General features: G+C 46.0%; 9 protein-coding genes, 1 long non-coding RNA gene and 2 pseudogenes across 11 annotated transcripts; 5 read left to right on the plus strand and 7 right to left on the minus strand.

The window, feature by feature from the left end:
* Window positions 1-20,955: 20,955 nt before the first annotated feature.
* On the plus strand, window positions 20,956-23,822 carry LOC136480179 (scarecrow-like protein 30). Of its 2 annotated transcripts, none has more exons than XM_066477808.1 (2): window positions 20,956-21,250; window positions 21,336-23,822. In XM_066477808.1, exon 2 carries the CDS (start codon window positions 21,492-21,494, stop codon window positions 23,445-23,447), a length of 1,956 nt encoding a protein of 651 aa, XP_066333905.1. In that variant the 5' UTR covers window positions 20,956-21,250; window positions 21,336-21,491; the 3' UTR covers window positions 23,448-23,822. The 2 variants fall into 2 exon arrangements, with proteins under 2 accessions (XP_066333905.1, XP_066333909.1); XM_066477812.1 differs by having other exon boundaries at window positions 21,355-23,822.
* A 15,340-nt stretch (window positions 23,823-39,162) lies between these two features.
* LOC136480192 (uncharacterized) lies at window positions 39,163-41,883 on the minus strand. Its single transcript, XR_010764610.1, has 3 exons — window positions 41,729-41,883; window positions 40,896-41,326; window positions 39,163-39,286 (listed from the first exon to the last, which is right to left on the minus strand). It is a non-coding gene; the product is annotated as an uncharacterized lncRNA (long non-coding RNA).
* A 4,657-nt stretch (window positions 41,884-46,540) lies between these two features.
* LOC136480197 (uncharacterized protein At5g02240-like) lies at window positions 46,541-48,802 on the minus strand. The gene is made up of 7 exons (XM_066477816.1): window positions 48,625-48,802; window positions 47,994-48,265; window positions 47,861-47,897; window positions 47,665-47,762; window positions 47,515-47,576; window positions 47,068-47,191; window positions 46,541-46,926 (listed from the first exon to the last, which is right to left on the minus strand). Exons 1-7 carry the CDS (start codon window positions 48,683-48,685, stop codon window positions 46,807-46,809), a joined length of 774 nt encoding a protein of 257 aa, XP_066333913.1. The 5' UTR covers window positions 48,686-48,802; the 3' UTR covers window positions 46,541-46,806.
* A 136-nt stretch (window positions 48,803-48,938) lies between these two features.
* Window positions 48,939-51,997, plus strand: LOC136480204 (uncharacterized; annotated as a pseudogene).
* Window positions 51,998-53,714: 1,717 nt separating this feature from the next.
* Window positions 53,715-54,811, plus strand: LOC136480211 (cyclin-dependent protein kinase inhibitor SMR4-like). Its single transcript, XM_066477826.1, has one exon. The coding sequence runs from the start codon at window positions 54,045-54,047 to the stop codon at window positions 54,321-54,323; it is 279 nt and encodes a 92-aa protein (XP_066333923.1). The 5' UTR covers window positions 53,715-54,044; the 3' UTR covers window positions 54,324-54,811.
* Window positions 54,812-58,238: 3,427 nt separating this feature from the next.
* On the plus strand, window positions 58,239-61,535 carry LOC136492531 (hsp70 nucleotide exchange factor fes1-like). Its single transcript, XM_066488535.1, has 6 exons — window positions 58,239-58,554; window positions 58,863-59,005; window positions 59,792-59,842; window positions 59,940-60,161; window positions 60,285-60,387; window positions 60,768-61,535. The coding sequence occupies exons 1-6, from the start codon at window positions 58,466-58,468 to the stop codon at window positions 61,276-61,278; spliced, it is 1,119 nt and encodes a 372-aa protein (XP_066344632.1). The 5' UTR covers window positions 58,239-58,465; the 3' UTR covers window positions 61,279-61,535.
* A 724-nt stretch (window positions 61,536-62,259) lies between these two features.
* Window positions 62,260-63,162, minus strand: LOC136455174 (uncharacterized; the record flags this gene model as incomplete). Its single annotated transcript, XM_066455310.1, has 1 exon — window positions 62,260-63,162. A coding segment is annotated over one exon (903 nt), but the record flags the coding sequence as incomplete, so codon positions are not given.
* LOC136492619 (uncharacterized) lies at window positions 63,158-66,239 on the plus strand (annotated as a pseudogene).
* A 1,065-nt stretch (window positions 66,240-67,304) lies between these two features.
* LOC136480220 (uncharacterized) lies at window positions 67,305-83,755 on the minus strand. The gene is made up of 2 exons (XM_066477832.1): window positions 83,469-83,755; window positions 67,305-68,106 (listed from the first exon to the last, which is right to left on the minus strand). The coding sequence occupies exons 1-2, from the start codon at window positions 83,753-83,755 to the stop codon at window positions 67,305-67,307; spliced, it is 1,089 nt and encodes a 362-aa protein (XP_066333929.1).
* A 16,778-nt stretch (window positions 83,756-100,533) lies between these two features.
* LOC136455189 (transcription termination factor MTERF9, chloroplastic-like) lies at window positions 100,534-102,513 on the minus strand (the record flags this gene model as incomplete). The annotated part of the gene is made up of 1 exon (XM_066455324.1): window positions 100,534-102,513. A coding segment is annotated over one exon (942 nt), but the record flags the coding sequence as incomplete, so codon positions are not given.
* A 12,603-nt stretch (window positions 102,514-115,116) lies between these two features.
* LOC136455198 (transcription termination factor MTERF9, chloroplastic-like) lies at window positions 115,117-115,800 on the minus strand. The gene has a single exon (XM_066455331.1). The coding sequence runs from the start codon at window positions 115,798-115,800 to the stop codon at window positions 115,117-115,119; it is 684 nt and encodes a 227-aa protein (XP_066311428.1).
* A 728-nt stretch (window positions 115,801-116,528) lies between these two features.
* Window positions 116,529-118,165, minus strand: LOC136480230 (transcription termination factor MTEF1, chloroplastic-like). Its single transcript, XM_066477839.1, has one exon. It carries the CDS (start codon window positions 118,035-118,037, stop codon window positions 116,850-116,852), a length of 1,188 nt encoding a protein of 395 aa, XP_066333936.1. The 5' UTR covers window positions 118,038-118,165; the 3' UTR covers window positions 116,529-116,849.
* Window positions 118,166-122,694: the final 4,529 nt, after the last annotated feature.

The raw sequence follows: 122,694 nt of genomic DNA on the forward strand, positions 1-122,694 counted from the left end.
GTGGCCGGTGGGTCATGGGTGGATCCCTGTACCGTTGGGGGGGCCTGGACAGACAGACCAAGGTGGACGGGGTTTGGTGTGGCGTCTCGGAATGCGGGCCACGAACACGTACGTGCGCACGCTCCGGTCTGGGTCTGGGTTGGGGCCGTCCGGCTGTGCTGCGAGGAAGGAACGGTCCGGAACTGCGGCTGGGCTCGTTGGCACTTGCCAGAGAGGAATATTTGTGCTGCCCCCTAAATTCACAGCGAGAAGAATACACACAGCAGCAGTCCGCACTCAGCAGCGAGCAGAGGAGGAGGGCGATCAGCAGCGATGCGGAGCCAAGAAGAACGGCAGGCAGAAAGGTCTTCAGACAAAGGGAAGGGCACGAGAACGTACGCTCTGCTCTCGCCTTTTTCCTGCACTCGTGTCTCTGCGCTCCTCGGCGGACGCCCTTTGCGATCCGCTGGAAAATACTCGGTACTCTCCCCCGGTCACCGCCTGTCTGAAAAAAGACCGGCTTTACGAGACTTTCGTGGCGCTTGCTGCTATCCCGTAGTGGAGCTCAAGCACGCTTTTTGCACTAGTCCTATGTGACTGAAGTCGACAACTGCGACTGCACCGGCACCGACGCCGATCGGTCGTGCTGCTGCTACAGCAATGAGCACAGCACACTCTGATTCTCTGAACGAACGAAACAGTGGCACATGGATCGCGCCCCGGCGTGGCCAAGTTTTCATGCGGTTCACACGCAAGTCTTCTCGCTTACTGTCAGTGTCAGTTCAGTTCCACACCGCGAGTACATGGACATCTCACATCTGAATGCAGCATTCCTCTCCTCGCTGTCGCGGCCCGTTCTGTTATGCGCCCACATTTATGTCTGCTTGTGCTGCTAAGGTTGGGTGTCCTGAACATCCTGAACACGGGGTGTTTGATACATGGATTAAAAGTTTAAAAGGTGTCGCTAAGATATTAATAATAAAACTAATTACAGAAACCATGACTAATTCGCGAGACGAGTCTATTAAGCCTAATTAATTTATCATTAGCACATGTTACTGTAGCAACGCGGTGTTAAATCATGGACTAATTATGCTTAATAGATTCGTCTCATAAATTAGTCTCAATCTGTGCAATTAGTTTATGTTTAATACTTCAAATAGTGTCCAAACATGTTTACTGTAGCCGATGTGACGGGACTAAATTTTAGGAAAGTGGAACCCAACCGGATAATGCTCGGATCTAAGGACTAAAGTTTAGTATATATTACATCAGATATTCGGATACTAATTAGAAAGACTAAACATGAGTCTGATTAGGCTTAATAGATTCGTCTCGTAAATTAATCTCAATCTGTATAATTAGTTTTGTAATTAGTCTATGTTTAATAATTTAAATTAGAGTCAATTATCGCAGGTGACAGGGACTAAACTCAGCCGGACCACAGACGGAGCAATGTCACGTCTCTTGTGCAGTGATGGAGCATGAGGCGTTGTCTCTCTTTGAAGACCTCGCGCAGGAGCCATCTGCTCGGCTCCTCCACAGTTCTCCTTGTCTTCTTTCTTTCGATCGGGCACGCAGAGGGTTGGTTGCGCGTCAGCTGCTGTCGTATTTGTATTCATTAAGATTGCGTGGGTTAGGTGGGTCGCCGCTCCTGCTGACCACAGTCTGGACAGATTGATAAGGGTTTGACCTGAGTGCTCACCCTTTTTCAGCAGCAGATGGTTAACATTTGAGTTTCCTGAGAACTTGGCTGCCAGGCTGTGGATTTATCGATTATGAACAGCCCAACGCTGCAACGCACGCACATGCATGGAAACATGAAACGGAAAGGTGTGCAGTTCAAGAGTTCAGACCTCAGCGCTTGACTCTAGAGTCAGACGTGTTTATCAGGTGGAGTTCCGGAGACGTGTTCATCAGAAAGACACCGTCGTCGTCCCTTCGCCGGGTTCAGTGACGCCAGGTTGGCATCGTCGTCCAGCGCCAGCAGGCAGCCTTGCTCTCTCGGTACTAGCCGGTACCGGTCCATCGTCTATTCATCTGGCTGCTTGCAAGTTGGCGACTTGGCGTACGCAGTGCCTAGTACACCTACCAGCGGACTAGGCGTTTGGCGCCACCTCCTTGGTGGCTTCGACGGGCCGGGTGCGGTGTGGCTGTCCTGAATCCTCATCATCATGTGTTGCGTCATGGGAATTGACCCGAGACCAATGATGGCCGGATCGCCGCCGTGACATCAGGCCAGATATGCACCCTGTTCTGCTCGCATCAGCGATACTTATCAGAATATATATATATATATATATATATATATATATATATATATATATATATATATATATATATATATGTCAGGCAAGAAAAAAAAACGACAACCGAGCAGGCCGATCGCACGGAGTCATCAGAGGTCGCATAGTCGCATTGCATTGACCCGATGAGGAGATGGAGCTGCCCACAGCCCCACAGCACGCGGCTCAAGTCAGCCGCTAGCCTGTGACGGTACGTGTGCGGGCGGCGGGGTACGGCCGGGACAAGCGCAAAGCGCCGCCCCCGCCTGCCTGCCGCACACGTCGCAACGCATCTGTGTCAGGCAGCGTCCCCGCTCGCCGCGTCAGGTCGTTGGACTTTTCGGTGGAGGACGCGTGGTGGTGGTGCGCTGCCGCCGCGCCGCTCGTTCCTTGCAGCAAGCTACTGTAGTGGTATGGGACTGTCAACTGTGGGCATTCATCAGGTACTAAAAAATTTCGAGTTGCGCAATACGGATAATTACAAAATTACAAATTCAGGTATCACAAACTATTACCCGATGTCTGTTAAAAAAAAAGCATTACACAAACAAAAATCGATTGTCCGGTAATTCAAATTCGAGTTTGTTTTATCATATATACCCAAAATTAACAAAATCTGCTATTTTGACAAAATTTCAGCAACATTTTAAAGCAATAAACAACAGTCTTTAGATCACTTTATGCCTTCATATCAATTGTCAACAAATCAATTATCAAGCTAGCAAAGATATTAAGCCGTATTAAATACCAATATATTTACACTAAAATGGACCACTTTCATGTTTTCATATTAGACATAGAAAAGGAAAATTACATAGTGCATTTGAGTAGTTCGGCTACCGAGGAACATTATCCGAGCTAAATTCGAGTTCGGATACTTTAGGTTTAGGTTTGGGAATGAGGATCAGGTCAACAAGTCAGTGTCCGTCTTGCCCTCATAGGGTGCTTGTCCTAGGCTCCTCACATTCTAGATTTGTGGGCCAAAAGATTGGTTCTTGGGCCGACGGGAACCACACGAATCACGATCTTGGCCCTGACGGAACAAGTGGTATGGGGTGTCAACAGCGGCGGCTACCGAACGAAAACGAAGAAGAGAAATAGTAATACGAGGAAGGTAGCTATTGTTGGAGGGCTGGTTCTATTGAAGAGCGTAATGAGTTTAGGGTTTCAAAATTTACATCAGCATCCGATTCACTCCCCTCTTATCCTCTCACTCATGGGGCGCTCAACACACGCATTACACGCCCATTCTGAGCTAGCCAAACGAATGTTCTTGGGCTTGGATTGAGTGGACCTCTTGGGTCTTGGCGCCGCAGCTGGGTTGCCCGGGTGGCGGCTGCTGACATGGGGCGTGTTTGGGACCGTGGTGCAGCCACACGATGCAATATCGCAACCGTGACCACCAGACTGCGGCACAGAAACACGAGTTGTAGTTCATTCTAGTGGTTTCCTGTCTCATGCGGTGAAAAGAAAGAAGAATCATCAATATCGAGAGACGTATGACGGGATTTTTTTATTTTCGCGGTAGGGTAGCCGTAGATCCGATTTAATTGAAAACGAACACACCATAGGGTGCTGCAACAAGCCTACCTACATGTGTTCTTGGTTGAAGAAAACAAGCAGTCAAAACCGCTATAGATGTTTCAAAATCATAGTTGAATAATGCCATATAGGAGATGGTACACGCCGAGGCGGAGTCCCTCATATGGTTAGGTGGGGCTGCCCCACGTACCGTTGGCGAAGCTCGGACCCCACTCCTTTAACTCCAAGGGTGATTGCGAAGGATTCAAGGAACAGAGCAAGAAGGCTCCAAGCTTCTACGATGTCGGCTCCTGAAGGCATAGGCAGCGTCCCAATGCCCAAGCCCAACACACGACACAAGTACATAAGACCCAATTGCCCGCAACAACCGCTGTCCAACCCTCAGTATAATCTATATATGATTTATCTCGCTGGGTCTTTATGGTGGTGGTCGCATAGTGTCGGATTGTTTTGCTCCAGCAATATCCAGCAACATAATCCCATAGACGGAATTAGATGGTAGCACATGAGACACAGAGATTTATACTAGTTCAAGGCATGGTGCACGCTAATCCCTCCTCCAGTGGTGTGGCTGCTCTTGCCTACCCTTCTTTATATAGGCAGGAGAGGTAGGGTTATAGAGAGGGCGATCGGGCTAACAGATTGTGTTCCTAGTTTGTTATAACAGATTGATCCTAGCTATTATCCAGATATGTTCGCCTTGGTTTGCCTTGATCTCCATGTTGGTCGACTGTGTTAGCCCTTGTGGGCCTCCCCTTGACGGCTGCTGGGCCGATAGCTCGGTGGTGGTCATATATACGGGCGGTGCAGGTACCCCTAGCCTATATCTCTGACAGTAGCCCCCGTAGGACTTAATGATAAGCTAGCACATAGCTTCAAGCCCTCGGGGCATCACAGTCTCCCATGTAAGTTCTACGTACTATGAGTACACAGTGAGCATCTTTAGGTGCCAAAGCTTCGAGCAGTGCAATCAGATATTCCCAAGTATTGGGGAGCCAGTATGTTGTCGTTCGAGTACTAAGAGCATTTCTCGGGTGGCGAGAATCTTCTTCTAGCATCGAGTGCGGTGGTGGTACACCGTACATCAAGGAATGTTGTTCCCTAGCAGCTGTAAGTGCCTGCCTCGGGTGGTTAACCCCATATCGGGAAACGTAGTTTCCTAGGCGTAGCCCTTGGGACGTTGTCAACGCCGCGTTCGGGTGGTGTACCCGAGAACCGGAAGCATAGCTTCTAGGACATCGTGGATGCCAAGTTAGAGTAAAAACACTACTGTACTCGAGAAGTTAGTTCCCGACGTATTCTGGTGTGTAAATAGTGGTTGCGCATCATTAAGTCCTAGTTGTAAAACAATGATGAGGATGGGGTAGGTGCACCTCCATTGCCCACATGTCACTAAGCTAGTTGATTTTTAGGGTGACCTGTTGAAGGTCGTTTTTGTTATCAAGTACTAAGGACGTCACTTTTTCTTCGAAACCCGTTGAGCAACATGGTATGAATTGTCGTGAGCCTCACTTAGTGAAAGAATAAGGACATTGTCCCAGAGCCTTGTGGCCATTATATTCAATTTTATTAGCAGTCATCATTAGTTCATTAACTAACCATTCTATGTAAGCACCTATGCTACTTTCAAGCAGGTGGTAAGCAATTAGAACTATTTTACCATCTTTCATATTCCAATTCTTACCGCGGTGCTAGACCATAGCCAAGTCGGTACCATCTCAGAGAAACAGCGATTTGCGAATTAATGTATCCTAGCTGGGTACCCTGAAACACACGCCTCGCTTGCACCCCAGGTACAAATGGAACCAACTCGTCTCCCTCCTGTCAAGGGGTCTAGGTCTCCGTCTAAACTTGGACTCCAAGCCTCCAACACTTGAAACCTAGTCTTAATATGGTGCTTAGACCTCCACCTAATACCCACCCCTAAAAGTCAGTCTGGAAAGAGCCAGAACCCATGACAAGAGAGTAACAAGTTTTTCCGCTCCCATAAGCAAGTATGTGCTTAGGATAATAAGTCTGTGATCTGACTACCATCCACAGCAACGAACGATCCTCAATTGATGCAGGCAGAACAAGTGTAATCCGAGGCTCGCTCGAATGTCTAACCAAGTCCAGATCCAAAGTACCATTCCACCCAATCTCCAATTATCATCCATATATATTTTAGGAGATAGTATATAATAATGTTTTTCCTATCTCTCGTGAGTGACAGGTGATGAGGACATGGCACCTTCGGATATGAACAATGATTATAAGATGCGCTCATTCCTACATTTGCATAGTGGCTTTGGTTATAATTCACTTGGTTCCATATGTACATGTCACTATTTGATTGTAGGTTCAAATGTGTTTCATAATGGAAGTTCATCAAAGTTGAACTTTCGGTTCGTCGGCAGCCCGACAATGCCTCATTAGGAAGGCCATAACTCATCCATCCGGAGTGCGATCGAGGTCAATGAGCACTTGATGGAAAGCTTGTTTGATAAGCTTTCAAATAGATCTGGTCCCATCTCAATATCACGTCGGCAAGGCCTCCAAATCATCAATATATTCTGTCGCTATTTCTGGCAGAAGCTAAACTGTCATCATGGGCTTGTTAGACATCCTTGGGACCCAGGCCCAAGTTGAAGCACGCTCCAAGAAGATAAAGAACACCTAAGAGAAAGCCCTTGGACGTCCTCCTCCTTGGCCACCACCTTAGGAGGCCAGCAAGGACGTCCAAGCCAAGCCAGAGGCCCAGTCCAATCCGAGTTCGAGTCTGCCTCGGCCGTCAGGACTAGTCTGTAATAAAACGGACGCCTAGGACGCATCCGAACTCCATTTTTGATGATCCACATATGGATGGAAAGATAATTTTATAAGGAAACCAATGGAAGTGGTCCCACATCAAAATTCCATCAGAATCAATGGGAATCATTGAAACAAGTTGACGTCCAAAATCTGTCACGGCGCTGCGTCGTCGTCTTTTGGGCCATTGGGCCTTGTAACGTGTTGGGACACCTTTAGGACGTAAAGAGGGATCCTTGGACGCCCCTTAGGCTATATAATCAGTAGCCACCACCTACTTTAGGTTTTGTGTTTTTCTTAGATTAATCTGTTAAAAACAGTTTCACCGTTCATCGGTTTGTGAGACCCCAACTTCGTGAGTTTAATCATTCATCTGCAAATTGGTTGCGTTCTTTCTTGTTCTTACTTGTGTTTTTCGTTGCACAGGCAGAGATTAGCCTTCTTGACGAGGTCAACCTGGTCCATGACTCGGTTGATAACTAGAGGAGCTGTGGTGCTAAGATTGCAGGGTTCGATCTTTCGATCTGAAGCCGGATCGGTGTGTCACTCTCCACCACAACGATAGTTACCATCACCTGACGGAAGATCGGGATCCCCATCTCCATTAAGTGGTATCAGAGCTAAGGTATACCGTCAGGTTCACATTTATTCCCTCGTTTGAGTGTTTCGCATTCATCCCATAGTCCAGTGCCATACTCGTTTTTCCTGTCCTAGAACCTTCCGCGCCATAGTCTTTGCATATTTTAGTTTCAGAGTCCGCTTTGTTGAGTTTGTGTCCTAGGTCAAAGTCTTGTTGCTGGTTTAGATTGTGTTCTTTTCTAGTTTGTGTTGATCCCTCCACCCGCCGCTATTCCGCATCACCATCGGTTTGCATCTTGTTTCCACTAAAACCCTTATTCGAGCAGCTTCTTTAAAACAGTCATAACTTTTGCATCCGAACTCGAAACAGGGAAAATTTTATATCTATGGAGAACGCCAGAAAATTTTAGATCTATTTCATCCCAGCATAGCTGGGTTCGCAAAAATTAAATTTGCGAAATTCGATTAGGAAAATTAAGTTTCTGGGCCCATAAGTTTTTGTATGCTTTTTAGAGCACAATCCTAATTTTCTATAGGCCACATCTTTTATTCAATTGAGCTCAAATTTTTTGTGGTTTATTCTTGTGTGCTCCTTGCTGAGAAAAAATATAAAAAAGAGCAAAAGCAAGAAAAAAAAAGATTGGATAAAAAAAATAAAAGAAAAAAAATAGTAAAAGAGAATAGAAGATATCGAAAAGGAGCACATAAGGAACACTCAATAGCTCTATTGTTTGTGGTACCTTTTGCCTTGTTTATATCCGTTGCTACCTTTAATACTTGTTTCCTTTCATCCTTGTTTCCTCTCTTGTTTATCACAACTGCTGATAGGAACACGTATAGGCCAGTAACTAGGACAAGTGCTCTGGATATTTATTCAATATTGCTGTCTGTCACTAACTTGTGTGCCACATATATATATTTGTTCTATTTTGTGCCTCCCAAGCTCCACATATACTTCAGATCGGTACAGAAAAAGACCCTTGCAATCTCGGTACCACTGTCTCACAGGTATCACAAACCAGCCGCCGGTTGTATCGCCACTGCTTGCGTTGGTAAGAACTTTGTAAGAGCTTGGTAAGACGCTTCCACTTGTTGTGAAAAGTGACACCACTGCAACCACGTAGTCATTTGGTAGGGATAACTTTCACCGTTTGTTCCTTGTTTTTGTGTTTACAATGACAGGTTGTTCGTATCCACCGACTTATGATGGTATAGGTGCTGATGAGTACATGGAGTGGGAAATTGCCATCGATAACATATTTGCTACTCGCTTTATGTGTCCAAGGAGAAAGGTAAAAAATGCAGCTAGTGTTTTGCTACATTCTGCTTTATCTTGGTGGGAGTCTTTAGATCCTTCTGATAAGCCTCAAACTTGGAATGATATACAACTTCTTATGCGAGAAACCTTTGTTAATCCACCTCCTATTTTGACTTCATATGATGAGGTGCACCATTTAGAGGAAGAGTCTGTTGTTATTCCTCCTACTATGCCTAACCTTTTGCAGGACAATGTAGAAAAGAGCAGTTACCATCACCTGACGGAAGATTGGGATCCTCGTCTCCATTAAGTGGTAATCAGAGCTAAGGTATACCGTCAGGTTCACATTTATTCCCTCGTTTGAGTGTTTTGCATTCATCCCATAGTCTAGTGCCATACTTATTTTTCCTGTCCTATAACCTTCCGCGCCATAGCCTTTGCATATTTTAGTTTCAGAGTCCGCTTTGTTGAGTTTGTGTCCTAGGTCAAAGTCTTGTTGCTGGTTTAGATTGTGTTCTTTTCTAGTTTGTGTTGATCCCTCCACCCGCCGCTATTCTGTATCACCATCGGTTTGCATCTTGTTTCCACTAAAACCCTTATTCGAGCAGCTTCCTTAAAATAGTCATAACTTTTGCATCCGAACTCGAAACAGGGAAAATTTTATATCTATGGAGAACGCTAGAAAATTTTAGATCTATTTTATCCCAGCATAGCTGGGTTTGCAAAAATTAGATTTGCGAAATTCAATTAGGAAAATTGAGTTTCTGGGCCCACAAGTTTTGGTATGCTTTTTAGAGCACAGTCCTAATTTTCTATAGGCCACATCTTTTATTCAATTGAGCTCAAATTTTTTGTGGTTTATTCTTGTGTGCTCCTTGATGAGAAAAAATATCAAAAGAGCAAAAGCAAGAAAAAAAGATTAGACAAAAAAAAATAAAAGAAAAAAAATAGTAAAAGAGAATAGAAGATATCGAAAAGGAGCATATAAGGAACACTCAATAGCTCTATTGTTTGTGGTACCTTTTGCCTTGTTCATATCCGTTGCTACCTTTAATACTTGTTTCCTTTCATCCTTGTTTTCTCTCTTGTTTATCACAACTGCTGATAGGAACACGTATAGGCCAGCAACTAGGACAAGTGCTCTGGACATTTATTCAATATTGCTGTCTGTCACTGACTTGTGTGCCATATATATATATTTGTTCTATTTTGTGCCTCCCAAGCTCCACATATACTTCAGATCGGTACAGAAAAAGACCCTTGCAATTTCGGTACCACTGTCTCATAGGTATCACGAACCAGCCGCCGGTTGTACCGCCACTGCTTGCGTTGGTAAGAACTTTGTAAGAGCTTGGTAAGACGCTTCCACTTGTTGTGAAAAGTGACACCACTGCAACCACGTAGTCATTTGGTAGAGATAACTTTCACCGTTTGTTTCTTGTTTTTATGTTTACAATGACAGGTTGTTCGTATCCACCGACTTATGATAGTATAGGTGTTGATGAGTACATAGAGTGGGAAATTACCATCGATAACATATTTGCTACTCGCTTTATATGTCCAAGGAGAAAGGTAAAAAATGCAGCTAGTATTTTGCTACATTCTGCTTTATCTTGGTGGGAGTCTTTAGATCCTTCTGATAAGCCTTAAACTTGGAATGATATGAAACTTCTTATGCGAGAAACCTTTGTTAATCCACCTCCTATTTTGACTTCATATGATGAGGTGCACCATTTAGAGGAAGAGTCTATTGTTATTCCTCCTACTATGCCTAACCTTTTGCAGGACAATGTAGAAAAGAGCAGTTACCATCACCTGACGGAAGATCAGGATCCTCATCTCTATTAAGTGGTAATCAGAGCTAAGGTATACCGTCAGGTTCATATTTATTCCCTCGTTTGAGTGTTTCGCATTCATCCCATAGTCCAGTGCCATACTCGTTTTTCCTGTCCTAGAACCTTCCGCGCCATAGCCTTTGCATATTTTAGTTTCAGAGTCCGCTTTGTTGAGTTTGTGTCCTAGGTCAAAGTCTTGTTGCTGGTTTAGATTGTGTTCTTTTCTAGTTTATGTTGATCCCTCCACCCGCTGCTATTCCGTATCACCATCGGTTTACATCTTGTTTACACTAAAACCCTTATTCGAGCAACTTCCTTAAAATAGTCATAACTTTTGCATCCGAACTTAAAACGGGGAAAATTTTATATCTATGGAGAACGCCAGAAAATTTTAGATCTATTTTGCATCTGAACGCGCGTGGCTTTAATGCGAAAGAGACCCTGTATTTCTAGCAAATCCACCCTAAGTCCAAACCCGATTTATACCTCTCTCTAACATTCGCGCTTAACCCCTTGGGTTTATCCCAATTGGAGCGTGTGTGCCCCTGGCGGCCCAACACATGACGGCGCGACACCTACTGGCACGCGATGACCACGCTGGCACCAGAGCCCCTAATGAATCCACAAAGAAGCCGACCGCCACCTAGGGTTCCCACTGCTACGCTAGGAGATGGTTGGGGACTCGAAGGGGTATCTATGCCCATCCAACCATGACGGTGACCGAGGCAACGCGTTTTGCAATGGTGGCGAGGCTGTTCTAGTAATCTAGCGCGGCAACGGACTAAAGGGTGGGCGAATAGGCAATAGTGGCTTATAGGGATCATGGTCGATGCAGTGGTTTCATCGAGGATGGCCCAAGTGGAGTTGGCCACGTACGAGCCAGCAGGACGACGTTGCTTTGAGATGGACACCGACGTGTCACCTCATCACCGATGAAGATTTTGACCAAAATAAGGCGAGCACCGATACGAGAGGGTCAACCCGAGCCCCGAAACACCATCAATTAAATCCTCACCCTAGGATTGGGACTTACCCCTAATCCACTAGTCGCGGTGGCGCCCGAGGTCGACGGTGAACAAAACACCCAATTTTCGGTCGGTAGTGCTCGGGCGGGTTTGAGGAGGAGGGGATGCCTAATTAACTTATTGTACTACTTTATGGCATGAGGGATTGGTTTGGGAGCCCGAGCTAGGGATTGAGAAGGGGATGGTGCGCTACCACTACTACGTCGTGGCTTGCGGCCTCGACCTAACGCAGACTAGCCAAGACATGATGAGGGCACAACTGCATGGGGACATGGTTATGCGAGCGTAACAGAGGCGAGTCGGTTAGTGAGGGGATAAGGATGAAAATGGGACAAGCAAGAGCACCAGGCATAGCGCGCCAAGACGACGATGGCGCGTGGGCGACAGGGCAGCGGTGCTGAGATGGTAGCGCTACGAGGCAGCCTAGACAAGTAGTGACGCAATGGTAGGTAAAGCGAGTGGCGAGACGGGTGCCACTATGATCAGATGACGACTGTCATGGCGTTGGCATGGACCCATGCATGGCTTGGCCGATAGCGCACACATGGTAACCGCACAGCAACAGCACCGCCCAAACCCACGAAAGATGGCTGGGGTCGACACAGCCCGACGTGTGGCCAGTAGCCAATGAGGTTGGCCAGTGGAGCAGCGGCCACGGCTAGGAGCGGCGAGGCAACAGCGGCGTGCTTGTGTGTTGATTGTGGGGCTCAGGCCTAGAGACTGGGAACGACACCACGCATGCTTTTTAAAAGCAGACCAAAATCTAGTTACTAATTCGACGAAAGCTCAACCAAGTCCACGAACCCAAAATCAGCACTTACGGCTAGCTAACGAAGCAATTCCTACCACCAGAGGATGACCAGAGAGGAAGTTGGAGATACACCAAGATAGGTCCGTCGCGCTGAACGCTAGTTCACGAATAGAGCGCCAACAACATAGTTACAACACATTTCAACGAAATTTGGGCAATTTTTAAGAGGGGCACGTGACACCCAACACAACTATATCCTACACCATGCTCAAGTGCTTGCTTAGAGGCAACCAACAGTACAAGAACATGGAGTTAGTGTTTAAACAATTTTGTTAGGATTTGAATGTCAAAACGGTACTGTCTACTATCATTTCCAGACTTAGAAAAGGGCAAGGTCCGGTTAAAACTAACAACCATTAGCGCTTTCATCACAATTTTTAACATGTATAAACCTTATTAATTTCAACCAATAAGCATTTCACACAACAGTCCATACTTCATACTAACCCATAGGAGCAAAACATTTAAGCACTATTTAACTATTTGCTCAATATTATTCTCTAAAAATGACACTTTAACCACAATTAAAACTTCTTGCCGATTTAACGAAAAGTCCTAGTTTAAATTTTGGATTCAATTTTTGAGCTCCCAAAAGCACTAGTTAACATTGTTCACTTTCCAAAATTAAAGTTGCATTCCCATCTACACTATTTGCTCATCATTTTTACATAAGCACTATACATACGTTATATTTTGTTTTTGTTTACATAAATTGTTTTTCGTTTCCTGTGTGTTTTAACTTGTAAAAATTCAAAAACCCATTCGGCTAGATTCTTCTAGGCCTTAACCTAGGTGCTAAGCAAGCTCGTAACATCAGAGGTGTTACAAGGAGGGAGCTACCAGGAAGCGCGTGTTCTAGGGTCTTGTTCTTCTCCGTGAGGCATTGGTGCAACTTGGGTAAGTATGAATCTATCTCTTATTCTTGTCGACATGAGGGAAGATCTGAGGGAGTTATACATTGTAGGGCGGTCTCGACGACGCATCCTGCTCCAAGACCCCCACTAACGGGGGTGCTCCGTCATCATTGTGAATCCCATCAGGATGGGGCGACGACGGGGGAGGTATTCTTGCCATGGTGCAGGAGGCCGACGTGACGCGTGAAGCCCTTCACGATGTCACTCAGGAGGAGAGGCGACTGAGAGAGTATGTCTTGATCACACGGGCGATGCTTGAAGCCATGGATGAGGAGGCCGGCAAGGCCAAGGCCGCGGCTACGGTGACCCAGGTAGAGCTCGTCGGTAAGTTTGATCCCACCTTCTTCGAGATTTGCCCAATCTAGATAGGGATGGTTCTGAGTCTTTCCTTTTTTCTCCCTAGGTGCTTGGGAGCAACTGGTTGTTGCACAAGCTGAGGTGGTGGAGTTGTAGTGGGCCAGCGGAGATCTGGCCGGGCAGTTGGCAGAGGCTACCCGTAAGCGGGATAGTGCGGCCGCTTGGGCGCATTCCTCTGCTGCCCTGGCATAGTCTAGCAGTGAGCGTCACTTGGTGCTTCATAACACGACAATCACCGCCATTACGATGGTGTTGCTGATAGGGACCAATGTTCCCGATCGACTCCGTTGTCTCCCAATGTAGATCCAGGAGGTGGTTGCCCATGGAGTCCGACATGGAGCCATAGGGGCCTTGATCGTAGCTTGTCTCCATCTTAGTCATAAGATGGATTTACGCAAGGTGGCACCCGGGTTCTCAACGGCGGATGAGATTCCCGACGACGTCGACGTTCACTGGTTGATTAATGAGTTTAGCTATTATGCTGAGCCGATTGCCGCCGCTGTTGATGTAGAGCAGGTCATCAAGGACACCCCTTTAGGGGTAGATTTTGCACCTCTTTATGAAAGAAGGTGTAACAAAGTTTGGGCTTTGCTGTTTATGTGATGTCTCTGTAGATCAGATTCTCTATGCATGGTGATTATGTGTGATAGTATGTAGCCCTCAAACGCTCAGGTGGGTTAGCGTGGCGGACCCGTGGGTTGGAGTCTCATCATGATTATCATGATCCCATAGGGTAGAAAACATCCCGAGACCGTTTTTGATTCTGTGACAAGTATTGTCGTTTGCACATGGCCCCCGAGTATTTTGCTTGAGCATCATTCACTGATTGCGGTCGTACTTTAGGTGGCATGCTTATTGGGTGGTGTAGCTACGCTGATGTTAGCCTTATGACCCATGGACATCCTCTGAGATTTTTAGGGTCGAGGTGCTCGAAGGTATTTGTGGCATGGGGCCATGGATTCGCCTGATCTAGGGGGAAAACTTGAAGCTTTGGTTTGTGATGGATTTCGACCAAGTTTGGGTGGTTCACCCAACTTATTTGGAGTGGAGCAATGTTGCTTGAAGCAAGCTTTTGCTCAACGTATCCTACACACCCATTCGTTTCTCGTCTTTCTTTGTCTTTAGTGTTCGATGCTGGTTTAAACTTTTGGACTAACTACCTAGGGATTGTTTGACCAAATGAAACATCTTGGTAGAGTCCACGCAAGGTCTTGTTAAGTCACTTATACCATTTCAAGGCCTAAGAGACTCCGATCGACAAAAGGGGAAAGAGAAATAGGTGTGCGGTCTGTAGGATGGCCTTTGCAGTTTCTGATCGCCACAGTAGGCTAGTATAACCTTTGATCATAACAACCATAGAGGGTTATAGCTGGGTCAGTCTGATACAACCAGCCCCCCGAGTAATTTGAGGATTTCCTCATCGAGGTGCCCAAGAGGTGTCGATACACTCATATTAAATGGATATATGTCAATTCTCGTAGAATGTAGTGCAATGAGAAAAAACATGGAATGATAAAGTGGGATTAGACATAACTGTCGGTTGTCGACTGTCATCCTGATGTTTGTTGAGTTCTTGCTGCCAGGCTGTGTCCTCAGGGGCAAGAGTCACCGTTGGATCCATCCTTGTGACCCTTCACTGTCGATCTCGCTCTTAGGTGACCTTTTTGTCGATAAGGGCAGATCCATTCAGGTCTCTGACCTCAGGAAATAGGGGAGTTGGGAGCGATCAGATCCTTTGGTGGACAAGAACACGACAAGACAACTGGTGTAGTCGTGCAGTTATGTTCATAGGCCGACTCGTGGAGTTTCTGGCCTTGCTTGGCTTGGGAGGTGCGACTAGTCGTACCGGCCCTCTCTTTGGGTGATACTGCTTGGTAATCTATTGGCTAAGGGGGGTTCCCTTCTCGTCGAGGGAGGGACAATGACACCCTCTTGCTAGTGGTCATCGGCCACCAAATGCAAGCGTGTAGCTTAGATCGGGAGTATCCTGAAGCTGGGTCAGTGCTCGAGTAGTCGACCGCGCTGCCCTGTTACACTTCCCGGTTATGGAAAAGGTCTCATTCTTTCATTGATGGGGACTATTCGAGTTTCGGCGGCCTATCCGGTGATGACTCGATGTTAATGTTCGACGCTCGTGGGATGGTCTCATCACCGTCGCCGTTGGAGTTTGAGTTCTCAAGTAGCTGGTCGTAGCTGTAGAGAAAACGGTGGAAGGTCTCTAGATCAATGATTTTAGATACATCGGTGTCATCCTGCCAATCATGTTGATCGGGGGTGCCATCGACGTCATCATGGTTTGTCGGCTCCAATGGCTGGTGTTCCTCCATAGGAGGTTTGGTGGGTTCCACCATAGCCTATGAGAGTGTCCCACTGAGGGGTGTGGTGGTGAGGTATGGGTATTGAATCCAAAGCGGAGTCGAGATCTAGGGTTTTGCTGATGTGGAAGGTGGGGATGATTTCACCTTCTCGCCCTTCTTCGACAAAAAGATGAGCGTAGCATTTCAGGTATACCGCAAGGGTGTTTGGTCCAGCGTCCACAACCTCCTCTAGCCCCGCAGTGAAAGCACGGATCTAGAGGGACTATTCTCCTTCTTTGGTTGGCTCGGGTTCCTGAAGACACAGGTCCCCGAATTAATCGACGATGAAGTCGAGCTTACCGAAGGTGACACTCTTGCCTGGCCACTCCTGCTCTGGTTCATCATTGATGTTGAAGATGACTCCCATCTGAAACACAAAATTACTCTAAACGCGAAAGGCCCCTACCTGGCGCGCCAACTATCGGATTGTTTTGCTCTGGTAATATCCAGCAACATGATCACGTAGATGGAATTAGATGGTAGCACACGAGACACAGAGATTTATACTGGTTTGGGGCATGGTGCACGCTAATCCCTACTCCAGTGGTGCGATTGTTCTTGTATTTGTATGGTCAACTACACGGGCTATTGCTGCTAGCTATGAGGTAGATGGAATAGGTGGGGGATTGGATCCCGAGCCGAGGTCCCTACCCTCTTTTATATAGGCAGGAGATGTAGGGTTACAGAGAGAACGCTTGGGCTAACAGAATGTGTTCCTAGTTTGTTACAACAGATTGATTCTAACTATTGTCCAGATACGCCTGTCTCGATTTGGCTTGATCTCCACGTTGGTCGACCGCGTTAGCCCTTATGGGGCTCCCCTTGACGATTGCTAAACCAATAGCTCGATGGTGGTCATATATACGGACAGTACATGTACCCTGTCCCATATCTCTTACACATTGATAGGCGACGAGGAACGATGAGCACGGAGTCTGTTGTCTGAGGTCCGCTAGCAGCTGCTTGACACGTGTGCCGCCAGCTACCCACTAGCCGATCTATCGCACGTCACCATTGCCTAATCTGCTCCTCCCCTTAAAATTACCAAGGGTTCTTGGCCCTATGTGTAGTTTTTTTCTAAGAGTAAGGTATGCTCTTATTTATTCACAAATGCTTTGAGGTATATATAGACTTTCTAGACGCCCAAGGAGCCACATTATTTCCTTGAGCTAAATTGCAAACAACCAAGGAGCCACAACATTTCCCTGAGCTAAATTGCAAACACTTTTTAGCAAGATAATGTGCCTCACTATTTGAGTCTCTACCCTCATGTTTAATAACTTCCTGAAACAAAAGTGCTCTTAGCTTTAATTTCTTCAAGATCTACGAATAAGCACTCAAGTTTTCCTTTCGTAGATTCATAATGACTTCCAAACAATCTGTAGCTATTATGAAGAGATATGGTTTTGTGTTTTATGCAATAAATGTTATCTACAAAGGAGTGTTAGAAAGCTCTAATCATGTGTGAGGCAAGCAGGGGAGCACGAAAGGAGACGTTACATGATGATATATTTCAAAGCCTGTTATCCTGACATTTGGTTTTATTTCATGGTCTGAAACTATCTTGGTTAACTGAAGATTTTGAAACAAAGTCAACAAGGAACAAGTGATCTACTCGACTACTCCCAAATGGATAGCTCCTCAAGCTTTTTTGAAGATCAAGGTTGATGGCGTAGTGGCGCGATCCAAGAGTTATTTGTGTAATCTATGGAAACAATATAGAAAATTATGAGGTTGTTTGGTTCCTAGCCAATGCCAGCGACCTAACCTATGGTGCCACCGAAGAGTTATAGCAAAGAAAAAGGCTGCCACACACTGATAAGCACAGAAAGAACTAAGAGGTTGTTCGAGTCACCAACCAAACAAGCGTGGAGATTCTCGTGGCGAGCCGCGTGGCGGCCAGTGGCCATCAACCAAACACCCCCTTAGAAAATGTGTGGCTACCATAACTGATACGTCAACCAAACAACAACTAACTTTTTGTGGCAGCAACATGCATGATGAGGCAAAGTTTGGATGGGAGCCAAACAACCCTGTATGTTGCCACAAACACTATGGTCATTAGGTGATTAGGTCTTCTTTGGAAGCTGTAGCTTGCGGTGAAGTAACTATTTTTTGAGATATTTACCTGTATGGCCTTCAAAAAAATGTGTCTTCCTTCTATGGCCTCATTTTTTTTAAACTTACCTGTATGGCCCAAAGACAAAAATCTCTTCCTTTTATGGCCTTTCGTCATGTCTGTTAGGGTCTTATGTTAGTTTTCCCACTAGTAGACAAAAAAACTAGTAGACACGCGAAAATGACTAAAATGCCCTTCTGCTTATTTTGATATATTTCTCTGTTTCTACCGTAGCACAAGCGGGTGGGGGAAAAACACTAAGCGAGCGAGTATGGAGGAGGGCGCCGACGAGATCTCCGCCCAGGGGTCGCTGCTGGATCCATGGCCGGCCGACCCACCTCCCACCCTTGGCCGAGGCCTCTTCCGCCTCGAGGAGCTCCAGTCACTCTCCGTCGCACCTCTGAGATGGCATCGACGAAGGCGTTGACGTCTAGCGTCTGGAGTGCCGGGAGGCCGGCGAGCTCGGCGGGGACGTTGCCGGAGACTTTGCTATGGGGGAGGGAGAGCGACTGGAGCTCGTCGAGGCGGAAGAGGCCTCGGCCAAGGGTGTGAGGGGGGCCGGTCGGCCGTGGATCCGGTGGTGGAGAGGCCGGCGATGGCCCTTGGCCGGAGATCACGTCGGCGCCCTCCTCCATACTCGCTCGCCCGGTGTTTTTCCCCTCACCCACTTGTGCTACTGTAGAAACAGAGAAATAGATCAAAATAAGCAGAAGGGCATTTTAGTCATTTCGCGTGTCTACTAGTGGGAAAACTAACAGAAGACCCTAACAGACTTGACGGAAGGCCATAGAAGGAAGGAATTTTCGTTTTCAGGCCATACAGGTAAGTTCAAGAAAAAAAAAGGCCATAAGGAAGACACATTTTTTTGAAGGCCATATTAAGGTAAATATCTTTTTTTTTTTACAAGAGTGAAGCAAAGCGCCTCACGTGTACTAGCTTGCTGCAAGCGACCGATCCAATGGGGTCATGAGTCCATGGGCCTCTTGTGGTGGGCTCCTCTCCGCTTTGTCTCATGGGCCAAAAGACCGGGCATCGGGCGGACCGGAGCTTTGCGAGCTTCGGCCGTGGATCACGCTCACCTGGTTCTGTGGTCAACTTCTCGGGTCGGCATTCCGTCGAGTCCACAGTTCACACCACTCACCACTGATTGGTGTTTTGGCTGTTCCCCCGATTCTCTGTGCCGTGGCCCCAACTGGAAACTGTCATGATCGATGCGACGCGACTCACATCGAGTCAGTATCACATCGTAATCGTAGAGCAAAAAATCTGTTTGGTTCTTTAGTGCGTGTTTAGTTTGTGATTTTTGAAAATTTGGCTACCGTATTACTTTCGTTTTTATTTGGTAATTAGTGTTCAATCATGGACTAATTAGGCTCAAAACGTTCGTCTCGCAATTTCCAACCAAACTGTGCAATTAATTTTTTTCGTCTACATTTAATGCTATATGCACGTATCGTAAAATTCGATGTGATGGCTACTGTAGCACTTTTTGGAACTAAACAAGCAATTAGTCGCTTTTAAAATTTATGTCACAGTAAATATTTAGATATTAATAAAAAACATTAAATATAGATTAATTACAAAACAATTACATAGATGGAGACTAATTTGCGAGACGATTTTTAAGCCTAATTAATCTATCATTAGCATATGTTTATTGTAGCACCACGTTGTCAAATCATGGACTAATTAGGCTTAAAAGATTCGTCTCGTAAATTAGTCGTAAGTTGTGCAATTAGTTTCATAATTAGTCTATATTTAATACTCTCTATATATATCAAACATTCGATATGACAGAAATTTTAGGAAGCATCGTAGAAACCAAACCGGACCGTAGAGGTGAAGATTGCTCTCGTCGGCTCGTCCGTCGTCCTTGGCTCCTTGCAGGCGGCAAATCATTCCGCAGAGCGGGGTTTTCAATTTTGGTATTGTAAAAATTTCGGCCAACACCGAAACTACCGAATTTCGTGAAATTCGGCTGAAATTTCGGCGAATTTTTTTTAGAGACTAACACATGAAGTATGTTTTTTCTAAAGAAAACATTTAAATCTAAACAAATATTAGTATGACATCTATTGAATACAAAAATATGCAATATAAACAATAAAAAATTGAGTCTAAAGTTATGTAACTAAGGATGGCAACGAGGACCCGATACCCGATACCCGACGGGTATTTGATCCATTAGGGGACGGGGATGGGATCATATCTTTACCCGCGGGGATCTAAATGGGCAAGAATCCATACCCGACGGGTATAGCGGGTACGGGAACGTTCCCTGTTTACCCGTCCCCGTTACCCGTTGGGGAACCCGACTATTTGAGCTGTCATGCGAGTATTAGGCCCAAAGAAGCTCAACATAGATATTTTGGTCCAAATCTGAACAGTCATATATATAATTTGTGTATTCTAGGAACCCTCGTTCAATTTTTCCTTATCATCTCTGCCAGCAGCACAAGCATGCCTGTCTCACAAGCGCTCGTGCCCCTTGCTTCCTCAGTTTGGTCTCTCTACCACCTTTGCTCGTCCTCCTCGCAACCTCGCTCCTTCTCCTCGGCATCTCTGAGACTCCGACACTTATACCCGGGTGAAGAAGAAACGTCTCCGATTGCAAAGCTGCGACCCCAGGTGTCCTTGTTTATCGGGTATGCAGTACCCGTCGGGTATCTGTTACCCGACCGATACCCGACGGGTACGGGGATGGGCAAGAATCTATACCCGAGACAGTTAATGGGGATGGGGACGGGATGAATTCTCCGTAGCGGGGAAGAGAACGTTCCAGCGATACCCGACGGGTATATACCCGTTGCCATCCTTATATGTAACACGTGTATTAGTGTATTACAAAATTTTGGATTTTTCTTTCGACCACCACCAAAATTACCGAATTTCGTAAAATTTGGCCGAAATTTGGCCGAAATTTTGAACCCTGCCGCAGAGAATCCCGCGCCGTTCCCCACGCGTCACCGAGGTGCGGCCCCTGCTCCCGCTACCCTCCACCTCGACTACCAAACAGTGATCCGGTCGCTGATTCGCTGGTGCTGCAGTTTAGGGTAAACAAATCCCCCAGTTGATAAAGAGAGCCGCTGCCGCGGTCCTGGCCTAACTAGAGGGAGCTCTTTTGCTCTTGGACTCTTGGTCTCTTGCTGCCGCTGCTCCCCCAATCGGCGCCGCTTTCATCCTAGTTTCTTCAACGTTCCGCGCATCAGCATCCAAGACTTGGGATGGAGGGCACCGCGTCTTCTTAGCCGCGACTAGGGAAGCCGCGTCTTCTTGCCGTCTTCCCAGTCTTTGTGCAGGGTACGGACGGAGATCAGAGATCTTGGTGCAGACAAGTTCTTGTGCAGTCTTCGCAGATCTTGGTGCAGAGAAGTTCTGTTTGCTCTTCCATCGATTTGCAGGGTAAATATCGTCTCCCTTCTTAACATGGATATATGCTTGTCGGCGAAGTGCATGATATGCTGCTAATACATCGTTCCATCATCAGCTTTTCTTCCCATTTGTAGTTCTCTCTAGGCGGAATCCTTGTATTCTTGAGGAAAAAAAGAACAGAAAGGTAGCGTAGAGGTGAGATTTGTGAACCTGTAAGTGACTTGTGGAACTGGAGCGAAAGTCAGAAAAATCTTGTGGGAAGCTCCAAGGAATGATAATGGACCCTCGTCCTCGTGATAATCTCAACTTTGGTGCTCGATTGCCCACCCCAAATCCACCCACACCTCACATGATTAGCTTCTCCCTCCAACAGCCACAGCTTCAGTTCTTCCCTTCATATGGATTCCACAGCCACAACCACAACAACCCTCCTGTCAGCTCACATCCATCTCCACCCTCGGTCATGCCTGGCTGCACCACGCCAAGCCCGGCATCAACAACCACAACCGAGCCAGACAACGCCGAGGATTTCTCCGAGGCTGTTGCTGATGATGCAATCCTTGCTTACATCAACCAGTTCCTTCTTGAAGATGAGGATGAGGAGTCATATCCTGTTACCAGTGCGCCAGTGGAGGATTCAGCACTCCTCGCCGCTATCGAGAAACCATTCGTCGACATCCTCAAGTCTGCTAAGCCTATCACAGCACAGGCCTATGAAGTAAAATCTTGGATCACTGATGATTGCGATTCCATGGGAGGCGGAAGATTTCATGATGTGGTCACAAGTAGTCTGGACTCTACCCAATTGCCTCGTGAAATGGTTCAGGGAGATGTAGTTGGTGCTGTTCATAAGGGTCAGAAGAACCCACGTGACGATGACTTGGAGGTGGAGGGGAGGAAGAGCAAACAGTCCGCATTGTGTGATGAGGAGACTGTCCGAGAGATGTTTGACAAAGTGCTGTTATGTACCGATAAGAATTGTGCGTTCCACTCACCAATGCCAGCCGATGCACAAATCAGCGGGGGATATGTGAAAGGATCTGGAAATAGAAGAGGGCGAAGGAAGGGAAGATCCGGTGCTGGTGCAGAGCAGGAGCCAGTCGATCTCACAACCCTACTTATCCATTGTGCTCAGGCTGCGGCTATTGATGACCACAGAAACTCAAGTGAGTTGCTGAAACAGATTAGGAAGCATTCTTCTGCTACTGGAGATGCTGGCCAGAGATTGGCGCACTACTTTGCTGACGGGCTCGAGGCTCGCCTAGCTGGCACTGGTAGCAGCATCTACCGTTCACTTGCTGCAAAGAGAACTTCTACTGGTGATATGCTGAAAGCGTTCAATTTATATGTTAAAGCATGTCCATTTAGGATAATATCGCACTATGTTGCAAATATGACCATCTTAAATGCTACAAAGAGCGTGGCAAGGTTGCACATTATAGAATACGGGATAATGTATGGTTTCCAGTGGCCAATCCTCATGCAGCACCTCTCAAAGAGATCTGGCGGCCCCCCAATCCTTCGAATCACTGGTATAGACTTTCCCCTGTCAGGATTCCGCCCTGCAGAGCGTGTTGAGGCGACAGGGCGACGATTACATGAGTATGCCCGTATGTTCAATGTTCCATTTGAATATCAAGCCATTGCTGCCAAGTGGGATACTATCCAAGTTAAAGATCTCAATATAAAGAGCGATGAGTTCATTGTCGTTAACTGCCTTTACCGAATGAGGAACATGATGGACGAGACGGCGACAGATGACAGCCCGAGAACAAGGGTTTTGAACACAATCAGAAAGTTGAATCCCAATTTGTTCGTTCATGGGATTGTCAACGGTACTTACAATGCACCCTTCTTTGTGACACGGTTTAAGGAGGCTATGTTTTTTTTCTCTTCAATCTTTGATATGCTTGAAGCAAATGCCTCACGGATGGATGAACATAGGCTGCTGATAGAAAGAGAATTCTTTGGACGGGAAGCTGTTAATGTGATTGCTTGTGAGGGTACAGAGAGGATTGAAAGGCCAGAGACCTACAAACAATGGCAGATGAGAAATCTCAGGGCAGGCTTCCGGCAGCTACCTCTGGACAGAGAGATAATGAAGAGAGCAAGGTACAAGCTTAGCAAGACCTATCCGAGGGATTTCTTCGTGGACGAAGATAACAAGTGGATGCTACAAGGTTGGAAGGGTCGTGTCATATATGCTCTTTCAGCATGGAGTAGCTAGGCATGTAAATCCTAGTGAGCTTAGCTGACATCTTCCATTAATTTCTTGATTTTTCACCATTTCATTTTGTTGTATTATGATTACGTTAATGAATCTATCCCTCGTCTAGGAACCAAAATTTTCTAAGTTTGAATTGACTGCCATAAAAGATTTTTGTCTGTGTGCCTGACATATTTGCGTAATAGTGTAAGAGGTTTCTCTTTGTCCCTATATCATAGGATAGAAGACAATAGCACTTTTTTTCTTTTGGTATCATTTCATTGTTTGCTACCATCTCTTGAGTAAAAGATGTTGAGGCTCAGCTGATACCTTTTACAAATCTGTAAACTGTTTTTCCAATTAATCTTCTGTAATGTTATGTTGATGAATTTTGACCCTTCTCCGGGAGTAAAGATGTTAAAGTTCGATTTGACGATTTGACTGAAATGTGATAAAGGGAGTTGCTATATTTCTGTCGCCTGAAATATATGAACCATCTCAGACGACGTCCAGAGCCCTTGGATCTGCATCCAAGGGTCAGATCTGTTCTCTGTTGTTTTTCTGTAGCAGGCAACAAAACGGGTCCGCAAATGAACCCGTAAACCCAACCAAAGCTGCTACCGGGCCCGCCAAACCTTAACGGGTGCAAGATCCGATACCCGTTGAAAGCATCTAGGCCCCTAGTTGGATTTCGGTGATTAATGTCAATACAAGATTACTATGACTAACGTGTGTTTTGCAGAGGCAATTAAGTTAGGTCATGGTAATGAAGATTGATTGGGCAATTGAGGTTGTCATGCCCCTACGATGGAAATCGCTTCGGTTTTTCAAAGGATGGACGACAAGGTTAAGGATAACTAGTTCTAAGTGTCAATTGAAGTAGGAGAGACACTTAGAGTAGTTTAGGACTTTGTTTTTCCTTTGGCCGTACTATGAAGGGGGGTATGAACGGGTAGCTTGACCTAGTTAAGTCTAGTGAGTTAGGTGTGGTGCACACTTGTTTAAACTAGCTCTAGGTAGCTCCTATGAATGCCTAAGATCTTTTGGAGCAAACTTCATTCACATATGTTCGGAAGTTGGAAGTGAATGGAGGGTCAAACACTGACCGGACGCTGGCTCCGGTGCGACCGGATGCTGGCCGCAGGGTCCGGTCAGTTTATTTGACTGAGGTGAACAAGTCTGATGTGACCGAACGCTGGAAGGTCATGTGATCGGACGCTGAGGACCAGCGTCCGGTCGACTCCAGTAAGGGTCCAGACTTGGGAAAGAGTGACCGGACGCGTCCGGTCAGTACTGACCGGACCCTGAGGGTTCAGCGTCCGGTCGAGTCCAGTAAGGTTCCAGTAAGGGTTTTATGCGACCGGACGCGTCCGGTCAGTGCTGACCGGACCCTGCCAGCGTCCGGTCGACTCTTTAATACTGGTTCGCGGGTTGAACTGACCGGAGCGTCCGGTCATCACGATCGGAGCGTCCGGTCGTCCCGCAGAAGCTCATAACGGTTCGTTTTTCAGGAAGGCTTATAAATAGAAGGTCCACTCGTGAGTGGAGTATCTTTTGCTCATTCTAACAGCTGAGAAACACGTTTGTGAGTGCCAAGAAGAGCAAGGTCCTAGTGAGGTGTTTGTGATTTGAGAATCCAAGAGAGTAGCCTCACTAGCAAATCAAGAGTAGCAAAGTGTGCATCCATCTTCTCATTAGGCTTCGCGTGGTCAAGTGAGAGTTCGTGCTTGTTACTCTTGGTAATCGCCATCACCTAGACGGCTTGGTGGTGATTGGGAGTTTGGTGTTCACCCGGCGGAGCTTGTGGGTGACCCAACTCAAGTTGTGAGCGGCTTTGGGTGATTCGCCGCGATGGAGTGTCGAAGAATCAACCCGTAGAGAGCACTTGATCCTTGCGAGGATCAAGGGGGAGCTACACCCTTGCGCGGGTGCTCCAACGAGGACTAGTGGGGAGTGGCGACTCTCCGATATCTCGGCAAAACATCGTCGCGTTCCTTTCTCTCTCTATTTACGTTGGGCACTTACTTTGAGTATTTACTTTGAGCAAATTCAATACTTGTTTTACATCCATAGAATTGCTTGCTAGAGTAAGTTTGGAACATTGATTGCGAGGTTGTTGTGCATTAGTTTGATATAAACACTTTTTAGGCACAAGGGGTTAATTGGGCTATCCGTACGATTTGATTATTGCAAGAAAATTTAGAATTAGCCCAATTCACCCCCCCCTCTTGGGCATCTTGATCCTTTCAATTGGTATCAGAGCCTCGTGTTCACGTTTTTAAGCTTAATCGCTTAGAGCAAGATGTCTCACGGGGATGGACCTCCTCCTATCTTTGAGGGAGATGATTTTCCATATTGGAAAATCCGCATGGAGGCATACTTAGAAGCTCTAGATGTTGGAATTCTTAGAGCCGTCTCTCAAGGGTTCCCCGCACCTAGGAATGCCGCACAACTTCAAGGCGATGAAGTGAATTATGAGAAATGGAATGCAAAGGCTCGCAACACCATTTTTAGAGGCCTTTGCAAAGAGGTGTTCAGTCGTGTAAGGAACCACAAAGACGCCCATGCTCTATGGTCGGACGTTTGTGCGCTCCATGAGGGAACCAAGAGTGAACGTGAGGAACGCTATCATCTTGTGATTAAAAAGCTAAATTCTTTTGAGATGTTTCCCAAAGAAAGTGCTAATGAGATGTATTCTCGATTAAATATTCTTGTAGAGGAAGTCAATGGGCTTGGACTTACTCAAATGTCACCATCCGATGTTGTGAGAAAAATCTTGAGTGTCCTCCCCATTGATAAATATGGACACATTGTGACCGTGCTACATCAAGGTGATCTTTCCGCCGCTACACCGACACAAATCTTGGGAAAGATCAATGCTCATGAGATGTACATGCACATCACACCACAAGATGGCTCATCCTCTACAAAGAAGAAAGAGAAAGACTTAGCATTCAAAGCTAGCCAAGACAAGGGCAAAGCAAGACTTGAGTATGAGAGCTCAAGTGATGAAGATGATGAAGAAAGCCTTGCCCTCATGGTGAAAAAGACCACCAAGATGCTAAAAAGGCTAAACAAGAGTGGCATCAAGTTCGACGGCAAGAAGAAGAAGTTCTTCACAAGCTCAAGAAGAAAGCCAATCTCCGAGATGGATTGCTACAATTGTGGCGAACTTGGCCACCTAGCTCATCAATGCACAAAGCCCAAGAAAGACAAGTTCAAGAACAAGAGCAAGAAAGATGATTCAAGTGATGAAGATGAAAAGAAAAAGAACAAGCCTTACAAGAAGAGAGATGGCAAAAAGAGGGACTTCTACAAGAAGAAGAAGAGTGGCAAGGCCTACATTGTCGGTGATTGGCTCACGGACATTGATTCATCAAGTGGATCATTCGATGATGATAGTGACGATGAAAAGGTGGCCGCCATTGCTATTGATCTTGCATCTTCACCTCCACCATCGCCATCATCCTCTACACACCTATGCCTTATGGCCAAAGGTGAACGCAAGGTAACTAAGAGTGATGATAGTAGTGATGATGAACATGCTAGTGATGATGATAGTGATAGCGATGATGATGACTCACCTACATATGATGATCTTGTCAAAATACTAAGAAAATATACTAAGATCATTAGAAAGAGTAGAGCTACAAATGAAAAACTTGATGCTAAAAATGATTCACTCTTAACCAAGTGTGACACATTAGAAAAGGCTAATGATGAGCTCAAAGAAACAAATGATTCTATATCATCCAAACTCAAGGAGCTCAAATCTTCTAAGAAAGAGCTTAAAGATAAAAATGATAAACTTGAGTGGGTGCACAATGAGCTTGTCACTAGTCACCATAAGCTAAAAGATGAATATACAACTCTAAAGATCAATTATGATACCCTTATTATTGCACAAAAATTCTTACCAAATGAGCCACATGATGCTACTAACCATGTTGTTAAGATTGATATAGCTACCTCATGTGATGATTTAATTGATGAAAGCATTGAGCATGGATCTAGTAGCAAGGGCAAGCAAGTGGTTGAGTGCAATAACTATGATGAGTTTGTCAAGCTCAAGAGTGACAATGAGAAGCTCATGAAAGATCTTGAAGAGATGAAAAGTCACAACACCATTGTGCTAGAAACTCTTGATCATGACAAAAAGGTGATCCTTGAGAATGAAAAGCTAAAAGAAGAAATCAAGAAACTCAAGGAGGAGAAGAACAATGATATTCTCAAGGAAGAGAATAAGAAGCTCAAGATGGAGAAAGAGCATCTCAAGGTGGGATTGAGCAAGTTTGCTAGAGGCAAGCATCTCCAAAGTGAGCTACTCATGAATACCGTCATGAAGATGGATAGAAGTGGCATTGGATATATGGCAAGTGTAGAGAAGAAGAAGGCTCAAGCTCGACACCAACAATCAAAGCCAAAGCCAAAGCCAAAGAGATGTTTTGAGTGTGGACAAGAAGGTCACTTTGCTCATGAGTGTCAAACTCTACCACCACAACCCTTGCCCAAGCATGCTAGACCCTTTGCTTTCAATGCTCACTACATGCTTAGAAAAGATTCGAGTGGAAAGATGAAAGTCATGTTCTTAGGTCCCCCCAACAAGAGTAGGCCTAAGAAAATTTGGGTGGCTAAGTCACTTGTTGAGAAGGTGAAGGGCCCTCAACAAGCTTGGATCCCTAAAGCTTGAATCTCTTGTGTGTAGGTGAACTACAAGACCGATGGAAGTCATTGGGTTATTGATAGTGGTTGCACTCAACATATGACCGGTGATCCTCGTATGTTCACCTCACTAGATGAAGAGGTAGATGGTCAAGAGAAAATAACATTTGGAGATAACTCAAAGGGCAAGGTCAAAGGATTGAGCAAAGTGGCAATATCAAATGATCATTCCATCTCCAATGTGCTCTATGTTGCTTCATTGAGCTTCAACTTGCTATCCGTTGGGCAATTGTGTGATCTTGGCTTTCAATGTTTATTCACCGAGAAGGAGGTTGTTGTATCCAAGGTAGATGACAAGCAAGTGATATTCAATGGATTTAGATACAACAACTTATATCTAGTTGACTTCAACTCCGAAGATACAAACTTGAAGACTTGCCTATTCACCAAAACAACACTTGGGTGGCTATGGCATAGAAGACTTGCTCATGTTGGGATGAGCTCACTCAAGAAGCTTATGAAGAATGATTTGGTGAGAGGGTTGAAGGATGTGAAGTTTGAGAAGGACAAGCTTTGTAGTGCATGTCAAGCCGGCAAGCAAGTTGCAAACACTCATCCAACCAAAGCTTTCATGTCAACCACAAGAGTGCTAGAACTCCAACATATGGATTTATTTAGACCAACAACATACAAGAGTTTGGGAGGAAATCTCTATTGTCTTGTGATTGTGGATGACTATTCAAGATATACATGGGTGTTCTTCCTTCATGACAAGTCCAAAGTTGCATCTTGTTTCAAGAAGTTTGCCAAGAGAGCTCAAAATGAATTTGAAGTGAAGCTCAAGAAGATAAGAAGTGACAATGGCAAAGAGTTTGACAACACAAACATAGAAGCTTATTGTGATGAAGTTGGAATCAAATATGAAGTCTCCGCAACCTATACTCCTCAACAAAATGGTGTAGTTGAGAGGAAGAACCGGACTTTGATCACTCTTGCAAGGACAATGCTAGATGAGTACAACACCCCCGAAGCTCTATGGGCGGAAGCAATCAACACCGCATGTTATGTATCCAACCGCCTATTTCTTCAAAAGTTCCTTGTCAAGACTCCATATAAGTTGCTCAATGGGAAGAAGCCGGGCGTCTCCTTCTTTAGGGTGTTTGGTTGCAAGTGCTACATCTACAAGAAGCGGCAACATCTAGGGAAGTTTCAAAGGCGTTGTGATATAGGTTTTCTTGTTGGTTACACATTGAAGTCCAAAGCATATAGAGTATTTAATCATGCCACCGGCTTGGTTGAAGAAACATATGATGTGGAATTTGATGAATCTAACGGCTCCCAAGGAGCACATGAGAATCTTGATGATGTAGGTGATGAACCATTGAGGGAGGCCATGAAGAATATCCCAGTGGGAGACATCAAGCCAAAAGATGATGAAGATGATGTACAAGTCATTAACCAACCTTCTTCATCAAATGTACCACAAGATGGTGAAAAAGATGGGAGAGTACAAAATGAAGATACTCATATCTCCCATGAGCAAATGGTGGTACAAGCATAAGATGTTGATGCTCCACAACCTCCTCCTCAAGTGGTCAATAGAAGAAATACACCTCTCCTACAAGACCATCCACAAGATCTCATCATAGGGAGTCCAACAAAGGGGTTTGGATTCTTGAAGAGCGACCAAAAGGTGCAAGAGTCATTGGAACAAAGTGGGTGTTCCGCAACAAGCAAGATGATCAAGGTGTTGTTGTGAGGAACAAGGCAAGACTAGTAGCAAAGGGGTTCTCTCAAGTTGAAGGTTTAGATTTTGGAGAAACCTTTGCACCGGTTGCAAGATTAGAAGCCATCCGTATCCTTCTTGCATATGCATCACATCATGAAATGAAACTATATCAAATGGATGTGAAAAGTGCATTCTTAAATGGCTTTATTAATGAACTAGTCTATGTTGATCAACCTCCCGGGTTTAAAGACCCTAGATATCCTAATCATGTTTATAGGTTGTCCAAGGCACTATATGGGCTTAAGCAAGCCCCAAGAGCTTGGTATGAGCGCCTTCGGGATTTTCTTATTGAGAAGGGCTTCACCATTGGGAAGGTCGACACCACACTATTCACCAAGAAGCTTGATGGGCATATCTTCATTTGTCAAGTATATGTTGATGATATCATCTTTGGATCATCAAATGAAGACTCATGCAAAGAATTTGATGAATTGATATCTAAGGAGTTCGAGATGTCAATGATTGGTGAGCTTACATTCTTTCTTGGTTTTCAAGTCAAGCAAATGAAAGAAGGCATCTTCATCTCTCAAGAGAAATACACAAAAGATCTTCTCAAGAGATTCAAGATGGATGAATGTAAGCCAATCAAGACCCCAATGCCTACCAATGGACATCTCGACCTAGATGAGGGAGGTAACTCGGTTGATCAAACTCTCTACCGTTCTATGATTGGTAGCTTGTTATATTTAACCGCATCTAGGCCCGACATCATGTTTAGTGTGTGTATGTGTGCTAGATTTCAAGCTAGTCCTAAGGAAACATATTTAATTGCCGTAAAAAGAATCCTTAGGTATCTTAAGCACACACCAAGCATTGGCCTTTGGTATCCCAAAGGAGATTTATTTGTATTAATTGGCTATTCCGATTCGGACTACGCCGGATGCAAAGTTGATAGAAAGAGCACATCCGGAGGGTGCCATCTGCTTGGTAGATCACTTGTGTCTTGGTCCTCCAAGAAACAAAATAGTGTGGCTTTGTCCACCGCCGAAGCGGAATACATTGCCGTGGGTGCTTGTTGTGCACAAATATTGTATATGAAACAAACTTTACTAAACTATGGAGTAGTTCTAGAGAAAGTACCTCTTTTGTGCGACAATGAAAGCGCGGTAAAACTTGCAAATAATCCGGTTCAACACTCTCGCACCAAGCATATAGATATCCGCCATCACTTTCTAAGAGATCATGTAGCTAAAAATGATATATCACTAGAAGGTGTAAGATCCGAAGATCAATTAGCGGATATCTTCACTAAACCGCTAGATGAGGCTACATTTTGTAGATTGCGGAATGAGCTCAATGTACTTGATTTTAGTAACTTCACTAAAAATTGAGCTTGTGTTGTCCTTTGCATTCATTGTAATATACAACATGTTTAATTTGTGGCAATGCATATAGGGCTTGTCTAACATGGTTAAGATAACCGCCGAAAAGCGTGTGAAGAAGCTTAACCTTGGATCAAACTTGACAAGCAACTAGATTTACTTACAAGTATTACATATGCATGAATGTTGTTTTGTCGTTTTGTTCCATTTGCCCTCTTGTTGCCTATTTTCTTAAAAAGAATTATAGCCTAAGGCAAAATATTTTGAAAAATATGAGGGTTTGAGAGAGGTCACTCACATCAGTCCCAATTGGTGTTTATTTGGATCTTATTCAAGTTGGGACTTGATTGGGAACAGGTAGCGCGAAGGAATGTTGAAGGATTGCTGGAAAAGGTGCACCGGACGCTGCACCGGACGCTGCTGTCCAGCGTCCGGTCAGTTCACAGGAGGTGAACTGCTGTTGAAGGAGTGACCGGACGCTGCGTCTGTGCGTCCGGTCAGGAAGGGTTCAGCGTCCGGTCGATCGAAGGATGATCAAGTTGTACTGACCGGACCCTGCCTGCGTCCGGTCATGGACCACCGGACGCGTCCGGTCGCGATTTCAGAGGATTTGGACCTCTCTGGAATCGACCGGACGCTGGGTGGTAGCGTCCGGTCGCTACCACCGGAGCGTCCGGTTAGTGGATCTCGCGCGACTTCAGGTCTCTTTTCCCCGTTTCCTTTTCTGTCACGAGTTGGGGGATTATTTATCCGGACCTTCGTTTCTACTTCCCTCACCTAACCAGCGCCGCCGTGACCTAGCCCAAGCCACCGCCGCAGCCTAGCCGCGCGCCACTTGCTCCGGTCACCTCGCGCCCGCGCCGTCATGCCCCTGCCTAGCCGCACCGCCACAGCCTCCCCGAGCCCGCAGCCGAGCCTCGCGCCCCGGCCTCGTGCGCCACCGAGCCCCGCGCCAGCTCATCTCGGAGCACCGCCGTCCCGCACGCCACCACGCCTGCTCAGCATCTCGCCGGCCTCCTCGCGCCCAAGCTCCGCCGGTCAATCGTTGCCAAGGCTGCCGGTCTTCGCCAAGTGCTCTTGCCCTTTCCTCCCATTGATTGGTATGGCAAGTTTTGTGTTTCAATCTTGATCTCCAATTGTGACCTAGATCAAATTCTAAACGCACTGATTCCCCATTGCATTCAGGGCATTTGACCTAACCCTAGCCCGGTTCCGAGGATCCCCCGCGTGATATCTTATCTCTTCTCGGATCGCTGATCGTCAGGTAGAAAGCCACTCGATTCAAATTCGGATCTACATTGCTTTCTCTATTAGGGATTCACATCTATTAGATATATGGTATTTATTTGTATATCCATCTATTCTATCGTGCAGCGAGTCGGTTCCGTTGTGTTTCGTATGGCAGTTGGCAGTCAACTCGGAGCCAAGCTCGCGAGTAAGGATCGAGGCCAAGCCTCGAAAGCGGCAGTTTGACAGTTGATCTTCATCAGCGGCAGTTCACCATCTTGTCTGTTCAGATGGCTCGCACCAAGAACGTTGGTGGTGGCCCAGGTGATGATGATCGGAGGCCCCCGCCTCGCCAGCCAGCCGGATCGAAGGGCAAGTCAACCAAGCAGGTGACATCCAAGAAGCGGAAGTACCCCGATGCAGAGACAGCGAGAGCAGCAGCTGTTGCAGAGGCTGCAGAGCGTGCCGAGAGAGGTGGTGTCTGCAGAGGAGTTGTCATTGCAGATCAGCCGGTTTCACCAGCACTGAGAGCTGCGATTGAGGAGGTTGAGCGTCGTCACGGTAGTCCAGCAGGGACTGCCACGGTTGCAGGTCGACGGGTCGCCATTGAGGAGGGTCCGTCAGCACAGCAGCAGCCCCCACCAGCAGAGCCTCAGCCAGCCCAGGAGACTTAGGAGAGTCAGGAGACCGAGCCGGCACCTCAGCTACGCTGCTCGAGTCGTACCAGTGCTGTAGTTCCACCGAGGCCAGTTACACAGCGCAGGGGTTCTCGCCCTCCGCCCAGACCACAGGGTCCGCCTCCAGTGGTTCACCTCGACTTGAGGGCCGCTACAGCCAGGCAGGTTCAGCAGCTGCGGTTTGTTGAGTTTGAGATTTGGTTTCCTCCAAGGAGGGATGAGAGAGCAGCTGAGGGGTTCTACACGCCACTGCATGAGGATTTCTACAATGCATATCTTAACAGTGGGGCAGTGTTCAGATCACAGAGGGTCTGTCAGATAGAGTCCATTGTGGCAGCAGCCGGAGAGAGCATTCGGCAATACTTATCATATTTGCCAGGACTGACAGATTTGATTGGACGGACGGGCATATATGTACCATCTTGGGTCCGTCAGTTTTATGCCTCGCTCTACATTGATCCTCATCACAGATTCATTCACTTTGCTTTCAAAGGCAAAGACTACAGAGTGACTAGTGGCAGAGCCAGGGAGATACTGAGGCTACAGGAGCAGCCTGTAAAGATGCATGAGGTGTGCTATGGACATCAGGAGCCTCCTAGGCGTCCTCATGGAGGGCAGGTGCCCCCTACAGATTTAGTGCGGCATTGCTTCAAGGAGCCGTTTGGAGAGGGGTCGAGCAGGAACCCCAGTGACTTGACTCCTACAGCGAGGATACTAGAGGCCATCATCAGGAGGACACTGCTTTCCAGGTTGGGATATAGGGAGGGCTTGACTCGCTTACAGCTCTGGCTTCTCAATGCCATCATGCAGATGACATTGTTTGACATCTGGGACCTCCTTCTTTCAGAGATGGAGGATACTATAGCTGAGGGATTCAAGGGTCGCAGGTAGCTTCCCTATGCTCACTGGATTACGTTCCTCATCCGCAGGGTTGTGCTTGATAAACCCCCTGGCATGATGGATGAGTATATAGGTGCCACTACAGAGTTCCCGGCTTACAACCTGTCATAGAGGATCAGACACGCCACTCCTCAGGCACCCAGTCAGCCTAGTCGTTGCCCCGACGTGCCAGAGTCTGCAGCTCAGCAGGATGAGATCATCAGAGGGATTGCAGCCACTGAGGAGGAGGAGCTAGAGGCACAGCAGGAGGTGAGTGAGTACAGTGATAGCTCTGACGACGACTACCAGCCTATACCTCAGATGCCTCCACGCAGACATGATGCAGAGGCCGGTAGCTCCAGTTCTGCTCCACCTGCTCCACAGACAGACCCCGCTCTCATTGCTATTCTTGAGCGGATGCAGCAGGATCAGACATGACAGGCACAGGAGACAGCTACCAACTTCGCACAGTTTCAGGCTCGTCAGGACGAGTTTCAGCGGCAGCAGTAGCTTCTTCAGCACCAGCAGTTACTTATGCAGCAGCAGCTCATGGGATTCATGCAGCATGTAGTGACAGCTATTGGGGTCCCACTGCCACAGACTTCGCCCCAGCTTGCACAGCCGCCTACCACTTCGACGACTCCAGCAGTACAGCCCATCGGGCTTCAGAGTCAGGGACAACCTCCAGCTCAGTTTCCTTCACCTCCTGTACAGGTGTCCCAGTGGTTAGCCTCACCTGGTGTAGCCCCGCAGTTCACTCCTTATCACACGGGTTTCTCACCAGAGCAGACTTCCTCACTATTCGTGCCTGAGTCGTCAGTCTCCAGGAGTCTTGGAGCATCATTCAGTGAGTTGACTGGCATGCCTACTCCGCCTCACATGCATGCTGCCAGTCCGTCTACAGCAGCTCCAGCTATCATGACTACTCAGAGGCTCCCCTCGTCTGTCGCCTCGTCAGATCCTACGACAGACATTCTTGCAGCTTCATAGGCAGCACCAGCCCCAGCTCAGACCCAGACCGTTTCTGCGACACTTCCTGCTTCAGAGGGTCAGTCAGTTCAGAGCTCAGGGTCAGATGATGATGGCGCCCAGTTCCATCTTGCTCCACGTTCTTCAGCGCTCGACTCATCCGCTGCAGCCCCGCCGTCCGACCCCTAGGTTTTGGTGTTTGACGCCAAAGGGGGAGAGGGTTTGAGTATGTAGACTTAGGGGGAGCGAGTTTTAGGGGGAGCTAGTTTTCTAGTATTAGCTTTTTATATACATTTGGAGTTTTATTTGTGTGATACACTATTACTTATGCATTCGTGTGTTTACTTTCATGCATACTATTATATATATATGTGATAGTGCTATCTACGTGATTGTGATATTTGACATGTGTGACTTCTACTTTGCTTTATCTATATGTCATATCACTTGTGTAATGCTCATTTGATTTTGCTTCCGCGTTTATACTTTGAAGCAAATGAGCTTTGCTATTTGTACTCATGCTTAATCCATATTCTTTGAGTACATTTGTGTTGGCTTGGGTCATATAAGCTTGACTAACTCTTTTGTTCTTATTGACAAAAGCTTATATGAACCAAGCCCGTCAAAAACCTCACTCCATAACATACTCGAGGTGGTATTGTCATCAATCACCAAAAAGGGGGAGATTGAAAGCATCTAGGCCCCTAGTTGGATTTCGGTGATTAATGTCAATACAAGATTACTATGACTAATGTGTGTTTTGCAGAGGCAATTAAGTTAGGTCATGGTAATGGAGATTGATTGGGCAATTGAGGTTGTCATGCCCCTACGATGGAAATCGCTTCGGTTTTTCAAAGGATGGACGACAAGGTTAAGGATAACTAGTTCTAAGTGTCAATTGAAGTTGGAGAGACACTTAGAGTAGTTTAGGACTTTATTTTTCCTTTGGTCGTACTATGAAGGGGGGTATGAACGGGTAGCTTGACCTAGTTAAGTCTAGTGAGTTAGGTGTGGTGCACACTTGTTTAAACTAGCTCTAGGTAGCTCCTATGAATGCCTAAGATCTTTTGGAGCAAACTTCATTCACATATGTTCAGAAGTTGGAAGTGAATGGAGGGTCAAACACTGACCGGACGCTGGCTCCGGTGCGACCGGACGCTGGCCGCAGGGTCCGGTCAGTTCATTTGACTGAGGTGAACAAGTCTGATGTGACCGGACGCTGGAAGGTCATGTGATCGGACGCTGAGGACCAGCGTCCGGTCAACTCCAGTAAGGGTCCAGACTTGGGAAAGAGTGACCGGACGCGTCCGGTCAGTACTGACCGGACCCTGAGGGTTCAGCGTCCGGTCGAGTCCAGTAAGGTTCCAGTAAGGGTTTTATGCGACCGGACGCGTCCGGTCAGTGCTGACCGGACCCTGCCAGCGTCCGGTCGACTCTTTAATACTGGTTCGCGGGTTGAACTGACCGGAGCATCCGATCATCACGATCGGAGCGTCCGGTCATCCCGCAGAAGCTCATAACGGTTTGTTTTTCAAGAAGGCTTATAAATAGAAGGTCCACTCATGAGTGGAGTATCTTTTGCTCATTCTAACAGCTGAGAAACACGTTTGTGAGTGCCAAGAAGAGCAAGGTCCTAGTGAGGTGTTTGTGATTTGAGAATCCAAGAGAGTAGCCTCACTAGCAAATCAAGAGTAGCAAAGTGTGCATCCATCTTCTCATTAGGCTTCGCGTGGTCAAGTGAGAGTTCGTGCTTGTTACTCTTGGTGATCGCCATCACCTAGACGGCTTGGTGGTGATTGGGAGTTTGGTGTTCACCCGGCGGAGCTTGTGGGTGACCCAACTCAAGTTGTGAGCGGCTTTGGGTGATTCGCCGCGACGGAGTGTTGAAGAATCAACCCGTAGAGAGCACTTGATCCTTGCGAGGATCAAGGGGGAGCTACACCCTTGCGCGGGTGCTCCAACGAGGACTAGTGGGGAGTGGCGACTCTCCGATACCTCGACAAAACATCGTCGCGTTCCTTTCTCTCTCTATTTACGTTGAGCACTTACTTTGAGTATTTACTTTGAGCAAATTCAATACTTGTTTTACATCCATAGAATTGCTTGCTAGAGTAAGTTTGGAACATTGATTGCGAGGTTATTGTGCATTAGTTTGATATAAACACTTTTTAGGCACAAGGGGTTAATTGGGCTATCCGTACGATTTGATTATTGCAAGAAAATTTAGAATTAGCCCAATTCACCCCCCTCTTGGGCATCTTGATCCTTTCACCCGCTATATCAAATAACTACTCATTCGAGACACAAAGCAGCTATTCGGCCCAATAAAACAGTACACAGAAATTACAGCTCTGCCACTACACCCTCCAGCAAGAAAGAAACACCCCCGATCAATTTGGATCTAGAAGGGGAATTAGAGTGGAGAGAAGAGCGAAAATTAGAGATTATTGGGCTCCTTGTTGAACTAAACCTTGCCATTACTGTTGCCAAACCTTCCTCACGATCTCCCTGGCCAGGGAATCCGGCTCGTGCATGTGAAGCCTGCTACGAGTAGAGTTAACGTGTGCCTGATCTGTATTTACACAGAGACAAACAGAAACACAAAAAAAATAGAGTTAACTTGTGCCTGATCTGTATTTACACAGAGACAAACAGAATCTGTCGGGAAAAGAGGCAAGGTGGCACCCAGGCAAGCAGGCAACAGAGTTAAAACAACCCTGCCCAGTGCCCATAGTCCACAGAATATGGAGCACCAGGATCACTGCATATTCTCACCCGACGAGATTCACATATTAAGGTATTCTAAGCAAACAAAGGCATAATGAATATGATCTTGACAATTTCAGAACATAAATACGAAAATTGCACATTTCAAATAGTGCAACTAGTACTTGTTGATAATGCAACTATACTGTTTATGTATATAATTAGAAAATCCAGCTCATGCATGTGAAGCATGCTGTGAGTACAGTTAACTTGTGCTGGTGAAAAGCGACACACAGACAAGCACAATTAACGAAACTCTGAACTGTGTTAGCACAAAGACAAATCTGTTTTGTCTGTGTTGAGCTAGACCATGGTGCCTTTTTTGGGCAGGACTGTGTCTATGGCTAGTGGCATGCAATTATGCGGCAACCCCAAGGATGTTCAAATGCAGCTGCTTTTTGAGTCTGAATTTAGTTGGCACAAAAAATTCAGAAACAACAATTCTAAAACTACATGCACCGAATTTGTCCACAGTAGCAAGGATTCCCTAAGTACTAATGGAACATTAGCAGAGACAGTGATAAGTTACAAATAGTAACGATAAACTGGTTCTGCCACTTTTACAAAGATAAAATCATGAGACTGCACACAAAGGCCAGTCATGAGTGCGAGACCCAGGGACAGACCCTCAGTTTTGGTAGTAATTATGACTTCTTGTTCTTTTCTCTAAAATTTTTGGAGAACAAACAGACATGATGTTCAGCATATAGGAAAATATAACTGACAAGGTAAGACGCTGGTTTGGGACCTATAGCTACAGGTGGTACAAGTGGTCCTTCATCCATGACATTAGCTAAGTTGTTGGCTTTTTGATCTTCCTTACCAAGAGGATGAGAATGTAGTTGAGAATTCCTTCTGTTCACCAAAATAATGCAGCCATTCAAGGCACACAACCAGAACTTCTATTGTAGAACACATAGGCTAATTGCAAGATAGCTGACAAAATTGTATGTGTTGGCACAAATCACAATAAATAGATTATAATTTTTTCTATAGAAAAACAAGGATAAAAATGTGGTCTGTGTTGGCACAAATCACAAAAAAATTCTATAAAAGGACAAAAATGTTGCCGGTGCTGGCACAAAACACAATAAACAAAAGACAAGGACAATAGAAACATGAAAAATTCAGTATGTTGTTGTAAACAACTACCCTGCATGTGTGTCGTAAAATTACTGAACATGCCGAGGATTTATCTCAAAATCAGCTAGGAAATTCAGTTTTTAGTCAAACATTGTGTTTCTTGACAAACTGTCAGAAACTATCTTTAAATGACATTAGTGAGATTAAGTACTGTAGACGAAATTACCAAATCATGACATAGGCTGTAGAGGTATGAAACTTCATAGAGATCAATATTTATTGACATGTCAACCAGGATCTTGAGTGCTTGAGCATGCTTACCAGCAAGATAATCCTAAGGCCAGGCTGTAGTGTGTTGCTCCTGCATGTGCTGGGACATCTCATAGCTTTCTAGCTGCAGTGTTATCTGGTTCAGGAAGCTCTCGCTCACCTTCAGGTCTGCCTCAAACATCACCTCCGGGTCACTGTCCCTCATCTAACGATTGGCTGCATTAAAAGGGCTAGTTCAGTTTCTTGTCAGATGTTGTACTGCATTAACAAAGGAGTTAGCGGTCAATGAATAGAGTCCTACTTTCCTTGTTCTCAGGAAATTTTACAGAAATGACAAAAAAAATGACAACACCCGAAAACAAGCACATAACCACTATAGTGCTATGTTTTTGCCGGATGAAACCACATTTATTCATTTTTTATCACACAATGTGCTTTCTATACGAGGATAGTCAGAAAATGCGTTGAAATCATTGAAGCTTATACACTCTTATTACTCCTATATGCAAGTTCATTGGTATATCTTCGGTTTTTGGTTCTGAAAGAAAATTGCACGAGATTTACTTAAGCCACTTTTGCGTCCAGATTCATTGACGTATCCCACTTGCAGTCCTAAACAACAACTACATATTCCGTCCAGATTCACCATGCCAATTTCTTGCAGGCTAAACAGACACGCGAGAAATTCTTTCCAGAATCACTGAAAACGAATTGCAAGTAATCTGTTAGCTAGGAATACTACTGAAATTTTATTTGTGTTTGGTTCGTTCGAAAACAAACAGATACACAACTGCAGATGAAATTCCTTTGTGTAACTCATTACAATATTCAAAATAAACAGAATACAGTTTTTTCTATTGTAAGACAAAGACAACAACAACAACCAACAACCACCAAGCCTGTCAGTCCCAGAAATGTGTTGGCACAAATCACAAATAACAATTTTTTCTATGGAAGGACAAGGACAAAAAAATATTGTCCGTGCTGGCATAAATCACAAATCACAATAAACAGAAATGAAATGTGTTGGCATAAATCACAAATAACAATTTTTTTCTATGGAAGGGCAAGGACAAAAAATGTTGTCTGCGCTGGCACAAATCACAAATCACAAAAAACGGAAATGAAATGTGTTGCACAAATCACAAATAACAATTTTTTCTATGGAAAGACAAGGACAAAAAATGTTGTCCGTGCTGGCACAAATCATAGATCACAATAAACAGAAATAAAATGTGTTGGCACAAATCACAACTGATTGTTGTCTGTTGTTGTTCGTCAGTTCCTTTGTGTAAGTGTACAAGTTTTCCTGGCATATTGCATTTCAGATTTTAGTTTGTACCTTTTAAGTGGCATGGTGCTTGGCTGTTAAGTGATAGCATAGCAGGTTTGTGTCTTCTGAGTACTATTACCATACATGGGTGTTGTTACATGCATTGTGAGAGGAGTTTCAGTATCATGTGATAATCTAAATGATAGTAAACTTGGACTATTAAAGTAAAGAGTTTTCCTATTGCAAGCTTTCTGAACATATGTTTTTCCTGCTTCATCAAATGTAAAAAGGAAAACAAAATAGTAGGAAAGTTATATATAAATACTGGATATTGCACATGGTAAACACCATAATTGCAGAAATTTAAGTGTGCAATTTACTACTTATAAATGTGCAATCAAGAAATGGATACTAAACACAACTTTCTTGTACAGTATATGCAATACACAGTTACAAGATGTGAGCTCCTACTATTCTACAACATCCAAGAAGAGGAACCAAGAAGAGGATACTATAGACTACAACTATACGAAATTCAGCTGGTGTACAAACCTCAGCATGGCTAACGAAACAATCTCTCCATCCTTCTCCAGAACCATGGTGTACAACCCTTCGTAGCTTAGCCGTTTAAATTCATACCTGTTTGTTCTAGCACGAAACACCTTCTATATAAGCGACACAATCAAGACCTAATATATAACCGAATGACATCTCAAGGTCAGTACAAAAATGTGCATGTCTCACTCTGACTCAAAAAGACTTACCCAAGGCTATCCACAGCTTGGTGGAGCATGTTAGTCTTGGTCCGCCGATCCTTCACCGCATTGAAACACTCGTTGAGGACGCCGAACGCTACCGCAAGTTTCACGTTGCATTCCCTAAGAGCTTCCTGATTCCTCTTTCTGAATCCTCTAGAGCGCCCACGAGAAACCATCCTCGGTAGGGTTCATTACGCCTGTCACTTCTGATAGCTAAGCAGAGAACTGAAACATGCATCCAAAAAAAGGCACCGTGTGTTCAGTTTATATAACACAAGAATAAAAACCAAATGCAATGGTGAAATTGTTGCGTATCAACACCAGCATATTGCATATGCTCAGAACTACAATTGCGGTGCCCAATAATTGCAATTTACATTATTTGTGATTGCAATTATGTACCTGAATTTTTTATTTGTTTGGTTTTCATCAACAGCTAATATTAATAGGAACAGAGCACTTCAAAATTCAGTAGTATATTGTGGATGCATCTTATTTCTATAATACTACACCAACACAACTTGAAAGTAGCTGGAGCATATTTTCCAAGCTGTGAGGTTTTGTGAACTCAAATTTGAGTATTATGTATGTGAGAAAATTCTCTATCACACAGAAATCAGCCATCACCTGAATTGTTCCAGCTGCTGTCAGGACTCCAACTACACTCCCACCAATAACCCTATGGTCAGGACCAAACAAAGCAATGCAAAGCCCTCCGCTTTGGGTCCGTGTGCCACCATCATCTAGCACCAAGTATGACCCGGAAAGGCAATAAATCTCAAATCGACCCTGCCAAATCAACAATAAAGCACAAGGATACAAAACTAAATGAGAACAAAATAATCATAGTATACATGAACAATTCCATGAAAAAAAGAAAGTCTCTTGTATAGTATGGCCTGCAAGGATATAACCCCAACCTTGGACTGAAAGCAGACGTTCTCAGCATACTTAACTAATTAAGAGAAAGTGTGAAAACAAATGTCTTCTTTTATGATTTATTTTTCCCCTTTGATAGCAATACTTCAGCTGTAACATGCAAGCAATCCAACTATCCAGGCAAATGCTAGCAGCAAACCTTTTGTTTAATTGGCACAGTGGGCAAACATTTATATTCAAATATGCAACAAGAGAAGAACAGAACACATACATGCAACAGTTTTTAGGCCAATGATAACCAACAGCAACATACCTCATATGTAACCACACCACCAGAGTCTGAATCTTGGTGAAGGGTTACTGTAGAAACAGCTCCAGTTGCTCAAATGATGCACACTGCCCTTGGGCCTTGTTATGAGAAGGCCATTATTCTGGCAGCAACGTCCTGCACAAACAGGAAAGCTATAATCGGCATCCCCATGGTTGGTATTTACCAAAGTTAACAATTGGCACTATAGCAACCACCAATCAGATAGCAAAATAAATGCAACAATAAGAACACATGAATGGCTAACAAATCACATGGCTAATCAAGGACCAGTCGGCATAAGCATTGCCTAACAAATCATATGGCTAATCATTATTAGAGGCCATCATCAACCTATGAAGCAGAAACACATAGTGGGGAGAGCACCATTATTACAGTATATGTTTTATGCAGGTAGCACAAATGAGCAGTTGGGCACTATTGTGATAAGTTCTATGTGCTCAATAGGACCAGAGAACCAAAAGAACTCATGAAGATCACTTTCAGATACTTTGCTCGAGAGGTTAGTGACTTGTACAGTGTGCCCTGTTTCACTCATGATTCTGGAAGTCAACAAACAGAAAAGGTCAAAATTTTAGTATTTCCTGTGATTGTGAAATTGGAGAGGCACAGTAGTTTCTGACTTTAGTCAGTAGGATATGTAACATCATTACAAGAACCAAGTAGTTTCTGCTTGTGTATCTCATTGGAAAGAACCTTTTGGTTGACCTTATTGTATCCTATCTATAGCTATTGTCCTAAAGAACAATTTGGTGTAAAGTCACCATCAGAACTAAAATTTTAAATAAATATATGTTGCTTTCCAGTAGAAGTACAAAATAGTTACACAAAATCAATAGCAATGAAACAAAAAGGATATATCACACACACATCAGTTGGCCCACTAAAACGTCCATATTTCTATTGGCCATTACAATCTTTACAAAACTAGGCATACAGTCATAACATCACCAGTACTATGACACCTATATACATAGTTCAGTGCAGATAATATACAGTTCAGTGCAAATAATATAAAAGCACAAGGTGACCTGCTGCAGCTTTTCATCTCTCAACAACATATACGTTCTCTTCTTTTTTTTCTTTCAGGCTGGGTATTGAATAACTAAAGTGTTAATTTCACTGACTGACTTATGATACATGGCCATGTTCCAAGAGCACATTCAAACATACACTATGGTATTTTTGGTTAATGAACACAAGTAGCCATTTTCAAATAAGCAAATATGCACAGAGCGCATAGAACTTGCAATATTTGCCATTCAGTTTTCAGAAAAAATAGTTAACCTACATATATAACACCTAACCAGATGATTGCAACATTCAAATGCCTTTATCTATTTGAGCTTTTGGATCAGCAGAGTTCATCTATTTGAGATACTTTCACATCATGAGAAGCAGGGCATTTAATTTTCAGAAAAAAGAACAAACACCAAAAGAATGCTCTCAGTCACTTGCATTCAGTTTTCAGAAAAGTAAAAGCTTGCAACACAGGACTTGGAACTTGTCTCTGTTAAACTGAACATCAATGCACCAATGGCAGCAAACCGAACACTTAAACTCCATGATTTTCATAGGGTTATACTGTAATTCCTACAATGTCAATGTCCTGATTGCTTCCTGGACCAAACAATCCTTTCTAAGTATACAATGTAGGGAGCCAACCATGTACAATAGAAAACAAAATCAAATAAGAGAAGGACAAGCGCATGATAAATAACCTAGGCAAAGATAAGTTAACTGACTATGGATCACACTAATATGCAGAACACAGTAACAGAAAAGTTTCAGCTTGTATCAAGGACCAGTCATGCTTGTATAGTATTCAAGGACCAATCATGTTTGTATCATAAACTCTGAACTTTGAATGTGAGGAGAAAAATGACAAAATGTTGCAGAAAAGTTTTAGCTTCAGGAAACCAGGTACTGCTTCATCCATCGCTGTGGAAATTATATAAAACTGTAGAAAGGTCACTTGTTGCCAGCAAGAACATTGCTGCTGAAGCCAGCGAATGGGGAGATGACCTGGACCACAATCCTACAATTTGGCAAGTTACAAAGAGTTCAGAAACAACAGTGATGATGTGAAATAATCATATACAATAAGCTTACAACATGTATTAACAGGGAACTCAAGCATAGGTTATCCATGAGCAAGTCGAAAACCTAGAGAAAATGAAGTCCATCTACTTGGCCACTTATCAAGCCCTGAAACTATCATTCCAAAAGTGGAATGAAAGCTACGGCCTACAAGACATCAGTCTGCTACACCATAATGCGCAAATTACACTAGACAATTTATAACAACCAAAGGAAGCAATAGGGTAAACCTCTCACATTCACAAGAAACAGGCACCACTATAAGGTCACAGTAGCAGCATATGCAGGACAGAGCAACAAAATATACTTCACTTCTTGTCACCAATCATGCATCAGATTTACAGAATCCGCAGGCTATCCTACTTCACTTCTTGGACCAAATATTTTTTTTAAAAAATCAATGTGGTTGGTCAAACCAAATAATGTTTTAAAAGATTTAAAAAATTAAGGTTAAAAGAATTAAATAAAGGACAGGACACAACTGCTGACTAAGTGTCTCAAGCTGAACAACACACAATAAATGTGGGGTTCAGTGTTTGCAAGCTCTGACATCTATCTGAAGATACTTGGAGACTTGCCCAAATTGCAGTGCCTAATACTAGGCTTTGACTTCATTCCAGGGCAAGCCATATTAATCGAAGATGTGGGCTCCAGTGAGTTTCTCAGATTCCAGGACAACAGCATGCAGGTACCGATAATGGTGGCCTGACCTCTCCTAATCCCCTTTTGAGGAAACAAATCGATACAATGATCGCTGAAAATTGTGAAACAACAAATGCCACCCAGAAATCCAAATATGCACACATCTTGCAGTCAGTTTGTTAGCCGAAGACCAACAGCAGCGTACCTCCCCCACGTGGGATCACCGGTGATTCGGGAAGCTGCACGCGAAATGGATGCAGGAGTTGCTGACAGAGGGGCCAATGCTTCATGGACTCCTTTTGATGACAGAGTTTCAGACAGCGGAAGACAAGACAAGTCATCGTGCTAAGCGCCTCAGCAAACAATTAAGCTTGCCAAACTGAAGAAACATGCTGCAACCTACACCTATCTGGTCATGGAAGAGCTGGATCCTGATCACCGCGACTACAATGAGGTGCACGAGGACATCGAAACCCTTTATTTGCTTATCTCTGATAGTCAGTGACAGAGCAGCAGCATACTGACATAAAACAAGAAACAAGAACTAGATCTACAGAACAAACCCTAACTAAAATGGAGAGAAGGAAGAACAAACACAATCACTACACCAAAATCGCTATTTCGCAAAAGAACAGCACAAAACCTGCAAGGATCCCAACCTTACTGGCAAAAACCTCCATCCCCGTGCCGTCCTCAAAATATGATTTCAGCCAATCGACGACGAAATCAACACCCAATCAGGAAATGGGATCGACTACACACAAGCAATAAGTGATGCAGCAACGACGAACAAGGAGGAAGGAGATGCGGCACCCACGGAACATAGAGCGTCACCCAAGATGGGGATTTCGCCGATAAAATCGCTGCGCCGCGGCGAGGATGCGGCAAATCGTCGGAAAGTCACCACGACCCGGGTGAAGTCGCCTCGGATTCCTCTTGTGCTGATGGGTGCGCGGTTTGAGGAAAACAAAAAAGAATCCGAAGAGTTTGTCGGCAGCGGGCACAATTAGGACCGGGTCTAGCGATGTATTATCGGGTGCAGTCTCTAGTGCCCGGACCCAATAGCAACCACGGACCTAATACGAACCAACCAGGTGCACGCATCTTGAAGTTCATCCAACGGATAGAAGCGTCGCCTGAGAGAGAGACAGATTTCAGGCGACCGTACAATAGGAAATGTGATAAATATAACTTCTAGGTATATGCCTGACATATTTGTGTAATAGGGTAACAGTACGCTGATTTTGTTTTGTTGAACCGGTAGGCAGTAGCACCACGAAGTTTCACTTCATGGTTTCAATGTTTGAAACCATCGCTTCAGTTGAGTTAAAAACATTGAGGTGATAGTCGTCAGCAGCAGCACTCCCATGGCCATGGGGTTCTGATGAAGCTCCTATATCTGCCTTGTTCAGAGAACAAGCAGGATGGCTGCAGCTTTCACCGCTAGGATGTCACTGGAACGACGGGGGAAGTTGCAGCTGAAGAATCCAAGCAGGTGACTAACTGTGCTGGATAAATTGTGCCCAACAATTTATGCAAATAGGGGTTCCTAATTACTGTCATATTGGCTCTTAACAGTTTACACAATGGCAACTAGACATTCAGCGGTGTACTGCAAACAATGCACCGATTTCTTTCTTCAGTTTTAATACAGCTTTGCAATTGCACCAAACTGCATCTCCATGCTCAAGCTACCTGATTATATCTCCAGACACCATGAAATCTAGAGCTTGCAGTAGGCTTCTCAGCAGCTCACTCAAAACCGAGCAGTAATCTGGGAGAACAGCGCACGAAAGTCCTTTGTTGGCGTGCCCACACCTTCAGGCTTCGAGGCCAAATCAAATGCCTTGAACTTGGCCTCTTCATACTGCAGAGCCTATTATCAGAGAAGAAAAATGATTAAACTCAGAATGGCTGTCTCACCACGCTGTCCAATGGACCCATGGCTATACACAATTTTAACCAGGTCCTTTCAGACAGATCTGTACAGATGGTGGTTTAGAGCATATATATATACCTGGACACAAACCTCAGCCACATCGGCTCTAGGAATCGACTTTGTGTCAGTCTGGAGAAGTTCATCGTCTTTCCCCACAATTAACTCTCTCACTCCTCCATCCTTGTCTTGTAGACCTCCTGGCCTAAAATTTAAGGCACAGAAGAAAGCAGCATCAGATTATGTAACAGAGAAGGAAATGAGATTGAATATTTTCTTTTGTATTAGCCTCATGCGATTTCCAGGCTTTACACTAGAGATGTACTAGATAGTACACAAAGTATTTTTTTCAGTTGTCCAAAAACAAGGATCAGCACATTGTCCCTTAAGAGTCCTAAATATCTCTTTACTTCTTTACACGCACAAAACAAAGAGTAATAATCTACTGAATCGAGACTACCATAACAAAAAGCAGCAGTAGAATTTTCCATCTGTTCTAAATATTGTGTACTATATACTACTCTGTACCTTATGATTGTATAAGGGACTCCACTGTCTGCCAAATACTGTTCTGCCTTGCGCTTCCATACCTACAGCAAACATATGCAATAATCAAGATCCCACTTTTACATTTTGTGAATAGTAGTTGCCTAATGGAACAGTCAGATTTTAGCTTACCAGTATATTGCCATGACCCAGGCTGTTCAGCGGATGGTTAGGATTTGTTCCTCCCATAGATCCCACCAACACAATATGCTTCACTCCAGCAGCTTTAGCTGCCAATATATGTCCAAATTAACAATCATTTATGCTCTGAAGTATATGATCTACCAAAAAATTAGAAAGTGATGCACTGAGCAGAATGAATGCATACCAGCATCAATCTGATTCTTTTGGCCAACCCAATCCACCTAAAACAACCACAACCAATGTTATCACAAATTAAACTGTTCAATAACAAATTCTACTAATGCGCATACAATCTTGGACAAGATTCATCAACCCACCTGCTCAGGGTACATTCCATCTTCATAGTAGAACTCAGGCCGCCCACCTTTGCTAGGATCGAAACCCGGTTTCATTTTCGGGGCTGCACTGGTGAGGATTATGAGCGCATCGATCCCTTGTACAGCAGGTGCTAGACGATCTGCATCTCTTATGTCGGCAATGTAAACATCGCCGGCTCCCCCAATCTTCTGCTTGCTCTCCTCTGTCCTGACTAGCCCTCTTGCCACGAACTGCTCGGACCTCTCTTTCAGTTTGTTGTAGACAATTTGGCCTAACATCAAGTTTGACTCCCGCGTGAGCAGTGAATGCAAAGAGAAACACAGTTGCAGAAATTGCTACACACCTACTGCACCCTTACTAGCGTTACAATTCAGCACTAAACTGTACAAGACGGTAGCCAAATTGAGGGGGGAAAAAACTAAAATCCAAGGCCGTTCCCATTTGGATCACCATTCCCTAACCACTCTAGCCAGCCAAATTCCCCATCTCAGCAGCCTTGAACAACAGGCAAATCGACTGATCATCATCTCTCTGTTTTTTCACTTCCCTACGAAGCAGTACTGAAGCACGCGCGACGACTGCGAGGCCTAAATGCTGCGCTACCGGAACTGACGGGGAAAGCAGAGCTACCTGTGCGGCCCCCGGCGCCGGTGACGAGGACGGTTGGACGGGAAGCGGCCAAATCCGCCATGACTTCTCGCGACGATTCGATTCGTGCTGGACTCCCCCTCTCGGTCGGTGGTGTAGAGAGCCTCGGGCCGCGGAGGTGGGTTGGAGAACCGTCTAGAAGGTCGTGCCGATCCGACTCGCCCCAAAGCCAAGTGGAGGGCGCGTGGCGCGGAGGGCGCCCACGTCACCCATGTCGCAGTAGGCCCACACGAACCAGCCCAGCCCATGCAAGGCCCGCGATCTCAATAGAACGGGCTAAACTCCGCGCATCGTCACCAGATGAGGAAAAGGAAAGAGGGCTAAAACCCTAGCAATCGCCTCCTCGCCGTCACCGTCGGACGAGGCAGGCATGGCCGCGGGGGGCACCGCCGACTTCTTCTACCGCGAGTCACAACGGCTGGGCTACGTCGCTCGCTCCGTGTTTAAGGTGAGCCCCCGCTTCCACCCTGACTCCCTGTTGGGCTGTTGCCTGTTGCCTGTTGCTATCTCTTCCCCTTTCATGACTCTGAGCGGTTGCTTCGCCGCTGCAGCTGATCCAGATGCAGAAGCAGCACAAGCTCATCGCGCCGGGCGCCGCCGTGCTCGACCTAGGCTGCGCCCAAGGCGCGTGGCTCCAGGTGAGCTTCCATTACTCTTCCTCGTCTCCTCGAGCTCCTGAGTACGCGATCAGTCCTCATTTCCACATGTCTGTGATTAACTTGCTCGGTGGGGCGGCCGCTTGCAGGTGCCCTGTCAGAACCTGGGCCCCCTCGAAAAGGGTGGCGTTGTTGTCGGCGTCGATGTTAAGGTCAGTTGGCACTTGACAGTCGAATTGTCCTTGGTCGGTGCGATGATTGTTGCTGAATTGGTGGTTTGTCTGGTTCAGTAATTCGGTTGTTGCAGAGCAGAAGGTGAAGGTCCCCTCTGCGCACTGTGACTCACGGGTCAGGACGCTCCGTGCAGATGTCATGACTCTGATGAAGCAGCAGGCTCGGGCGATGTCGCCACAGGTTCGAATCCTTGATTGCTTGTGGCGTGATTGAATACTTATGCTTGGATGTGATGATTGCGACACAATGAATAGTGTGGCATATTGCTCAGTTAGGTTTGGACTTTGGATTTTACTGAATCTCATATTTGGCCTAACTACTTGTTTTGTTTGTATAACTTGGGAAGCTAGTTCTTAGATTAGATAGATAGATGGAAAGGTAAGAATTCCTATATTTTCAATTTTCAAAAAGACTCGGCGGCAATTTATTTTAGTGAGTAGGAACTAGAGATGTAATAGTCTGAATACTAAATAATTGACTATCACATAGAGCTAACTGTGATTCTATATGAAACCATGCATCTATTCAGCCTTTATTGGTGAAATGAAAACCATAATTGTCAGTTATTAAATTGAGACTGGCATTCTCTGTGACAAGAGGGTACCACAAAAGCTAAAAGGTAAGTTCTATAGAACGACGATTAGACCGGCTATGTTGTATGGAGCAGAATGTTGGCCTACAAAGATTCGACATGTTCAACAACTGAGTGTTGTAGAAATGCGTATGTTGCGATGGATTTGCGGTCACACAAGAATGTACCGAGTTCGGAACGATGATATACGTGATCGCCTAGAGGTAGCACCAATTGAAGAAAAGCTTGTCCAACATTGGTTGAGGTGGTTTGGCCATGTCCAAAGGAGACCTCCAGAGGCACCAGTGCATTGTGGAGTCCTAAGCAAGCTAATAATATGAGGAGAGGTAGAGGAAGGCCAAAATTGACATGGGGGGGGGGGGGGGGGGGGGCAATAAAAAGATATTTAAAAGCTTAGGATATACCTAGAGATCTATGTTTGAATAGGAGTACTTGGAAAGCAGCTATTGAAGTGCCTGAATCGTGACTTGGGGCTATTGTGGGTTTCAACTCTAGCCTATCCCAACTTGCTTGGGACTGAAAGGCTATGTTGTTGTAAATTGAGAGCATTGTCACTCAGGAGAAGCTGTGCTCACTTATTTTGTTCAACACTCTGCCCTATGTTTGTGAGTTAAGTTAAGCCATCCCTCCGTCCTTCCTTCCCTCCAATACTAATCTTAGGAGGATTCATCGATTGAAAAACCGTTTCTAGCTTGTTAAATATGGTTAGAAAGACCAAAGCAAGGATTTCAGTTATAGTATCTGTGTGATCTTGTAATCAGTGCTAGCTATAGTTTGATTAATGGATTTTAATGTTTTATCCTCGTGTACAGGAACGAGGATTCTCTGTGATACTGTCAGACGTGTCCACCAGTTTCAGGGATCACAACCAAAGATGGAGCTATATCTTGTGAGTTGGGCATGCGTGCTCTCTCGCTGGCTGTAGGGAAGATAAAGTTAAAAGAGTCTGATTACAGTGAGACACTAGTGAAGTATCTGAGCTCCACCGAGCCCAATCCTGATGAGGATGGTGTTCTTCATTGTGGAGGCAACCTAGTAATGAAGTTCCTGGAGAATGAGGACATATCAGGTCATTATAAGTTCTGGCCATTATCTGATCTTAGAAACAGTAAATTAATTGTACTGTTTCATCTGACAGTGACAATTTGGCCCAGCTAAAACTGACCCCGACTGTCTACCATTGTGTGGCGCAGGGTTTGGCAAATTCTGCAAGGTGAAGTTCAAGAAAGTATCCTTGTTGAGACCCAAGGCGACTTGGCCTAGCTCGAGGGAGATCTACATGATCTGCGAAGGTTTGCGGTAGAAAGGAGGGCTCTTCAGAAGGCACAAGAGGAGACTCCACGATGCTAGGTCATTTCAGTTGCCCTGAACTGGAGGCAATTGTTCTAGCTGTTGGCTAACTGGCAATTTGACACAACTGTGTTTTGATCCTTCGAGGGCAAGATACAGCAAAAACCTTGGTGTTGCCTGTGTGATAAATTTTATTGAACCGTGCTAGTAGTTCGTCTAGTAGGTGAAAAAAGATGAGTTAAATCCTTTCTGTGAGCCTGAAACCCTTGCTTTCTGTGTTGTAAATTTCCATTCCTCCAGGCCAACTCAGGTTGTGCCCCGAGAGAAGCGAAAACATTTGCGGGCCATGGGCCCGGTGGGCCGGCCCACATTGCGGCTTGCGATGGCATTGCGAGTCAGCGAGCTATGCGCGGTGGTGGCTGGGTGGAGTGGAAGTGCCAGATGCGGATGCGCGCCAGAAATTTCTGACCTGCAGGACCTGCGAGAAGCCGAGAACGGACACATACAGTGCCACGGAGACACGACTGTGCCACGCTGGCGCAAACCTTTTGGCTGTAAGAGCAACCACAATGTATATGGGCTAAGTAGTTTATATGGGTAGCTTTTGTGTCAGTGGACTATAGCTATTGTTGTCTCCACAATATTTCAGCCAACAAGTAGGCCTCGTTCGCTGGTCTGAAACTTGGCTGAAACTGGCTGGTTTTGTGAGAGAGAAACGCTGTAGCGGCTGGTTGATGAATAGTGTTTTGAGAGGGGGAATCAGCCTGCTGGTCTGGTTTACCAGACCAGCGAACACCGCCGTAGTCCATAAGATGGGTCCCATATAAGATAAAAAATTCTCCATTTATGAGATAAAAAATTCTCTCTTTACAATCCTGTATAAAATCAAGAAAGAGAGAGGGAGAAGTGAGAAAAAGTAATATTTTTTATTTTTTATGGGTAGTCCATAAGCTTATGGGTACCTTTTATTATGGACTATCCTATAAACTGGTCTTACAATGTTTCAACTACCTAATAGTAAATATTTTAATCCTATGGACTACCTTATGGCAAATATTGAGGTTGCTCTAAAGCAAGTAAGCAACCGGCAGGCTCCACGTGTCGCGCCCCCAGCCACAACCTGGTCTGCCGGTGCGCGAGGTGGAGCCCACGTACCGAAGCGATATGCTCGTCTGCTCTGCTCGAGACCGTACCATTTTCTTGCCTATCCATCCCTCCATGTCTTCTCCAGCGACTAATCAGGCCTTGTTTAGTTTCACCTTAACTTCCAAAAAGTTACTATAGTACCTGTCACATCGAATATTTGTGGCCCGTGCGTGAAGCATTAAATGTAGACGAAAAGAAAAACTAATTGCATAGTTTGGTGGGAAATTGCGAGACGAACGTTTTGAGCCTAATTAGTTCATATTTGAACACTATTTGCCAAATAAAAACGAACATGCTACAGTAGCCCCAAAATCCAAATTTCGCGAACTAAACTAGGGCTCAATGTTTGAGGTTGCATTTGAACGGCCACACCAGCCTGGGATCCACTGCGATTAGGATATATACTCGCTCTGGACTCCTCGGTTGGATTGTGGTACTATTCCCTCCGTTTTCAGAAACTTGCAAGTCGTGTCACCGAGCTTTTATTTTTATTTTTCCAAATTTAAGCCTGAAAACTAATCAATGTTTGTAGAGCTTCCACTGCACTTATTTACTTGTGTATTTTTGGGATTATTCTTATACATACAGCTAGGTAACTTCAAATAAGACACGTGTGCATTAGGCTTGCATAAGTTTTTGTTATGTTATACTGAGTAAGTACAGTATATTCCAAGACGAATTTAAGAGAACCAGTGCCCTGCTCGTTTGGCTAATAAGCCATGACTAAAATACTATTAATTAATTTGTTGTGAGAGAAAAATACTATTCATTAGCTGAAAAAATATGACTTATAAACAAGCGAACAGGTTGTAGGTAGAAACAACCGTGCGTCCATACCATACCAGCTCCTCTAAACGTCTCTTTAGAGGTACAATAAGACTCCGTTTTTTTGACAAAAGGTCAGACCTCTTCATTTAAAAAATGCATATTTTTCCTGTTTTTTCTATAAAATAAACTGATTTCTACAAAAAAAAAAAATTATATACACAATTGAAATAGTGCAATGTAAAGACACCCGGCGAAGCGATGCACAGAGAATCCTCGACGGAGGTCTAGACCATTCCGCCACTTTCGACCGACGCGTTTCCCGCGCACTGGGCAGCTGGTGACACGTAACTCTCCCAACCATCCCGCCACCTCCCTTACCAGCGACCGCACACCCACATCCCACTGACATCCTTGCCCGGTTCCGCCTCGACCCCACGAGTCATGCAGCGCTCGGGCACCCAACGCGGCCCCCTCCCGTCACACCAGTACGGCACCGCCACGCCGCTGGAGGTGTGGACTGGACTCCACTTGAGCTCGCGCGCTGGTGTGGTGTTGCTGTTGCGCTTGCGCTTGAACCACCAGCACCCACCGGCCACCGCCTATATTACCCCTCCCTCCTCCGCCGGCTCACCAGAGACTCGCTCTCGCTTGCGTAGCTGCGTCGCCATTGCGCTGCTTGATTGCTCTGTGTCTGTCGCGAGAGAGGCGGAGGAGCCGAGGAGGTCTAGACCATTCCGCTTGAGATCAACAAGCAAGACATCCAGAGAGAGAGAGAGATGGAGGTGGAGCACGGTGAAGAGATGATGGTGGTCGTGGCGGGGGAGGAGGAGGGGTGGCAGACGCCGAGGCGCAAGGACTGCCGCATCCCGGTGGTGCCACCGTGCCCGGCGGCGCCGCCGAGGAAGAAGGCCGTCGCGATAGCGGAGGCGGCCGGAGGGAGCGGCGGCGGCAGGCGCCGGGACCTGCCCAAGGTCGGGTACTTCCAGCCGCCGGACCTCGAGTCCCTGTTCGTGCTCGCACCGCGGCGGAGGCAGGCGGCCTCAAGCTGTGCGTGATAAGGCTGCACGCCATGCGTACGTGCTCACGCGGCACTGGCGGGCGGCCATGTGGTTCTCCGGGCTCCGGCCGGCGATAGGTAGCTGGTTGTAGAGTAGTTGTATGGTATGTCTACGTAGACGTAGTTCTGTACTAGTAGGTGTAGGGATGCAGCTTGCAGCACATCTTACCCTTCTTTTTTGGGGTCTTTTTGGAGAAGATGGATGTGCTGCCGTTTGCTGCTCTGATGCCTGTGTGCGTGCGTGCGTGTTATTGCAGTTAGGGCCTCGTTTATCCCTTGTTTAGTTGATCCTAAAATCCAAAAAGTTGCTACCGTACCTGTCACGTCGAATGTTTGCGGCCCGTGCATGGAGCATTAAATGTAGACGAAAAGAAAAACTAATTGCACAGTTTGGTGGGAAATTACGAGACGAACGTTTTAAGCCTAATTAGTCAATGTTTGGACACTATTTACCAAATAAAAACGAAGGTGCTACAGTAACCCAAAATCCAAATTTCGTGAACTAAACAAGGACTTAGATGCTGAAAAAATTTCAAACCGATAAATAGTACCACTTTTGTCTTATTTGGCAAATATTGTCCAATCGTAGACCAACTAGGCTCAAAAGATTCATCTCGTGATTTCCAACTAAACTGTATAATTAGTTATTTTTTTACCTACATTTAATACTCCATGCAAGCGGCTAAAAATTGATGTAATAAAAAGAGTAAAAAAACTTATAATTTAGATGGCATCTAAACAAGACCTAGCTAAGAGATCGACAAAAGTAGCAGTAGGAGATCGATGGAGGTCAAAAGGGCCTCAAAAGTTTGGAACCTGTGTACGTCAGTACGTACGTGTGTACCATCATATGTTGTGAATGTTCTCTGTGAGGGTGGACAAATGTGCCTTGCGTTACTCCGCGTCCGTTTCTGATGAATCTTTTTGGTCTCTAGTTCTACCAAAATCTAAACTTTAGCATTATGTAAAAAGAAGATTTTTTATTTCTATTTATGAAATAAAAAACTAATTGCACAGTTTGGTGGTACTTTACGAGACGAACGTTTTGAGTCTAATTAGTCAACGATTGGACAATTATTACCAAATACAAACGAAATGCTACATGATGCTACAGTGACTTTGCCGGCGCCGAATCGGTCCAACTAAACGAGGGCTTTTTCTCTTGGCTGGAAGTTTTTTTTGGTTGCCTCTTATCTGGGTACAGCTGTAGTATCTGTTCGTACACACGCACACTCACTCACTCAATATACGCACACTACTCACACACACCACCCGTGTACAAACAAACCTACAACTACACTCAGATCTGAAGATCACATCTTTTCTTGAGATCACCGAAATCCTCAAATTCCGTAGGCGACAGGCACATCACGATCCTATTGTAACGTCACGCGAAAAAGGCACTGTTTATAATTGGATGCTGCACAGCACACACCCGGGTACGGCACCAGCGCTGCGATCGCCGGGGATCGAACGCTGGCGGGCAGACTCGCCACCGCGAGTACTACCACTGAGCCACTGGCTCGTTCGCTCTTGGCTGGAAGTTGTTTCGCCGACGGGGTCGATGCCTCTATGTCTGCGGTGTGATCAGGGTCACCGCGTTTATTTGTGTGCCCGTTCCACACTGGGCGATTCGTTGCAGGAAGAAACAGCAGATTAAGAAATGTTTGTATCGCAACGAGCGGTTTGAGTATATGTTTTAGGTATGTTTGGATCAGCTGGCAGGGCCAGTTACTAATTGGGTTAAAATTAGATAAGGTTAAAAATCAGTTCAGATTAGAGATGAGGAAGTTCGGGGACGTTTGGAAAGTTTGATATTTACTGTGTAGCCTCGAAGCTGTACAGCAGTGCTGTGTGTTTGGGCCCAGTTTAGTTCCCTCTCAAAATGCCAAATTTTTCAAGATTCTCGTCACATCGAATCTTTGGACGCATGTATGAAGTATTAAATATAAATAAAAAATAAAACTAATTACACAGTTTAGACGAAATCCACAAGACAAATCTTTTAAGCCTAATTAGACTATGATTGGACACTAATTGTCAAATAACAACGAAAATGCTACCGTGTCATTTTACCAAAAATTTCGATATCTAAACAGGCCCCATCGTTTAGCCAGTTACATCAAGGCGCTATGCTGGCAAGAAAATCGTTGCTAGCCTAGGCTAGCCAATCTGGCTCGCTCAGCCTGGCAAGGCTTGCCTTGCCCAGCAAGATATGGTGAAGCAAGGTGGCAACGGAACCAAACGCGCTTTTAGTTACTCTCTTGATCCTCTCTCTTAGGCCCTGTTCGCTTGTCTTAAAAATGGCTTGTTCGGCTTCTTTTTTCAGCCGAAACAGTGTTTCTCTTTCATTTTCAGCCAGTTTCAGATCAGCGAACGAGGCCTTAGTTACTCTCTTCGTTCTCCCCGCCTCTAAGTTACTCCCTTGCCCTCTCAAAATGAATGCACATCTTGCTTATCGAGAATTATCCATGAGTCATTTTTCTTTTAAATTTAACTAAATATTGGGTCAAAATTAGATGACGTTAAAAATCAGTCCAGATTAGATGAGGTAGCTAGTTACTGGAGTAGTTTGCTACAGTTAGTCGAAGTCTTGTCTAACAAATAGTCTATCTATTGCCCCTTATCTAGATGGATTAGAGTTAATTTTAACCAAGGCTCTGCTTGACCCTATAGTGATTTAGCCATTAAACTTTAGACTCTAATATAAATGGAAGATCTAAATGTTGTCTGAAGTAACCACTAAAGTTTTAGTCCTTAATAATATTAACCAAATAAAATTTAGGCAAAAAATCTAAATAGCCACTAAATTTTTAGCTAGCTAACTAATGACCTTTGGTATCAAAATAGACATGCATTAAAATTCCCCTCTCCTCCTCATCGTCGTATTCACAAGGAGCGCGATCCGTGCGGTGCGGTACGACGTGCTCGACAAGGTCGATTTCACCATTTTCAATCGATCTCACCGGTGGAAGTTTTTAACACCATCTTTAAAAATGTAAAATAGAATCAATATATCTCATTGTATAACTTCATTTTTTTATTTCATATAAATTAATTTATAACTCATCTAAAGTTAGAAACCGAGCCAAGGGAATTTTTATTCCCATAAAGTTCACATTCTTTCTCTTTTTTAAAACCTTGCTCGTTTATGTATGACACAAAATTTTAATATGTTATGACACAAAGACAAATAATAAATTACAAAAATAACAATTTACTTGTCCTAGTTGGTGACACAAGTGTGTTGCCTGAAATTATCTTAAAATTCAGGCGCCTGAAATGTAGGAGAAGTGGTGAAAAAATAAAAAAAAAAATGCTATTTTGAAAAGGTGAAATGAAAAATTACCGATTGAAATGATGGAATTTCAATCTCACGATTCTAATTGTCATTTCAAGAGGAGCGTATTTATGCAAATCTTTTGTTGCGTCGTTTTGAAAACGAACAAAAATGTTTTATAGAATGTAAAAGATTCGTAAACACTTCAACACCGATTCCCTCTGCAGCCAAGCGTTCGTACGATTCGTACTTCCAGGGCACCCTATCGGAAGCAAACTTCGAGGTGCTTGAGGTGCTGTTCCCAGCATCCAGGGCGATGACCGGTGGAGCAACGCGGTCTGGTACTTTAGCTAGATCGTAGTCTAGGTTGATCCCAATGGATCCCAAGGTTGTCATAGTCAAAATGTAGTTCCTTTGAGGTAACTGTCGGGCCAGGAACGATCTATATTGTATTTCAAACTTCTATCTTCTTAATACAATGATACGCAATGCTCCTACGTATTCAATAAAAAAAACGAAGCCCGGTGGAAATGGGCCCCTGAAGTCAAGTTCATGGCCCACGGACGTCCAGGAGGGGACGCTGCCGGCCACACAAACCGCAAGGTTCGGGAGTACTCGGGAACCTGCCGCCGCATCCACACGACGCCACGACTGACGACGGGGAGCCCCGGTCTCCCTCCGAGTCTCGTCTCCCTCCACCGCCACCTCCCCGCATAAAAGCAGACAAGAGAGCTTTGCAGCGAGAGAAGCCGAGAACCCTATCGATCTCGCCTGAAGTAATCCGCACCTATCGTGAGCAGAACCCTACAGTTCGTCTCGCCTCATCTCGCAGCACCAGCTGCAGAAGAAGAACAAGGGGGATGGCGAAAGATGGGGGCCCCGACTGGAACGGCCTGTTCAAGTGGAGCATCGCCCACGGAGACGGCACCAAGCCGCCGCGTGCTCTCAGGTCTGCGACCCCCGCGTTCAGATCCCCTGCTTCCTCCCTTTGCTCTCGTCCTGTGTCGCAACCCTATTGACTCCGTGTTCATCAGTTCATATGCTTAGATTTTGCTGTCTTACTTCCTGTACACTAGATTCTTAGCGGACAGGCTTCATATGCTCAAATTTGCTTTCTTACTACGGGTTCCTTTTCTTTCCCCCTAATTTGTGTGGCTAGTAGGTTTAATACCTGTTTCCAAAATTGCTGCACTTAATTGAAGAGAAGTGGGATAAATTGTTAGTGTGGTTCTTAATTTCATTGATTTGGTTCTGCAGCGAGGAAGACAGAAAATGGTTCATGGAGGCTATGCAAGCCAACACGATAGATGTTGTGAAGAGGATGAAGGAGATCACTCAGGTGATGAAAACTCCAGAAGATGTCTTGCAGTCTCAGGGTGTGACCCCAGAGAACATTGAAGGTATTGTTTGGGCATTCCAATGCTTCCTTAGTTGATTTTTAGTTTCTCTACAAAAATGGCTCATTTTTAAAATCATTGACCTTTATTGCTGATATGTTTAGTAATTGGTGAAGATCCTCACACTTCCCCTGTTCGCTTGGCTGATAAGCCGTAGCTGAAAATACTGTTGGCTGATTTGTTGCGAGAGAAAAATATTGTTTGTTGGCTGAAAAAGTACGGCTTATAAGCTAAGCGAACAGGGCCTAGTTGGACTAGGAACAGGAGGGTATTTAACGCATGAGCATGCACACAACACTTATTATGTGCAGCAGGGTGTGGTAGCATGGTTTGGAAACACAATAAACAAAGAAACCGTGTGATTATAATGGTCTAGGCTGTTAATTGATCTGCCAAAGGAACATGAGGGTATTTAACGCATCAGCATGCACGCGACACTTATTATGTGCAGCAGGGTGTGTAAACACAATAAACAAAGAAACCGTGTGATTGTAATGGTCTAGGCTGTTAATTGATCTGCCAAATGATTTAACATTGGAGGGCCTTAGCAGTATCATGTTTCATTTGCAAAAGAAATTCATAGTTCATGGTCATGGTCATATGAGGAATTCATGATTGATGGTGTTCATGTGCTGTCACTTGCCTGCTAATTGCTAAACGAAGTTTCCAATGTTACTTGGCTGTGTATCCTCCTTGAAATTTGACTTTATGGACATTGATATTTATCATCCTTATTATTAAGTTATAGGTGTTGGCTCTTGAATAAAAAATTACTCAATCTATTTTCAGATATGTTGGATGAGCTACAGGAGCACGTTGAATCCATTGACATGGCAAATGGTAAGATACATAGTTAATCATCACTTCCTTGTAAATGCTTGTCCTAGTGGTTATTGTGGAAGTCCCAAATCCTAATGCATATACATTATTCAAACAGATCTACATTCTATTGGTGGGCTGGATCCTCTGCTTGGTTACTTGAAAAATTCAAATGCTGGCATCCGAGCAAAGGCAGCAGAAGTTGTTAGTACAATTGTGCAGAATAATCCCAAGAGTCAGCAACTTGTCATGGAATCCAATGGACTCGAGCCACTGTTGACGAACTTCAAATCAGACCCAAGTACAAATGCACGCACAAAAGCTTTAGGAGCCATATCTTGTAAGTATCACTCAGTATCATGTGGAGTATAATCCTTTGATTGAACCGTGCGAACTGTTCAGTTAATTTTCAGTGTATTTTCTGTTGGTCATGCTAACAAAACTCCGTACAATTATTTTGCAGCTCTAATTCGTCATAACCAGCCCGGAATTTCCGCATTTCGCCTGGGAAATGGCTATGCTGGATTGAAGGATGCTCTTGGTTCTGATGATGCCAGACTTCAAAGGTATGTCATGATAATAGCACACCCAGCATTCTGCAAGACATGTTGTAAATCAGGTTATTTTTCTTAAAATGGTGTCATAGACAGTAGACATGGGGTAGATGGAGTGATCTGACAGGGCACATCCCTACCAAAATTATCCCTGGAATCCTAAATGAGTAAATGACCTATGAACAAGCAGCCGTGTACTAACAGAGTCATACTACCCATGCCGTACTGAAATTCCTTGTTAATAGTAGTGTTGGTTTAAAGATGTTTTATTTACTTGTGGTAGTCTATATTTTGCTAAACTTCAATCGGATTTGTATTAGCTGAATTTTTTCTGCAGCTGAAGTCCGATTTTTGTGCAATGTGAATGACATAGTTCTGTTGTATCGATGCAGGAAAGCTCTCAATCTCATACAATACCTGCTGCACAGCAACAAGGCAGACAGGAGTGTTGCTACAGAGCTTGGTCTTCCAAAGTTGATGATGCACCTTGCGTCCAGCGATGATTCCTTGGTGCGCGAAGCTGCTCTAAGCAGCCTCCTTGAGTTGGCTCAGGACAAGACAGCTGGTAACGCTCTTCCTGACCAAGACAAGCTGAAAGACATCCTCAAGAGCCGAATCGACGGAATCAGCGCTATGGACTCTGACGATCTCCATGCCGCTCGCGAGGAGCGGCAGCTGGTGGACTCGCTCTGGAAGGAGTGCTATAACGAGCCTTCGTCTCTCAGGGAGAAGGGCCTTGTTGTGCTTCCTGGAGAGGATGCGCCCCAACAGCTGCCACCAGATGTTGCAGGAAAGATGTTTGAACCGCCACTTCGGGCGTGGGCAGCTGCAAGACCTGCTCAGGAAGACGATTCTGATTCTGGAAGCGGAAAGAAGGATCCACCATTGATGCTTAAGTTTTGACGGTCTTCAGATACCAATTCCAGTTGTTAGGCTTGGTGATGGGTCTGGAAGGCTGCAAGAGCAGACCTGATGGATGACTGTCTTTTGCCCTGTGCACACACTACATCATCCCGTATGGTTCAGTAGCGGTTCTGATAATGTGCTCTCCCTTTTGGTTCAGAGTTTGCTTTCTGAGAGACAGACGATGACATATATTGTATTATGTGATGCATTCTCTTGCACGATAGTTAATTTCATTTTCTGATGTTTTCATGATTTATCTGAATCCGATTGTTAACTAAGGTGTGAGAGGTGCTGGTGATTTATCTGCTTGCACGCTTATGTGCTTTCAGCTTCAAGGATGGCCGTAGAACATGCTGATAAAAAAATGGTTATAAGCTAATACTGGCAAATTCCAAATATCTTAATAAATTCTACAATAATAAAGATTAATTTATGGAAGAAAAAGTAAACAAAGGATATTCTTCAGTCATCTGCTAGGCAGAAGATGAAACCAACAAAATGTGCATTAAGGATCCAGAATAAATTAAACACAACACCTTCATAAATAGCCATAACTTAAACGTGGACTATGGCAGTCAGGGATCACTAGTGCTTCTATTGCAGACAATTTAGAAACAGCCGCTAATGAGCATGAGTTGCAGTTCCACCATTCACCAAAGACACAATGAGATGCAAAAATTAGATTCTAGACAGCACAACGCTAGCACGAGCTGCAGCATAAGTATCTGCAAGGCCAGGAACCGAGTCCCTGTGACAGTCGATGAACTTCGATTTGAATGTATCCTCTCCAAGTGCAACTACTGAGTAAAAGCTCATATTGCTATCCAACAGTCCCTTTTCCTGCAGGACCTTCATGACATAATGCTTGGGCACTAGCCGCTTCTCCAGGCTCAATGCGAACAGGACAGGCCTTTCAACAATGTATCGTGGCTCCATTGCAGCCTCATTGAGCAGGAACTTAATCTTGCGAAGAAGAATTTAGTCAGAGAATCCTAATATAGCAGGCATCTTGGACACTGCAGTGGAAACCTCAGATTCAGAAACACCAAGAGTCCTTGGAATTACGGGAGATGGTGGCCACTGCATGCCTGAGATGGTGGCCACTGCATGCCTGAACATCCGCGAGGTAGGAGGCACCCCAAGTTCTTGCGCCCACAGCAAAAACTCCTTCACGCGCTCGGGCTTGAAGGTAAGCACGCACGCGTTGTCTGTGCAAAGCTGAGCAATATCTCGAACACCCCATTGACGTAACAAAGCAACGTTAGGCTTGATTAACCTCTTAGGGCTCGCAGTGAGGAGGGCCATGCACCTCTTTGCGACCACCAGCACCTGCTCAAACGAGCCATAGAAGGAGATGAAGAACTCGAGCCTGGGAATGACGTCGCAGTCGCGGAGGGCGTGTGAGCCCACCACGAGGAAGCGAGCGATCTCGGGAGTAGACAGACCGAGCCGGTCTCGGAGAGCAACAAGGCGTGGGGCGATGTTCTTCACGGAGGTGCGGAGGATCAGCGGGTCCGCGGAGACGACGGCGGCGATGTCGTCGCGGGAGAGGCCGGCGCCGGAGAGCAGGGCGAGGATAGCATTGGGGTTGGAGGCGGAGTTGATGCGGGAGGAGGAGAGCTCATCCGATGGTCTCCTGTGTGCTCTGGATAAGTCGCGGAACGCCTTCTTGGACACCTCGCGGGCTTGGGCTGGGGCGAGGCCGCAGGACGCGACGAGGTAGTCCTCGAGGGAGAAGGGCGCGGGGGCGACGGCGGTGGAGGCGGAGAGGAGGCGGCACGCGCGGCGGTGGATGGGGGAGGGTAGCGGGGAGGCGGCGTGGAGGAGAGGGAAGAGGCTATTTCGAAGGCGCAGCACGGCGGCGGCGGAGGGGCCGTCGGTCGGGCTATGCGCGTCAGGCTGTCCGTCGATGCGGGCGATAAGGGAGGGACGGAGGCGGAGCTGCCCAATCCCAAGTGGGCTGAGAGAAGGCCGTATTGTCCGCTTACGGGGCCATCAAACGTGCTGGCGTCCGATTCTCACATGGCCTTCCATGCCGCTCGATCTGGATTCTGGACGGCGGGTGGTTTTGCCTGCTCCCGTCCGTCGACGGTTCGTCGCGACTCGCGAGCCATTCAAAAGGCAGCAAAATCCAGCTATCTCCTCTGCCTCCGGCGGCCCCTGCTGCGCCATGGCGCTACAGCTGCAGGCCGCGGCTCCGTGTCCGCCCCTGCCACTCGCCGCCTCCCGTGGCCGCCTCGCTGCGCCTTGGCCTCCGCCTCCCTTCGTCAGCATAGCTGTCGCCGCCTCCTCCAGCCCGGGCCCCTCCGCGCGCCTCTCCTGCCGCGGCCCGTCGCCTCGCTGGCGGCGTGCGAGCGTGAGGGCGCGCGCCGGTGCCGGCGGCGGCGGGCGGAGGGAGTCCCCGTACGAGGTGCTCGGCGTGTCGCCGTCGGCGGCGCCCAACGAGATCAAGCGCGCGTACCGGCGCCTCGCGCTCAAGTACCACCCGGACGTCAACAAGGAGGTGCGTGTGGCGGTCGACCCCCTGCTGCTTGCTCGCGCTATTTACCTTCGCATCTCTGTTTGATCTCTACGGGATTTCTTGGGACGTTGGGGATGGATGACTCTGCTCACCGCCAGCCTCGTGGATGTTGTTGTCAATGCAGCCCGATGCTCAGGAGAAGTTTTTGCGGATCAAGCACGCTTACAACACTCTGATGAACTCAGAGAGTCGATCCAAGTACGCGAGCAGCAGTTCAGATTCGTCCTGGTCCTCCAGCTCCCGGGAGAGCAAATCAGCTGCTGCAGAAGAGCCGTTCTATGGATTTGGTACTGAATTCTCTCCTTGCTGTCAGTAAACGTGGGTTACATTACATATGGTTGATCGTTGATGTGACCAAGGGGTCAATTGAGGTTCCATTGTTCTACTGGAAATTTGAGACCTTAGCGATTGTCATGTGGAGATATAGGGCTTTCTAGTGCAGTTCACCAAAATGTCCACCTCTATTGTGACTTTAAGAACATAGTGATTGTGCTTTTTTGCAGCGGATTTCCTTAAAGATCTGCAAGCAGAATTCCAGAACTGGGAAGCTGGGTTGAATTCAAATCAGAAACCTAAAAGCCTTTGGGAAGAGTTAGCAGTAAGTTATCTTTATTCAACATTTCAACTAAAACGATTATTGTTAGTTTGTGTCACTGTTAAGAATTGCCATGCAGCAATATAGCATAGATAAGGCCAGCTACTAGTTACAGTTTTGTGGAGAATGCCATGTGAACCTACACTGCGTTCTGCTCAATCAGGCAATTGGCGAGGAATTCGTAGAATTTCTGGAAAATGAACTGAAGATTGATGACTCCAGCCCTGAGGGCGTCACTGGAAATGACCCATACACCCAGTTTGGACAGCAGGAAAAAAATCCTAAAGACGACAAGACATCAACAAACAGCTTTGATGATGGTCTTTCTGAAATAGAAGCTGCTCTCGAGAAGCTGAAGAAGGAACTTGGACTGGGCTAAACCATTGATGTAGCAACTAAAGGTGTTTCTGTAGCTGCTGACTTCATGTTCGTACAAAGGTATTTCTTGTATTGTATCTAACAGTTGGTGATAATAATTTGCAATTATGATCTATTGCCTACTTTTTGTTTTGGCTTTTCTAGATACATAATTTTTACCTTGTATCTAGCCATAGCATATATCTAGGTGCATTCAAAGAACAGTGACAAATATTTGTTGCCTTTGAAATTTTTGGGACCCCGCACAGCGCGGGAGCTCTCTGCACTGGGTATGCCCTACGCCCTTTTTTTTGAAATTTTTGGGTAAAGGGGTTCTGATTTTTTTTGTGTGATGGCCTGATGAGGGTACCAAAGAAAAGGTTGTGCACTGCCAGCACAATCTATGGTTCTTTTCTTTTCTGTCAAATATAATTTTGCAAATGATATGAATTGGGATGCTGTTTTTTCGAGTCTTAGAGTAACCTCAGGCAATCCTTATTTGTTCTTCATCCTGCATCTGTGCAGTGCATGTTAAATCAAAATATGTAGTGTTCCCGAGTGTTTTTTTCCGTAATGAAAATCAACACTCAACAATTGGAGTTCCAATATCAATGTGATTTACTGTAAGTCCTCTTTTGAAAAAAAAACAATTTAAACCCAAAGAAATTTACTCACCAAATAGAGTCTAAAGAATTACAATGCAAGTAGCCAAACCCTTTGGGGCCAGACCATGCCTCCCCCCTCCCAACCCACACCCACCCCACCCCCCACTCTTTTTTTTTTGGAATACCAGGGATGGATCCCTTATCCATTGCATAACATCATGACAAAATTACGATGCTTATCACCCAGTTATATCAGTTCTGTCGTTGTACTGCACACAACATTACATCAAGTTTCCAAATAACTCGCAGATTCACTATTACCCAGCTTATACTGCATCACAGAGGGATATGCAGCACCTGTAGTCCATGACGCTTCCATTTACCAGTTATGTTTCTTAATTCATTTCCCTGCCCTTTAAATTATGTTCTAACCGTATTCAATGGCATTTTAACCAGTCCTATATACTCTTATGTAACCAGTTTAGGTCATACCAATGATGCTGGTACCCTCCACAATATCTGGAACACCGTTGTTGGTGCATGGACAACTTCAGAGATCATCATGAAGATATAGGTCACATCTATTCTTTCATGAGGATGATCTTCAGGGAGAACACCTTGATTCTTGATGTTTGTTGAAATACTCCTCACAAAAGAGTTGGTCACATACAATTTTACATATAAAGAGCAATCTTTTTGCCAGTTTCTATATGAGCAGTCTTCTACTGGTGGCAGAAGTATGTTGTTGATAGACAGCTCGTGTTCATGTTTTGTATATTAGCCCCTTGTTTATGCTGTACATATTCAGATCTTATGGTGCAAGTTGCAAGATTCATATCCTTCTTCGCTATGACATATATATAGCTATAAGTTGTTTTAATAGGGTGAGTCTTTGGTTTACTTGCCACTCCCTGCTTCACAAAAATCATGATGGACCACACCGCATTTTGCAGCTCTCGCATTGCAGTTATAGCTCGTGCAATTTTTCTAGCCGTCATGAACCAACATACATAAGCTGAGGCAACTAATTAGCAGTGTACTGTGTACATGACATGGTCAGATTGTTCAGATGGGCAACACCAACAATTTCCAAAGCAAACGCAGCAGCCAGGCCAGCAGGTATAGTTTGGCAATCGATCACACAAGTTCTCAAGGGATGAGGGCATCTGTGGTTACATCCGCTCATGATCCCGCTTAGTGAACTTTTGTAGATGGCGCAAACCCATCATATGAGCTGCTTATAACCTTATAAATTAGTAAAGTTTTGTAGATGGCGTAAACCCATCATATGAGCTGCTAAATCTTATAAATAGTACTATGCGTGCTACTATCATGCACAGGCATAAAAGTAGAAACATTCCGTGAGAAATTCCTACTTAGATTCACAAAACTAAACGAAATGGTAACACACAGGTTTGAGACTACTTTCAGAAGAGGCACGTTCTGGCAGCCAAAAGGGCTATATTACTACTCTCTCATATGAAGCCGTCTCCCATAGAACTCCCAATTTATTTTCAGCTTTTAGTATCTCATTTCCTTACAGATACTGTTCTACAGCAAAGACTTATCCACATAAGAAAACGAAGTCAAGGATAATCTTCAGCCATGTGCTAGGCAGAAGATGAAACCTACAAAATGTGCATTAAGTATCCAGAATAAGCCAAACACAGCTCCTTCCTTAATAGTTGTAACGTAACCTTGGACTATGACCAATCAGTGATCATTAGTGGTTCTATTGCAGAAATCAGAATCAGAATTGAGAAAACCTGCACGGTGGACAGCCGCTAATGAGCATAAGTTGCAGTTCCACCATCCACCTAACCCACAGAATGAGATGTTTATATTACACTCTAGCAGGCACAATACTAGCACTAGCTGCAGCATAGGCATCTGCAAGGCCAGGAACAGAGTCCTTGTGAAAGTCGATGAACTTTGATTTGAAAGCCTATTCTGTATAGTGCACTAATTGGAAAAGGTTCGTATTGCTATTCAACGATCCCTTTTCCTGCAGCACTTTCATGACATGATGCCAGGGCACCGGCCGCTTTTCCAAGCTGAATGCGAGAAGGATAGGCCTTTGCACAATATACTGTGGCTGCATCGCAACCTCATTGATCAGGAACTCAATCTTGCGAAGAAGAGTCGCATCAGATAATCCTAGTATTTGTGGCATCTTGGAGACTGCAATGGAAACTTCAGACTCAGAACAACCAAGAGTCCTCTTAAAGAACTCAAGCTTGGCAGCAACCTTCTCACTGGAAAAATTGGTGACGATTTGCACTGCTTGCCTGAACAACGGCGACGCGGCAGGCACCCCAAGTTGTACTGCCCGTAGCAAAAATTCCTTCACGCGTTCCGGGTTGAAGGTAAGCACCCGTGGGTCGTGTAAACACACCTTAGCAACATCTGGAACACCACGTTGATGAAACAAAGCTATGTTAAGCTTGGTTACCCTCTCAAGGCTCACCGAAAGGTGGCACCAGTTCCTCTTTGCGGCCACTAGGGCCCTATCAAACGAGCCGTAGAAGGAGATGAAGAACTCGAGTCTGGGAGCGACGTCGCACGAGCGGAGAGCGCGTGAGGCGACCAGGAGGAAGCGAGTGATCTGGGGAGTACACAGGCCGACGCGGTCGCGGAGAGCAAGAAGGCGGGGAGCGAGTTTCTTCATGTTAGTGCGGAGGAGCAGTGGTTCCACGGAGACGACGGCGGCAATGTCGGCGCGGGAGAGGCCAGCACGGGAGAGCAGCAACGATCAATTGGGCCATCCGCTCTATGATCGGGACGTCCAACCGCTCTATGATTGACGGGTTCTAAAAAGGAGGTGAGGATCAGGGCACAAGGCACAAAAATCACCTGAGCCGCTAGACGCCCCCCATCTATAGTCCCTAAACCCTAAGCCGATCTAGTTAGGGGGCATTGTCAGCGACGGAAAGACCGCCACCGGCCACCGCCGCCTCTGCACCGCCGCCACTGCGTCCATGACTTCACCACCGGACCTCACCGCGCCACCGACATGCACCCCATGGCAAGCTCGTCTTCTACGAAGGTGGCCGATGGTTTGCACCTCCGCAACCCCCCCCCTCTCTCTCTTTCTCTCTGTTTCTCACACTAGCTTGTTCTAGGATTTGCTATTCAATCCGATGTCAGTATGTATGCTAGATCTATGGCTAGATAATCCTGTCAAGACTATATCAATGGTATCAATTACCTAACTAGGCGTAGATCGAGCTCATCGGGGTAGAAAACCGAGTAGAAGAGTAGGAGGGGATTCGATTTGAAGAAAAGGATCGGACCCCAACCCGAAACCATAACCCTAACCCTAGAGTAAGGACAAAGGAGGGAAGAACCTACCCGGACTCTCCACCACGCGTCACCACCACCGTCGCGCGGGTAGAATCCCGCCGTCGCACGAGAAGGAGCTCCACCGCCGGCGCGCGGGGAGAAGCCGAGCTACGCTCGCCGCCGTGTGCGCGAGCCCGACCGAGGGCACCGTCACAGGACCGCTCGACGGCGGCGCGCTCACCCACTGGGGAGCGCGCGCTCCGATGAAGGGACCTGCGGCGGCACTGGTAAAATCTAGGGTTTTGGGGGTCGTGCTCCACCGCAACGCGTATGGGGGATGAGGGCACCGTCGCCCAGACCGCTCGACAGCGGCGCACTCAGACTAGGGCGAGCGTGCACGCCGGCGAGGGGACCGACGGTGGCGCCACTGCGTTGCACTCTCTTTTCTCTTCCGGCTGCGCTGAGGAGAGGAGACGGAGGGAGGCGAGAATGACTTAGGGTTAGGGCGCCTGCGCCGCGGCGGGGCGTTTTGTTCTCGCGCAAACGTCGCTCGACCGTCCGATTGTGAGCAACGGCTGCGATTCGCTGGACCTAGATTAGGCCCAGACGGGCGTGGGAAATCCTAGCCCAGGCCCAGGTTGCGGCCTTGGCGCAGGGGAGGAGCTGCACGCGCGTGCGTAGTGGGCCGATTTCGCGGCGCTGGGCCGCGCGCACGGACGTGTGCCATTACTGTTTCATCAAGTCTAGGCCAAATGAACAGTGAACTCCGAGTTTATGTTTTATTCTTTTTTAGAAGCAAATTTTTGATGATTTTTGTCTAGTTTAAATCTCTGTCAAAATTTGAACCAACAGGATAATTTTTTCAGAGAGTAGATGAGAAAAGTTAAATGCTTCTGAAAAATAGATAATGAATTTTTTCATGTTTCCGCTGTAATGTTAAAGTTTATTATCTTCTAATTAAATTTGATCTAATGGGAGAATTTAATTTGAAGAGCAGTCATTTTTAGTCAGTAAATTATAATATTGTTATTTTTCTGACCAACATTGATAATAGCAATATTATAATATTTATTCATAAGTTTTTCCATCCATTAATTCTATTTCTGCCCAACGATGATGTAGAATTAGTGTATAAGAAAGTTGTATGTTTTAATTTTCACCAATTTTAAGTTAAGGCATACAATTATTATGTTATGTTTTTTCTCACTATCTCTAACGGTGTTTTTTAGGACTGAACCCAATGGCTTTTATCTCGCACATACCGCCTCTTGAAGGGGGCAACTATAGGGTATGGCGAGAGAAGTATGAACTAGCACTTGCGCTGTCTGAAAATAACCTAGCGCTTACCTCCTCGTGTCCGACTGAGCCAGTGGACCTGGTGAGGGAAGATAACGAAACTGATGCTGATTTCACTGCTCGACAGTGAGATCATGCAGAAGTGCGGATGAAATATGATCTCAAACGTAAGAAATATGACATTTCAAAAAATGCTTGATGGTGGCTAAGTTCACAATTTCAGATGCTATAAGGGGGTCTATCCCAAATTGTGATACTGCCACAGAGTATCTTAAGAAAGTGAGAGTCAGTTCACTAGCTCTTCAAAGACTTATGCCAGTACTTTGATCAAGAAATTGTTCAATGAGAAATACACTGGTGGCGGTATTAGAGAGCACATACTGAAGATGAGCAACATGGCTTCGAAGCTGAAGCTAATGGATTTAGGGCTCAAGGATGAGTTCCTGATTTATTTGGTTTTTGCTTCCTTGCCCAAAGAATATGAAACTTTTATTGTGAACTACAACATGTAGCTCGATAAGTGGGATATAGAGAAGCTCATTACAATGTGTGTTTAAGAAGAGGAGAGTCTGAAAAGCTCACAGGGTGACTCTGCTAACCTTGTAAAGAACAACAACAAGAAGAACTTCAATAATAAGGCCAAACCTCAAGGGAAAGCCCCTCATAATGACCACCATAATAAGAACAACACTGCTCAAGTTGAGAAGGATCAATGTAAATAGTGCAAGAAACATGGATATTACCAGAGGGACTGTCCAGACTTTCTGAGGAGCCTTCTAAAGAGAGGTGAGGATATCATTACATTCATAGATGAATCCTTGTTTTTAAGTTATGCAAAATCTACTTGGTGGATTGATTTAGGAGAACTATTCATGTTGTAAATTCATTACAGAGATTTCGTACGAGAAGGACCCTGCAAAGAGGAGAAAGAAGAATTAAAGTTGCAAATAGAGTTTAAGCTGAAGTTGAGGCCATTGGAGATCTCTCTCTAGAATTAGATGATGGCTTTAGACTTCAGCTTCAGATATTCTTTATGTACCCTCTTTGCGTAGAAACTTGATAAGTGTCTCATGACTTGACGATGATGATTATGATTGTCATTTTGGTAATGGCAAATATCAGATTGTGTATAATAATAAGTGTGTTGGCCTTGCCTTCCGACAAGACAAGCTTTATTTATTATCACTTTCTGAGAATATGAATGATGTGAGTACTGAGAATGAGAATGCTTCCTCGTCTATGAATGCAACAAATAAGCGAAAGAGAGTGCATGATGTATCTTTAAAATTATGGCACTATCGTTTAGGCCATATTTCGAGAGGGAGAATAGAGCGATTGATTAAGAAATCAATTCTTCCACCTTTAGAATTTTCAGATTTAGAGCAATGCATTGATTGCATAAAAGGAAAGTACGTTGAGAAAATAAAGAAAGATGTCAAACGAAGCACATGAATTTTAGAAATAGTTCACACAAACATCTGTGGTCCTTTTTCTGTGAAAAGTGTGGATGGTTATGATTCATTTATAACATTCACAGATGAATATTCTTATTTTGGCTATATTTATCCAATTACGGAAAGATCAGAAGCGTTGGATAAATTTAAGATATTTAAGGCCGAAGTAGAAAATCAGCACAACTTAAATATTAAGGTAGTAAGATCCAACCGTAGGGGAGAGTACTACAGTCGACACACCCCATGTGGCCAAGTTCCTGGACCTTTTGCAAGGTTCTTATAGGAAAATGGTATAGTTGCCCAGTATTCTATACCGGGCGAGCCTCAGTAGAATGGAGTAACTGAAAGACACAATTATACCTTAATGGATATGGTGAGAAGCATGATAAGTTACTCTATCCTACCGATAAGTTTATGGATGGAGGCGTTAAAAACCATCATTCATATTCTTAATCGAGTGCCAAGCAAGTCGGTGCCCAAAACACCGTATGGGGTGTGGACAGGAAAGGAACCCTCACTTAACTATTTATGTGTGTGGGGTTGTCCAGCTGAGGCTAAGGTCTTTAACCCAAACATAGGGAAGCTAGACTCCAAGACAGTCAATTACCATTTCATTGGCTATCCAGAAAAGTCAAAAGGTTATCGCTTCTATTGTCCTGACAGACAAACGAAGTTTATAAAAATAAAACATGCTGTGTTCTTGGAGGATGATATGATAAGGGGAGCATGGTAGCACGAGAAATTAATTTTGAAGAGAAGTAGGTATACGTGCCCACTCTAATAGTTCAGGAACCATTCTTCACGCTACCTGTTGTTACTGTACCAACAATGCAAGACACTGTAGTAACAGCACCTGTTGTTAGCACTCCTGTGGCAATAATGAATGAACATGAGGAACCTATCATTTAGGATCCCATAGAACCCATTGTCATACATGAGGAGAAGCAACAACAGCATCATATAGAATAAGCATCATCTAACGAGGCCCCTAGAAGGTCTCAAAGAGTTAGGAGATCTGAAAGCTCTAGTTTGGTTTTGGTGAATTGATGAAACCTTAAGTGCTAACCTAGTTTATCAAGTGATCATAAGATAGGTAGCACATTTCAAGTTGTGAAGCAAATGAAGATCATGACATGAAGATGGCGATGCCATGGTAATGATCAAGTGCTTGGCATAGAAAAGAAGAAAGAGAAAAACAAAAGGCTCAAGGCAAAGGTATAAATTGTAGGCGCCATTTTGTTTTAAGTGATCGAGACACTTAGCGAGTGTGATCACATTTAGGATCGATAGTCGTACTATTAAGAGGGTGAAACTCGTATCGAAATGCGGTTGTCAGAGTGCCACTAGATGCTCTAACTCATTGCATATGCATTTAGGATCTAGTGAAGTGCTAACATCCTTGAAAATGTTTGTGAAAATATGCTAACACATGTGCACAAGGTGATACACTTGGTGGTTGGCACATTTGAGCAAGGGTGAAGAAGATAGAGTTGAAAACGAGTTAGTCGCGCTGGTCACAGAGTGACCAGACGCGTCCGGTATGGAGATCGGACACGTCCGGTATGTGGCTCAGGACTGAACTGCACAGTGCGACCAGACGTGTTAGGTCGTCACACCGGACGCGTCCGGTATGAATCTGCATGGTCGGTGTTTAGTAGTGCAGTTGATCGGACGCTGGCAGCGTCCGGTCTGGAGTGATCGGACGCGTCCGGTCGAGCGTGTATACTTACTGTATTCGACCTGATGCTGAGGCTCAGCGTCCGGTCAGTTTCCAACTGACGCATCTGGTCAGCCCTGGTGGCTTACTGGACTCGACCAGACTCGGCGGCTCAACGTCCAGTCATTTGTAGTTCTATGTCCGGTCTGAGCGTCCAATCACATGAAAGTGTGGGCTACAGTGGCTACCTTGTCTTGAACTGGACACGTGGCGGTCTAGGAGAGACCGGACATGTCCGGTCGACCTACCGGACACGTCCGGTATTCACGAACGGAGCGTCCGGTGCAGCGTCCGGTCGACGCACAATCAGCCCAATAATTGAGCCAACGGCTCTATTTCATGGGGGCTTCTATTTAAAACCACATGGCCAACTCAAGCTCACTCTCTTGGGCATTTACATTGACATAGCAACCTTGTGAGCTTAGCAAAAGTCCTCCCACTCATTTCCATCATAGATTAAACATCTTTGTGAGATTGGGAGAGAATCCAAGTGCATTGCTTGAGTGTTTGCATCTAGAGGCACTTGGTGTTCGTGTTTCGCTGCGGGATTCACTTGTTACTCTTGGTGGTTGCCGCCACCTAGACGGCTTGGAGCAGTGAGGATCGTCGAGCGGAGGGTGGTGATTGTCTCTGGCTCCGATCGTGGTGATTGTGAGGGGTTCTTGACCTTTCTCCGGTAGAGCGCCAAAAGGTACTCTAGTGGATTGCTCATGGCTTGTGTGATCCTCATCTTGTGTTGGTTGTGTGGCACCCTATTGAGGGGTTTGGCGTGTGATGCCAATTAGCGCGTGAACCTCCAAGTGAGTGAATCGCCACAACGAGGAGTAGCTTGCTGGCTAGCAAGTGAACCTCGGTAAAAATCATTGTGTTCATCCTTTGATTTTGAGGTGTTTGGTCTTCATTGTTATTCACTCTTGTGATTGATTGGTTCCTTCATCTACACGGTGGTATAACTTTCTTGATCACTCTCTTTATATTACCGCAAACTAGTTGTCAAGCTTTTTAGTGTAGTTAGTTGTGAGAGCTTGCTTGCTTAGTTGGTGTGGCTCTTTAGTTAGCCTTTGAGAGCACACTAACATAGAGTAGTGTCATAGCTATTGTGTGAATAGATTCTACCTAAACTAGAATTGTGATAGGTGGCTTGCATTTTGAGTAGGCTAGCGCAACACTTGTTTCACCTCATAATTGTCTAACCCTTTTGTTAAGTGTTGTTGTAGAAATTTTTATTAGGCTATTCACCCCTCCTCTAGCCATTAGGACCTTTCAAGTGATATCAGAGCTGAGGTCACCGTTATTTAAGGCTTAACAACCTTCGGTGTTAAAATGGCTCAAATCAACAACACCAGGAAGCCACCCCAATTTGATGGCTCAAATTATTCTTTTTGGAAGTCAAAGATGACCACACCTATCAAGTCAATCAATAGAAAGGTGTGGAAGGTGGTAGAAACCAAAATTGAGATTGAGGATCCGGAAAATCTCACCGCGGCCGAAGAAGTGCTTCTCTAAAACAATGACATTGCTCTAAGTGCCATTCATGATGCAATTGATGTGAGAACATTTGAGCAAATCAAGAATATTGAGATGGCTCATGAAGCTTGGAAGAAATTGGAAGAATCATTTGAGGGTACTCAAGCCGTGAAGGGTGCAAAGGCATATATTCTCAAAGAGAAGTTTGCGATCTTCAAGATGAAGGAAGATGAGAGTGTGCTAGACATGTTCCATCGGATGAAAGTGATTGTCAATGATCTCAAAGCACTTGGTGAGAAGATAGAGGACAAGGACTTCTCTAACAAGTTCTTGAGATGTTTGCCCACAAGATTTAGCATGTTGGTCACCTTGCTAGTGAGGACCGGATTGAACACAATGACACCAAACCAAATCTTGGGAGATATCATGACCGATGATGCTTATAGAGATGATGATGAGAAGGAAGAAAAGAGGGAGAAGAAACATGAGAAGAAGGATGACAAGAAGAAGAGTGTGGCATTCAAAGCCACATCATCTAAGGGTAAAGCTAAACAAGAAACATCAAGTGAAGAGGATGATTCATGGGATGATGATAATGATGAGAAGATGGCTCTCTTTGTCAAAAGATTTGGCAAGTTCATGGTGAAGAAGGGCTACCGTGCAAGAAGAAAGAAATCTTCATCCAAGAACAAAGAAGAGTTAAGAAGGTGCTTCAAGTGTGGAAGCAAAGATCATCTTGTCGCCCAATGCCCATACAATAGCGACAATGATGATGACAACAAGAAGAAGGACAAAAAGGAAAAGAAAAAGAAGAAGGATAATATGGCCTTCAAGAAGAAGAAGGGTGGTTCATATGTAGTCACTTGGGATAGTGATGCTTCATCAAGTGATGATGATGATGATAGTGATGACAACAAGATCACCAAGAAGAAGGTTCTTGCAAGCATTGCTATAAATGAGAAGCCTTCTCTCTTCGAATCTTCATCATGCTTCATGGCTAAGGCCACTAAGGTACAATCTTGTGATGATGAAAGTGATGAAGAATATGATGATGATAATGAACATGAAAGTGAAAATGATAGTGATAGTGATAATGATGAACCTACTAAGGATGAATTATTTGACATGCTAGAAGATACTAAAGAACACTTTGACATTAAGAGAAGAGAATGCAAGAGCTTGAATAAGGAGGTAAAAGCCCTTAAGCAAGCCCTTGATGAGCTCAAAGCAACTCATGAGAGGCTAGAGGAAGCCCATGAGAAGTTTGGCAAGGCTCTCAAAAAGCTTGAAAAGGCTCATTCCACTTTGCTTAATGAACAAGATAAAAAGAAGCATGTTGAAACTTGTGATGTAGGTGTAACTTGTGATTTAATTGATACATCACTATCTATACCTATCATTGTTTATCCTACTAATCCTTCTTGTAGTACATTTACTTCCACCTCATCTAGTAGTGATGGTCTCACTTGTGATGCCTCACTAATGGTTGAGAATGAGAACCTCAAGAAGGAGGTCACTAAGCTCACTCACACCTTAGCTAAGGCTTATGGTGGTGAGGACCGCTTGCTTATGTGCTTGGGTAGCCAAAGAGCTTCTCTCTACAAAGAGAGATTGGGCTATACCCCCAAGAAAGGCAAGGCGGCCTTTACTCCTCACAAGACTAGTTTTGTGAAGAACTATGATAGATTTTGCACTAATGATAGATTTTGCACTAGTTGCAAGCAAGTTGGTTATAAAGAGCAAGAGTACAAAAATGCTAATGTATCCTCCCTTAAGCTTGATTCATGCTATATGCTTACTAAGGGTACAAATAGTGTGAAGGCTAAGTTCATTGGTAAACCATGGATGGACTCAAAAAAGAAAGCCATTTGGGTACCAAAGAGATTAGTGACTAACCTTTAAGGACCCAAGCAAGTTTGGGTACCTAAAAAGAATTAATCTTCTTTTGTAGGTTAATTATAAAGCCGGAGGAAGGTATTAGGTTCTTAATAGTGGGTGCACTCAACACATGACTGGTGATGCAAGAATGTTCAACTCAATCAACACCAATGGCAATGATGGTTATGATAGTATCACATTTGGTGACAATGGCAAGGGCAAGGTTAAGGGGCTTGGTAAGATTACAATATCCAATGACATGAACATATCCAATGTGTTGCTAGTAGAGAGTTTGAACTTCAATTTGCTATCCATGGCTCAATTGTGTGATCTTGGATTCAAATGCATATTTAGGGTGATGATGTAGAGATCATAAGTGTAGATGGCTCTAACTTGATCTTCAAAGGCTTTAGATATGAGAATCTATACTTGGTTGATTTCAATGCTAGTGAAGCTAGATTATCTACATGCTTGTTCACTAAGTCTAGCATGGGTTGGTTATGGCATAGAAGGCTTGGTCATGTTGGTTAAACATGACTTGGTTAGAGGCTTGAAAGATGTTGTGTTTGAGAAGGATAAACTTTGTAGCTCTTGTCAAGCCGGCAAACAAGTTGGAAACACACATCCTAAGAAAAGCATGATGAGCACTAGTAAATCATTTGAGTTATTGCACATGGATTTATTTGGGCCAACACAATACACTAGCATCGGTGGTAACAAATATGGCTTTGTGATAGTGGATGATTATACTAGATACACATGGGTATTCTTTATAGTGGATAAAAGTGATGTGTTTGCAACATTCAAATCATTTGTTAAGGGCATTCACATTGAGTTTGAAACAACCATAAAGAGAGTTAGAAGTGACAATGGTAGTGAGTTCAAGAACACTAGAATTGATGAGTTATGTGATGAATTTAGAATTAGACATCAATTCTCGGCCAAGTACACTTCATAATCAAATGGCCTTGTTGAGAGAAAGAATAGAACACTCATAGATATGGCAAGATCTATGCTTAGTGAGTACAATGTGAGTCAATCTTTTTAGGCCGAAGCTATCAACACGGCTTGCTATTGTAGCAACCGCCTCTATTGTCACCCATTGAAAGAGAAGACACCATATAAGCTCTATGTGACCGCATCAAGGCCGGATGTCATATTTAGTGTATGCATGTGTGCAAGATTTCAAGCCTCACCTAGAGAAAGCATTTGAAGGCTACAAAAAGAATATTGAGGTACTTGAAGCATACATAAAATGTTGGTTTATGGTATCCCAAAGGAGCAAAGTTTGAGCTAGTTGGCTACTCTGACTCAGACTATGCAGGATGCAAGGTTGAAAGAAAGAGCACCTCGGGCACATGTCAATTGTTGGGAAGATCACTTGTTTCATGATCATCAAAGAAGCAAAATAGTGTTGCATTATCAACCGCCGAAACCAAATACATATCCACCGGTAGTTGTTGTGCATAAGTACTTTGGATGAAGGCCACTTTGAGTGATTTTGGAATCAAGTTCAAGAGAGTGCCATTGCTATGTGACAATGAGAGTGCAATCAAGCTAACCAATAATCCGGTTCAACATGCAAGAACAAAGCACATTGATGTTCGCCATCATTTTATAAGAGATCACCAACAAAAAGGGGACATTTGCATTGAGAGTGTAGGCACCGAAGATCAACTTGCTGATATATTCACCAAGCCATTGGATAAGAAAAGGTTTTGCAAGCTAAGGAATGAGTTGAACATATTGGATTTCTCAAATATGTGTTGATGCACCCCCCACTTATATGACATGCCTCTCCTTCGAGCAATTCAAGGTAAAAGTTGATTCGCATGGCATACATCCTTGCTAAGGACATATTTAGTGCATCTAGTCATTTCTCCATTTTATTAGGCTCATTCATGAAAATCAAATGAATTTGATGTTTATATGGTATCACTATTGCTTCTATGCTTATTTTGATCTAGTGGTAACATATGACATGTTTATGGGCTTGTAAATATAGTGTTTAATCTAGAAAATGAGCTATAAGTGTTTAACTCAACATGGTACAAGATAACCCTTATTTGGAGGTGTAAAGAAGCTTATCCTTGGATCAAACTGAGTTAAATATCTTTGGCATATATTCTAGTTTGAACCAAATTCGGAATTTTGATCCTCATCCCATTGATTGACATTGATAATCTCGACCCTACAAGTAATACTATCTATATTTTCAACCTTTGTGGTCATTGATGACAAAGGAGGAGAGAAACAAATATAGTAGTAAAGATAGTGAAAAAGGGGGAGAAATATCATAAAGGGAGAGAAACATAAAGATATCTTGATATATGACATAGGGGGAGAGATATGATAAAGAAAATGGATCAACTAAAATTTTGAGCACACAAGTAGGGGGAGCAAGCTCATGAACTTGTATGGTGCATTTGAATGTGCATTTCATGTGTTTGCTTGCATGGCATAAGTTTTAAAATTCAATATCTATGCTTGTGTGGTGTATGCTAGTTGTCGGTTTGAATGATGAAATGAAAACTAGCATGCATAGGATATCTAGTGATTTCATTTCCAAATATTTCCAAGTGGTATTGAGCTAACCATGGTGCTAAGGATGGTATATTGGTGCACTTCGATTGGTATCACGCTTCAAAGGTCCATCTTTTATACCTTAGCATCATTTGGTAAACATTGTCTCCTATATTTCCTATCTAAGCATATGTGCAAGCTACTATCCAAACTCTTAGCACATATGTAGGGGGAGCAATTGCTACCATTTGGGGTTCATAAAACTTGTCCATATCCCTTTACACATAGTAAATATGTTTGGACAAGCAACATGAATTCAATTGAATTTCAACTCATATCTTTGTGAAAGGGTTGTCATCAATTACCAAAAAGGGGGAGATTGAAAGCTCTAGTTTGGTTTTGGTGAATTGATGAAACCCTAAGTGCTAACCTAGTTTATCAAGTGATCATGAGATAGGTAGCACATTCCAAGTGGTGAAGCAAATGAAGATCACAACATGAAGATGGCGATGCCATGGTAATGATCAAGTGCTTGGAATGGAAAAGAAGAAAGAGAAAAACAAAAGGCTCAAGGCAAAGGTATAAATTATAGGAGCCATTTTGTTTTAAGTGATCGAGACACTTAGCGAGTGTGATCACATTTAGGATCGATAGCCGTACTATTAAGAGGGGTGAAACTCGTATCAAAATGCGGTTGTCAGAGTGCCACTAGATGCTCTAACTCATTGCATATGCATTTAGGATCTAGTGAAGTGCTAACATCCTTGAAAATGTTTGTGAAAATATGCTAACACATGTGCACAAGGTGATACACTTGGTGGTTGGCACATTTGAGCAAGGGTGAAGAAGATAGAGTTGAAAACGAGTTAGTCGCGCTGGTCACAGAGTGACCGGACACGTCCGGTATGGAGATCGAACATGTCCGGTATGTGGCTCAGGACTGAACTGCACAGTGCGACCGAACGCGTCTGGTCGAGCGTGGATACTTACTATACTCAACCTGACGCTGAGGCTCAGCGTCCGGTTAGTTTCTAACTGACATGTCCGATCGGCCCTGGTGGCTTACTGAACTCGACCGGACTCAGCGGCTCAGCATCCGGTCATTTGTAGTTCTACGTCCGGTCTGAGCGTCCGATTGCATGGAAGTGTGGGCTGCAACGGCTACGTTGTCTTGAACTAGACATGTGGCGGTCTGGGAGAGACCGGACGCGTCCGGTCGACCTACCGGACACGTCTGGTATTCACAAACGGAGCGTCCAGTCGACGCATAGTCAGCCCAATAATTGAGCCAATGGCTCTATTTCATGGGGGCTTCTATTTAAAGCCCCATGGCCGGCTCAAGCTCACTCTCTTGGGCATTTACATTGACATAGCAACCTTGTGAGCTTAGCAAAAGTCCTCCCACTCATTTCCATCATAGATTAAACATCTTTGTGAGATTGGGAGAGAATCCAAGTGCATTGCTTGAGTGTTTGCATCTAGAGGAACTTGGTGTTCGTGTTTCGCTGCAGGATTCGCTTGTTACTCTTGGTGTTTGCCGCCACCTAGACGGCTTGGAGCAGCGAGGATCGTCTAGCGGAGGGTGGTGATTGTCTCCGGCTCCGATCGTGGTGATTGTGAGGGGTTCTTGACATTTCCCCGGCAGAGCGCCAAAAGCTACTCTAGTGGATTGCTCGTGGCTTGTGTGATCCTCATCTTGTGTTGGTTGTGCGGCACCCTATTGAGGATTTGGCATGTGATGCCAATTAGTGCATGAACCTCCAAGTGAGTGAATCGCCACAGCGAGGAGTAGCTTGCCGGCAAGCAAGTGAACCTCGGTAAAAAAATCATTCATCCTTTGATTCCGAGGTGATTGGTCTTCATTGTTATTCACTCTTGTGATTGATTGGTTCCTTCATCTACACGGCGGTATAACTTTCTTGATCACTCTCTTTATATTACCGCAAACTAGTTGTCAAGCTCTTTAATGTAGTTAGTTGTGAGAGCTTGCTTGGTTGGTTGGTGTGGCTCTTTAGTTAGCCTTTAAGAGCACACTAACATAGAGTAGTGTCATAGTTATTGTGTGAATAGATTCTACCTAAACTAGAATTGTGAAAGGTGGCTTGCATTTTGAGTAGGCTAGCGCAACACTTGCTTCGCCTCATAATTGTCTAACCCTTTTACTAAGTGTTGTTGTAGAAATTTTTATTAGGCTATTCACCCCTCTATAGCCATTAGGACCTTTCAAGATCAGCCATTCCTGATGACTATGAAGTCTATGATTGTGAGAAATTTCAAATAGAGGGTGATCTCACCTCATTTGAAGAAGCCATGAGAAGCGCTCATTCATCAAAATGGCTTGAAGCCATGGAAGATGAAATGAAATCAACAAAAACCAACTATGTTTGGGACTTAGAAACAATTCCTAAAGGAGCCAAGACAATAGGCTATAAATAGGTCTACAAAACCAAACATGACTCCAAAGGGAATATAGAAAGATTCAAAGCGCGACTTGTGGCAAAAGGCTTCACGTAAAGAGAAGGTATAGATTATAATAAGACATTTTCTCCAGTCTCATGTAAGGATTCTTTTCGAATCATAATGACGTTTGTTGCATATTACGATTTAGAATTACATTAGATGGATGTAAAGACGGCGTTCCTAAATGGGGATCTAGAGTAAAATGTTTATATGGCACAACCGAAAGGTTTTGTTGTGGAAGGAAAAGGACGTATGGGATGCCACCTGAAGAAATCCATTTATGGATTAAAACAAGCTTCAAGACAGTGGTATTTGAAGTTTGATAGTACAATAAGAAAGTTTGGATTTCAAGAAAATGTAGAGGACAATTGCGTTTATGTAAAGTTCAAGAATGGGAAATATATTTTCCTAGTCTTGTATGTGGATGATATCTTACTCGCCAGCAGTGATGTTAATCTACTACTAGAAACAAAGAAGTTCTTGTCCTCAGTTTGATATGAAGGATCTCAGTGAAGCTTCATTCGTCCTAGGAATAGAGATTCACCGAGATAGAGAAAATGGGGTTTTAGGGTTATCACAAAAGGCATACTTAGAAAAGGTTCTAAAGAAATACAGTATGCAAAATTGTAAGTCTTCACCTGCTCCCATAGTCAAGGGCGATAGATATGGGGAATTTCAATGTCCTAGGAACCAATATGAGATCGATCAAATGAAAGAGGTTCCATATAGTTCAGCTGTCGGAAGTTTACAGTATGCTCAAGTGTGTACTCGCCCTGACTTAGCATTTGTTACCGGGTTACTTGGCAGATATCAGAGTAATCCAGGAATAGAACACTGGAAATTAGTAAAGAAAGTTTTATGTTACCTGCAAGGTATGAAGGGTCTCATGCTAACATACATAAGATCTGTTTCCCTACACATAGAGGGGTATACAGATTCTGATTATGCGAGAGATGACAGAAAGTCCACATTAGGTATATTCACTCTCGCAGAAGGAGCTATATCATGGAAAACCTCAAAGCAAACCGTCACTACATCATCCACAATGTATGCCAAGTTTGTAGCATGTTATGAGGCCATAGGGCAGGTGAATTGGCTAAAAAAATTCATATCTGGGTTGAAAGTGGTAGACGACATACATAAGCCACTCAAGTTATACTGCGATAATGATCCAGTAGTATGTTATGCTCACAACAATAAGTCAAGTGGTGCTGGCAAACACATTGACATAAAGTATTATGTTGTGAAAGATAAAGTCCAGGATCATATAATTAGTCTTGAGCATATAAGAACATAAAAGATGCTTGTGGATCCGCTTACAAAAGGCTTACCACCCAGTGTGTTCAGATAATACTTAGCCGGCATGGGTTTAAGGGAAAGCATATGATTCCTGGACAATAAGGGCCTAGTTGAGAATCTGTTTCAAAACAGAGAGGTGCATTATAGTTGTTTAATCTAATGGCAACATACCGTGATGATGAGGCATGCTCTATGTACTAATTTGTGATGGAATGGGAACAAGATAAAGCAAGTAAGTTAAGTTTATATCATAAGGTGAGATCAGGGGGGAGAATGTTAGATTGATCTCCACCACCCCTTGGATCTGTGCCCTGATCGAGGGCACCCAACCACTCCATAGTTGGTGGGCCCCCATCGCACAACGCCATAAAAAGGGAGGTGGGGGGCGGGGCACAAGGCACGAGAATCACCTCAGCCGCCAGACGCCCCATCTACAGTCCCTAAACCCTAAGCCGATCTAGTGAGGGGCATTGCCAGCGATGGGAAGACCGCCACCAGCCACCGCCGCCACTACGTCCATGACTTCACCACCAGACCTCACCGCACCACCGACAAGCACCCCATGGCAAACTCGTCTTCTATGAAGGTGGCCGATGGTTTGTAGCTCCGCAACCCCTCTCTCTCTCTGTGTGTGTTTCTCGCACTAGCATGTTCTAGGGTTTTCTATTCAGTCCAATGTCAGTATGTATGCTAGATCTATGGCTAGATGATCCTATCAAGACTATCAAGTAGGGCTAGGATGGCATCAGGGTTGGAGGCAGAGCTGAGGCGAAAGTTGGATACCTTCTCCTTTTTGTATTCTATGGATAACTGGTGGACATCCTTCTTGGACACCTCGCGTGCTTGGGTCAGGGCGAGGCCGCAGGCGGCGACAAGGTAGTCCTTGAGGGAGAAGGGCGCAGATGAGGTGGTGGAGGTGGAGGTTGAGAGAAGGAGGTGGCACGTGCGGGGATGGATGGGGGAGGGTAGCGTGGAGGCGGCGCTGAGCAGAGGGAGGCGGTGATTTTGGAGGCGCAACATGGCGACGGCGAAGGGGAGGGGAGGTGATTAGGCTATCGTCCGCGCAAGCAAGTAGGAGGGCTTGCCGCGCGAGGGGAAGGGGATGAAATGAAAGATGAATGGGTGTGCCTGCAGCTTAGCGGCGGCGCGGTGAGCCGTGCGTCTGCAAGATGAGCCGATGAGGTGGTCAGGTGAAAGCTCTAGTTTGGTTTTGGTGAATTGATGAAACCCTAAGTGCTAACCTAGTTTATCAAGTGATCATGAGATAGGTAGTACACTCCAAGTGATGAAGCAAATGAAGATCATGACATGATAATGGTGATGTCATGGTGATGATCAAGTGCTTGGACTTGAAAAGAAGAAAGAGAAAAACAAAAGGCTCAATACAAAGGTATAAATGGTAGGAGTCATTTTATTTTGGTGATCGAGACACTTAGTGAGTGTAATCATATTTAGGATCGATAGCTGTACTATTAAGAGGGGTGAAAATCGTATCAAAATACGGTTATCAAAGTGCCACTAGATGCCCTAACTCATTGCATATGCATTTATGATCTAGTAGAGTGCTAACACCTTTGAAAATGTTTGTGAAAATATGCTAACACACATGTGCACAAGGTGATACACTTGGTGGTTGGCACATTTGAGCAAGGGTTAGGAACTTCATCGGTGGAGTGTTCGTCCGTAGAGTGTGGATAGTCCGACGGTGCCACCGGCGCCCTATACAAAAAAGACGGAGGTCACTGTAAGTGATCGAACGCTGGCCTCGGTTGGACCGGCACGTCCGGTCAGTAGAAGCTGCAAAGACACTGGCGTCGGTCTCAGACCGGACGCTGGAGGGGTGCATCCGGTCCTGCTGATGTGGCAGGGCACAGGGGAGTCGCCATGTGATCGGACGTTGGGTGTGTCCGGTTGAGCATGACCGGACGCGTCCGGTCGTGAAAAATCGTTTTTAGATGCTTACTGGAAGCAACCGGACGCTGAGGTCTAGCGTCCGGTCACTTTGCAGCAGCGCGTCTGGTCATCACTTGACCGTTGGGATCGGAAGCTCAGTATTTGAAGAGAGGGGGCACGTGGCGTGCATCGCACGACCGGACGCTGGGGTCCTGCGTCCGGTCGATATGACCGGGGCGTCCGATCACCCCATGTTGTGCCTAGTAAAGGGGTACAACGGCTCTATTTCATGGGGGCTTCTATTTAAGCCCCATGGCCGGCTCAAGCTCACTCTCTTGGTCATTTGCATTGACATAGCAACCTTGTGAGCTTAGCCAAAGCCCTCCCACTCATCTCCATCATAGATTCAATATCTTTGTGAGATTGGGAGTGAATCCAAGTGCATTGCTTGATTGTTTGCATCTAGAGGCACTTGGTGTTCGTGTTTCGCTGTGTGATTCGCTTGTTACTCTTGGTGGTTGCCACCACCTAGACGGCTTGGAGCAGCGAGGATCGTCGAGCGGAGGTTGGTGATTGTCTCCGGCTCCGATCGTGTTGATTGTGAGGGGTTCTTGATCTTTTCCCGACGGAGAGCCAAAAGATACTCTAGTGAATTGCTCGTGGCTTGTGTGATCCTCATCTTGTGTTGGTTGTGCGGCACCCTATTGAGGGTTTGTCGTGTGATGCCAATTAGCACGTGAACCTCCAAGTGAGTGAATCGCCACAACGAGGAGTAGCTTGCCGGCAAGCAAGTGAACCTCGGTAAAAAATCATTGTGTTCATCCTTTGATTCCGAGGTGATTAGTCTTCATTGATATTGATTCTTGTGATTGATTGGTTCACTCCTCGATACGGCGGTATAACTATCTTGCTCTCTCTCTCTTTACATTACCGCAAACTAGTTATTAAGCTCTTTAGTGTAGCTAGTTGCGAGAGCTTGTTAGTTTGGTTAGTATGGCTCTTTAGTTAGTCTTTGAGAGCACACTAACATAGAGTAGTGCCATAGCTATTCTGTGGTTAGAGACAATAGAAATTAAAATTGTGGTAGGTGGCTTGCATTTTTAGTAGGCTAGCGTAACACTTGCTTCGCCTCAAAATTATCTAACCGGTTTGTTAAGTGTTGTTGTAGAAATATTTAATAGGCTATTCACCCCCCTCTAGCCATTATAACCTTTCACCAGGGCCCAGAGGCGGCGAACCACGGGAGAGTCTTCTGCCGCCTTGACGCCGCGGAACGGCCGCTGCCGTGCCCACACCTGCCCTGCGCCCCGCGGCCGGAGTGGTTGCTGGTCGTCTGCGCCGCCGTCGCCTCGATTTGGGGGCGAGGGAGGCTGTCCGTCGAGACGAGGGGGGGAGGTGGAGGGCGTCACGGCCAGGAGGTAGAGGCCGAGCTTTGGAGCTGAGCTCCTGGGAGAAGGCCGTGTCGTTGGTTTGGTTGCTGGGCCGCCAAACGTCCACATGACTTGGGTTGGATTCCGGACGGACCGGGCTCTCAAAATCTGACTATCTGAGACTGGTTAGTGGTTACTCATATTAGTGGGCCTCCAAACGTGCACATGAATAAATTACGCGTGCACATACTTATATAAATGAGAGTTTCTAAAAAAAAACTTATATAAATGAGATCATGGGTGGCAGTGGCACCATCGCCATCGAATAAAAATTGCAGGGTTTGCAGAGTGCACTGCACACATTCCGAATGTGGCATGGTAACAAAGCTATTAATTAGTCCTTTCTTGTTCCTTTTTTTTTTTGCAAAAAGGGAGCTTTATGAAGAATTATGTAATGTCTTTACAAACGAGTGCCTGAACACACTCAGGAAACAAAGAAAAGTAAACTCGATTCTCGCTTAATCTAAAAGCTAAATGCGCGAGCTCGCAACTTTATTTTGCTCCCTACTAATCCTACAGACCTCTAGCCGATGCAGGTGACGGCCTTCATGAATGGCTTCCTGGATCAGAGGCCACACCAGTGAACCATCCAATCCAACCTTCGCGCAGTCAGCTTCTCCACAACGCCGGCGCAATCAGACTCGAGGATGAAATGGGGGTCAGGCCACCTAGCTGCAAAATGGATGCCATCAAGACAGACGTTGTTCTGCGTCCCTGCAGTGAAAAATTGATCTCCATGAGGTTAGTAGAGGTTGCCCGTCACTATCTCTGATGATTACACCCACTGCAGCTTGTCATGATGTACGTAGCAATGAAAGCCCCATCAACATTAATTTGTAAGGAACTCTGCTGCTGCATGCATCTCTTACGATTATTTTCTGGAGCACGTTTGCAATTCCTAGAATTCTGAACCTGCTGCTTCTCTTTGCTACTAGTGACCACCGCCTGTTGTTGCATCATGGATAGAGAGGACATAAAAGATAGCTGAAGATTCAATGTATAATGGGGCCATCTTTTAGGATACCATTCCTGAGACTCCCAAGAAAGTGGCGGTTTAGCCGAAACCTCTGCAAGCCACCAGAGCCGCCTCTCCCTTTCGCTGGATCTAGGCTAGCTCGTCGGCTCCACCTGCAGTCACCAGCTGAGTCTGTATAGTCTAAGAGTAGATAGAGAGAAGCCATCCATCCTTGACACTGTACTACTTTTATAGTCATGGCTGTCGGCAGTCCAGGGACCGATCGGCCTCCCCGGCTACCTCAATTCATCACACCTCGCACGCACCTTAAACCTTACATTGACTGATTCAGATGCATTTGCATTTATCAGATACTCTGTAATCTTCAATTATGCAGGCTTCCGTTAGTTGCACCGATCAGGTGTTATGGTGGGCCAAGTGTACCAGAGGAGGCAACGCGCCAACAGTGTCTAGGGGCGGCTTCAGTTGGATTGGATCAGCTTCAGTCGGTTAGATCACAGGAGCTTTGCATGGAGTTTGTTGCAAGTCTGTTAGCTGCATGTTTAATTTGTTATGCATGTTTAGTTTGTTATCCCTAAATTAGTGGCATGCTTGTAATCCGCCTATAAGGCAAACCATTTGATTAATGAAGAGTTAACCTGGGATTGAGACTCATCGTCTCCCTTGGGTGCCCAGCTGTAGCACTGTTCACCGTCTCCTCCTTGTCGCTCAGAGTCCAGGCGCCGGCCACGGCGCCGCCTGTCCGCTGCCGAGGATTCAAGCCACGGCCAGCAACCTCCCACTCTTACCCCCTGCGCAGCCGTAACAATCTGGTATCAGACTTCATGGCTTCCTCGGGACTGTCCGCCGCCGCCATTACGCCCACCACCGCCGCCGCTGCCCCCACCACCACCACAGACGTTGTCGCCATCGCGCTCACCACCACTCCCATCACCAGTATCTCCGCCGCCGTCATACCATCCGCTCATCCACACCAGCCTACTATGGCCGCCATTCCCATCGAGGCACTCAACGCCTTCACCGCCACCATCCAGGGCCTGCAGACCCAGCTGGGCGACATGCGCCTGCAAATGGGCACGATGGCCACCAGACTGGCGGTGATCGAGGGTCGACCATCCCTCTCCACCCCGATGCTCCCGCAATATGGCCTTCCCGGCTATGGGGGCATTCCGGCCTTGTCGGCCTCCACGGGGCCGGTCATCTCCGAGCTGCTCACCGCACAGCCGACCACGGCATCACACCCGCCGCTGTCTGTGCCCGTCTCGATGTCGCCGGTCTCGGCATCAGTCGCGGCATTCACGCAGCCGACACCACCGCCGCCGACTCAGGGGGTTCCCATCACTCAAATTTCGTTCCCCCACTCACCGCCGCCAGTGCCGTCCCTGTCGTCCATCATGCAGATGAGCATGCCCATGCCGTTCGCACCCATGACAACGTCGCCGCCACTCCCGCACTTTCAGCCAGACACCGATCACCTGATGGTCCCCAAGTACCACAAGCTGTTGTTTCCGTCGTTCGACGGCCGGGATGATCCGCTTGGCTGGCTGAACAAGTGCGAACAGTTCTTCCGTGGCCAACAAACACGCTCGCCCGATCAAGTCTGGCTGGCGTCATACCACCTCACTGGCGCGGCGCGGCAGTGGTATCTCGTCCTCGAGAGTGAGATCGGCCATCCCCTTTGGCTGGAGTTCCAGACTCTATGCCAACAACGGCTCGGTCCACCCCTCAGCACCAACCACCTGGCCGATCTGGCCAGGCTGCCCTTCACATCCACCGTCGACAAGTACATGGAGGCATTCCAAGCGCGCGCGGCGCACGCGGGTACTCTCACTCCCCTGCAGAAAGCATAGCTCTTCACCGGCGGTCTTTCGGACCACATCCGCGTCGATGTCGAACTCCATGAGTCGTAGACCCTCCAACACGCCATGTGGCTGGCACGCGCGTATGAGCGGCGCAATGCACCGATCCTCCCCGCGCTACCGGCTCCTGCACAGCCACACCGGCGCCCCAGGGGCGCGCCCGCGGCCCTTCCGGCTCCTGTGGGCTCTCAGGCCGCGTCCGCGGCTTCGTCGCCATCGGCCATAACTCCACCACCGCGCGTCAACAAGAGGCTGTCCCCGGATGAGATGGCCAAACGCCGTAAGCAGGGGCTCTGCTACAATTACGACGAACCTTACGTCCGCGGCCACAAGTGCGCACGCCTCTTCTTCCTCGAGGCGGCAGACTACATCGTACAGGAGCCCGAAGATGAGGACACCGGGCCGGCGGCCTCGACTGTTTCGGCCGCTCCGTTCGACCCCGACGAGCCGCTCATATCCCTTTCCGCTATCACGGGGATCCGCGCGGAGGACACCATGCAACTCTGCGTTCGGATCGGCACGCATGAGCTGACGACGTTGCTCGACTCTGGCTCCACCCACAACTTTGTCAGCACCTCAGCAGCTCGGCGCACCGGGCTCCAGTTCCAGGACAGCCACGGCGCCCACGTCGTCGTGGCCAACGGCGACCACGTGGCCTGTCGGGGTCTTGCCCACAACGTCGCTCTGTGGATAGGGGAGGAACATTTCATGGTGGACTGCTACTCCATTCCCCTCGACTGATACAACATGGTCCTTGGTGTTACATGGCTATGTACCCTGGGCCCCATCTTGTGGGATTTCGACGACCTCTGCATGGCATTCAACCACCGCGGCCAGCGCGTTCTGTGGAAGGGCATCGGGTCGACCCGCACGGACATCCCACCGACGGGCCATCTCCACGCTGCTCGCGTCCACGCCACCCACGGCACAGAGTCATAGCTCCTGGAGCGGCTACTGGACGCCTACACCGACATCTTCGACCCTCCGTCCATCCTACCGCCAGCACGTCCGTGTAACCACCACATCCATCTCAAGTCGGCCACTGATCTGGTAGCCGTACGTCCTTATAGGTACCCCCAGCTACAAAAGGATGAGCTGGAGGTGCAGTGTGAGGCTATGCTGCAGCAGGGCATCATCTGGCCCAGTACTTCCCTGTTTTCAATGCTTGTCCTTCTGGTTAAGAAACAAGACAAGACCTAGAGATTCTGCATCGACTACAGGGCTCTCAACGCTGCCACGGTGAAGGACAAGTTCCCTATTCCCATGGTAGAGGAACTCCTGGACGAACTTCATGGCGCACGCTTCTTCACGAAGCTCGACCTTTGCTCCGGGTATCACCAAGTCCGTGTCCATCCGGAGGACGTGGCCAAGATGGTGTTCCGCACACACCATGGCCACTTCGAATTCCTGGTCATGCCATTCGGCCTCTCAAATGCGCCATCAACGTTCCAGGCCCAGATGAACTTCGTCCTCAAGCCCTTCCTGCGCCGCTGCGTGCTCATCTTCTTCGACGACATCCTAATCTACAGCACATCTTGGACCGAGCACCTGCAGCACCTCCGCGCTGTCTTCGATGTCCTACGCGAACATCAACTGCACCTTAAATGCTCCAAGTGCGCATTTGCCTCGTCGTCGGTCCAGTACCTTGGCCACGTGATCTCGCCCGAGGGCGTCGCGATGGACCGCTCCAAGGTGGATGCCGTAAAGGCCTGGCCGCAGCCGCGCTCTGTTCGGGGCTTGCACGGGTTCCTGATGAGGACATCGCTATGCTGGACACACCGACGCCATGGTCTTCCCCAAGTTGCAATTCGTTCCCAACTCAGCTATCACGTCGCCCTCGGATTCAGCAGACACGTCGTCACTGTTTCGGTCATAACTTTCTCATACGACATCGAAACGGGCCGTTCTTGGATGCGTTGGAAAGGGGACGACGGCGCCGTCGTTTTGGATCTGGTCCCAGCTCCAGAAGGTTCGTGGATCATTCTGTGTGACCATGGCAAGGTGTTGCGTCACCTATTTGGGCCAACTTGGCCATGTATCGTGTCGGGCCTTAAGCCCAAGTTGTGGGCGCCCAATCCCTGGCCGTCCCCAACCCTAGGTCGAGTCTTAGACTATAAACACAGTCGTCGTCACTGCTACACAATTGGGTTTTGTTTAGAGTTTAGTTTTCCATCGAGAAACAGAATCGTTCATTGTAACTGTGGTGACAAATCCTTTTACAGTGATTCAGGGCCCCCGTTCTTGATCTCCTCCACTGTGTCGATTAGTCCTTTGGAACCGAGTTCTAGAACCCTCTATTGATATTCACGTCATTCATATTTGCAATATCAGATTGCGTGTTTTACCTTCTTGCTTGTGCTCTTCGATTCGCTTGCAGGAAAAGCCTTCTTGGCGAGGTCAATCAAGTTGTGCTTGGTTGATAACCAACGGAGCAGTGGTGTAACGGTTGCAGGGTTCGAATCGCGTCTGATTTGAAGCCGGATCGCCAACGTCGAGATCTCCACAAATCGAACTTACCGGCTACCTCTCGGAAGATCGGGCCTGTACTCATCAATTGGTATCAGAGCTTTCAGGTTTACCGCGAGGTATAATCTCGTTTGTCTTAGATTCATATTTGTTCATTACCTAGAGTCTACAAAAAGCCCAAAAATATTTCAATTTCCGCTGTCCTATCGCCTTTTGTGCCTTTGCAATTTCATTTCAGATTCGTGTTGTTGAGTTTGTGTCCGTGGTTGAGTCTTGTTGTTGGTTTAGGATTGTGTTCGTGGTCGTAGTTCAATCGCCCGTTGCTGTGATTTTTGTTTTCCGCCGCTATCCCATCCACCATTCCCAAACAACAAGTTAAAGCCACCACATTACTCGACTTGCCCCGCTAGCCACCTTGTGTAACTTCTCGCCGCCGCGCAAACCCTAGACAGGTTGCCAGCCGCTCTTATTTTGCCTGCATCGTAGCCCTCCTTACATCATCAGGCGAATACCTACTGCTGTTAGTCACAGTGACGATCCTGTGATCGGTGTTAGAGTTTCGGGACGCTTTGCCCTAACTGCCGCCACCGTGTTGTGCCTCCCGAAAAACATACCTTGAGATACCTTCGGTAAAACAGGCATAACTTTTCGTTCGTTTATCCGAAAAATCTAAAATTTTTTCAGCAGCTTCTTGACACCATTTGGAGCCGACCCAAACTGGCTTTGCCCTGTTTGGTTTCATCAGAATTGCCAAAAAAATTCAGGAAAATATAGAAAAAAAATTGTCAAAGTTTTTGCACGCTTTTCAGAGAACGTGCTGAATTTCTGTAGACCACATCCCACCTCAGTTGTAGGTGCCAATTTTTGTGGTTGCATCTTTTGTGATCCTTGTTCAGAGAAAAGTATATAAAAAATAGTAAAAAAATAAAAAAAAAGTTTGTTTCCTACTAGTGCCTTTTGGAAAAATCCGGGAAAAAATTCAGGAAAAAAGGAGAAATCCGGGCTATTTGCTTGTTCTGTGAGTTCTTTCGATCGTCCTTTATTTTCACTTTGTTGCACTATGTCTCGTCACATCTTAGCCAGCACCTGTGATTTGTACTTTGGATCCGGATTGAACAATCATTAATCTGCATTCGTTAATTGCTAATCCTTGCTGTCATATTGTGTGCCTACCCATAGCTCCACATATTCTTCTATCAGCACAGGTTCATCTTGCAACTGTTACCCACGCTCCACAACAGATTGCTTTGCCACTTTGGTTTTGCTCCTATTTGACGTTGGTAAGAATACAGGCAAGACGATGGTAAGCTGCTTGTGATTTTGCATTCCACTTTCACCACCATCACCACCACCACCACTTGTTTCCTTTTAGTTGATAGGGATAATACTTTGGTGTTGTCTTTTTCTATCTTTTAACCATGGCAGGAACTCCGACGGACTTCAATGAGTGCGTGTCCAAGGGCGAGCTTACAACGTTCATGACTGAACAACGCAATCTTATGACCGAGCTGACGCGCAACGTGAACAATCTGGTCACCCGCATTGAACAGCTTGAGCAACGCCCTCCACCTTATCGTGCTGATGATGAAGATGCGGATGCTTTTGGTGATGAAGATGCGTATGCTGACGGTGGTGCCCGTCGCCGCCTCAACTTCAATCGTCGCGGTATGGAAGGTAATAATCATGGTAATAATGATCTTTTTGCTAAAATTAAATTTAGTCTACCTCCTTTTGCTGGTAATGTTGATCCAGAGGCATATTTAGATTGGGAGCTTGCTGTTCAACAAAAATTTGATTCTCATAATGTTCCCGCTGAGCATAGAGTTAGACTTGCTACTAGTGAGTTTACTAATTTTGCTTTGTTCTGGTGGAGTGATCTTTGCAATGCCAATAATGCTGCTGATGTGCCTCAAACTTGGAATGTTTTAAAGCAACGTATGAAATCTCGTTTTGTTCCTCCTTATTACCAACGTGATTTACATTTGAAACTACAAACTTTAAAACAAGGTGATAAAGGAGTAGAAGCATACTATCAAGAATTGCTTATTGGTTTAGCACGTTGTGGTATAAATGAAGATGATAATGATGCTAGTGCTAGATTTTTTGGTGGTTTAAACCATGATATACAGAACATACTTGATTACAAAGAATGGCGCAATTTTTCCCAATTGTATCATCTTGCTATTAAGGCAGAACGAGAAGTACAGGGACGCAAACAACACCAGCCTTTCAGGTCTAACAATGGGAGGAATTTTCAGCAGCGTTCTGAGCCGGAGACGCCCAAGCTTCCTATTGCACCACAGCCATCTACACCTCCATTTTCTTCCGGGGTAAGTAAATTGTCTAATGTGCAGTTTCCACAGCTGAAGAAAGGTGCCACTCCGGGTGCTTTTACTAGCTCCTCCTCGTTCAGCTCTAAAATCATTTGCCACCGATGCAAAGGCATGAGACATGTCATGAAGGAGTGCCCCAGTCGTCGCTCTTTCATTGCTACCGAGGATGGATATGTAAGTGCTAGTGATGTTGAAGATGATTTAGCCCTTGCTGCTAACATTGATGCAGATCCCACCGAGGGCGATCAAGACAAGGAGGCCATCACCATTGACTCCGTGGCTGCTGCCGTGGACTACCCTAGCCTTCTTGTGCAGCGTGTGTTGAGTACACGTGTGAGACATGAAGAAGAGATGAAGATCCAACGCCACAATTTGTTCCACATGTATCTCATTGTGCAGGGTTGTCGTGTTCTCACTATCATTGATGGCGGGAGTTGCAACAACTTGGTGAGTTCAGATTTGGTTGACAAGCTTGGCTTGACCACACGACAATATTCGTATCCATATAAACTTCAATGGTTCAATAATAGTGGTAAGACTAAGGTAACTAAATCAGCACGCATTAGCTTTTTCACAGGCTCTTGTCATGATACTGCTGATTTTGATGTTGTCCCTATGCAAGCTTGTTCCATTTTGTTAGGTCGACCATGGCAATTTGATAATGATGCTTTACACCATGGTAGAACTAATACATACACTATCATACATAAGGACAAGAAAATTACATTGCTGCCTTTGTCTCCTACGGATATTATTAAACATGCTAATGAGATTAAAAATAAACCTCCAACAGACATTGCTAAAAATAATGGGATTAAGTTAAAAGGAGGTGCTTTTCTTGCTACAACTTCTGCTACTGCTGCGTTATGTGATAATCCTGATGCACCATGTTATACTATGTTTTGTCAACCTTTTATGTCTGGTGCATTGCCTGCTGTCACTAACCTTTTGCAGGAGTTCGCTGATGATGGGATGAAGTCGAGGACGACTTCAATTCTAGAAGGAGGGGATGATGAGGACATCGCCAAGATGGAGTCGAGGACGACTCCAATTCGAGAAGGGGAGGATGATGAGGACATCGCCATGCTAGACACACCGACGCCATGGTCTTCCCCAAGTTGCAATTCGTTCCCAACTCAGCTGCCACGTCGCCCTCGGATTCAGCAGACACGTCGTCACTGTTTCGGTCATAACTTTCTCATACGACATCGAAACGTGCCGTTCTTGGATGCGTTGGAAAGGGGATGACGACGCCGTCGTTTTGGATCTGGTCCCAGCTCCAGAAGGTCCGTGGATCATTCTGTGTGACCACGGCAAGGTGCTGTGTCACCTATTTGGGCCAACTTGGCCATGTATCGTGTCGGGCCTTAAGCCCAAGTTGTGGGCGCCCAATCCCTGGCCGTCCCCAACCCTAGGTCGAGTCTTAGACTATAAACACAGCCGTCACAACTGCTACACAATTGGGTTTTGTTTAGAGTTTAGTTTTCCATCGAGAAATAGAATCGTTCATTGTAACTGTGGTGACAAATCCTTTTACAGTGATCTAGGGCCCCCGTTCTTGATCTCCTCCACTATGTCGATTAGTCCTTTGGAACCGAGTTCTAGAACCCTCTATTGATATTCACGTCATTCATATTTGCAATATCAGATTGCGTGTTTTACCTTCTTGCTTGTGCTCTTCGATTCGCTTGCAGGAAAAGCCTTCTTGGCGAGGTCAATCAAGTTGTGCTTGGTTGATAACCAACGGAGTAGTGGTGTAATGGTTGCAGGGTTCGAATCGCGTCTGATTTGAAGCTGGATCGCCAACATCGAGATCTCCACAAATCGAACTTACCGGCTACCTCTCGGAAGATCGGGCCTGTACTCATCAGTTCCTGGGCTTGGCCGGATACTACCGGTGTTTTATTCAGAACTACGGCGCCATCGTGGGTCCACTCACCCAGCTACTCAAATGGGACGCGTTCCAGTGGTCTGTGGCCGTTGAGGCGGCGTTCGCGGCCTTGAAGGCCGCCCTGTCCGATGCTCATGTCCTACATCTCCCCGACTTCAGCAAAGAGTTCGTGGTGGACTGTGATGCATCTGGGTCGGGCTTCGGTGCGGTACTTCACCAGGGCGCGGGGCCACTCGCCTTCTTCAGTCGACCGTTCGCGGCCCGGCACCTCAAGGTGGCCGCATATGAGCGCGAGCTCATCGGCCTCGTTCAAGCGGTGCGGCATTGGCGCCCCTATCTATGGGGGCGCGCGTTCATCGTCTGCATCGACCACTACGCCCTCAAATATATGCTGGATCAGCGGTTGTCAACCATTCCACAACACCAATGGATTAGCAAACTGTTTGGTTTTGATTTCAGGGTCGAGTACCATCCCGGGCGACAGAACACGGTTGCCGATGCGCTGTCGCGCCGCGACGGCGACACGCCCCTTCTAACGGCCCTGTCCATGACCTGTGACGGCGACACCTCTCTCCTGGCGACTATGTCTATGCCCACGTTCGCCCTCTACGACGACCTACGCCAGGAGCTCGCCCAGGACGTGGAGCTGTGGGCACGCTGGGACGCCGTCACGGCAGGCACTCATGGTGGGGACTGGAGTGTCCATGATGGCCTCATCATCTACGATGGTCGCGTCTTCGTGCCTCCCGCGTCGGCTGTACTTCCTGACATCTTGCAGCTCACCCACACCGCGGGCCACGAGGGCATCCAGAAAACGCTGCAACGCCTCCGCTCCACCTTCTACCTCGACCACGACCGCCGCACCATCAGCGACTTCGTCCGCGCCTGCTCCACCTGCCAGCGGAACAAGACGGAGGCACTGCACCCCGCGGGGCTTCTCCAGCCGTTGCCGGTGCCGTCCCGCGTATGGGCGGACATCGCGATGGACTTCATTGAGGCACTGCCCAAGGTGCATGGCAAGAGCGTCATTCTTACAGTGGTGGATATATTCTCCAAGTTCGCCCACTTCATCCCATTGGGGCACCCGTCAACGTCAGTGGCTCGAGCATTCTTCCACGAGATCGTCCGGCTACATGGGTTTCCTGACTCCATAGTCAGTGACCACGATCCGGTGTTCACCGGTCACGTTTGGCGTGACCTGTTCCACCGCGCCGGCGTCTAGTTGCGGCTGAGCACCGCCTTCCACCCCCAAACGGACGGACAGTCGGAGGCTGTCAATAAGACCATCGCCATGTACCTCCGGTGCATCACCGGCGATCGCCCGCGGGACTAGCTTGACTGGCTTTCGTGGGCGGAGTACTGCTACAACACTTCCTTCCATTTGGCGCTCCGCACGACGCCGTTCAAAGTCGTCTATGGCAGGGACCCCCCGGAACTACTGTCCTATGCGCCGGCCTCGGCTAACACGGACACCGTCGACGCTCTGCTCTCCAGCCGTGACGAGTTCCTGCAGGAGGTGCGCGCTTGCCTCCTCGAGGCACAGGAGTATGCTCGTCGCCACTACGACGCCCATCATCGACAATTGGAGTTCGTGGTGGGGGATTGGGTGCTCCTTCGCCTGCTGCATCGGCCCACCAAATCCCTGGTCCCCGGCCCCGTGGCAAATTGGCCCCCAAGTACGCGGGGCCCTACCAAGTGTTAGAACGCATCGGACCGGTGGCCTATCGCCTGCGTCTCCCGGACGGCGCCAGGATACACGACGTCTTCCATGTCGGCATCCTAAAGCCGTTCCGCGGCGCTCCGCCGGCTACTCTCCCGGCTCTACCTCCTCTCCAACATGGCAGGCCACTACAACAGCCAGAACGGGTCCTACGTTCCAGCCTTCGGCGCGGCGAGTGGCAGATCCTCGTCCAGTGGGCCAACATGCCGGCGTCCGAGGCAACTTGGGAATCTGTCGAGGCGTTCAGGGCAGCCTACCCCTCGTTCCAGCTCGAGTACGAGCTGTTTGCCGAGGGGGGAGAGATGTTATAGTAGGCCAAGTGTACCAGAGGAGGCAACGCGCCAACAGTGGCTAGGGGGCGGCTTCAGTTGGATTGGATCAGCTTCAGTCGGTTAGATCACAGGAGCTTTGCATGGAGTTTGTTGCAAGTCTGTTAGCTGCATGTTTAGTTTGTTATGCATGTTTAGTTTGTTATCCCTAAATTAGTGGCATGCTTGTAATCCGCCTATAAGGCAAACCATTTGATTAATGAAGAGTTAACCTGGGATTGAGACTCACCGTCTCCCTTGGATGCCCAGCCGTAGCACTGTTCACCGTCTCCTCCTTGTCGCTCAGAGTCCAGGCGCCGGCCACGGCGCCGCCTGTCCGCCGCCGAGGATTCAAGCCACGGCCAGCAACCTCCCACTCTTGCCCCCTGCGCAGCCGTAACATCAGGCAACGAAACAAACTAAACTAGCCAGCATTACAGATAGCCCTGCTCATGGGCGAGAACCCACGCCGTTCCCACTCCACCCAAATCCCAAACCCACAAAATCAGATAGTTTGTTCAAAAAAAAGGGGGGTTAATCCAACCCAACCCAACCCAACTCGTTTTCACCCCCCAACCCAACCCACGTGGTGCGTTGCACCCATGGCAACCCATGGGTAAGCACACGATTCACTACATGGTAAGTACACATATGGATAAGCACTACTGCAGAATCCTGCTTCTCGGTTCCAGGTTTCTTGCTGCATTCAGTACACCGAATGGGTAAGAACATGATTCAGTACACCGAATGGTTCAGCAAGAAATTAAATTGATTACAACACATTTGCTTACAAACAACGCACACCAGAAGCTTCAGAATCTTTTTGTCAAACCGAACCTTGACGACGATGGCAGCCTGCGAAACGGATCAAAGACATCCATCTATCACCGCGCGCCTAACCAGTTAAGGTCATCAGTTAGTTATCACCTACTCCTGCTACATACTGCTAGCTAGTAGCTGCTCTGTCTTCTTCCTTTTCTCATGCACGCACAAGCACAAGCTGAATTCTCAAAGCCTGCAAATTAAAGCTGCGATAAATTAAACTGATGATTGACTCACTGAAGTCCAAAGGTAGATTGATCTTCATAAGAGAAAATGGGATGATTCCAAGCTAGAGACAAGGTATAGACAGACACAGATGATGCATGCTGCTAGTGCTAGCTATAGGTGCATGGCATTGCATTGCATGGAGCCAAATTACAAGCCAGCAGCAAGTAATCCTATGATGGTGTATGTGCTCCAACTCCAACAGCAGTGACGCGCACGCACTTTATTATTTGGTAAAAGTTACCAACAATGACGCTCAACTTTGCAAGAGAAGACATGCATACAAACCTGCAGCAAAGTCATCGTGTGCTTGTTGTGCACCACCCATTTATGCATGGATGCAAAGAGTTGAATGAAAGAGAAAAGGGTTTCTCGGCCAGTGGCGGAGCCAGGATTTCAAGGTACGGTATTCCCATCTCCAAACAAAAAAAAGTCCAATCCAAAGGTCTAAAATATAGTAGGCATTCAACCTTTGACTTCTACACAGATGTCCAAGATTTTTCTTATTTGCAATATCATCGTGACCAGATCCTCAGCCAAAAAAAAAAAAAAAAAAAACTCAAGCACAAAGACCGATGTGTATAATGAGGTTACAGTACTTCAACAGGAGACAAATGTAGCACTGGCTATAGAAGAATCTGAGGCTCAAATCAAGAATCTTCAGAGTGACTTGGAACAGCAGCACAACCAAATTTCAGTTATCCAGCAAGCAAATAAAGAAATGCAGGATAAAAACTCTAGCTTGCACAAGCAAATTGACTAACTGAAGAGCAGAAAAAAGAAGGGTGTATATAACTAAAGCAAACTGGGTTCATTTCCAAAAAAACAAAGTGCAGATCATGATTACACAGCAATAAGAACTCTCAGTCTACCCATTAAGTACTAGAAATTCTATCAAAATCATTCAGAACAATGAGTGACATTGTGACAAGCATTTCTTCTGAGCTATGATAATTTGTACTTAACAAACAACCAGTGCCTCGACAGGCAATGAGCGTGGCCACAACAGTGAAAGAAAATTCCACAGCCTTAAGCAATATGTTCCCTGATAGCTGACTGCTGACCACAGCCATAAGCAGCACATATGTTTTCTTAAATTAAGGATAGCCGTCCTTACCATTTTCAGAATTTTTCATTGCAATAATAAACACGTGATTGTAATTTATTGGTGATCTTAGCATGCTCCTTACCAAGTTACCAACACTGTGTAAGGCAAGCATGGCACAGTAACTCGCTAGCTGAAAATGATGAAAAATGAAAGCCAATTTGCCTTTTCTTCCTTTTCATCATTTTATAATTGTCTAAAGAGCTAAAAAATTCTTCAAACTTGCCAGGTATGCTGTATGATATGCATATGTTCTGTTTTTGTGCATTTGGACAGAAATATATAACTGAAAACATGTTTGGAAATTATTATAACTGTGCTACTAGCTTCCTCCACCTTGCCACAAATTAAATCAAATGAATCATAGCCCATAGAATCAAGATACGGTACCAGTCCTGTATGAATCATAGGCTAGCCCATAGAATCATAGCCAGGCCAGCAGGTCTAATATGGCAATCCATCACAATCAACCAAGGTCCAAGTAGTCCCCCAGAGATCCGCCGGGGTTTAAGAAGCAGCTCGAAACAAAAGGAGCTGTTAGTATCTCATTCCCAGCTTACAGGCCAAACAGAAAACCAAACAGACAACGATTTCTTAGTATCAAGAATACCTCGTTGGCCTTTACAACACCAGCTTTTAAAAATTGTTTCATAGAGTTTCTTCTCAGTAGCAATTTAGGCTACCTGAAACTAGTAGTTCAGATTATTCAGTGTGACAGACACCATATCTAAATCCAACATACATAACCTGATGCAACACCTCCAAAGCAACCACAGCAGGCAGGCCAGCAGGTCTAATTTCACAATCCATCACACAATCATCAACGAAGGAGTCCTCCAGAGATCCGGAGTTTAAGACGCAGCTCGAAGCAAAAGGTGCTGTCGGTATCTCGTTCCCAGCTTACACGCCAAACAGACAACCATCTTTTGCACATGGGCAGAGGTCCATGGCACCCAAAACGTTGTTTAGAATCAAGAATACCTCCTTGGACCTTACAACACCAGCTTTTAAAACATGTTTCATAGACACTTTCTTCTCAGTAACACTTTAGGCCACTACCTGAAACTACTAGAGTCAGCAACAGCAAAGTACAATCTAAGCATTAGTAGAAACAAACAAAAAAATCAGCTTGTGAGATATATGCAAAACATCAGCTGGTAAGAACATGATGATAAAAATGGTTATAAGCTAATACTGGCAATAATAAAGATTTATCCATAGAAGAAAAAGTAAGTTCAGGATAATCTTCAGCCATGTATACTATGCAGATGAAGAAACTAACAAACATGCGCACTGAGGATCCAGAATAAGTGAAAACACAGCTCCTTCATAAATAACCATAACTTAAGTGGACTATGAGCAGTCAGGGATCACTAGAGATCGTATCCAGAATACAGAAACAGCTGCTAATGAGCATGAGTTGCAGTTCCACCATCCACCTTCGCGGAGCTCCTCCTGGAGGATGGCGACCTGTCACTCGAGTGTCTCCACATGGTCCACAGGGTAGTTCATGCGCCTGGTTGCCGTCTCAGGGAACTTGCTGTCCAGCCATTGGGTGAATCCAGTCCTTGCAAGGATCGGGGTCAACAAAAAAGAACAAGAAGAACCAAACCGCATTTTGCAGCTCTCGCATTGCAGTTGTAACTCGTGCAACTTTTCAAGTCAACATAACACTGAAGTTTAGAACCAATATAATAAGCGGAGGCAACTAATTAGCAGTACAAATGACATGGTTCAGATTGTTCAGATGGGCAACACTTCCAAATCAACTACAGCAGCCAGGCCAGCAGGTCTAATTTGGCAATCGATCACACTGAGGGCACAATACTAGCACAAGCTGCAGCATAGGCATCTGCAAGGCCAGGAACAGAGTCCTCGTGACAGTCGATGAACTTCAATTTGAAAGCTTCTCCTGTAAGATGAGCTAATGAGAAAAGGTTCATATTGCTATTCAGCAATCCCTTTTCCTGCAGCACTTTCAAGACATGATGCTGGGGAACTAGCCGTTTCTCCAAGCTAAATGCGAGCAGGATAGGCCTTTGCACAATATAGTGTGGCTCCATCTCAGCCTCATTGACCAGGAACTCGATCTTGCGAAGAAGAGTCGCATCAGATAATCCTAATATACATGGCATCTTGGACACTGCAATGGAAACCTCAGAGTCAGAACAACCAAGAGTCCTCTTAAAGAACTCAAACTTGGCAGCAACCTTCTCACTGGAAACACTGGCGACGATTGCCACTGCTTGCCTGAACAACGGCGACGCGGCAGGTACCCCAAGTTCTTCTGCCCGCAGCATGAACTCCTTCACGCGTTCCGGCTTGAAGGTAAGCACCCATTGGTTTTGTAAACACACCTTAGCAATGTCTCGAACACCGCGTTGACGAAACAAAGCTATGTTGGGCTTGATTATCTTCTCAAGGCTCACATTGAGGAGGCTCCTGTTCCCCTTTGCGACCACGAGGACCCGATCAAACGAGCCGAAGAAGGAGATGAAGAACTCAACCTTGGGAGCGACGTCGCCGCGGCGGAGAGAGCGTGAGTCGACCAGGAGGAAACGAGCGATCTGCGGAGTAGACATACCGACGCGGTCGCGGAGAGCGACAAGGCGTGGGGCGATGTTATTTACGGAAGCGCGGAGGAGCAGCGGGTCCGCGGAGACGACGGCGGCGATGTCGGCGCGGGAGAGGCCGGCGCCGGAGAGCAGGGCGAGGATGGCATCGGGGTTGGAGGCGGAGATGAGGCAGTGTTATACAGTAAATCACTCGTGAACATCATGCTTAAGTGATATTGTGTGATGATTGGTAAAGCATTGTAACTTAAATGAGTCCTAAATCGTAAAACAAAAAGTTAATTCACGATTTATAAAGTTAACAAGCAGAGATGTTAATTAATTTTTATTGAACAAAAACGCTATAAAACATATATGTGACACCTTAATAAAGTTTGAAGTACATATTTTGTAGAAGATAGTGTAACTTTTGTTTTAACAAGATAATAACGCTAGCTAACATTTCTAATAGCTTGAAAACCGAATTTGAAGCAAATCCAACTCAAGACTTAGTCAATTTCTTAAGTCTGAAAATAGATTGACAAAGCTATGTTTGGTAATTTATTCAGTAAAAATTGAGTTTAGGAGTTGTGTCGTTCTTTAGCTCTTGTTGATAGCCTAAGGTGCCCTCTTTAGAGTAGTGAAGGTAGTCTGGGGATTGGATCAACTGTGTAGTTGTTTCAAACGCTTTAATATCCTTGCACAGCGCGTTCTCGGGCTGTTTTTCCTGGCTGGACACGATCACCATGCCGAGCGACCTAGACGTCGTGGCGCTCGGTGCGCGCAAGCGTGCGCGTGGCCGCGCGTTGGTCGGCCGGAGCTACCCGCGCTCTGGCCACATCACTGGCCGCCTCGGGCCGCCGCCACGCGAAGCAATGGCTGCCCGACTCGCCACGTCGCGCTGCCCCCGCCTGCTGCCGTTGCCGCGCGTTGCTGCTGCCCTCCGTGCCGCGCCACGACAACGCCGCTGCCGTCGCATAAACCACGTCCCGCCAAGCAAGCACAGGCCGAGCCTTGACTGCGTCCTCACCGTCTCCCTCCCCTCCCCTGTCCTCTTCTTTGCTGCCGCCGCTGAGCTGCGCCAACCCGCCTGCATGCGAGAAGCCACCCCCCATCAATTCCACGTGCCTGCGCCTGCGCTCTCACGTCCACCCAGACTTGAACCATGCAAGGTCAAGCTCCAATTTGGAGCTTCGCCCTGCCACCGTGCTGTTAAGACCCATCACCGCCCTCACCATGGCCAGCCCCCTCCTCAATGTCTCGAGCCGAATTAGCTGCACCACTAGCCCCGCCTAGAACCCCTCCTCGTCATGCGCACCTAAGTCGCACCTCTACTGTTGCCTCCTCGCCGCTGGCACGGCCGTGTCGCTGCGGTTCACCGTCGAGCTCGCCACATGCACGCGGTCAGGCTCGCTCGGGGCATCTCCGGCCGAACCATCACCTCCGCTAGGTTAGTGGTGAGTCCCTGTTGCTCACCCGCTATCCCTACTGCCTTGTTAATACTGTGGCTCACCGAAATACCGTCGCTATTGCCACAGGGTGCCCGCCGTCGTGGAAAGGCCCTTCTACTGTGTCTCAGTTTTTGCAGCCACCACCCATCGCTTAGCGTCAAACCCTAGGTGAGCGTCGGCCTCGTAGATAGGTCGGTGTGGGTCCCGTGTGGCGGGCGCAAGCGCCAGTGCCACAGCTCGCCGCGCGCGGGGATGGTCGAGGACCATATTGTTGTAAAGGAGGGAGATTACGAGGGTGTTCCCGCCGCGGGCCAGCCTGTGTGCGTGGGCCATGCCTGCGCACGCACTGTGCGCAAGTGGGCCGAGTCCGCGTGGTTGTGGGCCACGCTGGTGAATTCGTTTTTCCTTTTCTTATGGAATTAGAAATAGCTTTATGTTTTAATTTCTGAGCTGAACTTTGAAAATTAATATCAATTCGCATAGGTGTCCAAAAATTGTGAATTTTTTTTATTGAGTTCCTAAAAATGTTGTCTATCTGATGGTATAACTAGATTATGCAGGTCTGAGTTGATGCTAAGGCTTATTAAATCATTTGAGAGCGCTTAATATTATTATGTTAAATATTGTAGGAATTTTTGTGGTAAATTGGTGATAGCTTTAGTCCTAAAATTTTTATGGTAGCTTCATTGTATTATTATGTGCCCACTGTAATTTTTGTAGCTTTAGAATAGACTAATCATTAGGGTAGTTAAATGCTATTTGTTTCAAATATACATTAAATCATTAGTAGAAGTAAAGATATATCCTTCATTTGTAAAGTTATGTGTTTGTTAGTTGAACCCAATACTTTGCTTGGTAAAGATGATAGTTAGCTTAGTGCCTTAATCATTAGAGCTAGCTTATGTGACAGAACCACCCGAAATAACACGCTTAAGGAGGTGCTCGTTTTCCACCAGACACTAAGCACCCCGAAAGCAAGCTACAGCGGGTGGTATCCGTCGGGCACACCCCAAGGGAAAACCCGAAAGATCCACATTTTTCCCAAGGATCCAATAATGAGAACAAGTTATAATACTTGTCAATTTCATACATCAGAGTTTCTTAAAATTACATTATTACAATACCAAATGTCAGATTGTGGAATGATAAACAGCGGAATATAAAATAAACATCTAGCGATAAGAACGAGGATTCGTCTGAGCCCACCAGAAGAATCCTCCACACAAAGGTACTTCTCATGCATCACCTGCAACAGGGGTAAATAAACCCTGAGTACACAATGTACTCGCAAGACTTATCCGACTAGTGGGAATAATTTCTCGACTCTAAGGAATATGATAAGCTTTATGGTTTGCTGGTTTTCTTTTAGCAGAAAGCAATACTAATAGTGAGTCCTTATTTCTGTTATTTTTATCAGCCGTATTAAGTTATTATCTATCCAGTCTGTATAAGCACCTGTTCTACTTTCAAGCAAGTGGTAAGCAATCAGATTTCCTTTTCATCACCTTTCATCTTTCATGTTCTTACTACGGTGCTAGACACAAAACAAGCCGTACCGGATTGCCTGGCGATTCATGAATCAATGCCCCCAGCTGGGTACCCTGAAAACACTCGCCCCGCTTGCACCCCAGGCATAAGCAGGACTAACCCATCACCCTCCTGTCCTGGGTGTCCAGGTCCCCGTCCAAACTTGGACTCTAAGCCCCCACTCCTGAGTCTCGGACTTAGTGCGGTGCAAGGACCTCCACCATCCCCGCCTCCAATCAGTCGGTCCAGAAAGAGCTGGATCCACGACAAGAGAGCAACGAGTCTTCCCTGTGCCCATACCCAAGTATGTGCTCGGGATAATAAATCTGTGACTTGCCCATGATGCCTTATGCAACGATCGGTCCTTAATTGACACAGACAGGAAAAAATATAACCGAGTTATGCCCTGTTGGCTGCAGGACATAACCCTTTACACCCACCAGTACCCAAACCATATCCCTGTCCGGTCACCATTTATCATTTCCATCATTTATCATGAGTGATTATAATTATCACATATTTGTTAGTAATGATAGGTTACCCACGCTACCGATATCAGCATAGCAACTACTCGGCCTATACTAGTAGGACTCATGGGTAGATATATTTATGCATGTAGTTTCTATAAAATACCTGTAACTTAAATGCACATTATATATATATTCAGTTATCATTAAAATAGGGGTTATGCACCGGGACTTGCCTTGGGCAGGCGACGGGTCAGCAAAGTCAGCACCAACAGGCTCCGGAGCTTCCTCCTGCATGAGGATCTCCTCCTCGTACTCCTCAATGACTTCCTCGTACTCCTGTTCGTCGACGGGCATGAACTCTACCAACTCGTGATCTACATGCATGAAATGATGATGCAATACTTAGTAATATAGCAACAACAACTCTTAAAATAAAAGTACATCTATCTAACTACTAAGCTAGTGCTACCGAGCATGGTACTAAGTTATCTATTGTTACCTATAACAAGTATGAAGTATGACATTTATTATTATAGCAACTATAGGTATTCTTACTCCTAATACTGATTTACGCTATATATGATAAAGCAAGAATAATAGCTACTCTATTTATCGACTTACTCTAGAACTACAAAATTTACAACAAATACATAATAATCTAGTGAGTCTACTATAAAATTTTCATAGCTATAACTATCACCAATTTACCACAAAAATTCCTACAAATATTAATCTATATAATACTAAGCTCTTTAGTTTGAATTTATGAACCTACCATTGTCATAGCTAACTATAATCTAACTACACTAACAAGTAGATGGTATTTTTGTGAACCTAACAAAATTGGTTTCACTATTTTTGGACCCCTACACAATTTACTACAAATTATCAAAGTTCAGCTTGAAAACTAAATTGAATAAGCATTAACAAATTTACTGGAAAGATGAAACTGATTTGTAATTCGCGGCCCACACGAGCGACCCGGCCCAACTCGCGACGCCTGCGCGCACACTCGCGCAGCTCACTGGCGAGGCCCAGCACAGCATGGCCCACGCGAGCAGCGGCCCACAGAGGGAAAACCCCCGCGCGCTACATTAAGCAGAAGAGCCCTCGGGTTCCCAACAAATGGAACCTCAGTCCATCCCACTATTCCCTTCTCTCACTGACCCTAGCATTTAACCCCCTAGTTTGCTTTAAATTTACATCACGATGTCCTTGGCCGGACTTAACAGAGACCGCGACCCTCCCGGCCTAACGCCGGCGAGCACGCACCTCCATGGCTTCTATTCACACCACCGTAACACTCCTCAACCCAAGCGCATCCGATAGAGGTACCAAATAGCCCGATTGGTGATGCACAGAGGCATGGCCACGCACCACAGTGGTGCTTGGCCGCGGTGGCACCGGTGCCGATGAATAACCTTGCCTAACACCTCAACCGCTACTCCTTAACCATCTACGGACTGCGTTAAACAATGTAGAAGTCCTAATTGGTCCGCTACTACCTTCAAACGCGTCGGCCACGAAAACGGCATCTACCTATGTCCGTCGGGGGCGGCCATGCGCTCCGGCGAGCCTCGGCCCTAATTGAGTCAACCAGCTACCCTAGGAGCAAGAGGACCTCACCAGCGGTGTGACGGACAGGCTAGGCGAAGTCGCGAGGAACTGCAACGGGTTGGGCACGGCTCGAGGTGGTTCTGGTTCACGCCGGCCGCGGAGAGGACGTTCTCGGTGACCTACAGCACCGTCAGTGGAGCCACTGCACGGGCAAGGCAAACGAGTCAAGGGGAGGCCACAGCCGTGCTTGATTGAAACAAAAGAGCAAGGAGCAGCGCCCTGGCCGAGAACTCGTCTCGCCGGCCATGGCGACCCGCCGAGGGGAAAATTCTCCCCATTACCTCACCGTAGGAAAGAAACCTGTCGAGATGACTCCAATAGGAAGCTAACTACCCTAGCTATTTAGGCGCATTGTGAATTGGAAAGGGATGGACTGCACCTCGGCTAATTCGGTGGGCGACGGTGCTTGGCTAAATAGGCTCAGCGGTGGGGAAAACTCCAACTGAGACCCCAACAACATATGGCTGCAACAGCAGTGGGCTTGGCATGACGCTGGACACCAATGCGACCTCCAGATGCGCGCACAAGTTTGGCACTCCGTCGTGCGGCTGCAGCTCCACGACACGCAAGGCGAGGGCGGCACTGCTGAAAGCTCTAGTTTGGTTTTGGTGAATTGATGAAACCCTAAGTGCTAACCTAGTTTATCAAGTGATCATAAGATAGGTAGCACATTCCAAGTGGAGAAGCAAATGAAGATCATGACATGACGACGATGATGCCATGGTGATGATCAAGTGCTTGGACTTGAAAAGAAGAAAGAGAAAAACAAAAGGCTCAAGGCAAAGGTATAAATTATAGGAGCCATTTTGTTTTAGTGATCAAGACACTTAGAGAGTGTGATCATATTTAAGTTTGATAGCTATACTATTAAGAGGGGTGAAACTCGTATCGGAATGCGGTTATCAAAGTGCCACTAGATGCTCTAACTCATTGCATATGCATTTAGGATCTAGTGGAGTGCTAACACCCTTGAAAATGTTTGTGAAAATATACTAACACATATGCACAAGGTGATACACTTGGTGGTTGGCACATTTGATCAAGGGTGGTGAAGTTTGGGAGCAAGGGTAAGAAACTCCACCGACGCCCTAGATAGAAAAGACGGAGGTCACTGGAAGTGACCAGACGCTGGCATCGGTTGGACCGGCGCGTCCGGTCAGGTGTAACAGCGAAGACGCTGGCATCGGTCAAATGATCGAACGCTGGGTTGCTCTACGACCGGACGCTGGCAGGGTGCGTCCGATCAGTGCTGACGTATGCTAACGTGAGGCGCACAAAGGAGACATTGAGTGACCGGACACTGGGTGAGTCCGGTCGGGCATGACCGGACGCGTCCGGTCGTGAAAATTCACGTTTGAAACCTTACTAGAAACGACCGGACGCTGAGGTCCAGCGTCCGGTCACTTTCTAACTAACGCATCCGGTCATCACTTGACTGTTGAAATCAGGCGATCGGCGATTGAAGCCGATGACACGTGGCGCACATCGCACGACCGGACGCTGAGGTCCAGCGTCCGGTCAATATGACCGGAGCGTCCGGTCGGCCCATGTTCAGTGCAGTGAGGAGCCCAACGGCTCTATTTTGTGGGGGGCTTCTATTTAAGCCTCATGGCCGGCTCAAGCTCACTCTCTTGGCCATTTGCATTGACATAGCAATCTTGTGAGCTTAGCCAAAGTCCTCCCACTTATCTCCATCATTGATTCATCATCTTTGTGAGATTGGGAGAGAATCCAAGTGCATTGCTTGAGTGTTTGCATCTAGAGGCACTTGGTGTTCGTGTTTCGCTGCGGGATTCGCTTGTTACTCTTGGTGGTTGCCGTCACCTAGACGGCTTAGAGCAGCGAGGATCGTCGAGCGGAGGTTGGTGATTGTCTCCGGCTCTGATCGTGGTGATTGTAAGGGGTTCTTGACCTTTCCCCAGCGAAGAGCCAAAATGTACTCTAGTGGATTGCTCATGGCTTGTGTGATCCTCATCTTATGTTGGTTGTGCGGCATCCTATTGAGGGTTTGGCGTGTGAAGCCAATTAGCGCGTGAACCTCCAAGCGAGTGAATCACCACAACGAGGAGTAGCTTGCCAGCAAGCAAGTGAACCTCGGTAAAAATCATTGTGTTCATCATTTGATTCCGAGGTGATTGGTCTTCATTGTTATTCACTCTTGTGATTGATTGGTTCCTTCATCTACATGGCGGTATAACTTTCTTGATCACTCTCTTTACATTACCGCAAACTAGTTGTCAAGCTCTTTAGTGTAGCTAGTTGTGAGAGCTTGCTTGCTTGGTTGGTGTGGCTCTTTAGTTAGCCTTTGAGAGCACACTAACATAGGGTAGTGTCATAGCTATTGTGTGAATAGAGACTATTTAAACTAGAATTGTGGTAGGTGGCTTGCATTCTGAGTAGGCTAGCGCAACTCTTGCTTCGCCTCATAATTATCTAACCTTTGTTAAGTGTTGTTGTAGAAATTTTATTAGGCTATTCACCCCCCCTTTAGCCATTAGGACCTTTCAACGGCACTGCGCCACAGGGGCGGGCATGTCCAGGAACTGCAGAGTGGTGTGGCGTGAAGCGCGGATGGGACGACGAAGTTAGGCGGGGGCAAGGCCACGCGTGTGCAGCTGAGTGTCAACGGCAACAACAGCCGTGCAGGCGATGCGTGTGAGCATGCTCGGGCGAGTGGCGACACTGGTTTGGACGAGCCGAACACGCCGGCAGACGCGACGGCGAGCAGTGGCTCTGGCGGACGTGATGGGATGGCAGAGCATCTAGGGCCGCCGGACCCCAGTGCGCGCGTGTGTGAGCGAGTCGCGAGCCAAGCGCGCAACAGCACGATGACCGGGCGGCAGTGACGGCCGAACGGCCAGCGCTCTGCGATGACAGGCGGGCAGTGGCGACAAAGCGCGTGCGACGTGCGCGAGCTACGCCCGAGCGTGGCAGTAGGAGGCCGCGGCCAGCGGCGTAGGGAGCCACGCGCACGGTCGTGGTTGCACAGACGCGGCAGTGGCGACGTGGCCAGTGCGGCAGCGCGCGTTGGGCAGCCAGAGCAGCGGTGCCAGGCCGAGCGGAGGCGGTGACTGCGCTCGAAAGTGAACAACGTGTCGTGCATGCTTTCTAAAGCTGCTACCACGACCGATACGATGATCTAAAAGCCAAACCAGTGATTCTATCCTGAAGGGGGTACATAGGGCTATCGACCTAAGCCACGACATCTCACCACTTCTTAAGCCAATCGTTCTATAAAAATTGCCGAACATGGCTTCGTTGCCCCGTTTACAGACTTACGCAAATGACTAAACTTCGAACGGTTTCGCGTCAAATTCCATTTCTGAGCCACTTGATATACTAGCTAGTGAACCTCGTCCTTGATCGCAGATATTTTATCGTCGCCCCCGAAGCTCGTACTACGAACTTTATCACAGTTTCGTATAAACATTCTATAGCATTTTTGTTCGATAAAAATTCACTTAGAATACTAAACGATATAAAGCGACATGAAGTGTAACATTTGTTTCTTGTTTCATAGGAATGTTTCAAGTGCCATACATTGATTCCCACTCTATATTACTCACATGTACAAACAAGTATGATGATCATGCAGTGTTTTAGTAAAAATTGTACAATGTAACACTGAGAGTGTTACAACTTAGTAGCTTAGTGTGCGTATTCTTATTTTAAGAGTTATTGTTACATAAATACTAAGTGTTGCATCATCATCGCATGCATGTAGAGAACAAATTGGCGGAAATCATGACCATCGGCGATCACGAGTTCGAGGAAATCGTCGAAGAGTATGAGGAGGAGATCCTCGTGAAGGAGGAGGTCCCGGAGCCGTCACTGACTGACTCAGCTGACACCGCGCCTGCCTAAGGCAAGCCCCGGTACATAACCCTTATTTTGAATAGTCACTAGATATATATATATATATATATATATGTGATGTACATTTACGTTATAGGCTTATTGTTGAAACTACATACATAGATAAACCTACCTATGAGTCCTACTAGCATAGGTCGAGTAGCTGCCATGCTTGGACTATCGGTAGCGTAAGTAACCTACCGTTACTCATAATAGGTGGTTATTATTATTACTCTCATGATAAAATGGTGAAAGGAAATGGAGACCGGGCAGGGATATGGTACGGGTATTGGTGGGTGTAATAAGTTGTGTTCCGTGGCCAACGGGGCATAGCTTGGTTACACTGTTTTTCTGTCTGTGTCGGTTAAGGACCGTCCGTTGCAGTGGATTCTAGTCAGGTCATAGACTTAATATCCTGAGCACATACTTGCTTTTGGGAGCGGGAAGACTCGTTGCTCTCTTGTCGTAGGTTCCGACTCTTTCTAGACTGACTTATTGGAGGCGGGGATGGTGGAGGTCTAAGCACCACACTGAGTCCGGGACTCAGGAGTGGGGGCTTGGAGTCCAAGTTTGGACGGGGACCTGGACCCCTTAATAGGATAGTGGTGGGTTGGTCTTTCTTGTGCCTGGGGTACAAGCGGGACGTGTGTTTCAGAGTACCCAGCTGGGATACATTGGTTCGCGAATCGCCACGTGATGCGGTATAACTTGGCTATGGTCTAACACCATAGTAAGAACTGAAAGATGAAGGATAATAAATGAACCTGATTGCTCAACTCATGCTTGAAAGTAGAACAGGTGGTTACATAGAATGATTAGCTAATGAACTAATCATGACTGCCAATAAAATATATACCTAAGGATTCACTACTAGTAATGCTTTTCGTAAAAAGGAAACCCAGCAAACCATAAATCTTATCATATCTTTTGGAGTCGAAAAATTATTCCTACTAGTCGGGTAAGTCTTGTGAGAACATTGTGTACTCAGGGTTTATTTACCCTTGTTGCAGGTGCAGCTTGAGGAGTGGTTGTTGTGTGGAGAATTCTTCTGGTAGGCATAGACGGATCATTGTATCTTATCGTTAGTTGTTTATTTTAATTCCGCTGCTTAAATTCCGCACTCTGAACTTGGTATTGGAATAATGTATTTCCGAAAACCCTAGTTGTATGAAATGGACTAAGTATTGTAAGCTCGTTCTCATTATTGGATCATGGATAAAAAACGTGAATTGTTCGAGTTCTTCCTTGGGGTGTGCTCGAAGAAACCGTCCGATGTAGCCAACTTTCGGGGTGCTTAGTGTCTGATAGCAGACAAACGCATCCAGAAGCGTGCTATTTCGGGCGGTTCTACCACACAGCTGGAGGATAGCTCCTCCAATGGTCTGTTGGATTCTCTGGATAACTCCTTGAACGCCTTCTTGGACACCTCGCGAGCTTGGGCGGGTGCGAAGCCGCAGGTGGTGACAAGGTAGTCGTCTAGGGAGAAGGGTGTGGGGACGGTGGCCGTGGAGGTGGAGAGGAGGCGGCACGCGCCGGAGTGGATGGGGAGGGAAGCCCTGGGGAGGCGGCACGAAGCAGAGGGAGGAGGCAATTTCGGAGGCGCAGCATGGCGCCCGCACGGCCGCTGCCGCGCTCCCGGCTGCCTTGTGGCCAGCGTGGCAGCTCTAGTCGTCTACGCCGCCGCTCCTTGATTCGGGGCGAGGGAGGCAGGCAGTCGAGACGGAAGAGGTGGAGTGGCGGAGCCCTCTGGAGCTGGGCTCCTAGGAGAAGGCCGTGTGGTCGATTTGGAATCCTGGGTGCCAAACGGGCACATGACTTGGGCCGTATGGACCAGGCCATCAAAATCTAAGCAGAGTTCTCCACGGCGCACGCGGCTTGTGATGTTCTGATCCCCCGGTTCGTCGCCCACTCGTGCCCGGTCGCCCCTCGCCCGCCGGCCGCCGCGTCGGGCTCTTCGGTGCTGTCGCCGATCGTGCCGTCAGAAACATCGGCCCCAGCGCCGTCAGAAACGCCGACTGGGGTTGCCTCCTTGTCCTTGGTATAGGTAAGCCGCCGCTCCCGCTTGTCAGGAAACATCGGCGAATCACCTGCATTTTGTGTTCGGTGTTCCACTGTGTTTGTTATGCCCCACTGCGGCATATTATTTTCAATTTTTGATCAAGAGCGGTCCATCTTCATCTTCAGTACCGTCGTCTTTTGAAGAAGCATAACATTCTCGTATCCGCGCTCTGTCCTGCGCCTTGATTTGATACTCCGTATAAGAAATTTCCACTTCTTCCTGTTACTAGACCGACAAACGTTCTCTCGTAGCCTAGCAACCAACCAGACGCCCTATTTTGAACCGTTGCTGCTTTGCTAGCTGCGGGGGGTTCACTCCAAAGATCTCATGCAACCACGCTGATAACACTTGCCCTCGTGACGCCGCCTCTAATGGCCCATTCAGTTTGGTGTCGAAATACCGAAAGCCGGAGTCTACCCCGGTGGCACACATGTTCTAATTTCACCGTCCCCGTGATAGATTCTGAAATAATCCACTAATTCACCTGCCATCCCTCATACGATGCTGTACTAACCCATCAGTATTCAATTGCACTTATCAGATAGTAATCTTCAATTACGCAGGCTTCCGTCAGTCGCACTGATGGATCAGGCAACGAAACAAACTAAACTAGCCAGCGTTACAGATGGCAATGCAATAGCACGCCCACAGTTCAGATTCTTCAGAGCGACAGACACCATGTCCAGCATACATAACCTGAGGCAACACCTCCAAAGCAATACAGATGGCAATGGCATACCACGCCCACGGTTCAGATTCTTCAGAGCCAGACACCATGTCCAACATACATAACCTGAGGCAACACCTCCAAAGCAACCACAGCAGCCAGACCAGCAGGTCTAATTTGGCAATCAATCACACAGCAATCAACAAAAGAGTTCTCCAGACATCCGGAGTTTAAGAATTAAGATGCAGCTCGAAACAAAAGGAGCTGTTGGTATCTTAGCTTACAGGCCAAACAGGCAACCATCTTTCACACATGAGCAGAATCAAGAATACATCGTTGGCCCTTACAACACCACCACAACAACAACAACAACAACAACAAAGCCTTTAAGTCCCAAACAAGTTGGGGTAGGCTAGAGTTGAAACCCAACAGAAGCAATCAAGGTTCAGGCACGTGAATAGCTGTCTTCCAAGCACTCCTATCTAAGGCTAAGTCTTTGGGTATATTCCATCCTTTCAAGTCTCCTTTTATTGCCTCTACCCAAGTCAACTTCGGTCTTCCTCTGCCTCTCTTCACGTTACTATCCTGACTTAGGATTCCACTACGCACCGGTGCATCTGGAGGTCTCCGTTGCACATGTCCAAACCATCTCAACCGGTGTTGGACAAGCTTTTCTTCAATTGGTGCTACCCCTAATCTTCAATTGGCCCTTACAACACCAGCTTTTAAAATTGTTTCATATAGAGTTTGTTTCTCAGTAGCGCGTGCGCACTCACACACACTCGGCTTGTGAGAGCCATGCAAAACATCAGCTGCAATAGAACATGCTGATAAAAAAATGGTTATAAGCTAATACTGGCTAATTCCAAATATCTTAATAAATTCTACAATAATGAAGACTTATTCATGGAAGAAAAAGCAAGTTCAGGATAACCTTCAGCCATGTACTAGGCAGATGAAGAAACTAACAAACATGCGCATTGAGGATCCAAAATAAGTGAAACACAGCTCCTTCATAAATAACCATAACTTAAACGTGGACTATCAGCAGTCAGGGATCACTAGTGGTTGTATCGCAGAAATCAGAAAAGGCCACTAATGAGCATGAGCTGCAGTTCCACCATCAACCCAAAACAAAAAAATGAGATTCTACAATTAGATTCTACTAGAGGGCACAGTTCCAGCACGAGCTGCAGCATAAGCATCTGCGAGTCCAGGAACAGAGTCCTTGTGACAGTCGATGAACTTCAATTTGAATGTCACCTCTCCGAATTTAGTTAACGTGTAAAAGCTTGTATTGCTATTTAGCAATCCCTTTTCCTGCAGAACCTTCATAACATGATGCCGGGGCACAAGCCGCTTCTCCAGGCTGTATGCGAGCAGGACAGGCCTTTCCACAATGTACCGTGGCTCCATCGCAGCCTCGTTGACTAGGAACTCGATCTTGCGGAGAAGATTTTTGTCAGAGAATCCTAATATAGCTGGCATCTTGGACACTGCAGTGGAAACCTCAGACTCAGAACAACCAAGAGTCCTCTCAAAGAACTCAAGCTTGGCAGCAACCTTCTCTTTGGAATTATCGACAACGACGGCCACCGCATGCCTAAACATTCGCGAAGTAGGAGGCACCCCAAGTTCTTCCGCCCGCAGCAAAAACTCCTTCACGCGTTCCGGGTTGAAGGTAAGCAACCACGCTGTGTCTGTGCAAAGCCGAACAACATCTCCAACACCCCACTGATATAACAAAGCTATGTTAGGCTTGATTACCCTCTCAAGGCTTGCCATGAGGAGGGTCATGCACCTCTTTGCAACCACTTGGACCTGCTCATAACGAGCCATAGAAGGAGATGAAGAACTCGAGCCTGGGAATGACGTGGCATTCGCGGAGAGCGCGTGAGCCGACCACGAGGAAGCGAGTGATACTTACAAGACATGGCTCCCAAGGCTGTGCATTTGTACTTGGATCCAATTTGAAGTTTGTCAGCAGTTGCTCCAGTCCATTGGATTCCATGCCTAGTTGCTGACTCTTGGGATTATTCTGCACAATTGTACTCACAACTTCTGCCGCCTTTGCTAGGATGCAGCAAGTAACCAAGTAGAGGCCCACCAATAAAATGTAGATCTTTTTGAATAATTGCATATGCATTAGGAGTTATTAGGAGTCATTCACAATAACCACCAGAATAAGCATTTACAAGGAAGTCTTAATTACAACCATGAATCATACCGTTTCCCAAGAGATCTGGAATTTCAGCAGCAGCTCAAAACAGAGGGCATTGCTGGTTAGATCGGCTCATGATCTGGCTTAGTAATAAACTCCTCTAGATGGCATAAACCCGTCATGAGATGCTAAACCTTATAAAATAGTGCCTGCTACTGTTACGCACAGGCATAAAAAATAGAAATATTTCAAGAGAAACACCTACTTAAAATCAGAGAAGTAAAGAAAATGGTGGTAACCAAGTCAAGATGCCATAACTTAACCTTGGACATAAAGAGGCACATTCTCTATATATCAGATCAATTGCCGCAATCACAGCCACAAAAATCAAGATGCCGGTATAAAAGGGTTATATTCTCGATATGTATATTCTGTGGAAAACAAAATTTAACGATAATAACTACTCTCTGGTATGAAGTCGTCTCCCATAGAACTTGGAATTTAATTTCAGCTGTTAGTATCTCATTCCCTTACAAATAAACACAAGAAAACAAATTTAAGGATAATCTTCGGCCATGTGCTAGGCAGAAGATCAAACCAACAAAATGTGTCACTAGTGGTTATATTGCACAAATCAGAATTGAGAAAGCCTGCACAGTGGACAGCCGCTAATGAGCATGAGTTGCAGTTCCACCATCCACCTAAACCACATAATGAGATGCTTAAATTACACTCTAGAGGGCACAATACCAGCACGATCTGCAGCAAAAGCATGTGCAAGGCCAGGAACAGAGTCCTTGTGACAGTCGATGAACTTCGATTTGAAAGTCTCCTCTCCAATTACTGATAATGTATAAAAGTTCATATTGCTATTCAGCAATCCCTTTTCCTGCAGGACCTTCAACACATAATGCCGGGGCACAAGCCGCTTCTCCAGGCTGTAGGAGAGCAGTACAGGCCTTTCAACAATATATTGTGGCTCCATCGCAGCCTCATTGATTAGGAACTCAATCTTGCGTCCAATATTCTCGTCAGATAATCCTAATATTTTTGGCATCTTGGACACTGCAATCAAAACCTCAGACTCAGAACAACAAAGAGTCCTCTTAAAGAACTCAAGCTTGGCAGCAACCTTCTCTTTGGAAATATCGGCAACGGCGGCCACTGCGTGCCTAAACATCCGCGAAGTGGTAGGCACCCCAAGTTCTTCTGCAAGTAGCAAAACCTCCTTCACACGTTCCCGGTTGAAGGTAAGCACCCACGGTTTTTCTAAACACAGCCTAGCAATTTCTCCAACACCCCACTGGCGAAACAAAGCTATGTTAGGCTTGATTACCCTCTCAAGGCTCGCCGTGAGGAGGCCCTTGCACTTCTTTGCGGCCACCAGGACTTGCTCAAACGAGCCATAGAAGGAGATGAAGAACTCGAGCTTTGGAACGACGTCGCCCTTGCGGAGAGCGAGTGAGCCGACCAAGAGGAAGCCAGCTATCTGGGGAGTAGACAGACCGACCCGGTCGCGGAGAGCAACGAGACGAGGGGCGATGTTCTTCACGGAAGCGCGGAGGAGCAGCGGGTCCGCGGAGACTGCGGCGACGATGTCGGCGCGGGAGAGGCCGGCGCCGGCGAGCAGGGCAATGATGGCATCGGGGTTGGCGGCGGAGAGGAGGCGGGACCGTGAGATCTCCTTGCTGGATTCTCTGGATAAGTTGCAGAACGCCTTCTTGGACACATCGAATGCTTGGGCTGGGGCGAGGCCGCAGGACGCGATGAGGTAGTCCTCGAGGGAGAAGGGTGCGGGTAGAATGGCGGTGGAGGTGGAGGTGGAGAAGAGGCCGCACGCGGGGCAGTGGACGGGGGAGGGTAGCAGGGAGGTGGCGCGGAGCAGAGGAAAGAGGCGATTTCGAAGGCACAGCATGGCGACGGCGGAGGTTCGGCCGCCAGCTGCGGAGGGGAGGCGCGCCGTCGGCGTCGGGCTATGCGCGTCAGGCTGTGTGGGTGTGGCGACCGGCGCGGTGCGGGCGAGAGGGGAGAGATGCGGAGCTGCCCAAGTGGGCTGGGAGAAGCCCATATTTGTCCTCTTGCTGACAGTATCACATCCCATCGCAGTGTCGGGTCAAATAGCCCCAGCTCTCTTCCACTGAGGCTTGCTTTAGTTTTAAAAAATTTCATCCCAAACTATCACATTTAATCTTACGATACATGTATGGAGTATTAAATATAGATAAAAAAAATTAATTATACAATTTGGTTGGAAATCACGAGACGAATGTTTTAAGACTAACTAGTCCATGATTAGCCATAAATGCTACAGTAACTAGCATGCGCTAATGATGGATTAATTAGGCTTAATAAATTTGTCTCGCAGTTTCCAGGCGAGCTATGTAATTAGTTTTTTTATTAGTATCCGAAAACCCCTTCCGACATCTCCGAAACATCCGATGTGACACCCAAAAATTTTCATTTCGCGAACTAAACACAGCCTGAATTCGACAAAAAAAATATATCACAATTAAGCTTTAAAAAGCCCCGCGAGGTTTCCTTCGATACTTCTTTCTTCAGCGCACATGGTTGCCCGTCAAACTGTTGTCGGTCACAATTGCAGTGTTCTCTTCTGCATATGATTGATACATTGAGCAAGGAAATCTGCTTCTCGTTTCCGACCTTCTTCTCTAATTATATTTCTCTCCTACTAAATATACCACATGGTGATAATCATCAGCAGCTTTTGTTCTTCCTTAGCCTTCATAATTAATTCGACTACGTCCTTGACTAACACAGTTGTCACCAACTCTAGCCTGAAACTCTCCAGGTTCAGATTCCTCCAAACCTCTTTGGCAAGGCAGCACTTAAAAAATAAATGTCCAACATCTTCATTTGCTTAATCACAAATTGTGCATCTTATTTCAATTCTCATCCCAGGCTGCACCAGATTTCTCCTCAAAGGGTGACTATTATGAGCCAAATGCCAGAAGAAATGTTTTACTTTGCTTGGGATTTTCAGCTTCCAGATTGTTTTCTAAATAAGATCAGATGCATTGCCACTACCACCTTTTGCCCCCCCCCCCTCGGCTTCTTTCACGCAACAGATCAGCTCTACAAACTTTGTAAACACTCTTGACACTAAATCACCCATGATTATCATAGTGCCATGCAATTAAATTATCCCTCCCTTCATGGACTGTTAGAGCCAAAATTACCTTGACGCCATCTTCCCAAAAAATTCCGTTCCCAGAGCTCGAATTTATCAGCTCCGAAACATAAGTTAGAAGACACGCCCCTCTAGGAGTAATTGGCCTTCTGAATACACCTCTCGGCAACAAGGATCTTGCCAAATATGCAGGTTATTACCATCACCAACACGTCAAATCATGCCCTTCTATATTACCTCCAACCCCCGGATAATACTACGCAAGTGTAAGACATATTCAACTTTGGCATAGCATCTAACACCGAAGAATTTGCATAGTACTTAGCTTTCAAAACTCGAGCACACAAAGAGTCTGGGTTTTTCAGCAGCCGCCAACTTTGCTTTGCAAGCATAGCAAGATTAAAGGCACGTATGTCTCAAAATCCCAAACCACAACCGGATAACCCTATATCACACAACAGCTGCGGATTATCATTCACAAATGCTAACTTATCTTAGATACCACTGCTTTCACTCGCATACCTGTTCACCATAGAGTTTTTTTTAGACCCGTCATTAAATTGAATTAATATTTCTTGTTTTTAGTGGTCTGCAGGTTCGCGATAAACCTCGTGGCTTTTGATTTATTAGGTTGACGCTCATAACCTGATGCCTTTTGATTTATCAAGTTTACGCTCATGTGATGTTTCTGAATGATAAAATGGTACCTAAGCTGTGCTCATGTAGATTAGATGAAACAGTGTACCCTTCTGGTGATAATTAAGAAGTCAAAAATGACAATTCTGGTACTCTAATTAGTTTGAACTAATATTCATATTTGATTTCCTGCTCACTTTAGAAACCATGGAATGATTTCACAGGTTTCAAGGTACAGACAATAACCTCTCCATCCTTTTTTTATATATTCCTATCTTAAATACAGCTTTAATATGATTTGCTTTAGGCCCTGTTTGGCTCCACGAGGCTAGGGCTAAAGATTAGCCCTTAGAATGAAGGGGCTAAAGTTTAGCCCATGGGGCTATTTGATCCAGGGGCTAAAGATTAGCTATGTACCCTACCAGGACTCATTTGCCCCAAATTAATACTCGTGCACAGGACTAAAGGGTGTGGGTGGGGGTAATATGCATTTTTTTGCCATGAAGGGATCACTTTTAGCCCTCTTTAGCCCACCTTGGAGGGGCTAATGAAAAATGGATGGGCTAAAGTTTAGCCCTCCTGTTTAGATCCACGAGGGCTAAAAAATGACTAAAAGGAGTGGCCTAAACTTTAGCCCCATAGATCCAGACTAAAAATCCATGCTTTAATTTGCATGGAAACCAAGTACTGACGAATCTCCATTTCTAGTCCAGCCTAAAGCCAGCAATGCCAACAATCTCACTACAGAAAACCTGCTCTGAAGAAATCATTTCACCCACGCGGCTAGCACCTAACACTTCCTAAAGTTCTTGCACTCCAGGTAATACCACTGTGCTATTCCTTGCCTTCTCATATATTGTTTTTCCACCCACATATAACTATCTATGTCACTGAGGTTAGATTACCCACACAAGCATCAATCATTTACTATCTATGCTATGGGTCAGGTCTGGTCACACACCTCCGCAGTTCCAGTTACCAGCCTACTTGCCACATCCCCAGTGAAAATACATTAGGGCCTGATGAAAACAGCATCCACAGAGGACGTGCTCCTGGCTGTGACCACCCCATAAGCATGTTTCAGAAGACAAGATATATTTTGCACCTATAAGGCACCTTGTAATATACAAAAAAAAAAAAGACTTATCAGACGCCGTATAAACCAGCATACTAACTCAGCAGCATGAAGCCGTCAGCAGCTAGGCACTTCACGGAATGTAATACACATAACAAATATGTACAACATCCAACAACACATGTAATATATACCTATGCACCAGCGACAGACACCATGTCCAGTATACATAACCTGAGGCAACACCTCCAAAGCAATACAGATGGCAATGGCATACCATGCCCACAGTTCAGATTCTTAAGAGCCACAGACTGACAGACACCATGTCCAACATACATAACCTGAGGCAACACCTCCAAAGCAACCACAGCAGCCAGGCCAGCAGGTCTAATTTGGCAATCAAGTTCTCCAGACATTTGGAGTTTAAGATGCAGCTCGAAACAGAAGGAGCCGTTGGTATCTCATTCCCAGCTTACAGGCCAAACAGACAACCATCTTTCACACATGGGCAGAATCAAGAAAACATCGTTGGCCCTTACAACACCAGCTTTTAAAATTGTTTCATATAGAGCTTGTCTCTCAGTAGCATTTTAGGCCACTACCTGAACTACTAGTTCAGCATCAACGAAGTACTATAATGTAAGCATCAGTCGAAACCAAAAATAAAAAGAACATTCAGCTTGTGAGAGCCATGCAAAACATCAGCTGCAACAGAACATGCTGATGAAAAAATGGGTTATAAGCTAAACACTGGCAAATTCCAAATATCTTAATAACTCTACAATAATAAAGAGCTAAAGACTTATTCATGGTAGGAAAAAGTAAGTTAAGGATATTCTTCAGTCATGTGCTAGGCAGAAGATGAAACCAACAAAATGTGCATTAAGGATCCAGAATAGTCAAACACAGCTCCTTCATAGATAGCCTTAACTTAAACGTGGACTATGAGGCAGTCACAGATCACTAGTGCTTCTATTGCAGAAAAATCAGAAACAGACGCTAATGAGCATGAGTTGCAGTTCCACCATTCACCCCAAAACACAAAATGTGATGTTAAAATTAGATTCTAGATGGCATATGCCAGCACGAGCTGCAGCATTAAGTATCTGCAGGCCAGGAACTGAGCCTTGTGACCGGTCGATGAACTTCGATTTTGAAAGTATCCTCTCCAAGTGCAACTACTGAGTAAAAGCTCATATTGTTATCCAACAGTCCCTTTTCCTGCAGGACCTTGATGACATAATGCCTGGGCAATAGCCGCTTCTCCAGGCTCCATGCGCATACAGGACAGGCCTTTTCAACAATGTATCGTGGCTCCATTGCAGCCTCACTGACCCAGGAGTTGAATCTTGGAAGAAGAATTTCGTCAGAGAATCTTAGTATATTTGGCATCCTTGGACCACTGCAGTGGAAACCTCAGATTCAGAAACACAAAGCATCCTCTTATAGAACTCAAAGCTTGGCGGCACCCTGTCCTTGGAATTAGCGGGAGATGGTTTGCCACTGCATGCCTGGAACATCCTTGAGGACTAGTGGGCACCCCAAGTTCCTTCAAGCCCGCAGTAATAAACTCCTTCACGCGCTCGGGCTTGAAGGTAAGCACCCACGCGTTGTCTGTGCAAAGCTGAGCAATATCTTGAACACCCCACTGACGGAACAAAGCGATGTTAGGCTTGATTAACCTCTCAGGGCTCGCAGTGAGGAGGGTCGCCC

The sequence above is a fragment of the Miscanthus floridulus genome, chromosome 1 (assembly GCF_019320115.1).
Source record: "Miscanthus floridulus cultivar M001 chromosome 1, ASM1932011v1, whole genome shotgun sequence".
NCBI lineage: Eukaryota > Viridiplantae > Streptophyta > Magnoliopsida > Poales > Poaceae > Miscanthus > Miscanthus floridulus.

Bases quoted from the DNA above. Each gene is read 5' to 3' on its own strand.
- LOC136455198 (XM_066455331.1), bottom strand. From the start codon at position 115,800: ATGGCTCGTTATGAGCAGGTCCAAGTGGTTGCAAAGAGGTGCATGACC.
- LOC136480211 (XM_066477826.1), top strand. From the start codon at position 54,045: ATGGAGGTGGAGCACGGTGAAGAGATGATGGTGGTCGTGGCGGGGGAG.
- LOC136480179 (XM_066477808.1), top strand. From the start codon at position 21,492: ATGATAATGGACCCTCGTCCTCGTGATAATCTCAACTTTGGTGCTCGA.
- LOC136480230 (XM_066477839.1), bottom strand. From the start codon at position 118,037: ATGCTGTGCCTTCGAAATCGCCTCTTTCCTCTGCTCCGCGCCACCTCC.
- LOC136480197 (XM_066477816.1), bottom strand. From the start codon at position 48,685: ATGGCGGATTTGGCCGCTTCCCGTCCAACCGTCCTCGTCACCGGCGCC. The intron at 47,763-47,860 runs GTATGCATTCAT...ATATATTGGCAG, and splicing joins AAAGAATCAGATTGATGCTG to CTAAAGCTGCTGGAGTGAAG. The intron at 47,577-47,664 runs GTAAGCTAAAAT...TGTTTGCTGTAG, and splicing joins TGGGTCATGGCAATATACTG to GTATGGAAGCGCAAGGCAGA.
- LOC136492531 (XM_066488535.1), top strand. From the start codon at position 58,466: ATGGCGAAAGATGGGGGCCCCGACTGGAACGGCCTGTTCAAGTGGAGC. The intron at 59,006-59,791 runs GTATTGTTTGGG...ATCTATTTTCAG, and splicing joins GACCCCAGAGAACATTGAAG to ATATGTTGGATGAGCTACAG. The intron at 60,162-60,284 runs GTAAGTATCACT...ATTATTTTGCAG, and splicing joins AGCTTTAGGAGCCATATCTT to CTCTAATTCGTCATAACCAG.
- LOC136480220 (XM_066477832.1), bottom strand. From the start codon at position 83,755: ATGTTGCGCCTCCAAAATCACCGCCTCCCTCTGCTCAGCGCCGCCTCC. The intron at 68,107-83,468 runs CCTACTTGATAG...CAATTGATCGTT, and splicing joins AACCCTGATGCCATCCTAGC to GCTGCTCTCCCGTGCTGGCC.